Source organism: Lacerta agilis, chromosome 5 (assembly GCF_009819535.1).
Source record: "Lacerta agilis isolate rLacAgi1 chromosome 5, rLacAgi1.pri, whole genome shotgun sequence".
In the NCBI taxonomy this organism is placed as follows: domain Eukaryota; kingdom Metazoa; phylum Chordata; class Lepidosauria; order Squamata; family Lacertidae; genus Lacerta; species Lacerta agilis.
Genome location: NC_046316.1, coordinates 92,600,432 through 92,740,727, shown reverse-complemented (window position 1 = coordinate 92,740,727; position 140,296 = coordinate 92,600,432). Strand labels below are relative to the sequence as shown.

Sequence of the window (140,296 nt, the reverse complement as noted above, 5' to 3'; positions counted from 1 at the left end):
ACTATTTTGTTTTTTTCAGAGGACAGTATTGTAGTCTGGCGAAAGAGTGGGTGGTTCACCTTCTTGCCAGCTTCCTTTTTCCTCGCTCACATAAGCTGCCCAGCCCAAACCTTTGAGAAACGAAACTGAAATGAGACTTACCATGAAAGCTCATACCAATAACAAACTTAGTTGGTCTCTAAGGTGCTACCAGAAGGAAGTTTTTTTTATTTTTTATTTTGTTCCTTCCAGGGCTGTGAGTCTATATTGTGAGAAATGCATATGTTGTCTTTTCAGTTTGCTCCTGCAGAAGAGAAAAAATGCTTTTACTAATCATAAAAATCATAGGGCTATAAGAAAATTGCAGCTGAGGTGTGTAAGGCTATAGGAATATTGCAGCCAAGGGTGCGGGTACCTGTTGCTAGCATATTTCAAACTAGCTGTGGTCAGGTTTCTTTAGAAATCATTAGGCTGGGGGCTTTTTGAGAGAACAAAGTTTGTCGCAAAATTCTGAAGAATTAGAGTATCTTTAGCAACCGTGGCCTGGGACTTCTTGCAAAACAGGTAGTTAAAACAGGTGTTACGCACTTTGGTTAAATAAAGGAACATAGCTTTATTGCTAAAACAGTATGTAAGGGGGCAAGGTAAGGTTAAAGGTGAAGGGACCCCTGACCATTAGGTCCATTCGCGGACTTCTCTGGGGTTGTGGCGCTCATCTTGCTTTATTGGCCAAAGGAGCCAGCATTCAGCTTCCGGGTCATGTGGCCAGAATGACTAAGCCGCTTCTGGCAAACCAGAGCAGCGCACAGAAATGCCGTTTACCTTCCCGCCGGACTCAGTGGTACCTATTTATCTACTTGCACTTTGACGTGCTTTCGAACTGCTAGGTTGACAGGAGCAAGGACCAAGCAACGGGAGCTCACCCCGTGGCAGGGATTCGAACTGCCGAACTTCTGATCGGCAAGCCCTAGGCTCTGTGGTTTAGACCACAGCGCCACCCACATCCCATGTAAGGGGTCAAAGGCTTGACCAAATAAGGGACTTTGGGGAACATGAAAAACTAACCAAATAAGGGGCTTTGGGGGTGAAAGAGGGAGTCGGGGTTGGATTTTACATTGCAATATACAGACGTGATAGGTGTGAACTTCGAACGCCCCTCCCTAGTGGACAATGAAGGAGGAACTTGCGCTTGGGAAAAGGGTTTATATATTCATGTTTTTGATAAGGAAGGGTGTGCCTGCCCTTTCAGGACAGCCACTTGCAAGTGTTTATTTTCAATAAAATATTGCTGCTTCATCAACTTTGGCCAGACTTTATTATTTCAAAGGGGCCCAGGACCTATGTCCTGGGGACCAGCGTTTATATCTCACAATATCATTAACCCTCCAGAGTATCTTGCTCTTCCTTTGATATTCCCCTAGAGACCTGATGTTGTAGCTTTGAATTGCCAGAGAAAGCAAGTCAGGCCTGTGCATTTTCAGATGCCAACGATGGCTCCAGGTTGCCCTTTCACAAAGGCAGCAGCTGAGTTCAAAGCCATCGGCTAACCCAAGACATGCTTGGGCAAGATCTTACTAAACCAGTTTCCATGCTCTGGCTAATCCTCCCTCTATAAAGCACAAGGAAACTTAAGAAGAGCAACCCAAATGTGCTGCCCCCTCATTTTTTATTCCCGTTCGCAAAGGTGGCAGCTGAGTTCATGACCATCGGCTAACACAGGGCATGCCTGGGCTAGAAAATAGTTTGCAAGCTTTTGAGTTCTTCAGAACTCTTCATCAGGCTAGATGGAGAATTCTGAAGAACTCTAAAGCTTGCACTTTTTTTTTTTTTTTACAAAAAAACAACAACTTTGGGGTGGGGCATTAGCCTGATAAAGGTATTGCCCTAATGTGGACTTTGGATTTTTTCTTATGTGCTAATATGCCTTCCTTTATTTCCCCCCCCCCCTCTCTTTTCTTCCCAGTCACAGTTATGGGGTTGGAGGGACCCCAACAACCAATTTGATTTAACTGCAATCTCATTGTGCTATTATTATTATTATTATTATTATTATTATTATTATTATTATTATCATTATCATTCCTCAGGTCAACTCTATTTCTGACCAGCTAAGAATATATATATATATATATATATATATATATATATATATATATATATATATACATTCCGTAAGTAGTAAAACGTCCTGAGTTCCAAATCTGCATATAATAAGCTAATTTTGTTTAGATACCCAGATGTTTAGAAAGTTTATGCAAGTTTTAATCTGTTTTTAGACTATTGCTATTTTAATTTTTCAAAAGTCCTAAATGATTGTTGTTAATTTCTCTCATTGGTAATTACATTGCTTTATTCTTTTCGTAAACCCCTTTTTCAATCAAGCAGATTATGAATTTTATGAAATAAATAAATCCTGTTGCACAAACGTTTTTTGCCGGGGAGAGGAGAGTTACCTATTGGACTTGCACTGATATCACTACTGTCATTGTCATTAGGTATTTGGGAAGTATCCATAACAAATACACAAGATTCAAGTGTGGGTTTTTTTTTCTTTTGCAATTTATTTGATGCATTTGTAACATTTCCCCCTACCCAATCTTTCAATGTCTTAAAATTTCCAGGAGCAATTAATATCTCACCAAGAAATAACAACAGACCTCTCTTTTTAAGATCAAACAAAACAGGCAATGAACAGCATTAAAACAAAATACGTTCTTATTTTAAAATCCTAAAACCAAAGCAAGTTTGCCACTGATGCCCCCCACCCCCCACCCCAATGGCAAATGCAACACGTGAAAACTTTGCAAAGAGACTTAGGAGGTAAAAACTAGGGACTCCTTAACAATTCAGTGTGGTGTAGTGGTTAAGTGTGGTGTAGTGGTTATGGTGCTGGAGGAGACTCTTGAGAGTCCCATGGACTGCAAGAAGATCAATCCTATCCATTCTCAAGGAAATTGGCCCTGAGTGCTCACTAGAAGGACAGATCCTGACGTTGAGGCTCCAGTACTTTGGCCACCTCAGGAGAAGAGAAGACTCCCTGGAAAAGACCCTGATGTTGGGAAAGATGGAGGGCACAAGGAGAAGGGGACGACAGAGGATGAGATGGTTGGACAGTGTTCTTGAAGCTACTAACATGAGTTTGGCCAAACTGCGGGAGGCAGTGAAGGATAGGCGTGCCTGGCATGCTCTGGTCCATGGGGTCACGAAGAGTCGGACACGACTGAACGACTGAACAACAACAACAACAACAACAACAACAACAACAAGTGGTTAAGAGCGGTAGACTTGTAATCTGGTGAACCGGGTTCGCGTCCCCGCTCCTCCACGTGCAGCTGCTGGGTGACCTTGGGCTAGTCACACTTCTCTAAAGTCTCTTAGCCCCACTCACCTCACAGAGTGTTTGTTGTGGGGGAGGAAGGGAAAGGAGAATGTGAGCCGCTTTGAGACTCCTTCGGGTAGTGATAAAGCGGGATATCAAATCCAAACTCTTCACTGTATAGTTAACTTGTAGTACAATGGTTTGGGGCATCCTTAATTAGAGTTAGTAAACGTTAGGAATTACTAAATGCTCAAAGTCTTCACCTAGGGGAGAGACAGTGTTGCCGTGTAAAATAAAAAAATGCAGTTTAAGCTTGTCTACCAGACCAGGGCATCATGGGGGGGGAGGGGGGAGAGACAGAGAGAGAGAGAGAGAGTTGTTAAGAGGTGTTGATGTAAAATAAAATAAAAAAATTCCTTCCAGTAGCACCTTAGAGACCAACTAAGTTTGTTCTTGGTATGAGCTTTCGTGTGAAAGCACACTTCTTCAGATGCATGCACACGAAAGCTCATACCAAGAACAAACTTAGTTGGTCTCTAAGGTGCTACTGGAAGGAATTTTTTATTTTATTTTATTTTGACTATGGCAGACCAACACGGCTACCTACATGTAAAAGGTGTTGATGGTCACTGATCAACACATGAAGGAAGACCTTTGAATTTGCTGAAATCCAAAGGTTAAGCCTTTTCTAGTATGGAAATGCAATTATGGGGAAAAGTTCACCTGTTCACATTCTATCTGTCAGACACTGTATTAAGTGGGTGGCCATTAATTTTTTTTTTTGGGGGGGGTGGATTCCACTCCACCTGCAAAAAAATATTTCACTTCTATGCCACCTTGTTCATTCCCCAGGTGAGGGGCCATCTGCTTGTTTCCTGCTAGGCAGGGGGTTGGACTGGATGGCCCTTGTGGTCTCTTCCAACTCTATGATTCTATGCTAAATAAACCAAAGAAACTAATTCAAGTCCTGTATCCAGGAGGGACGCAGCATTTATTAAAATAGTTGCAATAGTGCAGCCTTGCCAACCAACTGCTCAGCTACTTCTCATGACCTGTAACCTTTCCTGGTGTATGTAGGAGGGTGTTTATGTTTTAAGAATGTTCAGATGTTTTATGAATCTTTGTTTGAATTGCTATAAAAGCTGTGTTCTGATTTGACTCTAACTAGCAGCTGATCACACAACGGTATACTTCATTGATTGATTGATTGATTGATTGAACGACATTCTATTCAACTAACAAAGAAATAAAAGGGAAGAAAAGGCGAATCTTCCACCGTCACAATTTGCCACTGGCGTAATAATTTCAGAATACAGAAAAGCATTTGCAGACGTTCGAAAGCTTTCTTACAGGAAGCTGCAGGGCTTCTAAAGTCACGGCAGGCCAAGCCAGCAAGGGGTGGGTGCTATAATTTCCATTGCTCTTTAAATTCACCACCTGCTCTGCTATCACCAGAACCAGTTAGGCAATGTTAATCATATAGACAATGAAAATTATAATTGAAATTATAAATACTGCTATAATTAGAATTATAAACCAAATAAAGTAATTGCAACTCTGTGTTGCGACTGAGGACCCTGTGAATGATGGGGCTGAGGACCCTGTGATTGATGGGGCTGAGGACCCTGTGATTGATGGGGCTGAGGACCCTGTGATTGATGGGGCAAGGGACCATGTGAATGATGGGATCGAGGGCCTGGGGAATGATGGGCTTGGTGTTTCTATCTGTATAATGGCCGGCGGATACCCTGTGCTTTGGGGTCTCCAATGGTGCTCTGCTTGCTTTGACCGCCCGTGTTGCCCTTTGTGGATTCCCAGCTGGCACCCTTCACAAAACTCACGCATATGCGGACCACCCTCATGACAGACCACCTTGGAGAGCTGGCTGCGGTCAACCTGCTCCCCATAGCAATTCTCCCTGATGTCAAGGATCAAGTCTTTCAAGATGTCATCAACGTCGCCCTCGGAGAACTGTGGCCTTTCGTACGTGTCCAGAGAGCATTCGTGGCACCGTTGACCAAAAGGCTTCATCTTGACGTGTCCTCGCCTCTCAGAACTCTCCCATTGCATGTGGAACAAGATAAGAACTTGGTGCGAGGACCAGCTGTGGGAGCATTCGGAACAGATAAATCTAGCAAGGAGAGAGATGGGAGAGGAAGCAAGCAGAATTAGGAACTTCTGTTGAGGTTCTCCTGAAGAGTGGACCTCAGGAGAACCCTACATGGAAACCTGGAGAACCGCAGCCAATCAGGGTAGACAGAAGTGTGCTGGATGGAGCTATGCTTTGATTCAGGAAAAGGCAGCTCTCTATGTTCCTACACATTACAAAAATATTAGCTATCTGGTAGAAGCTTTTTTGGTTTTTGTTTTACCTTCCATGAGCATGCTCCTGAAATGTTTCCATCCACCCAGGTTCCACGCTGCGGAATTCAATCCTGTGATCCATTGTCAGCCTCCATATATCATTTGGCTTCACCTCATTCATCTGCTTCTTAAAAACCCGTCTCCAAAAATCCATCGTGAGCCTATTCATGTTTCTTTTCCGATCGGTGTTGCTTAATGACAAAAGGTGATTGTGTCCTTTTTGCAGATGCCAGAATGGGATGCAGTGAGAAGGCGGGTGCCGTTTCTGATTCCCTGCTTTGCCTTTCCTCACTCTCACAAGCTGACCGGTCCGTACGTTTGCAGAAGCAAAACTCAGCCAAGAGTTAACAACACAAGAGGTTCAAAGTCAACTGTGAGGACTTTGGGACAACTCTTTCTGTAGTTTCCAGGTGATATGGAAAGCCAATGATTTCTTTTATTCCCTGTTTAGTTTACTTGCAATACAACAGTGTGGCCAGGGTAACATTTCTAAGCTTCTTTGTATACTCTTTTGTGTTTTAGTTAATAACTCCAATGAACATTACACTTACTGTTTGTTAACAGCCTTGATCCTTCCTCCAAAAATGATCAAGCGGTATGTCACTGGTGGTGAAATATACCCGGAGTCAAGTGTGAATTTCATGCTCTTTATTCAGCTCATAGTAGTGAGGAATGCAGTCCCCCAAAACGTTTGCTTTATATACACTATTTACACAATGGGCCCCACGTGATTGGCTAATTCCGGGATACTCCTGTATGCCAATCAGAGTGCAGATTCACTTCCACCTGGAGCTGGATTGGGTGGCTCCTGCGGACCAATCAGACTGCTGCAATCTCAATCCTATTGTTCTGGGACCAATCAGACTGCTGCAATCTCAATCCTATTGTTCTGGGACCAGTCAGACTGCTGCAATCTCAATCCTATTGTTCTAGGACCAATCAGACTGCTGCAGTTTGGATCGTATTCAACTCAGTACATAACAGGTGGTTTCAATTCTTTCTTGTTATTGTGTTTTAAAAGCTGTGACAGCTGAAGAAAGTAATGCTTTGGGATACCAGAACCTGGAAACTGCAGGAGGAAAGAATTCCCTGGGATGCTCAGGTCCTGCTTCCTGGTTTCCCATTGGGGCACCTGGTTGACGACTGTGAGAACAGGGTGCTGGACTAGAACGGCACCCATTTTCCCGATCCAGCAGGCTCTTTTTATGTTTTTATTCTCCTTTCCTTTAAATAGCGCTTTTGTTTCACTGGGGAGACAGAGAACCTTGATCCATTTTAATTGCGCAAAACCAAATGTCCTGGTTATGTGCTTGAATCCCTGCTCCCCAAACCCTTTCAGTCTGGAGAATGTGTCCAGAGAATTATATTCAGGGGGTTTTACTCTCCTTCCTTCGAGGTTTTTAAGCAGAGGTTGGGTGGCCACCTATTCCATTGTCCAATCTGTACAATGCTATACAGTTTTGGGACACCCATAGTTAGAGTTGGTAAATGCTAGGAATTACTAAATGCTCGAAGTCTTCACCTGGGGGAGAGACAGTGTTTCAGTGTTTTTTAAAAATGCAGTTACAGGTAGGTAGCCGTGTTGGTCAGCCATAGTAAATAAATAAATAAAAAATCTTTAAAGTAGCACCTTAGAGACCAACTAAGTTTGTTCTTGGTATTAAAAATTATTTAAAAATGCAGTTTAAGCTTGTCTACCAGACCAGGGCATCGTTGGGACTGGGGGCGGGGGGAAAGAGTTGTTAAGACGTTAAGTTGTTAAGACATACACGGCTACCTACCTGTAAAAGGTGTTGATGGTCACTGATCAACACATGAAGCAAAACCCATGAATTTTCTGAAATTCAAAGGTTAAGCCTTTTCTAGTGCGGAAATGCAATTATGGGGAAAGTTCACCTGTTCACATTCTATCTGTCGGACACTGTGTTACGTGGGTAGCCATTAAAAAAAACTGGAAGGTGACCATCCACTCCAACTGCAAAAGAATTCACTTCTATGTCAGCTTGTTCATTCCCCAGGTGATGGACCACTTGCTAAATAAACCATGGAAAGTAATTCATGTCCTCTATCCAGGTGGGATCCAGCATTTATTAAAACTATTGCAATAGTTTTGCCATCCAACTGCTCAGCTACTTCTCATGACCTGTAACCTTTCCTTATGTTTGTAGAAAGGTGTCTATGTTTTGAGAATGTTCAGGTGTTTTATGAGCCTTGTTTTGCTGTGTTTTAACTACTATAAAAGCTGTGTTCTGATTTGCCTCTAACGAGCAGCTGATCACACAACGGTAGATTGATTGATTGATTGATCGATCGACATTCTATTTGAAAAGCAAAGAAATAAAAGGGAAGAAAAGGTGGATCTTCCACCAGAGACGTTTTGATCCGTCACAATTTGCCACTGGCGTAATGGTTTCAGAATACAGAAAAGCATTTGCAGACGTTGGACAGCTTTCGTACAGGAGGCGGCAGGGCTTTTAAAGTCGCGGCAGCCAGGCCAAGCCAGCAAGGGGTGGTGCCTCAATTTCCATTGCAGTTTAAATACACCACCTGCTCTGCTATCCCCAGAACCAGACTATTAAAATTATAATTAGAATTAGAATTATAAAACAAAGGCAGCAATTACAACTCTGTATAGGGACAGAGGACCCTGTGAATGATGGGGCTGAGGACCCTGTGATTGCTGGGGCTGAGGACCATGTGAATGATGGGACTGAGGGCCTGGGGAATGATGGGCTTGGTGTTTCTATCTGTATAATGGCCGCCGGATACCCTGTGCTTTGGGGTTTCCCATGGTGCTTTGCTTGCTTCGACCGCCCTTGTGGCCCTTTGTGGATTCCCAGCTGGCACCCTTCACAAAACTCACGCATATGCGGACCACCCTCGTGACAGACCACCCTAGAGAGCTGACTGCGGTCAACCTGCTCCCCATAGCAATTCTCCCTGATGTCAAGGATCAAGTCTTTCAAGATGTCCTCAACATCACCCTCTGAGAACTGTGGCTCTTTGTACGTGTCCAGAGAGCATTCGTGGCACCGTTGACCGAATGGCTTCATCTTGACGTGTCCTCGCCTCTCAGAACTCTCCCATTGCATGTGGAACAAGATAAGAACTTGGTGCGAGGACCAGCTGTGGGAGCATCCGGAACAGGTAAATCTAGCAGGGAGATAGATGGGAGAGGAAGCAAGCAGAATTAGGAACTTCTGTTGAGGCTCTCCTGAAGAGTGGACCTCGCTTTTTGTACATCGCAACCTGCAGCTCATTGCCCATAGAGAACAATGGTTTTAAAGTACTCAGTGACTCCCCTTCCCAGTGGTTCCTCCCCAGCCATACCCACTTGCCCCACACCTGATATCAGGTGAGAAGGAAAGGAGGGCAAAGGTGGTGTGATAGAGAGAACATCCACCAAAACATGATATCACATAAGCTAATGAGCTTCCACACCAGATTATAACTGGTTATTTCTACTTAATGGATTTTCTTTGGGAAGAGGAAATGCCAGTGTATTTTGCTGTTGTTGTTCAGTCGTTCAGTCGTGTCCGACTATTCGTGACCCCATGGACCAGAGCACACCAGGCACGCCTATCCTCCACTGCCTCCCGCAGTTTGGTCAGACTCATGTTGGTAGCTTGGAGAACACTGTCCAACCATCTCGTCCTCTGTCGTCCTCTTCTCCTTGTGCCCTCCATCTTTCCCAACATCAGGGTCTTTTCTAGGGAGTCTTCTCTTCTCTTGAGGTGGCCAAAGTCTTGGAGCCTCAACTTAAGGATCTGCCTTTCCAGTGAGCACTCAGGGCTGATTTCTTTAAGGATGGATAAGTTTGATCTTCTTGCAGTCCATGGGACTCTCAAGGGTCTCCTCCAGCACCATAATTCAAAAGCATCAATATATATATAGGCATTTTGAAGGTGTTGGCATCGTACAGATGCTGCAAAAACCCTGTGTGCATGAGCAGTATCAATTCCACAATAAACGCCCAGATGGGTTCACTCTGCAGGTATGCTGGAGCACAAAATGGGATGAGAGGTAGATCAGGAGAAGAGAGTCCACACACAGAATGTCCCAGTTTCAATCCCCAATAGCATTGCAGGGGGTTGGACTAGATGACTCTTGGGGTCCCTTCCAACTCTACGATTCCATGATTCCATCTGGGTCCAAGAGAGAAGCCCACATGGAACCCTGGAGAACCGCAGCCAGTCAGGGGAGATAATAATAATAATAATAATAATAATAATAATAATAATAATAATAATTGATTTATACCCCGCCTATCTGGCTGGGTTTCCCCAACCACTCTGGGTGGCTTCCAACTGAATATTAAAATGCAATAGTCTATTAAACATTAAAAGCTTCCTTAAACAGGGCTGCCTTCAGATGTCTTCTAAAAGTCTGGTAGTTGTTTTTCTCTTTGGCATCTGGTGGGAGGGCATTCCACAGGGCGGGCGCCACCACCGAGAAGGGCCTCTGCCTGGTTGGTTCCCTGTAACTTGGCTTCTCGCAGGGAGGGAACCGCCAGAAGGCCCTCGGAGCTGGACCTCAGTGTCCAGGAAGTACGATGGGGGTGGAGACGCTCCTTCAGGTATACTGGGCCTTTGAGGCCGTTTAGGGCTTTAAAGGTCAGCACCTTTAAAGGGAGACAGCACTGTGCTGGGTGGACCAATGCTCTGATTCAGGAAAAGGCAGCTCTCCATGTTCCTGCGCATTACAAAAAATATTAGCTATCTGGTAGAAGCTTTTTTGGTTTTTGTCTTACCTTCCATGAGCATGCTCCTGAAATGTTTCCGTCCATCCAGGTTCCACACTGCGGAAGTCAAGCCTCGGATCCATTGTCAGCCTCCATATATCATTTGGCTTCACCTCATTCATCTGCTTCTTAAAAACCCGTCTCCAAAAATCCATCGTGAGCCTTTTCATGCTTCTTTTCCGATCGGTGTTGCTTAATGACAAAAGGTGATTGTGTCTTTTTTGCAGATGCCAGAATGGGATGCAGTGAGGAGGTTGGTGCCGTTTCTGATTCCCTGCTTTGCCTTTCCTCACTCTCACAAGCTGACCGGTCCACACACAACTCAGCCAAGAGTCAACAACACCAGAGGTTCAAAGTCAACTGTGAGGACGTTGGGACAAGTCCACTCACCTCTTTATCGGTGGGCGGCATTGCATTGGGTAAGCCTTTGGTTGGTTGGAGGAGAGGGTATTGCCTTTGCCTGCCCCTCCTCAGTAAGGGTATCCTGTTAAAGGGATCTGGGGTGTGAATACTGTGCAAAGCCTGTGCCATGTCACAGCCCCTATGGGGACCCCTCAGGGTGGTCCCACTATCTCATGTAAGTCACAGGGCACCCCCTATCGGTGGTTTACCCTTCCATGGACTCCCTGCAGATGGGCAGGAGTCAAGATATAGCCTGGCTTCATGCCAATGCCTCAGCCAAACCACTCACATCTGTAACCAACAAAATTGTGGCTTATTTCAACCCATAAACCAAAATACTTGAGCTGTTCGACAGTGGAATTTGCTGCCAAGGAGTGTGGTGGAGTCTCCTTCTTTGGAGGTCTTGAAGCGGAGGCTTGACAGCCATCTGTCAGGAATGCTTTGATGGTGTTTCCTGCTTGACAGGGGGTTGGACTGGATGGCCCTTGGGGTCTCTTCCAACTCTAGGATTCTATGATTCTACTTTGTGTCAGTGTGTTTTATTGTTCTCCTGGGAACTTTGTGGCTCGGGTGTGTTAAAGAAATTACGGGGGGGGGACCTCAGCAATGTCTCCTTCCAAGTAAACTGTTGGGGTACGGAGCGATGCCCTTAAGGGAACCCATCAGGGAAATGCATTGGCTCTGCAGCCTCTGCAGGACAACCTCAGTAAGCCATCAATGGGTGATTTCCAGAAATCGCTGGGCAAATGTTTTCCTCCGGACTTGCCATTGCTATGCAAACCAAGATACTGTTGTTCCCACTCCCATCGGGTGCTCAAGATGGATCTTCCAACACTTAACACCCATTCACATCTTGCCTGAACCATTACCTTATGTTAATCTCGTTTGCTACTATGTTAATCATGTATAACCTTCCCCTTTATTGACTAGTGCTGATGCTCTAGTGACATTTTGATGATGTTTTCCTGACTGTATCTTGGGATGTGGGGGGGGGGGATAAAAACTTCATGTCGCTCTGTTTCTGACGTTCTGTCTTGGCTTGAACCTGCTGCGCAATAAACTAGGATCTCTGTTCTTTGCTCCATTGATGGCTGCACTCCTTTTTTCCTCCGCAGAACCCCGCGGGCTTTGCCCGGTGGCTAGGTGGCTGAGCAGCTTCGCACCTGGATAATTTCCCCTAACAGGTGCCTTGGCACGCATCTTCTGTAGTTTCCAGGTGACACAGATAGCCAACATAGCTTTCATTCCCTGTGTAGTTGACTTGCAATACAATGGTACATAGGGTACTTCCATAGTGGCCAGGGTAACATTTGTAAGCTTCTTTCTAAGAACTTCCTGAGAGTAAGAGCTGTTCGACAGTGGGATTTGCTGCCAAGGAGTGTGGTGGAGTCTCCTTCTTTGGAGGTCTTGAAGCGGAGGCTTGACAGGAATGCTTGGATGGTGTTTCCTGCTTGGCAGGGGGTTGGACTGGATGGCCCTGGTGGTCTCTTCCAACTCTAGGATTCTAGGATTCTACTATTTTGTATTTTAGCTAATAACTCCAATGAACATTACACTTACTGTTTGTTAACTGCCTTGATCCTCCCTCCAAAAATGATCAAGCAGTATGTCACGGGTGATTTCAATTCTTTCTTGTTATTGTGTTTTAAAAGCTGTGGCGGCTGAAGAAAGTAATGCTTTGGGATACCAGAACCTGGAAACCGCAGGAGAGGAGAGTCCCCTGGGATGCTCAGGTCCTGCTTCCTGGTTTTCCATTGGGGCACCTGGTTGACCACTGTGAGAGCAGGATGCTGGACTAGAACGACACCCATTTTCCCGATCCAGCAGGCTCTTTTTTTATGTTTTTATACTCCTTTCTTTTAAAAAGTGCTTTAGTTGCACTAGGGAGACAGAGAACTTTACTCCACTTTAATTGTGCAATACCAAATGTCCTGGTTTTTCTTTTGTTTCGTTTTTGCATTTTTTAAAATGTATTTTTTATTAAAGATTTTCTTGATTTACCAAAGTATGTGCAATGTCTCTCTCTCGTACCCTTTTCTTCCTAAAAAATGAAACTGATTTGTTTAAAAAATGTTACGGGGGGGGGGAGGAATTACCAAATGTCCTGGTTATGTGCTTGAATCCCTGCTCCCCAAACCCTTACAAGTCTGGAGAATGTGTCCAAAGAATTATATTCAGGGGGTGGACTCTCCTTCCTTGGAGGTTTCTCAAGCAGAGGTTGGATGGCCATCTGTCCTGGTTGCTTTAATTGAGATTCCTGCATTGCAGTGGGCTGGACTAGATGACTCTTGTGACCCCTTCCAACTCTACGATTCTATGATTCCCCTTGAACTGGAGCCAGAAATGAAGTGTGATTCACTTTCCCGTGCCTTCTTGCTTTCTAAAAACAAAAGACGTCGTCTGGCACATAAGGAGTCTAACTTCCACCAGGGCCGTCTTAAGCCTATCTGGCGCCGTGGTGCAGGCATCCCTCCGGCACCCCCCCCCCACACCCACCTTTCCCTCTGAGGAAAGATGGGCGTTCCACATGGATCCCTTCCACAGGGACCCCTCAGGTTCCTTCCCGGCCACCACGCGCCCTCCTCCAGTCCTGCATAGTGGCAGGCTGGAGAAGCGCTCAGAGGAGGGGTGGCCGCCAGGGATCGCGCCCCACCGAGGACCCCTCGGGCTCCTTCCCAGCCACCCCACGCCCTCCTCTAGTCCTGCACAGCAGCAGGCTAGAGAAGCACTCCAGTGACCAATTGCGGCACCGAGAAGAGGGGCAGCCGCCGGGGATCGCATCCGCCTCCCAGCGCACACCAGCCGAAGAGGGACGGACAGAGGGAGGGAGGACTGATCGCACTGTGCACCCGGCTCGCTGCCACCGATCACCTCCTCCTGCCTTCTCCCTGGCGGCGGGCAGGCTGCCACCCCTACTGAGCCACCGACGTGGCCCCCGGACCTCTTCCCTGGCGCCCTCCAGAACGTTGCATCGTGCTTCCCCGCGCCACTAGCCTCTATGGCTAAGACACCCCTGACTTCCACACCCACTCAAAGCACACCCACACATGCCACATTTGCATGTTCAGGCTCTCCTTGCTCAATGACACGCCAGCAGCCACACTTCACCCCTTCTCAGGAAATGCACCCAATTTCCTGTGGTGTAACAGAACAACCCCACTTCCGACCACGGATACCTCGGGTGCTTATTGGCCTTTTCGCAGAGACACCTAGCCAGAGCCAGGTGGTTTGTCTACTCTTGCAGCTCTCGGCGATTGAGGTTTGCCCGAAAGGGGTGGTTCACAGTTCTGAGAAGCAGCCGGAGGGCTTTTTGTCAAGCCAGCGTTTTCCTGCTGCCTCAGCTGTGCCTGCCTCCAGAACCATTCGGCTGCACAGACTCAGGAGGCTGCGAAAGGAGACCTTTCAGGGGGTGGGAAAGATGGAAAGGCTGCAGGACAGGTGGGTAGGAAAGTACCTGAATCCGGCAACACGTAAAGCCAGGGGCATAGGAAGGGGGGTGCAGGCGGTGCGGCCCACCCCGGGTGTCATCCCTGGGGGGGTGACAAAATGGCACACCGCGGGAGCCCGCAGCGCGCCCGAGCCACTCGTCTTTCCTGGGAGTGATGCGGTGGCTCAGGGCCCCGCGCTGCCCGAAACATCAGTGCGGGGCTTGCGTCCGCCAGGCGGACTCCATGGGCAGATCGACACACTGCCCCCCAGGCGGATCACCGCGCTGCCCCGTGCGCAGATTGCTCGGCAGGGAGGATGTGCCTATTCTGTGCATTTTGCAAACAACATTGTTGTTGTTGTTCAGTCGTTCAGTCGTGTCCGACTCTTCGTGACCCCATGGACCAGAGCACGCCAGGCACGCCTATCCTTCACTGCCTCTCGCAGTTTGGCCAGACTCATGTTAGTAGCTTCGAGAACACTGTCCAACATACCTTGCGTCAAAGGAAAGCTCAGTTACTGGCCACGATGGCTCAGTTGGAGGAAGGGGTTTGTCTGGAGACCAGTTGCTAGAAACCACAGGAGGGGAGAGGGCTGTTGTGGTCTGGTCCTGCTCGGGGTCTTCCTGTTAAGGGCACTTGGTTGGCTACTCTGAGAACAGGATCCTGGACTAGATGGGCCATTGGCCTGATCCAGCAGCCAGTCTCTTCTTACGTAGCTGCTGCACATTAGGGTGAACAAGACACCGTCTTACCAGCCTTAGTCTGCAGCCAGCTTCCTCCTCCTTTCTCTCAGTTGGTCCCTTGCAGAGCTCAGGAGGAGGAGGAGGAAGATGGAAACAAGCCAAGAATTACCTGGCTCCACCTGGGATGGGCACTGGCGGCGCCCCCTCCTGTTGGACTCCTTGCCTTCCACCCTACCGGCCCCAGCTAGATCATGAAAAGGTCTCTGCCCTCTGTGAGGAGGAAGACTTCAGTTCCCCGGATCCTTTGAGGGACGTTGTATGCTTTAAATGGATCGTGTGCATGCAGACACAGGGAGAGTGGTTGTTGGGAAGCAGCTGTCATACATGGAACTGTAGAGTTGGAAGGGATCCCCAAGGGTCCTCTAGCAGGGGCGTAGCAAGGGGGCAGGGGGGCGCTTCGCCCTGTGTTCCATAATGGAGGGGGTGACAAATTATCAAGGAACCTTGGGGGGGGATTTGATAAATGCCTGCTCCGAAGGTCTTATCTTACTATACTAGGGATTATATAGCTATATATGAAATTTCATGCATATCAGTTAATATCTTGACCCTCCTCCACCAAAATAGCTGTTCACTTGGCTGTTTTCCTATGTCGTGAAGGCTGAAATTTCAGTTCAGTGGAGCACTTACTGTTCCCAACCCTAACCCTGTGGAAAGCCATCTAATTAGACTTTAATTTGATTTTGAGATGTTTTTAGGAGGTCATTTAATTATTGTTTGATTTTATTCCAATCTTATGTATCTGATGTTAGCCACCCTGAGCCCAACTTCGGCCGGGGAGGGCGGGATATAAATAAAAGTTTTTTTATTATTATTACTTGTTATTATTCCTTTGTAAGAAAATATGAAATAACGTAAAACCATTTTTGCAGGGAAGGGGGAATCAATGGGGGGGTTGACAAGAAATTTTCCGCACCGGGTACCACCTGACCTTCCCATGCCGGGGGGGGGGGGGGGTTGACCAAAAAAAATTGCCCCCGGGTACCAATTTACCTTGCTACGCCCCTGCCTCTAGTCCAACCCCCTGCAGGGCAGGCATCAAAGTGAAAGAATCCCTGAGAGTTGGCCACCCGAAGTTTGTTTAAAGACATCAAATGAGAGGCCACCACTTTCTGAGGAAGTCCTTACAGCTCTCAACCTCATAAAGTTCTTCTTAATGCTAGTCAGTTTCTCCTTTCTTGTCATTAAAATCCACCGGATTGGGGTCTGCCTTCTGGAGCATTAGAAAACAAGTTTGCTCCATCTGGAAACCCAGCCAGATGGGCAGAGTAAGAATAAATAATAATATATTACATATATCCTGCCAATCTGGCTGGGTTTTCCCAGCCATTCTGGGTGGCTCCCAACAGAATATTAAAAACACAATAAAACATCAAACATTTAAAAACTTCCCTAAACAGGACTGCCTTCAGATGTCTTCTAAAAGTCTGGTAGTTGTTTTTCTCTCTGACATCTGATGGGAGGGCGCTCCACAGGGCGGGTGCCACCACCGAGAAGGCCCTCTGCCTGGTTCCCTGTTACTTGGCTTCTCGCAGGGAGGGAACCGCCAGAAGGCCCTTGGAGGTGGACTTCAGTGTCCGGGCAGAACGATGGGGGTGGAGACGCTCCTTCAGGTATAATGGGTTGACGCCGTTTAGGGATTTAAAGGTCAGCACCAACACTTTGACTTGGACTGTAAGAAGATCAAACCTATCCATTCTCAAGGAAATCGGCCCTGAGTGCTCACTAGAAGGACAGATCCTGAAGTTGAGGCTCCAGTACTTTGGCCACCTCATGAGAAGAGAAGACTCCCTAGAAAAGACCCTGATGTTGGGAAAGATGGAGGGCACAAGGAGAAGGGGACGACAGAGGATGAGATGGTTGGACAGTGTTCTCGAAGCGACTGGCATGAGTTTGGCCAAACTGCGAGAGGCAGTGAAGGATAGGCGTGCCTGGCGTGCTCTGGTCCATGGGGTCACGAAGAGTCGGACACGACTGAACGACTGAACAACAACAACCAACACTTTGACTTGTGCTCAGAAACGTACTGGGAGCCAATGTAGGTCTTTCAGGACTGGTGTTATATGGCCTTGGCTATAATTTATTATTATTATTATTATTATTATTATTATTATTATTATTCCACGTGACGGCCCTCAAGATATTTCACGGAATCATAGAATTGTAGAGTTGAAAGGGACCATGAAAATCATCTAGTCCACCCCCCTGCGATGCATTAGGAATCTCAGCTAAAGCATCCGGGACAGGTGGCCATCCAGCCTCTGCTTTAAAAACCCCAGTGATTCTACCACCTTCCTGCTCTTAATACATTTAATACATTTATGATAACAGCCCTCCCACAGCATAGTTTCCTAGCCTGACATTTGTGTGCACATTATGTATTTTAACAGGTCGGCATTGCCACGTACAGAGTCGCCTTGCGCATGGTGGCGCAGCGCGGACCGCAGACCGCACGAGCAGCAGCTCTTTGGTTCTCAGAGCTTTGCAACGGCATCAGAGTGGGAAATCTGAACGGCACACTTTCTGCGTTAAGTGTGAATAGCAGCGCAACACCCTGCCGGGCGCAGTGTGACACAACCTCGCCCTGAGCATGCCCAGCTGTCGCAAGAGCAATCTCACAGACACCTCTCGCTCAACGAACCTAGCGAGAAATTACCAAAAATAAATACAAATTCCCCACGTGCAAAAGCTGGAACACTTCTAAAAGACAGAAAATGCAAGGTGAGAAGCACTTTGGCAAGTTATCAGGCGCTGAAACAGCTACAGTACAGGGATCTGACCGATTTATTGATAGAAATTCACATGCTGCCTCCAAGGCAGCTGATAGAAAATATACATATCTTTTATATGTGTGCAGATAGATTCCTATAACAATTCCATTTAAAAGGCCTATAGATGATGGTGGTGATTCAAGAATCATACGTTTGCATGCGTATCAAGGGGATTTACAAGCATAGAATTAAAAACAGCTGAAAATAGCATTAAAACAGGAGGAGGAGGTTTGAAAACAGTACAAAATGAACACCTAAGACCATGAAAACATCCCATGATGCAGTATTCAGCAGCAATCGGAATACCTCACAAAAAAAACCCAACCCTTGTTTTGACAAAATGGTTTTCTACACTTTTAGAAGTAATGGTCGGGCTCTTTCAGGGGGGGGGGGGAGAGGTTCCCAGTCTCAAAACAAGTGACGCAGCCGGAGAATGATGGATTGAATTTGTAACCTTTTTCCCCCCCTCCAAGGAGCTCGAATTGGCATACATGGCCCCCCCCGCTCCTAATTTAATCGCCACAACAACCCTGTGAGGTAGGTTAAGGCCAAGAGGCAGTGACTGTCCCAAGGTCACCCAGTGAGCCTCATGGCCAAGTGGAGGATTCGAACCCTGGTCTCTCCCAGGTCCTAGTCTAGTGGCTCCCTCTCTCTTGCTCTCTCCTCTACGCTCCAGCTTCTCCCCCCCCCCATCCCCTTACCTCTTTCATTTAACCTCCTCTCCACTCTGCTCCAGGCCGTACGTTGGGCAGAGGGACGGGGGTCTTCCCAGGACCCCCAGGTAAATGACAGCACCAGGAATTGCGCGCCCAAAGGCTATGCTTAGGAAGTAGCACCAGATTTAACGGCGATTCCTGCATTGCAGGGGGTTGGACTAGATGACCCTCGGGTCCCTTCCAGCTCTGCAGTTATCGGATTCTGCGCACACGAGTCCCAGCTCTGTCGGAAAGTTGCCCGTCGCTTTTTCCACCTGGCGGAATCTGAGGGCAGACTTCCGAAACGAATCAGCGACTAGACCAGAAATGGGTTAACTGCAGTCTTTGGAAATCTCCGTGTCATCAAAAGAGACACACATTTCCCCAGGAAGTGGATGACTTAGTAAGATCGAGTCAGCAGAGCACCCACTTCTCGGCGAGTCACCACGAGTCAGAGGCAAGACTGGCACCTGAGGGTATCGGCCAGCTTCATCTGCATCGCTCAAACCCCAGCAGCCTGGGTTCAGTCCTATGACAACAGTGCCTCTGAGCATGTGTGGTGCGGCCTGCGTGCTTCTGCAATGCAGTGGCAAGGGTTGTCGCGCAGAAGATGCGACTTCCAGGCAGCCTTGAGACCTGGAACGCTCTGACTTTGCAAATATTAATATTAAGTTATTATTTACACTCCACCCATCTGGCTGGGCTTCCCCAGCCACTCTGGGCGGCTTCCAACAAAACATTAAAATACAATAATCCATCAAACATTAAAAGCTTCCCTAAACAGGGCTGCCTTAAGATGTCTTCAAAGTCTGGTAGTTGTTGTTCTCTTTGACATCTGGTGGGAGGGCGTTCCACAGGGCGGGTGCCACCACCAAGAAGGCCCTCTGCCTGGTTCCCTGTAGCTTTGCTTCTCGCAGTGAGGGAACCGCCAGAAGGCCCTCGGCGCTGGACCTCAATGTCTGGGCAGAACGATGGGGGTGGAGATGCTCCTTCAGGTATACATGACCGAGGCCATTTAGGGCTTTCAGGGTCAGCAGCAACCCTTTGAATTTTGCTCAGAAATGTACTGGGAGCCAATGTAGGTCTTTCAAGACCGGTGCTATGTGGTCTCGGCGGCCGCTCCCAGTCACCAGTCCAGCTGCCGCATTCTGGATTAGTTGTAGTTTCCGGTTCACCTTCAAAGGTAGCCCCATGAAGAGCACATTGCAGTAGTCCAAGCGGGAGATAACCAGAGCATGCACCACTCTGGTGAGACAGTCCGTGACCAGGTGGGGTCTCATCCTGCGTACCAGATGGAGCTGGTAGACAGCCGCCCTGGACCTGCGCCTCCATGGACAGCTGCGAGTCCAAAATGACTCCCAGGCTGCGCACCTGGTCCTTCAGGGGCACAGTTGCCCCATTCAGGACCAGGGAGTCCTCCATACCTGCCCGCCTCCTGTCCCCCCAAAACAGTATTTCTGTCTTGTCAGGATTCAACCTCAATCTGTTAGCCGCCAAATCCTCAGTGTTTGCAATGTGGTCCCGGGACCTTTGAGGAATCTGGGGGAATAAAAAGTTTTAAAGGGGGGAGGTTTCGCTTCCGCCCCTTCAGTGTGGCTCCGCTCCGCTGGGGCAGCTCTTTGGTTTCTTAGTCTTTTTGCTTACTTTGGCAGAGACCGGCTTTTCCGGAGGGAAGATGATGGTGGCATATTCGGTCTGGTCGGAAGCGATGCGCTCAGGGGGTGCTCTCTGAGCGGTGCCTCCTCCCCGGAATTCCAGCACCCCATAATCCACGGTGAAAACGCTCACGGCAGGATGGCCTTCTTCCTTCAGGTACACCAAAGAGAGGGAGGGTTAAAAATACAGGCCAGTCCCAAACCCTACATATATTAAGGAAAAGAGAAATAATCGTCTCCCCATCTCAAACGCCTCTTCTCCCCTTCTCTCCCTAATGTCTCAACAAACCAAAACTGATCTGTAAAAATGTTACATGGAAAAATACGAAAGAGACATTGCACACACTTTTGTAAATCGAGAAAAACTTCAATTAAAAAAAAAAACAGGCCAGTTTTGAGATGGAAAGAAGATAAGAGACTGATGAAGATGATGGACTGCGCCAGAATGGCAAAATAGACCAGGAAATTCAGAAACCAGGAAGAGAAGAACTTGAATCAGGAATGGGATTATTATTTTTTTACAATGTACAGGTGAAACTCGAAAAATTTGAATATCGTGGAGAGGTTCGTTTCTTTCTGTAATTCAACTTAAAAGGTGAAACTAAAATATGAGATAGACTCGTGATATGCAAAGCGAGATATGTCAAGCCTTTATTTGTTATAATTGTGATGATTATGGCGTACAGCTGGTGAGAACCCCAAAGTCACAATCTCAACGTTGGGGTTTTCATCATCTGTGCGCCATAATCATCACAATTATAACAAGCAAAGGCTTGACATATCTCGCTTTGCATGTCACGAGTCCATCTCATATATTAAACTCCAGTAGCTAATGAAAACAATTGCTTACATAAATAGACTTTTCCTTTTTTAAAAAACTTCTTTATTGTTTTTTGCATCAAAAAATCAAAACAAAAGAAATAAGAACACAAATAAATACATCTTTTGTCACTTTTACATGATTTACATTATAACTTAAAACTCCGCCGAGTTTTCGACTTCCCTCCAACTCTGCATTAGCTTTCCAAGTTACATCTTTCTTCCGCTTTTCCTCAACTTTATCTGCTTGTGCAAATTCTGATATTCCCCTCTATAATTTCCTTTTTCTCTGTTGCTTTGCAAGAATTTGATCACACCTGTGAATGTTTACACATTTTTACTGTCTTTTAAATATTCCAAAAACTTACTCCAATCTGCTTCTGACTGCTGATCTCTCTGATTTCTTATTCTGCCTGTTAATCTAGCCAATTCTGAATATTCTAAAAGTTTCTTTCTCCAATCTGCTACCGTTGGTAAATTTGACATTTTCCAATTTTGAGCTAGCAAGATTCTCGCTGCCGTGGTGGCGTATAGGAAAAGTCTTTGATCTCTCCTTTTGATCTCATTTCCCACCAACCCGAGCAAGAAAGCTTCAGGTCTTTTTGGGAATGTGTATTGAAGTATTTTTTTTAATTCATTATATATGACCTCCGCGATATTCTAATTTTTCGAGTTTCTCCTGTATCGTAGAGAACACTGTAAACTGCAAACTGTATCTGAAGAAGTGTGCATGCACACGAAAGCTCATACCAAGAACAAACTTAGTTGGTCTCTAAGGTGCTGCTGGAAGGAATTTTTTTCATTTTGTTTCGACTACGGCAGACCAGCACGGCTACCTACCTGTAACTAGAACTAAAAACTTTGGCAGGGTTTGAATAAGGCTTGCGGTGTACTAGAAATTAGGGTAAAAATGGGCTGTTTAAGAAAAAACAGAGAAAATAATTGAAGCAGTTGAAAAAAGATGGAAAATGGTAACCATGGAAGGGCAGAGGGGAGTCAGGGAATCCTAAATGTTGAGGCTTAATGTTTGAATTTAAATTTGTAACGTAAAACTTAATTTAAAAAAAAGATTTTATCCAAAAAAAAGCCAGGTTGTTTTGTTGTTGTTTTTTAAGAAGCTATTCAGTACATAGTGGAACTATGGAACTCACTTCTGCAGTGACAGCCGCCAACTTGGGTGCCCTCAAAGGACTAACCATGTCCATTTATATGCAGTGCTGCAAGGAGTACTTTAACAGGAAAAAGTTCTAGATTTTACATATATACACATACAATCAGCCTATGAGTTGAATTGTTGTTTCTCTGTGTATATATATTTTAAAGTTCTTGTATGTGATTCTTTCTCCTGCGATTTTACTTTTAAAATGCCTAATAAAGGTTTGATAAGTAGTCCATTTATATGCAGCTAAGGAGGCCTGTTTATGTCTTTTTCAAAACCAACGAAGTCACAGCAAACTAAAGATAATATGCCTTTCTTGCTTTGACCCCTAGCTTTAAGACTGCTTTAAAAGAGGGTGAGACAGATTCACAGAGGAGAGGGCAGTCGTCGGATGGTGACAAGCCACGATGGCTGTTCTCTGCCTCCGTAGTTGGAGGCAGGGGATGTTTCCGAATGCCAGTTGGTTGAGGCTGCAGGAGGGGAGAGCTGCTTTTGAGTTCGAATCCTGCTTGTGAGTTTCCATCGGGCCATTGCTCAGCCACTGTGAGAACAGGAAGCTGGAGAAGACCTGCCTTTGGCCTGATCCAGCAGCCTCTTCCTGTGATCTTAATATGACAAATGCATGGATCATTAAATGGAGTCTCCATGTTCAAAGGCAATGTATTTCTGAAAAACGGTCCTTCCACGCACTGCTTGTCAGCTCTCGCAGGCCTCTGGCTGTGTGCTGCCAGAAAGAGGATGCTAGGTAGATGGGCAACTTGCATTTAAAAAGCTCCCCGCATGTAGAAAACCAGCGCCGCAAGAAACATGCCGGAATGTTTCTCCCTGATGTGCTAGTTGTCTACATGCATGGAGTTTTAAAATGTCGGTTGGTGAGTAGGCAAAAGAACACATTAGCCTCCTAATGTTTGAAGTGGGGCTGCCCATTTGGCCACCTCAGGATCCTTGCCACCTGGTTCTGCTGCATGTGGAAACCAGGCCAAAATCATGTGGAAGAGAGTGATAGGCAGAGTCCACAAATTGCCCCAGCTGCGTCTGCAGGTACTTTCCCTTATAAACAGGGAAAAACCCCGCAGGCAGAAAATTAGCATATCAGGGAGGAAAAATTCCTCTTTCTCCCCGATGTGAAAGTTTACTATATCTGCAAGGAGCTTTTTAGGTGCGGAAACCCTCTCCTGTGCACAGTCTGAAGTGGTACAGTCCAGAGACATTGCTATACTAAGGAGGGCCATACCATTCTCGCCTGCCACTGGTTCTGGGGTGTTCTATCACCCTAGGCAGACCTCAGTATTAGAAATGACTTGGACTTGGGTGATCGGGGACGGAGGGGGCCTGATGAAATGCTTGATTGAAATTCCTACCCACCCTCTGCGCTAGTTCCCCAAAAATATTGTTATAGGATTCGAGGGTTAGTCTGGATGTCATCTAGGGGTCCCCTTAGGCAGCCGCCCTTCCTATACTGCTTCAGATGTCTGCTGAAAACGTTTTTCTTTTGGCAAGACAACCCAGGCACACAAATTAATTGCTCATATTGGGGGGAGGGGGGAATTGGTTTTATCTGTGTTTCAACGATGATGAATCTATGTGGATTTGTTTGCTAGTTTTAACGACATTTTATCTTTCAAATTACAGGTAGGTAGCCATGTTGGTCTGCCATAGTCAAAACAAAATAAAAAATAAAAAATTCCTTCCAGTAGCACCTTAGAGACCAACTAAGTTTGTTCTTGGTATGAGCTTTCGTGTGCATGAATGTATCTGAAGAAGTGTGCATACACACGAAAGCTCATACCAAGAACAAACTTAGTTGGTCTCTAAGGTGCTACTGGAAGTAATTTTTTTATTTTTTATTTTTTATTTTGTTTTATCTTTCAAAGTTGTGTGGCTAAAAGCACCTTCAAAAATAGATCCCCTGAGCGCAGAAAAATGAGCATCTCAGGAAGATACACGTCTTTTTCCAGACGTGCTGGTTTTCTACAGGCAGGGGCCTTACATTTACCTGCATGTAGAAAACCAGCATTTTTATGCTTCATTTCCAATCCGTGCATATCCTGAAACTTCCTGCTTTTTAAACAATAAATGTCTAGGTTTATTTGTTGCTCCTCTTTTGCAAGTTACAGCACCTCTGCAAAGCAACAACGGGTCCATATATTTGAAATGTAGCACAATGTAAAATCCACCTGTATAATTTTTGTACTCATCCCTGTGTTGTTTGCAAACAGATTTATTTCTGGAAGCAGATAACAGGGGAAATCGCGCTGTATTCTGCTCTGTTTCCGTAACTGGCTTCTGTGTCGTATGAAAGCTCATAAAAATATGATGTGGAAATTACCAGTTAGGGAAGCATCAGGAAAATGGAATAAACTTAGGGCCGCCATACGTCCGGGGGGAATTGGGACTTGAAAATGGTGCCGGGGCAGATTTACACTGAATCGGCAAAATGTGCGGGAAAACCCAGACGTATGGCAAGTAGGGTGATTAAAACAAAAACAAAAACAAACTTTGAAAAGGCCAAAAAAATGGGGGGGAGATGTTCCCCAAAATTGCTCAACAACTTTGATTCCCCCCCCCCATAAAAAAACAACCTCCTGCTTTGTGCATGCAGCCAATATGGAAGCATTGGTTAAACCATCACAGAACAAACTACAACAGACAAAATCAGTTCTGTATCAAACAGAACCAGAGGCAGAATTTGGCCCTTTCAAATTTCAGCAGGGCCCTGTGCGAGGCCAAAATTCAGTGCCCGCCCCCCGGCCACCTCTCGCTTTCTGTTCTGCTCAATTCACTACATCATAGTTGTGGAAACCCCTAAGCTTGACGCCCAGTCAGTGGCGAAGCTGCATGCGCCAGCACCGGGGGTGGAGAGAAGGCGGGGGCGTGGCATGTGTCCTGAGGGCGTGGCACCCAGCACAGTGGGAGGGTGTGCGGCACGTGTCAGGGGGGTGGCCACATTGGTAGCCCCCTCCCCAATGGTGCCTGGGGTGGTGCGCTCCCCATTCCTCCGCCAGTGCGCTCAGTGCATCGCTCCCCCAAATTTGCCTCTGATGGAGCTGCAACTCCCAGAGGGGTTTAACAATTAATCCCACATCCCAGGGAGCTCTAGGAATCGTCACTCTGGGAGGGGAATAGGGATCTCCTAGAAACTCTCAGCACCCTTAACAAACTGCATTTCCCAGGATCCTTTTGGTACACAGCCAGGACTATGTAAAGTGGTATCATAGTGCTTTAAATTTCTGTGTCCAGATAAAACATAGAATCCTAGAATCCTAGAGTTGGAAGAGACCCCAAGGGCCATCCAGTCCAACCCCCTGCCAAGCAGGAAACACCATCCAAGCATTCCTGACAGATGGCTGTCAAGCCTCCGCTTAAAGACCTCCAAAGAAGGAGACTCCACCACACTCCTTGGCAGCAAATTCCACTGTCGGACAGCTCTTACTACATGTTGCAGAATACCTGCGCAACAGAACAGCTGCCTGGTTGGGCCCCTATCTGTACGAAAGAGCATTGGGGGCCACACAGGATGTGGTGTGAATTGCATCGCCCAAGTGCCAGAGTCACAAGGGGCCGGCAGCGAGCGAAGCTCTCTGAGCAAAAGGGAACTTACCAAGGGAGCATTTTCATCCTGCAGTTTTTCTTCCCCTGCAAAAGGATACAAGCGGTTAGAATTCATGCATTGAGCATGGGGCTATCTTTGAAGGTGACTCGGAAACTACAACTCATCCAGAATATGGCTGCCAGGCTGGTGACTGGGAACAGCTGCCGGGAGGGACCATATAACACCAGTCCTAAAAGAACTACATTGGCTCCCAGGACGTTTCCGAGCACAATTCAAAGTGTTGGTGCTGACCTTGAAAGCCCTAAACGGCCTCGGCCCAGGATACCTGAAGGAGCATCTCCAATCCTATTGTTCAGCCCAGACACTGAGGTCCAGCTCCGAGGGCCTTCTGGTAGTTCCCTTCCCTGCAAGATGTGAGGTTACAGGAAACCAGGCAGAGGGCCTTCTCGGTGGTGGCGCCCTCCCAGCAGTTGTCAAGGAAATAAACAACTCTCCGATCAGATGTCAAGGAGATAAACAACTATCTGACTTTTAGAAGAATCTGAAGGCAGCCCTGTTTAGGGAAGTTACTTAGTCGGCCTCTAAGGTGCTACTAGAAGGATTTTTTGATTTTTTGGTTTTATATTCTGTTTAGGGAAGTTTTTAATGCTTGATGTTTTATAGTGGTTTTTAATACGTATTCTGTTGGGAGCTGCCCAGAGTGGCTCAGGAAACTCAGCCAGATGGGCGGGGTATATTATTATTATTATTATTATTATTATTATTATTATATAAGATGCCCGGGAGACAGGAAAGGGGGCCAAGCAGCCGAGGTGCCCACCTTGCCTTTTCTGGATGAGGTTATAGAGGTAGTAACACAAAAATGGGAGCGCCAGAAACAGCCCAACTCCTCCGACGACAGCAAGGAGGATCTCCCCGTGACCCTCCCTCTCCTCCGGCGGTAGTCCAGGCTCCGTCTCCTCCGGCGGTAGTCCACGCTCAAGTTGTTTCTCTGAGGGTTTGAAGCAGAAAAGCAAAGTCACTGAGTGGCTCCAAAATTTTGGGTCCATCCCAAGGCTAACCCGGAATGGGAGAATCATGCTTAGCACTTTTCCCGAGAGTTATTGCAGAGAGTATGGGGCTGGCTCTCGCCCACATAAGAGGGACAGTCTGGGAGCAGCCTTGGTTCGAATAATGTTAATATGATTTACTTCTGAGTCTACATGTCTGCGATCAGGCATGAGTTCAAGGCCACTAAAATAATTGCTCCATCAACCTGCCCGTGCTTTACATGACCAAGGTTGCCCGTCATATATTTTGTTCACACGTTGATGATCCATCTTTTCATGTCCTATATTTGTATTATATAGGATTGCAGGACCTTTGTCCAACCCGGGTTTTTAGGAGCATTGAACCAGCACAAAGAGGCAACTCACCAAGCAGGATGCAACAGGATTTATTTGAATTGCATATGGAAGACACAAGGTACAGTGCAAATGACCTCGCCAACTGCACACCTCTAAGAGGTGAGCTCTTCCTTTTTTATACACAGCCACCTCCTAAGACACATGATTTTTTAGGAAACCGAAACTTATGGCAATCGAGCCCCAAAGCACGTGACTTCTGGGAAGCGAAAGTTACCATCCGCTATCACCTCAACCTCCATGAATTCCAAATTTATTACTGGAGTCCGGTACAGTCCAGTACACATAACTGCTCTTTGATTAATCTGCTGAACTATTCACCCTGGCTGCTACAAATTAACTGCATGGAACTCACTTACAGATCAAAGCACATAGTTATTTCTTCTTAATTAACAGACATAGAAACTCATAGTCAATTACAGATCAAAGAGAGCATAGCTATTCCCTATTGATTATCAGAGTATAGCTATCCATTCATGATTAACTATCGGACTAGGCACTACGGTAATCTTCTATTGGGGTATAAGTGAATATAAAAACATTTACACATAAAAAAGGATGAATATTATTCTCCATAATATTACATTCATGATTCTTTTGCCCCTTCATTATAAGCCTATAAACTGAGCCGGTTAATCAATCTACTTGGAAGCTAGCAAGAATCTGCAGGTACGTCTTCACTGAGCTATCCACAATGACCCCAAGGTCTCATTCCTGATCAGACACTGTCAGTTCAGACCCCCATGGGGAAGTAAGATGACTCAATATTTTAGTGTGACAGCTCCTATCCTTTTGGAAATCCCTGACTATTGATATCAGACAGGCACCTTCATTGTACAATTGTCGGTAAAAAACATTTTTGTTTAGGTAAACCTGCCCACCGGTTTTAAAAGTTGCTTTGAGGTTCAATCTGTAGTTTCGTTCAGCTCTCAGATTATTGTTGCTCATTTTTCTTACCGGTGATTTTATTGTTTCATCGTTCCCCCCCCCCCATCATAAACCGCTTCGAGGTTTTCGCTTCTTACAGTGAAGCGGTGTACGAGTTTTGTTTGAAAAACAGATAAATGTTGTCAATTCCCCAGCATGCATCGGTTCTGCTCCTGCTCACGATGAATCGCATTTGCCACTTTCTCACCCATGAAGCACCAGAACGACTTGTATCAAACCTGTTACTGTGAGGTTGGCCCTGTTGCTTTCCGTCAACTTCATCGAGGGCCAGATGAGGCCACAGAAGTAGGTCCCGCTGTCGTTCATCTCTAAGTCCGAGATTTTAATTTCAAAGGTCGTCGCATTCAGCCTGGTGAGGTTATACTTCCATTTTCCAAGGTCCAGTAATTTCGGCTGCTTGTCATCACCCAGTTTGTACCAGTTAAGGGAATACTTTTGAACGGTCTCCGACAAGCGACAGGTGAACCTGGCCGTCGCTCCCATCGGTTTGTCTAACTGCGATGGACGAAAGGTTGCTGGCGAAAAGAGACCAAAAGCAAAGCGTATAATCAGCACAACAAGCTTGGCTCGGTTTAATTGGTAAAGAAAAGGTAAAGGAACCCCTGACCATTAGGTCCAGTCGCGGACGACTCTGGGGTTGCGGCGCTCATCTCGCTTTACTGGTCGAGGGATCCGGCGTACAGCTTCCGGGTCATGTGGCCAGCATGACTGAGTCGCTTCTGGCAAACCAGAGCAGCGCACGGAAACACCGTTTACCTTCCCGCCGGAGTGGTACCTATTTATCTACTTGCACTTTGACATGCTTTTGAACTGCTAGGTTAGCAGGAACTGGGACCGAGCAATGGGAGCTCACCCCATCGCGGGGATTCAAACCACCGACCTTCTGATCAGCAAGCCCTAGGCTCTGTGATTTAACCCACAGCGCCACTGGCAGATGAGCCCAATAAAGCTTTCAAGGTGCCCTCCCCAATATGGGGCTCGCAGCATCTAGTTGGGCGCCATCTGCCATCAGCCTCTGGGCAGCAAATATTCCCTGACCCTCCAAGTGTCGCTATTTTCAAGGGACAATCCCAGATTTACAGAAGCCGTCCCGGTTGCTGATTTGGTCCCAGAATGTCCCGTTTTTTTCCTTGGGACGTCCCTATTTTCATAAGAGATATGTTGGAGGGTTATTTCCTTGACATCTGATGGGAGGGCGTTCCACAGGGCGGGTGCCACCACCGAGAAGGCCCTCTGCCTGGTTCCCTGTAACTTCACTTCTCGCAGGGAGGGAACCACCAGAAGGCCCTCGGCGCTGGACCTCAGTGTTCAGGCAGAACGATGGGGGTGGAGACGCTTCTTCAGGTCTACTGAAGGCTGTTTAGGGCTTTAAAGGTCAGCACCAACCCTTTGACTTGTGCTCGGAAACGTACTGGGAGCCAATGTAGATCTTTCAAGACCGGTATTATGTGGTCTCGGCGGTCACTCCCAGTCACCAGTCTAGCTGCCGCATTCTGGATTAGTTGTAGTTTCCGGGTCACCTTCAAAGGTAGCCCCACGTAGAGCGCATTGCAGTAGTCCAAGAGGGAGATAACCAGAGCATGGACCACTCTGGCGAGACAGTCCGCAGGCAGGGTCTCATCCTGCGTACCAGATGGAGCTGGTAGACAGCTGTCCTGGACACAGAATTGACCTGGGCCTCCATGGACAGCTGTGAGTTCAAAATGACTCCCAGACTGCACACCTGGTCCTTCAGGGGCACAGTTGCCCCATTCAGGACCAGGGAGTCCTCCACACCTGCCCTCCTCCTGTCCCCCAAAAACAGTACTTCTGCCTTGTCAGGATTCAAACTCAATCTGTTAGCCGCCATCCATCCTCCAACCGCCTCCAGACACTCACACAGGACCTTCACCGCCTTCACTGGTTCTGATTTAAAAAAGAGGTAGAGCTGGGTGTCATCTGCATACTGATGGACGCCCAGCCCAAACCCCCTGATGATCTCTCCCAGCGGCTTCATATAGCTGTTAAAAAGCATGGGGGAGAGGACAGAACCCTGAGGCACCCCAGAAGTGAGAGCCCAGGGGTCTGAACACTCACCTCCCAACACCACTTTCTGGACACGGCCCAGGAGGAAGGAGGGGAACCACTGTATAACAGTGCCCCCAGCTTCCAGCCCCTCAAGACAGTCCATAGACCTGCCTCAGTCTCCCCTGAGAATTCGCCTCCTGCCCATTCTTTGGGAGTAAAAGCAACAGAAGCCTCATTCGGATGAGCACACCGGTTACATACCAGACTGCTTGGTGAGAAGAGCAGACCGGCAGAAAAGTAGCAATAAGACCATTCCAGCCAATTCCACCTGATGAAGGCTCTCCATTGTCTCCTCCAAAAGGCTGGTCGGGGCTGCTTAGAAATCACACCCCAGTCCCAGGATTCAAGCTGCTCTGAGGCAAGTGTGTCATTGGGCCGCTTCCCAGCCCGCCATCCCTGCAGAGTTGGCCTTCGTTGTGCCACCGGTGCTCTGGAAGCCACCTGACGGCACCAGGAGCAGAACTGAACTGTCCCCATCGCTGCCTGCCTGCCGCAGAACCCTAAAACTCCCCCTCCCACCCTTTTCCCCCCTCTCTGCCTCCTATCATGGCAGGTTTCGCATGTTCGGTAAGGTTTAAAGGAGACGTCAGAGCGCCAAGCACAAAAGGATTTGATGCACGAGACCACAACAAAAAGGCGGCAGAGTGGGGTGAGAGAGAAGACATCCTCCAGTACTTTTCGAACCCCACGCAATTTTTTGTTTGTTTGCAAACTGCTGCGTTGCCAGAAAGTGACGCCACGAGAGAGGAAGCAGCCTTTCGCTGGGACTCAAGAGTCACATAGGAAAGTGGTAACAACATTTTCCTTTTAGCCGTTCCTTTGTGAACAAAAGCTACCAAGCCCAGAGCCGGATTTAGGTTTGATGAGGCCCTCAGCTACTGAAGGTAATGGGGCCCTTTATATGTCCAGCTGCCCTTTGTCAACAACAAATTGTTGCTTTTTTGTGTTGAATATATGCTATATGGTCATTGATGGACCTCATAGATATCTAAAGCCATTTGCACTTGTTGCCATCCCACACGTCCATGCGGAAAGTAGGCACCCTATACAGGTGAAACTCGAAAAATTAGAATATCGTGGAAAAGTCCATTTATAAGCAATTGTTCTCATTAGCTACTGGAGAATAATACTGGTATATGAGATAGACTCGTGACATGCAAAGCGAGATATGTGAAGCCTTTGCTTGTTATAATTGTGATGATTATGGCGCACAGCTGATGAAAACCCCAAAGTTCAGATTGTGACTTTAGGGTTCTCATCAGCTGTACACCATAACCATCACAATTATAACAAATAAAGGCTTGACATATCTCGCTTTGCATGTCACAAATCTATCTCATATATTAGTTTCACCTTTTAAGTTGAATTACTGAAAGAAACGAACCTTTCCACCATATTCTAATTTTTTGAGTTTCACCTGTATATAGAAAGGAGCAAACCAGTGATATTTGAGGGAACAGGCTACCAGGCGGGGCCCCTGACTTACATCATAGGAGCCTATACAACACAAAACACTGTTGCTGTATGTAGGTTTTATTTTATTAGTTTTTTATCTTATATTTTGGAAATGCACATCCAGTTTTTTTCCTTTATTTTTTTTTGGGGGGGGGGGCCCTTAAGAGAGTGGGGCCCTAAGCTAGAGCTTGTTTAGCTTATACATAAACCCGGCACTGCTCGTGACTCCTTCCCAATGCTGCCTTCCACTGCAGGAACTGCTTCTGCGGCCCCTGTACGCAGGCTGCACGAAATTGGGGTGCCCCGGTGTGGTAGTGGCCCAAAGAGCCAAAATGAATGTGATAATGTGTACCCCTATAAATCCTAGAATATGCTTCTAATAGAGAAGTTATGGTAACCTGTTGCTTTATGAAACTGATGATTTGGCAAGTCGCCGTCCCCCACTGTCACAGAAGGACAGCTAATACGCATAGCTGTCAACTTTCGGATTTCAAAATAAGGGATCAGCAGCCTCACCTATGATAGTCACGTGGCAGTGGTGGGCGGAGCCAGAAGCAAAAGTGGGCGGAGCCAATGGGAAAATATGCCGAGGCTCCACTCTGGGCGCAGCAGACCACGGCCACCAGGACCGGAGCGGAGAAGACGCTGATGATCCTGCCTCGTCCCCAGCCCCACATCCCTCCACTCCGGGCTCGCTTCCCGCCGCAGCAGCAGCAGCTGCCGCTGCAGCCGTGTGCGGTTCCGGCTGCCCGAGAGCCGCTAAGGAAGAGGCGGAGCCGGCGACAGTCCCCTCGCCTGCCTCTCTCTCTCTCTCCTCCGACGCTCCCCCCGCCCACCCCTCCCGCCCAGCGCAGGAGGCTGAGGCGAAGCTCCTGAGGAGACTGAGCGAGCGAGAGGCAGCTGAGGAGAAGTGCTCCCCCAGCACCCCCAGGAGGAGGAGGAAGAAGAAGAAAATACCGCCGGAGGCAGCGCCACTCCCGCCTAAGCCGAGTCCCATGGAGCGCGTGGAGCCTGCGTGCAAAGAAAGAAGCAGGATGGAGCGAGGCTGCGAGTCACTCCCCTTGGCGCTTACAAGTCCTCCTCCTCCTCCTCCCCTCTCCTCTGGCTGCTGCCTGTCTGCAGATAGTCTGGCTCTTAGTGACAGCAGGCAAAGAACGGGGGAGACGGGGAAGGAAGGGAATATACAGGTTTTTGATTAACCCGGGATTGCAGCGGGAAACGCGTTTAAAAACGGGGGAATCCCGGCAAATACGTGATACTTGACAGCTATGCTAATACGCCAATCACAAAGATACAGCTCATAAGCTAGAACATAAGTTGATACATGGTGCGAATGACTACACGTAACACAGGTTCCCAACATGCACACTAACACAAAGTAACAGATCACAGTGAGAATCAAAGTTTAGTTAGCAATGCTTATTGCGCATGTGTATTAAACATGAAATGAGGTAATGATGTACATGATTGGTGAAAATTGAAATACTTTGTTTGAAATGTTATAAATACCCCTGCCTGGGTCCTTGGGCGGGGTTGCAGTTTTGCGAAAAGATTCGACTGTAACCTCTTGCTTTGCAATAAACAGCAACGGACTCCTAACTCCTCTTGACTCTGAGTTTTATTGGCGTAACTCAGAAGATAAGCCATTTTTTGGTTTACGCTGCCGCGACGGAGGCAGAGAGAGCGTGGCTGTCCCGCTTAAAATGGGGCACCTGGAAGGTATGGGACCGGATGCTCTGGCTGCGCAGTAAAAGGCCCCCGATCCGGCACCCTGTTTCTATGTCTCTTTTCAAAACGAAATCTGTTCGTTCAGCAAGAAAAAAGCTAATGGCGCGTTTGACAGGAAATGATTCATAGCCTTCACCCTGTGCATTTAATGATTTCTCAGAAATTAGGAGAATTTGCATAATGCTCCGGTACTAATGGCATGAAGAGATGTTTACACTCTCGCATCAGAAATGTTGACACTTTTGTTTGGCTCAAAACCACCCCGTCAAAAAAGGGGGGGGGAGGGAAAGGGAAAGGGAAAAATGGTGGGGTGGGGAGAACATTTTCAGAAACCACCTACAAATTCATCCACATCTTCTAAATGAACGGGGGGGGGGCGGGAATGCATACACACGAAAGCTTATACCCAGAACAAACCTAGTCGGTCTCTAAGGTGCTACTGGACTATATATTTTTTTCCGACTGCAGCAGACCAACACAGCTACCTACCTGAATCCACATCTTCGGTTATCCTTGCAGCAATTAAGAACAGCAAACATACTGTTTATTAAAGGTGTATAGGCTTGCCTGGTGCCATCAATATATATCTTAAGGCGCCAGGCGGAAAACTTTCCTCTATAATCATGTCTTCGGCCTTTAACAAACTGTAGCCTTTTAGAAGTGGGTGAGATGTTTGTATTTTGTGTTTGTAATTGTTGTTTATTGTGGAAAATCAATAAAATCTTTATAAAAAATAGAGATTTTTTTGGTTTATTTCTTCTTCTTCCTCTTGGTTTTAATAAGAAGACTGGGAGGTGTCCGTTTGGCTGTGAGTCACTTTGGCTTGCCCTGGGCTAATCAAATTTAATAAATAAAAAAATAAGAAGAACCTGCTGTTCTAGTCCAAAGGCCCATTGAATCCAGATGCCCTAGTGCAGGCATGTCCAACAGGTAGATCGTGATCTACTGGTAGATCACTTGCTCCCCCCAAAGAAGCTCAACAGCTTTGGCTCCCCTAAAAAAAAGCTCAACATTTTCGCACTGCACCCCCCCCCCAAAATGTGGCTTTCCTCCTCCCTAAAAGAAGCTCAACAACTTTGATCTGAACCCCTAAAAAATGGGGCTTTCCTTCCTTAAAAAAAAGCTCAACAATCTTGACCTGAACCTGAAGGGGGTAGATCACTGCCAGTTTTTAACTCTAGTTACAGGTGGGTAGCCGTGTTGGTCTGCCATAGTCGAAACAAAATAGAAAATTCTTTCCAGTAGCACCTTAGAGACCAACTGAGTTTGTTCTTGGTATGAGCTTTCGTGTGCATGCACACGAAAGCTCATACCAAGAACAAACTCAGTTGGTCTCTAAGGTGCTACTGGAAAGAATTTTCTAGTTTTTAACTCTGTGAGTAGATCGCACCCCTGCCCTAGTGGGAATGTGCAAGCAGGATCCAAGCCCAAGAGCCACAATGGGAGGCAGTTCTTGTTGTTCAGTCGTTCAGTCGTGTCCGACTCTTCGTGACCCCATGGACCAGAGCATGCCAGGCACGCCTATCTTTTGACATCCTATCCATCAATAGACCTATCCGAAGACATCTGAATGCAGGGGTGCCAACTTGAATAAATTATTATTATTATTATTTGGATTTATATACTGCCCTATACCTGGAGGTCTCAGGGCAGTTCACAGAATAAAATCAATATATAAAACCACAAAATATATAATCAAAATAACAACCCAATAGCCCCCCCCCAAAGAAAACCTACCACATTTTAAAAGGGATAGTGTTGATATTGGGTCATAAAACCTTTGACCCAAGTAGTGCTGCTGGCCGGCACTGCAATCAATCACCTTTACGATCGTCTCCGACATCAATGGCGCCCAGGCACACTTCTGCTTCGCCCTTAGCGTTCTCCAGTTGCAGAGTTAAGCACAGCGTCACGATGGCTTTTTAGGTCTGCTTCTCCGTGGCGTCGTGAAATAACTTGACAGACGCCAGTGCTACTAAACTAAACTAGACTTTATTTAGTAGCACACACACACAAGTCCTCCAGACTTGAGCTGCATGCTTGCAGCAAACTAACATTTAGCAGTAACACAAAGCAATAAGGCAGAAGAATGCAGAGAAGGGGAAAGTGAAACCAAACCTCCCCTTTTCTAGACAAAGGAAAAGTGCCCGTATTACAGTGGGCAAGGCTAAACTCCCAGGATCAGAACGCCTCTTGCATCATTAACTCTAAGATGCCCAGAAAACCTGACACCCCCTCTCGTTCGCAATCCTGGGTAGACATATATACATTTCATTCAACATTTAACCCATCACAGAAACCTTCGTGTTTCTGGAAACTCAAGGGCTTTGTGAATCCATCGGCAAGATTCATTTCGCTAGGACAATATTTGACCACATTTGTCCTAACGCTCTCATGCACATTTTTGAACCGAATATCCAGGTGTTTGGTTCGTGCGTTGAATTGACCGGATTCAGCCAACTTCAAGCATGGCTGGTTATCCTCCCATATGGTGATGGGTAGGTAACACTTCTCACACACTTCCTGTACTAGGCACTTGTAGAATTCAAGCTCTCGACACATTTCTGAAAGAGCACTGAACTCTGCCTCAGTTGACGATAGAGCAATTAAACTCTGCTTTTTGGACCTCCAGCCAATTACAGAACCTCCAAATTTTACCACTATTCCAGAAATTGACTTTCTGTCTGAGCCGCAAGCCCAATCAGCATCCACCCAACATTGGAGCTGTTCATCACACTGGGCTTTGCTGCCTCTCGGCTCAGCAGATTTACCAGACCTGACCTGTCGCCCTCAAAACCCGGAGGAGGTAGCATATAGATTTCCTCCTGCAGCGGTGCGTTTAAGTAGGCGACATCAATGTCAAAATGAGCAGCTTCTGCGCCTCTCTGCGCTGCTACAGCAAGAAGCAATCTCATTGTTTCACTACGGGACGTGGGTGCATAGACTTGTGAGTAATGCACTCCTGGCCTCTGGCTGAAACCTCTTGCCACCAATCTAGCCTTATATTGTGGCTCTCCACTTGCAGTGGGTTTCAATCTATAGACCCAGCGACAGCTCACAGCTTGCTGTCCAGCTGGCAAAGTGGTCAGCGTGAAAACTCCAAGAGATTTCATGGCACTAAGTTCTTTCTCCATTGCTTGTTGCCACTTGCTGGATTCTGCTTGAGGTAATCTCTGCACCTCAGCGAAACTTTCCGGTTCGCAGTGAGCAAAACCGGCCCAAACATTAGTGGCTTGGAACTTGTCAGGAGGTTTCCCCTTTGTAGTGCGCTTGGAACGCCGTGGCACCACCGGTGACTCGCCCCCTGACCCAGACGTGCTAGACTCAGCCTGGGAGTCCCTGGCGTCTGGTGAACCACCAAGCGACCTACTGCGCTTGCTATGTCCCCCTGGACTGGGTTTCCCTGTTGGAGACCTTGGAGACCTACCTCGCTTGCCTCTCCTAGCTACTTCTGGAGATGTGGGTGCACTCCTTGGTTCTGTCTTCACCTGTCTCTTTGGGATTGCCCCCTCTGACACTGCACCCTGGTCGTGTTCGGGAATGCGGCCCGAAACACCAGCAGGTTGACCACCTTCTGCACGACTAGCTGATGTAACTGGCTGATCTTCATAGTCAAGATCGCTGAACGGATCTGTGAGCACCTCAGGATTTCCGTGAATCCTTTTCCAGCCTTGCTGCTCACAAAACTCAGCGCTCCTGCTGATTATGACTCGTGAACGATCGCCATCTGGGAAAGCAAATCTCCAGGCTTTCGAACCTGTCTCGTAGCCACAGAAAATCAACTTTTGCGATCTTGGACTGCCCTTTCTACGTAAATGTCTGGGGATAAGAACCCAAGCTTCTGCCCCGAAAGTCCGAAAATAGTGGACCTTGGGCTTCTTTCCATAAAGTAGAAAGTAGGGCGTGGTCCCTATCACGGAACTGTATGTCCTGTTAAGAGTGTGGCAGACAGTTCTCCAGGCTTCAGCCCAATAGCATCTTGGCAAGCCTGAGTCAAACAAGAGAGCATCTACTGCCTCCTGCATTGTTCTATTCCTCCTCTCAGAAACACCATTCTCTTGAGGAGAATAAGGAGCAGTTTTTCTATGCTTGATACCTTTGGCACGAAAGAAATCCTGCAGCTTAGATGCAGTAAATTCTGTGCCTCGGTCTGTCTGAAACGCTTTCACGCGGGTTCCAAATTCCACCTCTACTGCTTTCACCCATTCTATAATCTCCTTCGCTGTTTGCCCCTTGTCTTTGAGCGTGAAAATCCATCCTGCTCGACTAAAATCATCAGTGAGACAAAGAACATAGCGAGAATTACCCATGCTTGGCACCCCCATCGGACCACAGAGATCCGCATGCACAAGCTCGAAAGCTTGCTTGGTCACCCTATCAGATGATGGGTAGCTGCAAGAATGCACTTTGGCTCTTTTACAAGCTCTACAGTCTAGAAACTTGGAGCACTCCTTCATTTTACAACCATCAGTGCACTCTACCTGCTTGCGCACATATTTCCAATTCACGTGCGAGAATCTGCGATGCCATAAATGCAAACACTGATCATGCGTGGGTAAGTTGGCATACTGAGCTTGAGTCTCCTCAGAGATGCCATTACTTGTTTCAGCACCCTGCGCCCTCTCTGTGGCGCTGTTGTCAGTTTCCAGCATATACACCCCATCATGGCCTTTCACCTGGACCAATTGTTTCCCATCTTTGGAGATGGTGCATACCTGGTTCCCAAAACTGACCAGATAACCTGCATTGTCTAAAGCTGAAACAGAAAGTAAACCAAATTTCATACCATCTAAAACATACACATCAATATCATCATTAAGACAAGGCATGAACATAACACCAGTTTTGGTAACAGGTCTTGTGGTTGAATCAGCCAGAGTGACTGCAGTTGCATCTTGGATCGGCCTGCAGTTCCGCAACTGGCTGCTAGGTGGCGCTAGATGTCTCCCCGCACCACTGTCTATTAACCAACGCAGCTTGGGGGTAGCAACTGTCTTTCCAACCAAAGCATATGCAGCTGCTTTGCAGTGGGCTCCAGCCCCTCCTCTGCTTGCTCTGGAAGGTCCTCTTCTCCCACGACGTGGTCTTCCTTTCATCTCCCGGTTGCCATGGAAACCATCTTTGAAGTCAGCCTGATCGCAGTCTGCCTGAAGATGGTTATCAGAATTGCACAGATAACAGCGCTTAGCTGCAAAAGCTTTAACAGAGCTCTCAGCGTTTTCTCCACTCCTGGGCTTAGGCAAAAAGCAACCCCCCTTAACAGCTTTCCCTTTCTCTCTCTGCCTCCGGTCCTGTTCGTCCTGCAGCCTCCCAGTAACATAGTCCAGATTCAACTGGCTTGCAGGCATGGACTCCAGCGTTAGGGAAAGAGTCTCATAACTGGGGTCTAGTGAGCTCAAAAGGATATAGACCTTTTGTTCCTCTGAGAAAGGAACATTCAGCTGTCTCAACTTGTTGAAGAGTGCCAGCATTTTGGCCACATGTTGACGCACACAGCCTCCTTCTTGCAAACGTAACTCAAACAGCTGTCTAGTTGTATGAAGTTTGGCACCAGCTGACGTTCTTTGAAACACACGCTTAAGACACTCCCAAATTTGGTGGGCATTAGTGGCAGCGTCTATGTGCACCATCAGCTCTTCCTCTATGCCCATGACTATGTGAGCAGTAGCCCTCTGGTCTTTCTTAAGTGCTGCAGCAGCTTCAGCAGCAGGGGCTTGAACTGGTGGGCTCTGAGTACAAGTCCAAAGATCTTTAGCAATCAGAAATATCTCCATTTTCTTGGCCCAATCTTGCCAATTCCTCCCATCCAACCTTGGAAAGGGTGGCACGAAACTCTCATGGGACTGCGCCATCTCCCCCCTGGGGCTTGAGGTAACTCACGTGGCTGCAAACTCAGCACTCGCCTCTCAGCTCCCAGCTCCGGAAAACGGCTTCTCTTCACCAGCGAGGTTTCCCTGCTTTGTGCCTCAAAAGCATGGCACAAAACAGTCCTCCAGCTGGGCTATCGGCTGCCGGCCCCGCAGACATGCAGACCTCCCGTCCTGGCAATCAATCTCCTCAGGACGCCTCGCCATCAAAGCGTAGCTTCTTGGCAATAAAGCAATTAAGCCATTAAGCCATCCATAACCTGTTTTGGATAGTGTTGATATTGGGTCATAAAACCTTTGACCCAAGTAGTGCTGCTGGCCGGCACTGCAATCAATCACCTTTACGATCGTCTCCGACATCAATGGCGCCCAGGCACACTTCTGCTTCGCCCTTAGCGTTCTCCAGTTGCAGAGTTAAGCACAGCGTCACGATGGCTTTTTAGGTCTGCTTCTCCGTGGCGTCGTGAAATAACTTGACAGACGCCAGTGCTACTAAACTAAACTAGACTTTATTTAGTAGCACACACACACAAGTCCTCCAGACTTGAGCTGCATGCTTGCAGCAAACTAACATTTAGCAGTAACACAAAGCAATAAGGCAGAAGAATGCAGAGAAGGGGAAAGTGAAACCAAACCTCCCCTTTTCTAGACAAAGGAAAAGTGCCCGTATTACAGTGGGCAAGGCTAAACTCCCAGGATCAGAACGCCTCTTGCATCATTAACTCTAAGATGCCCAGAAAACCTGACAGAACGTTTTTGCCTGGCACCTAAAAGTGTATAATGAAGGCGCCAGGCGAACTTCCCTGGGGAGAGCATTCCACAGATGGGGAGCCACTGCAGAGAAGGCCCCGTTCTCGTGTTGCCACCCTCCGGACCTTTTGAGGAGGGGGCATACAAAGAAGTGCATCAGATGATGATCTCAGGGTCCGGATAGGTTCATATGGAAAGAGGCCGCCCTTGAGGTATTGCGGTTCTGAGCCTTTTAAAGCTTTATAAGTCAAAAACTGCACTTTGAATTGGGCCCGGAAACTAATTGGTAGCCAGTGCAGTCGGACCAGGACTGGTGTAATAGGCTCAAACTGTCTTGCTTCCGGTTGCAACCTGGCTCTGAATTCTGCACGAGCTGTACTTTCCGAACCACTTTCAGAGGCAGCCCCACATATAACGCATTGCAGTAATCTAACCTTGAGGTTACCAGAGCATAGAAGAAGAAGAGTTTGGACTTGATATCCCGCTTTATCACTACCCGAAGGAGTCTCAAAGCGGCTCACATTCTCCTTTCCCTTCCTCCCCCACAACAAACACTCTGTGAGGTGAGTGGGGCTGAGAGACTTCAGAGAAGTGGGACTAGCCCAAGGTCACCCAGCAGCTGCATGTGGAGGAGCGGGGAAGCGAACCCGGTTCACCAGATTACGAGTCTACCGCTCTTAACCACTACACCACACTGCCTCCCTGAGGCACTGTTAGTGGGTGGTTCCCTAGACTGGATGGGTGGGAGGTCGCCTGCTCTTGATGGGGTTACGTTTCCTCTGAAGGAGCGGGTTCGTAGCTTGGGGGGTACTCCTGGATCCTTTGCTGTCGCTCGAGGCTCAGGTGGCCTCAGTGGCCCAGAGTACCTTCCATCAACTTTGACTGGTGGCCCAGCTACGCCCCATCATAGCTGTCAACTCTCCCTGCTATTTCCCAATGCTATAATAAGGGAATTTCCTGCAAAAAAAGGGAAAAGGTTGACAGCTATGGCCCCTATCTGGGCAGGGACAGTGGTGGAAGAACCCTTTTGGGCACCTGGGGCAGCGCCCATAGGGGTGGGGTGAACCTCCCATAGGGAGGGACAAGATGCGCGGAGCCCATTCTCTTGCTTGGCTTCCTCAAATATTTTATGGGCAGGGGGGGAGAAAAGGGACCTCGGCCCCTAGCATTTGGTTCTTAGGTGTGAAGGCAGCCCTGTATCAGGAAGTTTTTGCTGTGCGGTGTTCTGTTGTGTTTTTGTATATTCTGTTGGGTGGGGCACAAAAATAAAACATCATCGTCATCTCCATGAATTTGTGCAATCCTCGTTTAGAAACATCCAAGTGGTAGCCACCACTGGCTCCTGCGGCAGGGAGTTCCAAAGTTTACCCAGGCGCTGCATGTAGAAGGACTTTCTTTATCTGTCCTGAATCTTCCAACATTCAACTTCATTGGCCAGACACTTTTAAAACAATCTTAATCTTCTACAATACTGGCGTAATTGTGTATTACTGAGTTTGGAGATATTCTCTATTTCCAGATTCCCAAGTAAATGAAGAAGTCGCTGTCTTAGATGCATTATTTGTTGTTGTTCTTCAGTCGTTCAGTCGTGTCCGACTCTTTGTGACCCCATGGACCAGAGCACGCCAGGCACGCCTATCCTTCACTGCCTCTCGCAGTTTGGCCAAACTCATGTTAGTAGCTTTGAGAACACTGTCCAACCATCTCATCCTCTGTCGTCCCCTTCTCCTTGTGCCCTCCATCTTTCCCAACATCAGGGTCTTTTCCGGGGAGTCTTCTCTTCTCATGAGGTGGCCAAAATACTGGAGCCTCAACTTCAGGATCTGTCCTTCTAGTGAGCACTCAGGGCTGATTTCTTTGAGAATGGATATGTTTGATCTTCTTGCAGTCCATGGGACTCTCAAGAGTCTCCTCCAGCACCATAATTCAAAAGCATCAATTCTTCGGTGATCAGATGCATTATTTGTTATTGTTAGTTAATTAGTTTGTTGTTTATTAAAGAAGGATAAAATTGAACCCCACATTGAAGGCTCCGTGGGGCTGAAGAACACTCCCCACGCAACACCCCCTGGAAACATCCATCCAAGCAGGACCGGAACCCAACAAATCTGTAATGTAGAGATGCCCATCTTCTGTTACTTCAAAACTGCTTGTTTGCTTTATTTATATATCAGGGAGACATTGATCTAACTTGCTGAGGCACAAATGCAACGGGCTGTTTCCATCTGAGGCTTTGCGAGAACTCAAAAAGATCATGAAAGATCTTCTTAGTTAGACCACAGCTGATAGCATCTATCTAGTCAGCATGGTCAAAGCTCATCTTCCCTCCCCCCCCCCCCGACATTTAAAGTAAAAGGAAAGCAAAAAATTATCTTTGATGGGCTGAGTGTCTACAGAACATCTGTAAACTCGGTTGAGATTTCTGCCCCTGATAAAGGATCCTGTCTACCTGACTCTTTCCATATAGCATTTAAGAGTGGGTGTCATCGCAAGAAGTCGTTTGCCACGCTGCCAGATCACTTATCTTCCTCGAATATTTTCCACTAAGGGGACACATTAGCTCACTAAAGACTCAGCGGCCCAAATTCGGGCCACAGCCATTTCAGGACTGAACTACAAGATCTCGCGCTGCCAATGTTTCTTATCAGGCTCTGCTCCTGCGCCTCGAACAGCAGCTCCAGCCGCAGACATTAACAGACATTGTCTCTGTGCCTTGAAAACATCCACTTGATTTCTGCATCTCAAGCTGCTGTTAAAAAGGCATATGGGCAAGCCATGATGGGATAATTTTTCTAGACATTTGGTTCTTCCATGGGTGAGCAGACTTCGGACTTACGGGATCTACTTGCAGGTAGGTAGCAGTGTTGGTCTGACGCAGTCGAAATAAAAAAATAAAAACAAAATAAAAAATAAAAAAATTCTTTCCAATAGCACCCTAGAGACCAACTAAGTTTGTTCTTGGTATGAGCTTTCATGTGCATGCACACTTCTTCAGATACCCTGAATTCTGAATTTGGGAATTACAAATTATCACTAAACTGAAAACTATGCAGAGACCTGGTCTTAATAGAGATATTGGATTCCTGTCTCATTACATATGCTAATCATCCGCATACTATCCCTTGCTTTTTCCTATAGGACTAATTGCAGATGTTAACAGTTGTCAACACGTTGACCATACCCATTGAGCCAATCACCCTTCTCCTACTACCCTCCTGAGAAAAACACCACCCAACCCTCCCACTTTATATAAGGGTCTGGTGACTTCTGTTTCAGTGTTTCTGAAGAAGTGTGCATCCACACGACGAAAGCTTATACCAATAACAAACTTAGTTGGTCTCTAAGGTGCTACTGGAAGGATTTTTTTAATTTTTAATTTTGTTTTGACTATGGCAGACCAACACGGCTACCTACCTGTAAAAAAATTAAAAATTTGTCCAGTAGCACCTTAGAGACCAAACTTAGTTGGCCTCTTGGGATCTACTTGGTTTTTAAATAGAAGGCTAAGATCCACTGGGTACAAAATACACACACTTAGAACTTACGAATCCTGATCCCAGGAATTTCTTTTGAGTGCCACACACGGAATCCACTGTCATTTAATTGAGCTTTCGTTGTTTCAGCAGTACAATTTAGGAGAATGGAATCATTTCATTTTGGCTCTTACTGGGAGTCAAGAAAACCTTGCCAATCTAGTGCAAATCACTCAAAGATCTAGATGCAATTTGAGCTTCTGCTCAAAATACCAATTTTGCCCAAAATGTTGATGCTGCAGAAACACCCCTAGGGTCCCTTTGGGCGACTATAATGTGCTGTGGGGGGGGGTCTCCTTTGAAAACTCTCCAGATGCTGCTACTGCCCAGGCTGAACTTTCTCACATTTATTTTTACAGTATTAGATAATTATTTATATCCCACTTTTCCCCCTGACAGGAACTCAAGGCATCTTCCAGATAAAAAATAAGAACATCTAAAAACATAGGTAAAGGTAAAGGTACCCCTGACCGACTCTGAGGTTGCGGCGCTCATCTCGCTCTATAGGCCGAGGGAGCTGGCGTTTGTCCGCAGACAGCTTACAGGTCATGTGGCCAGCATGACTAAGCCGCTTCTGGCAAACCAGAGCAGCGCACGGAAATGCCGTTTACCTTCCCGCCGGAGCGGTACCTATTTATCTACTTGCACTTTGATGTGCTTTCAAACTGCTAGCTTGGCAGGAGCTGGGACCAAACAATGGGAGCTCACCCTGTTGCAGGGATTCGAACCCCTGACCTTCTGATTGGCAAGCCCTAGGCTCTGTGGTTTAGACCAGAGCGCCACCCGTGTCCCTAATCTAAAAACATTGGGGAAAATAATTAAATACAAGTAAACAGCCATAGCATTAAAACTATCTCTCTCTCTCCACAATCTATTAAAACCATACAAATAATTACGATATAAAACAGCATGGCTGACTTCTCGGAAATGAAACTTTGGCATCCTCACGGAAATTATTTGGAAAGGGATTGAAACTAAAATAGCAGGCGGTGAATCATAACACAATTGCCTGCGTTGAAAATATGACTGTGTGAGGGACAATACTAAGTACGTGTATCTGAAGAAGTGTGCATGCACACGAAAGCTCATACCAGGAACAAACTCAGTTGGTCTCTAAGGTGCTACTGGAAATAATTTTCGATTTTGTTAATACTAAGTACAGTTACAGGTGGGTAGCCGTGTTGGTCTGCCATAGTCAAAACAAAATAAAAAATTCTTTCCAGTAGCACCTTAGAGACCAACTAAGTTTGTTCTTGGTATGAGCTTTCGTGTGCATGCACACTTCTTCAGATACACTGAAACAGCAATAGAGTCACAGAATTGTGGAGCTGAAAGGGAGCCATCTGGTCCAAGTCCCTGCAGTGCAGGAATCTCAGCTCAAGCATCCCTGACAGATGGCCATCCAACCTCTGCTTAAAAACCTCAGAGGAATGAGAGTCCACCACCTTCTGAGAGAGTCCATTCCACTGGCAAACAGCTCTTACAGTCAGAAAGTTCTCCTTAATGTGTAGTTGGAATCACCTTTCCTGTAGTTTGAAACAACTGGTGAAGTTGCCTCGTCTCAAAAAGGATATTGGAGAGCTGGGAAAGGCGAACAAAAGGTTAGCAAGGAGTACATCTGCACCATCCGTTCAGAGTGTGCATCAAAAAGCACAGTTCTTCTCCCAAAGCATCCTGGGAACAGTTGCTTCCCCCCTCACAGTGCTATAATTCCCAGTGCCATTAACAAACTATAGTTCCCGTGGTTCTTTGGGTTGTGTGGGTGTTTGGCTAAGAGAATTCCAGGTGTTGTCAGGTAGGGACCAAGAACAGGGTGACAATTGTAGTCACATAAGGAAAATATTAGACTACAAAGTCCCCCCTCCCTGTCTGCAGGCTGAGTTTCCCAGTTACCTCTGAAGCTATGACTCTCTCTTGTTCCAGTAAAAACAACAGAGGTTCTTGTGGGACCCTAAAGACTAATAAATGTATCATGACATAAGCTTTTATGGACTTCATCAGAGGCCTGAAATGAAATTTTAGACAGCAGGTGCGTAGAGAAGAATTTTACAAGATGAGAGATGAACCGCCGTGAGATGGAAAAATTAAATCATTGATAAGCAAAGCTTAAAATGTAGCAGATTGGAATTTACCCAGCATTGGTCAGATGACTGCTGAGATAGCAAAGACATCCCCTTGTGCTAGTGCTGATCCTTCTGTGAGCTAGCACAAAACTGCAGCTGAACATTAAGTTTTTGTGTCCTTGAGCTCTGATCATGCCTAACTGAAAGGAAACAGGTTGGACACCCCCAAAGCTTTTGCAGGTGCAAACTATGTTGAAAGCGAGACCACATTACCGTGAGCCTACCGTATTTTACGCTCCATAAGACGCACTTTTTCCCTCCTAAAATGGAAGGGAAAATCGCTGTGCGTCTTATGGAGCGAAGGCTTCGCTCCCACTGCCTCCCCCCATCCCCCGTCGCGTTCGGCGGAAGGTGGGGGGAGGCAGCAGCGATGTTGCTGGATCATGCCAGCACCTCCGTTCACCGAAAGAAGCTTCTTTCGGCGAGCAGAGCTGCTAGCACGATCCAGCAACATCTCCGCCGCTTCCCCCGACCTCCCGCCGAACGCGACGGGGGATGGGGGGAGGCGGTGGGAAGCGAAGGGGATGTTGGTGGATCGTGCCAGCAGCTCCGTTCACGGAGCTGCTAGCACGATCCACCAACACCTCCGCCGCCTCCCCCCACGTCCCGCCGAACGCGACGGGGGATGGGGGGAGGCGGCGGGGAGCAAAGGGGATGTTGGTGGATCGTGCCAGCAGCTCCGTTCACGGAGCTGCTAGCACGATCCACCAACACCTCCGCCGCCTCCCCCCACGTCCCGCCGAACGCGACGGGGGATGGGGGGAGGCGGCGGGGAGCAAAGGGGATGTTGGTGGATCGTGCCAGCAGCTCCGTGAACGGAGCTGCTAGCACGATCCACCAACACCTCCGCCGCCTCCCCCCACGTCCCGCCGAACGCGACGGGGGATGGGGGGAGGCGGCAAGAAGCGAAAGGGATGTTGGTGGATCGTGCCAGCAGCTCCGTGAACGGAGCTGCTAGCACGAACCACCAACATCTCTGCTGCCTCCCCCATCCCCCGCCGTATTCGGCGGGAGGTGGGGGGAGGCAGCTGCGATGTCTGCTTTTGGGATCGGTGGGCGGCAGAGAGGTTGGTAGAGGATTTCCTCCACCACCCCACGCGCTGCCCACCAATCCCAAAAGCAGGCTTTTGGGATCGGTGCAAGGCATGGGATGGTGGAGGAAACAGCGGGGATGCTGCTGCTTTCTCCACCACCCTGTGCCCCGACGCCAAAAGCAGGCTTATCCCCTGTTGCTTTAAAGGGACATGGGGAGGAGGGGAGAAATTTTCTCCCCTCGTCCCCATGTCCCTTTAAGGAAGCGGGGATGAGCCGCTGTGAAGGGAGAAGGGGCTTCCCCTCCAGCACTCCCCTCCGTGTTTTTTAGAGGAGGATAACCAGGAAAATATTTTTTCCCTGGTTTTTCCCCTTTAAAAAACAAGTGCGTCTTGTGGTCCGGAGCGCCTTATGGACCGAAAAATACGGTAAATCATCAAGAAAGCAATATTAAAAAGGGTGTCTGGAGGAGCCCCGAGTTTAAATGTAAAGAAGTACAGTGATCATTCTTTACAGAGGATTGTGTGATGGCACAAGCTTTCAAGCTTTTAATATTTTGACTAACACCTATTGTGGGAAGATGAGTCCATTGTCTCGATTCAGCTCGAAGCATACGGTAATAGAGACATCCTGAGAAGTTCCCATTCAAAAGCTTCACACTTATTTCCATTGCTGAATGGCAGCTTTCAGATCAGCAGTAGGAGATTTCCCAGGAGACGGAAACAGTCAAATGTTGCACTTTCGAATGTCAGATTTATGACATTGCACAGGCTGACCCATGTGTCCTCTTGAGGCAGCTGGCCAGCATCAATGGCAGGTGGGGTGGTGTAGTATAGTGGCTAGAGCCTTGGAACTGGACCACACATGCAGGTTCAAATCCCTTCTTAAACATGAAGCTCACTGGCCAGTTAAGTCTCTGTCAGGCTAATATTGTCAGAATAAAATGAGGGGACCGCATGCACTGCCTTCAGCTCCTTGGAGTTTGTTGTTCAGTCGTGTCCACCTCTGTCCAACCATCTCGTCCTCTGTCGCCCCCTTCTCCTTGTGCCCTCCATCTTTCCCAACATCAGGGTCTTTTCCAGGGAGTCTTCTCTTCTCATGAGGTGGCCAAAGTACTGGAGCCTCAACTTCAGGATCTGTCCTTCCAGGGAGCACTATATGCTCCATAGAGATAAGTAATTCGGAGTAAATCTCGAGGTCAAAAACTGGACGCCTCCTCCCTCGGCCGCGGTGGCCTATAGGCCCCACAAAAACCCATAGCCGCATTTTCCTATTTCAACTATAGCTCGAAAGGGTGCCTTTCCATGGGCGCGGGGAAGGGGGGGCCGGGGCCGAGGCGGGAATATTTCCATTTAAAAATCGCACGGCTCTAATGTTTCTTATTTCTATGACGCAAAGGTCAGAGGAGTCTTCCGCCAGAGAGATGCTTAAGTGTCTTGGCGCGGCACTTCTCTGCTCCCATAGAAAACCAGAGCCCTGGTTTCTGCATAAAAGTGGCTAAAAGTCTTTTCCTCGCCCACCCTTTCGCCATGGGTTTTTTAAAGAAAAGTCCCACTCCAAGGGCCGCTCTACAGCTGCTTTTAGCTCTGTGGTGCCGGAAGCGGAAGTGGCGTGGCGTCATGGTTTCCCGTGGAGCTGACCATATGTCTGCGGCGCCAGGAGCGGAAATGGGCCGTCGTCGTCGAGACCTCTCTAGGAATTTATTTTTTATCTCTGCTGCTCCGAAAACGGAAATGCGCCAAGTCCCCTCTAGGAATTTCTTTGGCGCTCCGCGGCGCCGGAAGCAGAAATCGGTCGTCGCCAAGGCGACGCGTGCCGCTTCACCCCAGCGGGCGGCGAAAGTTGCCATGGAGTCGTCTCCGTCGCAGACCCCGGCGTCTCCGCGGGAGGCGTCTCCGCGGCGCAGTCCCAGGCCCTATAGCGGCTCGGGCCCGGCCCGCACGTACAGCCTGCGGCCCGCCTTCCAGCACAAGTCAGTCAGTGGCCGGGGGAGGGGGAGGGGGAGGGGCCGGCCCTGCAAAAACGAAACAGACAAGCACCCTCCCCCTCCCCTCCCATAGGGGGAGACGGGCTCCTTCGTTCCCCTATTCGCCCCTCCTGCCCTGCAGGGAGCTCGAGGCGGCAAGGCAGGGCTTGTTGTGTCCAGCAACATCTGGATCCCACCAGGTTCTGCCTCCCTCTTTGGAGGCCGACACACACCGCTCTCCCAGGGGCTACAAAATCCACCTCGATCCCTTTACAAGTGGCACCTTGGTTCTCAAACGCCTTGGTACCCAAACAACTAGGAACCCCCAAGCACTGCATGCACAAGAAAGCTCATACCAAGAACAAACTTAGTTGGTCTCTAAGGTGCTACTGGAAGGGATTTTTTATTTTGCAAACCCGGAAGTCAGTGTTCCGGTTTCCGAACTTTTTTCGGGAGCCGAACGTGCTCCGTTTTGAGTGTCACGCTTACGATTTGAGTGTCACGCTGAGGTCTGTCTGTTTTTGCTGTTTATTTTGCGGCTCTTTTTGTTTTGTTTTTGTGGCTGTGTGGAACCCAGTTCAGCTACTGATGGATGGATGGATGGATTGTGTGACTGCAGTACATTGTTTGTTGCTTTCATATATTTTTTTTTTATCTCTGGTCTCGTTAGATAGTAAAATTCATGTTAAATTGCTGTTTTAGGGGTTGTTTGTAAAAGTCCGGATTAATCCATTTTGCATTACTTTCTATGGGAAAGCGCACCTTGCTTTTGGAATGGACTTCCAGAATGGATTAAGTTTGAGAACCAAGGTACCACTGTACTTTAAAGAACTTTCAGATCCTTTCTGATGTTGACTTGAAGCTGGCATACATTTAGTTCCCAGTCATTGAACTACTGAGCATCAGCACATATCCTGCATCCTAAGCCTTCCAGCCATGACCTGATACTTAATTGTTTTCCCATGTGCTGGGTGTCTGTTCATCTGTTGTAAAGGAATGCCATCAGTCAAGGCCCTTCTTCCCACTTGCATTCTCAAGTGGTACAGCCCCTGAAGGCTTAAACCATATGAAGATGTAAACTGAGTGTGAATCCGCTCAAAGATGTAAGCCTGAAGTTTGGGAGTTGTCACAAATCAGACATCCCAGAGACTCCAGTTATTTGTTATACTGGTGGAGAGGAGATATAACTGTAAGCAGTGTTATGCCATTCTTTCCTATTAGATTCCGCCCTTCTACGGTGAAAGATTGTATCCATGAGGTGTTAAAAGAGGAGCTGGCCAGTGTACAGTACAACCCTGATGAGATCCCACAACTCACCAAATCCTTATCAGAGACAATCCTGGAAAAGCTAAAAGGTAATTATAGCATGTGCCAAGAGTACCGTATTTTTCGCTCCATAGGGCGCACCTCGTTTTTAGAGGAGAAACCAGAAAAAAAATATTTTTCTGGTTTTCCTCCTCTAAAAGCCCTGTTTTTTTTGAGGATCAGCTAAAAGTTTTGCAGCTTTTTTTGCAAAGGGAAAAGCCCTGGGGTTTTTTGAGGATCAGCTAAAAGTTTTGCAGCTTTTTTGCAAAGGGAAAAGCCCTGCTTTTTTGAAGATCAACTAAAGGTTTTGCAGCTTTTTTGCAAAGGAAAAAGCCCTGTTTTTTTGAGGATCAGCTAAAAGTTTTGCAGCTTTTTTGCAAAGGGAAAAGCCCTGGTTTTTTGAGGATCAGCTAAAAGTTTTGCAGCTTTTTTGCAAAGGGGGAAAAGCAAAGAGGGAAAGCCCCATTTTTATGGGTTCAACTCTGCAGCTTCTAAAGTTTCCAGTTTCCAGACAGATAATCTAATCAGCCAGTCACATGTCGCTGGGGAAACAAACAACCTCCCTCTGCAGCACATTCAACAAAGGAGGCCTGGGCAAGGAGGCAGGGCTGAAAGGGAGCCAGGACTCTAATCTCTCTCCCGATCTCTTGCTGATCAGCTGCTGAGCGGGGTCCTTTCAACACCCCCTTTTCTCTTTGTAAAATAAAAAGCATGATCCTCTTTTGGCCCCTGGGCAATTCAGCTCCAGGGACCACCATTCGCTCCATAAGATGCACAGATATTTCCCCTTACTTTTTAGGAGGAAAAAAGTGCGTCTTCCTGCCCAACTCACCCACCCTTTCTCTCTCTTGGGCACACACACCCTTGCTGATGTTCTTTCATCTGGCCAAACATATGATGTGACAATATATAGGTGTGAAATCTTTCAATTTCCCCCAATCATTTTTCTACCCCATCTTTCTTTCTAGAGAGAGGTTTTCACCGATATAAAATGGTGGTGCAAGTGGTGATCGGAGAACAGAGAGGCGAAGGAGTTAAGTAAGTTCGGCTTCCCTCCCTTCCCACCAAATCATTCGCATTTCTTAATACTTTGCACTGTGGGTTGTTGTTGTTGTTGTTGTTGTTGTGTGTGTGTGTATGTGTTTGTACATTGTGAAATCTGAGAGTTGAGCGCTGCTTCATATTTATCCCGAGGATTCTACAAATGACAAATTCAGACAGTTCCTTTGGGAACTTAATGGCATGATGTATTCTGACTTGCACAGCACACCCCCAACATTCAGAGCAAATTAGACACCTTTGTTGCAATAGCATGTTTGGTGTGGGTAACTCTCCCTTCCTTCACTTCACCTGGAGGGTTTCCATGCCTGTCCTCACTCTTTTTGTCTCCAGATGGTTCTTCTGGGTTTCACCACTACAGAGCTGGAGGCATTTGGTTGCCTGCAGAACAGCTTCCAGTCCCACAACTGAACTTTCCCTCTCCTCCCCCTGCATGCCCCCCAAATCTATTCTGAGGGATCCCTGCAACCCTCCAGAGTAAATTTTGTAGGCATGCAAGGGGGAGGAGAAGGAAGAGACGTTCCATTGCAGAAGTAAATTTGTTCCGCAAGCCCAATGACTTTCAACCAAATTGTGCTCTTCTTATTTGGGATCAACCTTTCTATCCCTGTTGGTCCCGTCCCCCGGGGGATGGGGGGATTTTGGGGAAGCATTCTCAACGTATCAAGTGGAATGAACAGTCTCCAAATGTGGGTGACTGTCGCCAACTGATGCTTTTCTTTATCAATGGACGGTTCCTCATTTGTTTCTTCAGCATGGCTGCACGATGCTTCTGGGATGCAGACACAGACAACTACGCTCAGGATATTTTCATGAATGTAAGTGATTTGCTGCTTTTGCCATGCGTCACCCATTGAAGGGTGCTTAAAAACCGTGTGTCCTGATGTTCTCATGTGTAAAACCTACAAAAATTGCAGAAGAAAATCTCCATCATGCTTGTTACTGCAACAGATTCCCAAAGTCATGATTTTTTTAATCTCTAAGGTCGTTTTTGCTCACAGGGGTGTTCTCCTTCTCATTCCTGCAGGACACCCTCTTCTGTGTGGTGGTTGCCTTTGGCTGTTTCTTCTACTAACGCTGGTGAAAAGTTCAAAGAAGATCACTGTTTCAAAGATATTTTTGAGGATGGACACTCCCGTTTACAAAATACATTTTCTACTTGATGCTTTTATGACAGTTGTCTGCTGTTGCTGCTTTGTATATGGCTAGAGTTTTCTGCACAAGCCCCACTGAAAAAAACGAGATACTTCTCTTACACAGCTCCTGCTCCTTTCAATAAGGTTTGTTTAGGAAAACTTCCTGCCAACTTCGACCCTATATTTACTTGCAACATTTTCTCTGCGATGAGTGCCTGATGAGACCCATCGGGTTACAACCATTACAAACAATTGAAATTTCTGGTTGCAGATCCGTTGAGTCTGCTGCGAATGCTAAACTCGTGCTGAATCCCAGTCTATTTGAATGAATATGTTAAAATCTCAGTGAGAATGGTATAAATGCACTCTATAATTTTAACGTGGAATTCTGCTCCTAAATTTGTCCTGAAAAGACTTCTCTTTTTACAATTTATATTTGCATTCTCATTCCACACCTTCGCTTCTTCCACAAGGAACAAATTTTAAGAAACGCCGTGTTCTCTAGGTCAGGCTTCCTCAGATTTTGTTGGTAGTTTTCCTAACGATTCTAAGTTTATTGGTACAAAGTCAATTTGAAATCAGAGTCTTGGGCCTAAGCACACGTCCTGGTGCCTACAAATAAAGGTGAATCCAAGGAGCAACCCCCCGGCAATCGTAGTCTGTGGTCAGCAAAAACGGCAAACAATCCTCGCCAGCGCGGTGTCAATGGCTCGTCCATTCACCGTTTCAGCCAAATGTGTACTGGTGTGCTGGTGCAGAGGCCATCAAAGGGGTATGCCCAAGGACCCACCTGTGGAGAAAAAGAAACAAAACACGGGAGAGAGACTGCACTTGTTGACATAATGCATGTCCCCCAACAACCACCAGCCCACTGTTGACCCTCAGGAGAAACTGGGGTGGGGTCTGCAAACAGGGCATTAGGGAGCAGCTCTGACAGAGTTGGGTTGCCAGACAGAGCTTGGCCATTGAATTCGGTTCAGAGCCATCGGTAGGTCACTCTCATCGTCCCACACTCCCGTGGCAGCCAGCTTGGCAGGGCTGCCAACTCCGCACTACGGTGTTTCATTTGGACAATGGAGTTAATCCCTCAATGTGCTCATTCAAAGAGTGTCAATTTCAGGGTTCTTTTTGGGTAACAACGAATTCTGGACAGGGCAATATTTTAACACAGTCTCCAAAGTGTTTGCTTCATCCATTCCCTCCAATACTCCTGAAACCAGAGCCATCTTCAGGCTCCTCTCATCGTCCCATGCTCCTGTGGCAGCCAGCTTGGCAGGCCGCCAACTCCTTGGCGGGCCACCAAATCCGCTCCACGATATTCCGTTTTGACAACGGAGTCACCTCAATGTGCTCTGCAACATGGGCACGGAGGATGGTGAAAGCACACTTCAAATCTGTGTAGATGATAAATATTGCCTTCAATGTGTTCACCTTCTCTTTACCATCAATTTTTCTTCCAATCATTCCAAATTTCTGCCCCCGGCTTGCACACCAGTTGCATCCCACTCTCCCCCCTTTTCTCCTGAGGTTCAAAGTTCCCGCATGTCCTCACAGTGTCAGGGCTCCTACTACAATTGCTGCTGCCAAGAGTCCCGCCTTCTCCTTTTTCCAACATCCCATTCTGTACTTGCCACCCTCCTTCCACATCACATACACCTTCATCTACATTCCCACACCCAGCAACTGTACTCTGTTCACATGTTCACTGATCGGAGGGGTTGTGAGGCCCCCCTTCGTCCCTCTTGCTTTGATTGTTGTGCAAGAGGGGCTACATTACAAAATAAAAACTAGAAATGAGACAAACAGCACTACAGGTGGAGGAGCAGGTGCAACTCACTTAAAAAGTCAAAGCTGCAAGCTTCACCACTTCCCCCCTTGTTTTATGCTTCTAAAACCATAAAATGAAAAAATGAAATAAAAACAATGTGTTACAGGAGTATAGGTAAGCCAGGCCAAAGGTGGAGACCTGTTCAAAAACAAAACAAAAAACATGTAATGCAATAGGTATGCAGGTAGGCCAGAAGTGAAAACTGCTATTGATAGGCCAGGCGAAAAGTGGCGGAGACCTATTCAAAAATAAAACAAAACAAAAAAACGTGTAATTCAATAGGTATGCAGGTAGGCCAGACGTGAAAACTGCTATTGATAGGCCAGGCCAAAAGTTGGAGGAGACCTGTTCAAAAATAAAACAAAAAAAAACGTATAATGCAACAGGCCAGGTCAAAGGTGGAGGGGACCTGTGAAAAATGAAACAAAAACGTGTGAAATGGCTGTGGAAGCAGGGGTGTATGGAAAACAATAGTGCGGGTCTGCTAATTAAAGGCAAAAAGGCCTATCCAGTAAGACCAGGTAGTAAGGCGCACATGGCCTACACACCAATAAGGTAGACCAGGAGGACCAGTTAAGGGAATGCAGCGAAAGCTGTAAGAAGGCCTAAGCTTGTAATGAAAAAAAAAACAAAAAAAAAAAAACATGCAGCCTGTAAAGTAAAGGTTTTTGAAAACACACACACACACCATCTATTCCCCCTCCCTACCCTGGCCAAGGGCCTGGGAAGCAAGGCCAGTGAATTTCAGAAAGACGCATGTGAGTAACAAAATATGAAACAACTCGGGAACACAGAGTACCCTTCTCACACAAACATCCCAGCAGGTTGGGCTGCCCACTGCTCCCCCTTTCCATGATTGGACTGCAAAACCCAAACGGAAAAGAAAATTCCATTTTCTTTGGGGTGCAGAAACAACCTGAAAGGGGTACAATGAGAGAAAACAGGGAAAGGTGCACCTGCAAATGCCCCCCTTCGCCCAGAAGACAAAAGGGCCAAAAGGGGGCAATGCCAACAATGCAGAAAGGCAGCAATGCTTTTAGGAGTCAGCAAGGAAGGGCGGGTGCCCCACTCACTCATAGAGAGAGCTGGAAGAAGTTGAAGGAAAGGCGGGTGCCACCTGCACCCCCACTCACTCACAAAGAGAGCTGGAAGAAGTAGAAGGAAAGGCGGGTGCCACCTGCACCCCCACTCACTCACAGAGAGAGCTTTGGTTACAAACCTCTATTGTGCTAAATTTCAACAGAGACAATTTTTACTATCAGAGAAGAGGCAGTACCTGCCAGCTAGAAAACTGTAAATGAAAAGCCAAATAGGAAGGGGAAGAAAATAACTCCCTTTGTCCTTCAAGGATAACACTTGAACAGAATTGCAGGGAAACAATAATCTCACCCCTGTCCCCATTTTTTTTTCTCTTCTCCACTGCAACCCGGACCCAACACACACAGACCACACAAATCGGGCTGCAGGGTTGGCAGAGAACCAGTCCCAGAGGACCAGTCCCCTGGAAACCCGCACAGGCCCACACACAAAAATAAGAATAAAAAATTCATAAGGCTTATTTGGTTTGCAACTCATAAAGTTACAGACTCACCCAGACGCACACGGAGCCCTTGCAGGCTCACCCAAAAATCACACTGAGCCCTTGTTGGCTCACCAAAAATTACACAAACACACACAGAGGCCAGTTGCGTCCGCACAGCGAATCTGTTCTATTTTGACCGAGACCTGGGGACCCTCTCAGAATCACACTGAGCCCATGCAGGCTCACCCAAAAATCACACGGAGCCCATGTTGGCTCACCCAAAATTACACAAACACACAGAGAGGCCGGTTGCGTCCGCACAGCGAATCCGTTCTATTTTGACCGAGACCTGGGGACCCTCTCAGAATCACACGGAGCCCATGCAGGCTCACCCAAAAATCACACTGAGCCCATGTTGGCTCACCCAAAATTACACAAACACACAGAGAGGCCGGTTGCGTCCACACAGCGAATCCGTTCTATTTTGACCGAGACCTGGGGACCCTCTCAGAATCACACGGAGCCTATCTTGGCTCACCCAGAATCACACGGAGCCCATGCTGGCCCACCCAGAATCACACGGAGAACATGCTGGCTCTCCCAGAATCAAGCAAACACACAGATAGGCCGGTAGCATCCACAGTATTCCTGGAGACCCACTCAGAACCACTCAGACGCACAGAGAGGACGGCAGCATCCACAGTATTCCTGGAGACCCACTCAGAACCACTCAGATACACAGAGAGGACGGCAGCATCCACAGTATTCCTGGAGACCCACTCAGAACCACTCAGACACACAGAGAGGACGGCAGCATCCACAGTATTCCTGGAGACCCACTCAGAACCACTCAGACGCACAGAGAGGACGGCAGCATCCACAGTATTCCTGGAGACCCACTCAGAACCACTCAGATACACAGAGAGGACGGCAGCATCCACAGTATTCCTGGAGACCCACTCAGAACCACTCAGACACACAGAGAGGACGGCAGCATCCACAGTATTCCTGGAGACCCACTCAGAACCACTCAGACGCACAGAGAGGACGGCAGCATCCACAGTATTCCTGGAGACCCACTCAGAACCACTCAGATACACAGAGAGGACGGCAGCATCCACAGTATTCCTGGAGACCCACTCAGAACCACTCAGATACACAGAGAGGACGGCAGCATCCACAGTATTCCTGGAGACCCACTCAGAACCACTCAGACGCACAGAGAGGACGGCAGCATCCACAGTATTCCTGGAGACCCACTCAGAACCACTCAGACACACAGAGAGGACGGCAGCATCCACAGTATTCCTGGAGACCCACTCAGAACCACTCAGACGCACAGAGAGGACGGCAGCATCCACAGTATTCCTGGAGACCCACTCAGAACCACTCAGATACACAGAGAGGACGGCAGCATCCACAGTATTCCTGGAGACCCACTCAGAACCACTCAGATACACAGAGAGGACGGCAGCATCCACAGTATTCTTGGAGACCCACTCAGAACCACTCAGATACACAGAGAGGACGGCAGCATCCACAGTATTCCTGGAGACCCACTCAGAACCGCTCAGATACACAGAGAGGACGGCAGCATCCACAGTATTCCTGGAGACCCACTCAGAACCGCTCAGACACACAGAGAGGACGGCAGCATCCACAGTATTCCTGGAGACCCACTCAGAACCGCTCAGACACACAGAGAGGACGGCAGCATCCACAGTATTCCTGGAGACCCACTCAGAACCACTCAGACACACAGAGAGGACGGCAGCATCCACAGTATTCCTGGAGACCCACTCAGAACCACTCAGACACACAGAGAGGACGGCAGCATCCACAGTATTCCTGGAGACCCACTCAGAACCACTCAGATACACAGAGAGGACGGCAGCATCCACAGTATTCCTGGAGACCCACTCAGAACCGCTCAGATACACAGAGAGGACGGCAGCATCCACAGTATTCCTGGAGACCCACTCAGAACCGCTCAGATACACAGAGAGGACGGCAGCATCCACAGTATTCCTGGAGACCCACTCAGAACCGCTCAGACACACAGAGAGGACGGCAGCATCCACAGTATTCCTGGAGACCCACTCAGAACCGCTCAGACACACAGAGAGGACGGCAGCATCCACAGTATTCCTGGAGACCCACTCAGAACCACTCAGACACACAGAGAGGACGGCAGCATCCACAGTATTCCTGGAGACCCACTCAGAACCACTCAGACACACAGAGAGGACGGCAGCATCCACAGTATTCCTGGAGACCCACTCAGAACCACTCAGATACACAGAGAGGACGGCAGCATCCACAGTATTCCTGGAGACCCACTCAGAACCGCTCAGATACACAGAGAGGACGGCAGCATCCACAGTATTCCTGGAGACCCACTCAGAACCACTCAGACACACAGAGAGGACGGCAGCATCCACAGTATTCCTGGAGACCCACTCAGAACCACTCAGACACACAGAGAGGACGGCAGCATCCACAGTATTCCTGGAGACCCACTCAGAACCACTCAGATACACAGAGAGGACGGCAGCATCCACAGTATTCCTGGAGACCCACTCAGAACCGCTCAGATACACAGAGAGGACGGCAGCATCCACAGTATTCCTGGAGACCCACTCAGAACCACTCAGACACACAGAGAGGACGGCAGCATCCACAGTATTCCTGGAGACCCACTCAGAACCGCTCAGATACACAGAGAGGACGGTAAGATTGTTACAAATCATAAAGTTTACACAGCAACAAAGGTTCCAATTTTCCTGCCTCAGCTAGCTCAGGTTAGCTGCTTTTCTCCTCTCAATACCCCACTTGGTTTCCCAATTCGGCCCACTAGAGTACCCCACTGGCACAGTGACCTATTTCAAGGTGGATCAGACCTTGCTTCCCCTTTTTAAAAAGGAGGTTCCCAATACCAAGGACTTCATACCTTTCTCATCCAGGCTTGTTTGTTGCCGGGGCTCCTGCTCCTCTCCTTATAGGTGGTTGGAACGCAGGTTGGGCCTTCTTTGTTCTCCACTGCCTCACCGACTTTCCAGGAATTCTCCCTTGGCACGTGCTTTGAAGAAAAATCCTAAGAACTTCGACGGAAGTGTAGAAGACAAAAAGCGTCCCAAATCGTCCTGCTTCAACCTTGGTTTATCCGAGTCACGGCACCAAATGTTGCATTGGGCAAAAGACCCTTCTTCTGAGCTACGCCAATAAAACTCAGAGACTAGAGGAGCTAGGAGTCCATTTTGTTTTCTTTATTGCAAAGCAATAAGGGTTACAGTCGAATCATTTCCGCAAGCCCGCAACCCCGCCCAAAGGTCTGGGCAGGGGTATTTATAACATTTCAGACAAAGCATTTCAATTTAACCAATCATATTTCATTACATCATTTCAGTTTAGTACGCATGTACATTACCTAATCTAATACGCACGCGCAATAAGCATTTCTAACTGAACCTTGGTTCTCACCGATTTGTTACATCTTCGTTAGTTTGCACGCATGGGAATCTGTGTTAAGCCTTTGTGCATGGAAATCTGTGTTAGGCCTTTGTTCTATGTGTCAACTTATGTACTAGCTTTATGAATGCGATTGACGTATTTGCTGTCCTTCTTTCCCAGTAGGGAAGGTATCTTGCAAAGAATCATTAGTTTCCTTAAAGCAACAGGTTACCATAGCATTTCTATTATAGCATATTCAATGATTTATTGGGGTTCACATTATATTCATTGTGGCCCCTTTGGGCCACTGCTACAGGCTCAGCACACTTATAGGAGAAGGCTGTTTATGACATTTGTCATGCTATCTCTCTGCAAAGTACACATAAATAGTATTTAGAATTGGGGCTGTCACTTGAATTATGAAATCTTAAATCTATTAATTTACTGTATTGAATTTGCAGATAGGTGTAATATGTATTAGTATACACACACACACATAGTTGTGAAGCAAGCTGTGCTGCAGGCACCATTTTAGTAGAGCCGTTTCCACCTCTTCTGGTGAAAGAAAAGGAAGGCGCCTCATTAGATTTTGTTTTAGATTGAAAACAATGCTACTTGTCCTTAATCTGCTGCCTGGTTGAGGCGTGTTTTGTCGTTAATCAGAAGGTTATATAATTAAGACTGAAATCCTATGAGAACCACAGAAGTTTCCTCGGAGTAAGCCGTGTTGAACTCTGTGAGACTTACATCTGAGTAGACACTCGTAGGAGTGCGCTGTAAATTCTGCAGCCCAACTTAGAAACTAGATGATACTTTTTATGCACCCAAAGAGCTTTGTATGCGTGCTTAGCAGCCCTTACAACACCACTGGAAGGTAGGCTTGTCTGTTTTTTGACACCTTTCTAACAGCAGCGCAGTCTCCAGACATCTGTTTGTAAGTGCTGATCTCTATGCAGGACAAAAAAGGCATAGCAGCAGAGCAGACCACTTATCCCTGGTCAGGTGGCAACTCTTCTGTAACGTAGTCCAGGATCAAGGGGACTGAGAGGTAACGCAGGTCACCTAGCATGCCTTGGTGTGTGGTTAATGTTAGCTTTGAACCAGGGAACGCCCAGCGTCCATGCTTAGCCATCTTACCACACCAGCCTCTGTACCGGCCAAGTACGGCAGCCTTCCCCGGTCAGGCTTCCTCCAGGAGTTTTGGACTACAATTCCCAGCATGCACAGCCATGTTAACTGAGGCTGATGGGAGCTGTAGTAGGAAACCACCTGCGGGGCACCAGGTTGGGGAAGGATGCAAGAGGGTCTGCTGCTGTATCATTCACGCGTCTCTCTTTACAGGCGTTGATCAGTCAGGAGCTCATGGTGACATCCATGGTCCCTCCTGCTGCCCCACCTTATCCTCACAAAAACCTTATGAGGTCAAAACAAAATAGAAAATTCTTTCCAGTAGCACCTTAGAGACCAACTGAGTTTGTTCTTGGTATGGTCTCTAAGGTGCTACTGGAAAGAATTTTCTATTTTGTTTCGACTATGGCAGACCAACACGGCTACCCACCTGTAACTTATGAGGTCAGTTAGATCAAAAGTCGGTGATTGCTCCAAGGGCACCAGTTCAGTGCTTCATAGCAGAAGGTGTTTAAACCCGGGTCTCTCTGTTGCCAAGTCCCACACGCGACTCCGCATCTGTCTCCTTTTTGCATATTTTTACCCTGCCTTTGGAAAACGGCTCCTCCCCAGCTTGCAGTAAACACATACTGTACAACTAAGAATAAAATAGGACAATGAAAGCAGCAGGGGGCAGCATAAAGCTAGCCGGAAAAGCATGACCAGGAACAGATCTCTTCTATTCATTGGAAAGAAAGGTTTCTTGCGATGAGAATGTCTCAATGTGACAGCTAGCAGGAATCCTGCACCCTTAAGAGCAGGCCAGAATAAGAGGCCATCCATTTCAGCTCCCTGCAGCATGATACATGGCACAAATGGAAGTGAGACACACTTAAAAATTAAAAAAGATCTGCCCAGGGTGGTGCTGAAATGATTCAATTTGCAAGGTTCATTTGGTCCTCAGTAACTGACAAGGCAACAGGTGTGTTAAGTCATCTTTGGATAAAGGCATTCTAGAGAAGCGACGATCTCACAGTATCAACAGTTCAGAATTTATCTTGGCTGCTGCTGTGTATGAAGTGGCGGTTCATACATGTGCATTTAATACGCATGAGATCACAAGATGGCAGCTGCCCCTTCTGAGATTTAACTCCTAGAGACTGTGCAGAGGGAGATGGAGCCTGAAGAACGACCATTTCCTGCCAACAGAATTCGCCTTTTGAAAGCACAAAAAAAAAAATCCTTTTTGAAAATCACGTGTTCAAACAGAAAGAACAATTTAACAGGCAAGGTACTAAACACGGGCAGTCCCCGTTAAATAGGAGCAGTTGGTGTGTATCCTAGGGCCATACTTTCGTGTCGAGCTTCCACCTGGTTCTTTAATGCCCGGATTGTACTTGAAAACATTAAAAGAGCTGCTTATACGGCGTCAGACCTCCGGACCAGGGCTACAACTCTGCAGAATCGTTCGCAGTCTTGCAAGCTTCCGTTATTTTAACCGAAAGATGCCAAGGACCGAGCCTAGGATGCGTGCAAGGGGATCGGCTGCAACAACCCACCCCGCTTTTTGTTAAAAAAGCAACAACACCAAAATAGGGCTTATTTCTGGGGGTTTTGCTTCTTATACGCAGAGCTGCTCCCTAGGACCTGTGTAACGGGCCTCCAGCCCAGTAGGGGGGAGGTAGCAAAGGGCCCCGAAGCAGCTACTTCTGCAGCCCACTTCTATGTAGCAGGAAACGCCTTCCTCCGCAAGTGAGCAATGTCACCCCCTTGTGGCCTGCAAAGGGGGTGCAGCGCCAGGAAGTGGGAGGCCGCAGCATGCTTGGCCCCTCCTCCCGCCTCCTCTGCCCTGTTCCTCTTCCGCAGCGTGGCCTCCCCTCGACCCTCCGGCCATGGCGGACAAGCCCCTCAAGCACAGCAAGAAGTCCAAGCGGTGCCTGCTCTGCGAAGCGCCCTTCTCCGGGGCGGCCGAGGGGGACCTGTGCCCCAGGTGCTCCCTGACCCCCCTCGCCCCCGTGCACACGGCAGAGCCCGGCATGGAGAGCCGGTGGAGAGACACCAGGGCCCCGTCCCCTGCGGGGAGCTGCGGCTCCGGGGACGACACCCAGGGCCAGGAGCAAGAGGAGGACAAGGAGGAGGCAGGGCAGCAGCTCCTGGCCGAGTGGGTGAGTCCAAGTCTCTCTTGTTTTACTTTTGCCTTCCTTTTAATTAATTTCTACTCTTGAGACCTCCAATCTCAGACGCGTTGGAGTGGCCTGTTAAGGAGGGGAGGTTGCCTCTGAACATGTACAGAGCGCCGTTGCCTCTTCCCAGAAATGTGGCTGGAAATTGGGAGACTCGTGGATTTCATTAAGAGCCCACCCCACCCTGATTGAATCAGACCCTCCAAGTGCCCCCATTTCCCAGGGGCAGTTCCAGATTTAACAGCAGCCACCCGGTTTTCTGGTCTGATCCCGGAACGTCCCGCTTTTCCTTAGGGCTGCCCTATTTTCTTCGGAGAAATGTTGGAGGGTATGGAGTTCATGCAACCCCCCCAAGCCAAGGAGATAAGTAACTACAACTTTAGAAGGCATCGGAAGGCAGCCCCGGATAGGGAACTTTTAAATGTTTTATTTTGTTTTCTATCTATGTTGGAAGCTGCCCAGAGTGACTGGGGCAACCCGGTCAGATGGGCAGGGGAATAATAATAATAATAATAATAATAATAATAATAATAATAATAATAATGGAATTGGACGCCCCTATTTTCATCAGAGAAATGTTGCAGGGTATGTTAAATCATTGGCGATTCACCCATTGCAAGCATGTCCTAAGTGTTGGGCCTGCGTTCTATAGAAAAAGCATTCAGGCTCTGCAGGATCCGAACCTCCCTTTTTTCCAGGACGGTTGTGAACTGCCCTGAGATCTACGGATAAAGGGCAGCGTGCAGTAATAGTTTTCATACATTAGCAGGCAGGGGCGTAGCTAGGTAAATTGGTACCTGGGGGCAAAACATTTTTGTCACCCCCCCCCCAAGGCATGGGAAGGTTAGGTGGTAGGCGGTGCGGAAAATTTCTTGTCAACCCCCCCATTGACCTCCCCCCCAAATGGTTTTACGTTATTTCATATTTTCTTACAAAGGAATAATAACAAGTAATAATAATAATAAAACTTTTATTTATATCCCGCCCTCCCCGGCCGAAGTCGGGCTCAGGGTGGCTAACACCAGATACATATCATTGGTATAAAATCAAACAATAATTAAATTACCTCCTAAAAACCTCTCAAAGTGTAATTAGATAGCTTTCCACAGGGTTAGGGTTGGGAACAGTAAGTGCTCCATGGAACTGAAATTTCAGCCTTCACGACATAGGAAAACAGCCAAGTGAACAGCTATTTTGGTGGAGGAGGGTCAAGATATTAACCAATATGCATGAAATTTCATATATAGCTATATAATCCCTAGTATAGGAAGATAAGACCTTCGGAGCAGGCATTTAAAAAAAAAAACTTCAAAAAAAATATTTCTTGCTAATTTGTCACCCCCTCCATTGTGGAACCCGGGGCGAACCGCCCCCCTCGCCCCCCCTTGCTACGCCCCTGTTAGCAGGAGCTGCTTGGTGGAGCTGCTTTGCTGAATCAGTTTAGTCCCGTTTGCCAAAGGGGCATGTGAAAGGTCCCAGGCTCAGGTCCTTGTCCCCACCCATTAAAAATGATCCCTGTAAGCAGTTAGTGGACTTCTCTCTCTACCTGAAGCCCTGAAGATCTGCTGCCAGTCAGAGCAGACACCAGCACAGGGGAAGGCGTACAAAACAGACTGACCTGCTATGAAGCATAGACATTTAAGTAGATCTGTATCTCTTTCACACATTAACCAAGGGTATACGATAGAGCTCTTTAGCCAGATTTTTATTATTCCCATAATTTGGGTAGTATGTTCTGTTCCTCTGGAGTGCAGCTGCCAATCCACTTTAATGCTAACTCTTTTTTATATTAATAAGTGCGTAAGAATTGCCTTATCGTGCAGAAGCTGTGGTTTTTTAGCAAGCTCGAGCTCTTGGAAGGGTTGCCGCAGTTGCTAAGGCTGTTATTTAAGCTCTATGCATCTAAACCAGAGCATTAAGTTCCATTGAACTTGGTGGGATTTGCTTCTGAGCAGAGTTGCCTAGATAGGGGCTGTGGTGTAAACAGACCCAGGGGCACATTTACTATGAAACTAAGGAAGCTTCAGCTTTAGAGACCCTAATCCCAGAGGGGCCCCAGAATCGACTCCAGTCCACATCGCTTAGGTTTTTGGGGTCTAGTAGTTGAACGACTCAAACCGATTTATTTTTTGTTGTATATATTTCAACAACCCCAAAATTTGCGGGTTAGCAGCACAGCTGTTGTAAAGGTGTGGTGATCTGCCGTAGAACAACCACGTGGAAGAAGATAACAGCGGTTACACAAAAATAATTTCTGGTCGCAAAGGGGCCCCCATGACAGCTTCAGGGCCCCAAAAATATAGGTCCACCACAGAACGGACCACAACCAAAGTAAAGTTGAGGAAAGTGCATTTCAAAGTAAGAGGTACTGTATAGGGAACATCCTGTAAATCTGCAGGAGGGTTGGTGAGCCTAGGTAGCAACGCCTGGGGAAAGTGTTTAAAGTGTTTAACAAACTGCTGTTAATGGAATCCTACATTTTAGCACCTCTATGCTTCTCTTAGGGACGTGGGTGGCGCTGTGGGTTAAACCACAGAGCCTAGGGCTTGCCGATCAGAAGGTCGGCAGTTCGAATCCCCGCGATGGGGTGAGCTCCCGTCGCTCGGTCCTTGCTCCTGCCAACCTAGCAGTTTGAAAGCATGTCAAAGTGCAAGTAGATAAATAGGTACCACTCCGGCAGGAAGTAAACGGCATTTCCGTGCGCTGCTCTGGTTCGCCAGAAGCGGCTTAGTCATGCTGCCCACATGACCCGGAAGCTGTATGCTGGCTCCCTCAGCCAATAAAGCGAGATGAGAGCTGCAACCCCAGAGTCGTCCGCGACTGGACCTAATGGTCAGGGGTCTCTTTACCTTTATGCTTCTCTTTGCCTTTTGTCTCATACCTTTTGGGGGGATAGGAAGTCTTTCAACATTGTACGGTGCCACATACATTCTAGGCACAGAAATATGAAATGATTATCCGGTTTCGAGACTGACAGCGCAGTCCTATCCCCTTCTATTCAGAAATAAATCTCATTGAATTTAATGGGGCCTATTTGTTTACTGTATTTTCAGACCATTACTGTCTCCCAAAGGCTGCATACACACAATACCTTGAAAGCACATTATTTCCCTCAAAGAATTCTGGGCACTGTAGTTTCTGGGCATGGTAACTTCGGAAGGGGTAAACTACAGTGCCCAGAATTCTCTGAGGGGGAAAGTGTGCTTTGAATGTGCTTTAAGCATAGAGCTGGCACCCCCAAACTGCGGCCCTACAGATGTTTTGACCTACAACTCCCATGATCCCTAGCTAACAGGATCATTGGTCAGGGATGTTGAGAATTGTAGTCCAAAACATCTGGAGGGCCGAAGTTTGGGGGTGCCTGGCGTAGAGTGTGTACACAGCCAAAGAGACCTTGTCTTGAGGCTTGCAAACTTAAATCACAAGAGTGATATAAGGGAAGCAGAGGACAAGAAAAAGGTAGAGAAGGGAAATCAATGCTAAAACCCATTCTGAGAACATGTGTATAGCATTGCACTGTACTGTAAGTTAGAAATTTTTTTTTTTTTTTTTATAAGAATTTATTGGCATTTTTCTATAACAAACATATACCCACACCCACACCTACAGTAAACAAATGCAGAACAAATAAAACAAATACAAACAATGTCAAGCTTTCTTATTGCATCTTTCTAGAAAAAAAAAATTTCTAATTCCATATCTTGACTTTTGACTTCCCCTGCCTTTTCACCTTCGAGTTTGTATCCTTAGTCTATTTAATAACCATTTCTCCTACAAAAAAAAAACATTAACTACAATTGTATAATTACATTCAATTATATCTTCAACAGTTTCTAAAAATGCATCATCATAATAATACCTCACCATTTAATCTTCTAAATCCATAAACTTAATCCACTTAAATTCGCTTTGCTTATAGTCCACCTCATAAATCTTCTCAAATCATTCACATCTAATCTATCTCTTCTATCCTTAAGGTTGCTGCTAGTAACATAAAAACTTGAAATATCTCCTTTCATGTTCAAATAAGAAATATAACAAAAAGTTGTTGACAGTATTCACCCTCCAATTTCAATTTACCATATCAGGCTGCATAAAGTTTTACTTAATGCTTCACCCCACACCCCCTCTGTCCATTATTCTTCTCCTAATGGCATCAGCACTGAACTTCCATATCTCTTCCCTCTCCAAGCGTCCACAGATCCAGGCACAGTCCAAACCTCTCCTTGCCGCGAGTTCAGAGGTGTCCATCTCATCATCTCTCAGCTTCTTCGGTTCTTTGTAACATTCCTTTTCTTCTTGTAAATACCTTAATTCTCTGTCCCTGGCCCCCGAGCTCACACCTCGGGGACTGGATATACGAAATCTTAACGTCGCCTTGGGGCTGCCACCCCCAAAAAGCGAATTTCTTCTCCGAAGTAGCTCATTCATTTCACTCCATCTTTGCATCCATCCTCTCAACTCTTTGGCAAGGCTTTCTTCCAAAGTATCAAAAGTTTTGTAAGCCTCCTCTGTGGGCAATTGGTTCCATTTCAGACCCCCACACAAGACTTTGACTTTTCTGTAAAGCAGTTCCACCTTCAAGGCAGTGAGTCTCTGTTCGTCCGTTAGTCCAGAGTTCAGTGCCAGTTCAAGGACGAAACCCAGCATACTGGCAGAGGAGGAGGAAGTGGGTATCATATTTCTACTCCCCTCTTTGTTCGTCGCCATTTTCCTGAACTGGAGCGCAAATACCGCAACTTTAAAAGGAGATATTTTCCTCTAGTTAGCTTCCCAAAAGAAAAGTTTGCCAGTCTCCTGTGTCAATTTTAAATACATTATAACCAGTTCTGTAGCAGCAATCGGTCAAACTGGTTAGATTCTTGAGCTCGAAGGGAGGGAGGGCAGGCTGCCATTCTCCTTCCCCCCGGATCGTTCCAAAAGCACAATTTCTAATCAAATTCTTTACTCACGACCACCGGGTTCTTTTAGCTCCATTCTTCACAGGTAGAACTTGGACGCTCACCGCGGGCTCTGTCGCCGCATTTGCATCCCGGTTGGGGCATGTCCCCGAAGCCCGGCTCCGTTTGCCCTTCACCCCCACTCCCCCTTTACAGGGGGGGCAAGGGAAGGGTTCAGAGCCTCCGCGGGCGCAGCCGGGGAGCCCAGGGTGCGGGACGCTCTTCCCGCACCCCAACCGGAGCCGCGCGCTGCGGTAGCGCGGCTCCTAACCCCCGGGATGGACAAGGCGCTTCGGACCCGAAGCAGCCTTCGACCACCCGGCGATGGCGTCGCCGCCGGAAGTCGTAAGTTAGAAATTAAGAAGACACTTCCTCAGTTTTTCCTTCCGTCAGAAATTAAGCAGATGTCCCTAGGCAAATTTATTTAAAATGTATAGCCCGCCACGCCTCTGGTATTCAGAGGAGGTAGTATTAGATTTTAAAACTACATCCACATGACTGCAAAGGCTAACAGAAAGTAAGGTTATTCTGTATGGAAACTGAACAATGTTATGCATTGTTAGCATTACACAATAAAAGATCACTACAGTACCCTGTATTGTAACAACAATGCACTGATATCTTAATATTATGCAGTTAGGCTCAAGCACACGGCTTTTAACCACAGTGGCACAATGCAATATTTGTTCTAGGGGAATGTTTAATTATGCACTGCTGTGCTGCTATGGTTTCGAAAGGCTAGGCAAACGGCAGCATATTACCGTAGGACTGCGTAATGCAAAGTATTGCCAACAGCCCCGAGATCCTCCGATGAAGGGCTGTGTAGAAATTTAATAAATAAATAAATAAATGAAAAGGGTGCCCAGAAGGGTCTCAGCACATTAACTACAGAGGTAAAACTACAGGCCCAGAATTCTTTGAAGGAAAGAATGTGTTTCCAGGGTGCTGTCTGGGTGAGCCATAAGGCTGCGCGCACATGTGACCTTGTGAGGGATAAAACTACAGGACCCAGAATTCTTTGAGCGGGGGGGGGGGAGAGAAATGTGCTTTAAAGGGATGTGTGTACCCAGCCCTAAAATATGAGAGAATGAGATGGGGGCTGAATGCTAAGACTAAGCTTTGGGCCTGGTGACAAGGTTTATTTGCGGCACCTACAACATCCTTTTATTATTAATAATATCATTATTATTAGTTGCCTTTTATCTTGCCTAAGGCAGCCCAAAGTGGCTTACAAGCACATGTGTATACCTACAGATCATAGAGTTGGAAGGGACCCCGAGGGTCATCCAGCCCAACCCGCTAGGGGCATGGGAGGAATCTTTTTGCCCGATGCTGGGCTCGAACCCACAACCCTTGGATTAAGAGTCTTGTGTTCTGCCGACTAAGCTATCAAGGCAAAACATGCCGGCGAGGTAGGGAGAACAGGCCAAAGCCCCCACCAAGCACAAGGCCGCGAAAGGTCTGTCGTTTTCCTAGTGAGGCTGGGCGTGGATTGCTGTCCATAGAATGTAGGAGGCTCTTCATCTCAAGAGTCGTGGGTTCGAGACCCGTGTTGGGCAAAAAATGGCGGGGGTGGGGTGGGGTTGGACTAGATCAGGCACCCCCAAACTTGGCCCTCCATCTGTTTTGGGACTACAACTCCCATCATCCCTAGCTAACAGCACCAGTGGTTAGGGATGGTGGAAATTCTAGTCCCAAAACATCTGGAGGGCCGAGTTTGGGGGTGCCTGAAGTAGATGACCCCCCGGGGGACCCTCCCGACTCTATCATGCTACGCTATGGTTCTATTTATCCCATCCTCGGAACCTTCCGCGTCTGGGTCGCGATTTCCGGGAGGAGCAGAAGAGAGAAGCGGACCGTTTCGGCCGGTCCGTCGCCGGGAGGGTCCGGTCGGAAACACTTCCGGCTTGGCCCCGTTGGCGCTGGGCGAAGGGGAGGCGGAGAGCGGAGACCGAGGGAAGCAGGCGGGTAGGTCGGAGCCGCGCCGGTCGGGGCCAGGGGGTCATGGTATTGGGGAGGGGGCTTGTGTGAGTGCTTGGCCCAAGCGAGGTCCCCCTGACTCCCTCCTGGAGGGGAAAAGGGGGGTCCTAAATCCCTCCCCCCCCCGAGAGAGGGTGGCTTACCCTGCCTGGTGATGCCTCTCAACTGAAAGGGAAGGCGGTGTGGCTGCTTGTAGGGGCGATGCTGGGTTTTCTTGGGGGGTGCGATCCCACCCCAGCCCCCAAAAAATTGGTGCTGGAGTGACTTCAGAGCAACCCATCGCAATCTCTCGCAGCCCTAAATAGGGTTGCCAAATTAAGAAGAGCGAAAGAGAGTGAGATCACGCTATGACGGCCATTCAAAGCAAATAAAGGCAGTTCGCCTCAAATTTTACCCCAGAAAAAGAGGACGTGTCTTGAATAAAGAGGACACACGGCAACCCCTAGCAGGAGGGCCCCTCTGGGGCTTGTCGCACACGCATGTGCGCATACGTGGATTTGCAAATCTGCCTGCGCTTAGCTGCCCAGAGCTTCAGTGCATGGTATTTTACCATTTATTGTGTTTTTAATTGTATTGTGTTTTTAATATTCGGTTGGGAGCCACCCAGAGCGGCTGGGGAAACCCAGCCAGATGGGCACGGTATAAATAATAAATTATTACAGTATTATTATTGTTATTATTATTATTATTATTATTATTATTATTACTTGACACACCCTTTTAAGCACAAGCATTTGGAGAGGATCCCTAACATTGCACAGAGAGAGAGAGAGGACCCGAAAGACATGACAAAGCTGTATCAATGCACGACGTGGCATTTTGCGTTAAAACACGGGACAGTCCTGTGTGTACAGGACAGGCGGCAACCCTGGTTGTAAGCGTCGGTGTTGACAGGACTTGGGACAGGGTTGTGACACACCTGTGGAGGATCGAAGAGGTGCTGCTCTGCACCATGGTGGGGACTGTTATGGGAAAGGTGACCCCAGGGGCCTGAGTGTGAAGGGGAGGGTGGCTAGGCAATTAGCCCTGCTTTAAGAGAATCTTGTTGTATACAAATATTGGGGGGTGGGGGCTAGCCAGGGGGTTAACTAGACGACCCTCTAAGTCCCTTCCAGCTCTACAATTATATGATTCTATGATAGCATGCAACATACGTAAAATCAAAAGCCCAATGAACATTAATAAGCAGTGCTAGTCATTAGAAATGGGTATTGTGTTTGCTCAGCTTGAAGGAATGCCTGGGGTGGGAGGGGGGAATTATTGGAAATGCAAAAAGCTGATGGTGTTGTTTGGTGGTTAGGGAGATTCCTCATCTCCCCAAGGAACAGTGTATTCAGCTCTGGCATGTAAATACTTACAGATTTGGTATGTATCAGTGTCACAGTATGACAGTGAAGGTTTGACAGGCATTTAGGATGAGTTATGTGAAGTGCTTTTTGAAGGAAGATAGCCACTTTGCGGGACACGGGTGGCGCTGTGGTCTAAAGCACAGAGCCTAGGGCAGGGGTCCCCAAACTAAGGCCGGATGTCGCCCAATCGCCTTCTAAATGCAGCCCACGGACAGTCCGGGAATCAGCGTGTTTTTACATGAGTAAAATGTGTCCTTTTATTTAAAATGCATCTCTGGGTTATTTGTGGGGCCTGCCTGGTGTTTTTACATGAGTAGAATGTGTGCCTTTATTTAAAATGCATCTCTGAGTTATTTGTGGGGCATAGGAATTCGTTCATATATTTTTTCAAAATATAGTACAGCCCACCACATGGTCTGAGGGACAGTGGACCAGCCCCCTGCTGGAAAAGTTTGCTGACCCCTGGCCTAGGGCTTGCCGATCAGAAGGTCAGCAATTCGAATCCCCGCGGCGGGGTGAGCTCCCGTTGTTCGGTCCCTGCTCCTGCCAACCTAGCTGTTCAAAAGCACGTCAAAGTGCAAGTAGATAAATAGGTACCGCTCTGGCGGGTAGATAAATGCTGCTCTGGTTCACCAGAAGCGGCTTAGTTATGCTGGCCATATGACCCGGAAGCTGTCTGCGGACAAACGCCGGCTCCCTTGGCCAGTAAAGCGAGATGAGCGCCGCAACCCCAGAGTCGTCCGTGGCTGGACTTAACAGTCAGGGTTCCCTTTACCTTTACCTAGCAACTGTTCAGACTATGAACTGCATGAGATGTTTCTTAGGTGCAGTGACTGTAGGGAGAAGGCAGTAGGATTGCAGCTGTCCCAGATACATAAGTTCATATCTACATCTCCTATCATGCCTCCACAATAGTAGCCCTTGTCCATGATCTGTTTTGCTGTTCTAAGTGTGGGTTTTTTTCTGCCTTGGGCTTTCTTTGCGATGGTCTCAAATTAGTTTTGTGGGGAGACTGCGGTATAATTTAGATCTTGCAGCACTTGTATAGACATCTTTGTGCTTCTACAATCGTTGCCTTTATGAGAGCTGAGCCTCTGAGGTAGCAAGAAATGATGGCAAAAGGTTCTGTGGCAATAAATTTTCACGATATATTATGGCATTTGCTTTTGGAGATCAGAGTCGCCTTTATCAGATGTATGAAGTGATAACTTCAATGGGCAGGTGAATATACTCTCGGCTTGAGAGAGCGTGCATTACAGGCCGAGGCCAAAAGGCAAAGAAAATGCAGGATGGAATGGTCTGTGTGTCACATGGAAAGCCTGTGGGGGAGGGGGTTAGATATCATGTGCCAGGCATGTCCAACAGGTCGATTGCGATCTGCTGGTTGATCGCGGGGTGTTCTAGGCCCTCCCTCTTCCTACTGCCCACACTGTCTCCTTCCAGTGTTTATTTTTTGCGAAACAGCTGCAGAACAGTTCATTGGGTGCTCGTCTGCTAAGTTGCTTTGCATGTTTTCCTTTGGATAATTCTCACCGCCTCCCACTATAATGCTTAAAGCATTAGCCTACACTTTCCCATTTCACCACCGCACAATCATAGAGGTAAATCTCTATGGACACAATTTTCTCTTTGGTCCCTTGAACTGTTTCTGAAACAGCTTGTGGGAGGAAGGCATGCAGAGACGGAAGCATTTCAGCAAGTGAAGGAAGGAGGCTGCTGCTGTCTCTCTTTCCCCCACCCATCTGAGTTGTTCTGGAAACTACAGAGAGAAATGTCACCAGAGAAGCAGTGGCTCGATGACAACCACTTTGTGACTAAGAGGCTTGCACCCTTCTATCCTTAGTTGCAAAATCCATTCCTGAGCCCAGGCTCTCAGAAGTAAAGTGTCTGTCCCTCTCATGACTCACTGTTGCATGGTCAGAACAGTGACCATGCAAGGCAAAGCCAGTCAGTGCCTCAGAAAAAGAAAGCAACACATTCCTGTGAAGGAATGCGTATTCACATTGGTCTGCAACGGCAAAAAGTGGACATCTTGAGAAGTGAGAGTATCCCAGATCCAAGTCTCTTGTTTTTCTTTTTCTTTGTTGGACTATGCTGGCCTTAGGAACTGCCATTGGAGCATCCCAGCCCTATAATTATATTAGCCTTGCAAATAATTTTATAGGGGGTGATCACACACACACACACCACTTCCACCCCAAACCTTTCTGTTTTTCTTCCATCTTTAAAGGGCTGCACCACATGTGGTGGTGCTGAAATTTGCAGCTTGGGCAATTGCATGATGGCAGTTGCAACCTGTTCCAGATGAGTAGCGCATTTAGTATCTTAAGTCACATCAGCTTCTCCTCTGGATGAAAAAAAAAAACCCCAGACATGAGTTTCAAATGCAAATATATCCCCAAACGTCAAAAGATGTGATCAGAGCATGAGGTTTACATTATCAAGTACAAATTACAGCTGCAGAGAGATTATTTTTGGAGACGAGTGACCTCAAAACCTGATCTTCCTATAATTGCGTGTCTGCAGTTGCTGAACGCTCCAATTGTTTTAATTGTGACGTGGATATTGTGCTGCTTGCCACAGAATATAGCCACGCTTGGACAACTGCCAAGGAAGTATAAGGGCGTGGAGCTCCTGGTGGTCAGAATGACTTGAATTAAAAGCCTGGTTGCTTCTTTGTCTTGGCTGTCCTGAAATACTTCCTGGTTTTGCAGAGGGAAGGTTTACTTTGCTTTTGCTGTGGTTTTTGTGTTAAATAGAACACAAAGGATGGCAAAGACCTGCAGGATGGCAAAGACCTGCAGAAACCAGTTTGGAGAATCTTGCCCATTAACCATAAGATGAACGTAAATGAATAGTTCCAGTTACAGGTAGGTAGCCGTGTTGGTCTGCCATAGTCGAAACAAAATAAAATAAAAAATTCCTTCCAGTAGCACCTTGGAGACCAACTAAGTTTGTTCTTGGTATGAGCTTTCGTGTGCATGCACACTTCTTCAGATACACTGAAACAGAAGTCACCAGACCCTTAAATATAGTGAGGGATAAATGAATAGGTTCCTTGCCTACATCAGCAAAGGAGAACCTGTAGCCCTGCAGATGCTGTTGAACTCTTGTTCTCACCCATCCCTGCCAGAATGACTACTTCAGTGTATCTGAAGAAATGTGCATGCACATGAAAGCTCATACCAAGATCTAACTTAGTTGGTCTCTAAGGTGCTACTGGAAGGATTTTTTGTTTGTTTGTTTTGTCTATGGCAGACCAACACGGCTACCTACCTGTAACTAGAATGACTACTAGTCAGGGAAAATGAGAGACAGGGGTGAGATCAAAGCCATTGATAGCCTTATTCCCCATGAATTTGTCTAATCCTCTTTTAAAGCCAAGGCGGAGGTCATCGCCGCATCTTCATATCTACAAGACCGTTCTAGATGGGGGGGTCTCGTGTTTATTTATTTCATTTTTGAATCGTTCCACATAAAATATCCCAGAGGGATTTTTAATAACAAAAACAAGTTCCAGTTACAGGTGGGTAGCCGTGTTGGTCTGCCATAGTCGAAACAAAATAGAAAATTCTTTCCAGTAGCACCTTAGAGACCAACTGAGTTTGTTCTTGGTATGAGCTTTCGTGTGCATGCACACTTCTTCAGACTTCTGTTTCAGTGTATCTGAAGAAGTGTGCATGCACATGAAAGCTCATACCAAGAACAAACTCAGTTGGTCTCTAAGGTGCTACTGGAAAAAACAAGTTCAATAGGCTGGGATGAAAATATCCACTTAAAAAGGAAAAGGAAAAGGAAGGTCTTCAGTATGTGCCCAAAATATAATAGAGACAGGGCTTCTCTGATATGCGAGACATGGGAAGGGCTGGGATCTATAAGGCATCCTAAACATTTGTTTATTGGCGGGTGCTGACATTGAGTTAGGACTTTCTTCTGTGTGAGGATGTATAAAAATGTTGCTATATTATTTGTCTTTACTTGCCTTAACCATATCCAGTTCTAGGCATTTATTGGAAAAAGAAATAATCTTTCTTGCCTCGGGAATTTCTCCAGCAAACAGCTGGCGGAATGCAAGATTTGGGTGTGGATTTGCTCAGCAGGCGTGTGAGTCAGCGAAAGAGGCATTACAGTATTGGCAGCAAATCATAGTGCCTGGCACTGCTCCTCGGGTGAGCTGATAACTTAGAAATGCAGAACTATCCTGTCTCAAGTCTCAGCACTGGAACTGGAAGCTCTGCAGGGTATGCAGATTTTGGGGTTTGACTCTCCTATGTCTGCAGTTAGGTCTTTGCATAAAGCTCAGTTCTGCCCCCATGAAACTTCCCTCCAGGCAGCTGCTTGTAGGCATTTTCCAGAGGGCCGACTTCAACCTTCACCTCCTACTCATAAGTAGCAAGATTTTTCCACCAGGCTCCCTCTGCTTCCCTTATCTGAACCAGATCCTTTCCAACCTACTTTGCATGGAAAGGCGAGTTATTTCCTCATTCCATTGCTTTGTTGATACTTTGCCCAGAATGCTGGATTATCAGGCATTGTTAACAACTTGCAATTTTTTTCTGGGTGTCAAAACCCACTCTCAGTGCAAAGATTAGCAAACTTTCACTCACTTTGAAAGTTTTGAAACCCACGGCAAGCATTTTTTAGCAATACAAGAAAACATTCCTTTGATTCCAGACCTCTGAAAGGTCTGCATGGGTTCTGCTTTTCAGCCTGGAACCAGTTTCTGCCGCTGTCTTTCAAACCACCTGTTTCCCTCTGTTCCAAGGTGTGCAAAGCTCCACTCTTTTCCAGATATGTTGGGCTTCACTCCAGAAGCATGGACAAGGCCCATGGGTTCCATCTTGTCTATGTACTCTTGCTGTGAAATGTTGGGGCCCTGTGGTGTACATTGGCTGCCAGCAGCACTCCAGGGTTTCGGGTAGGAGTCTCTCCCCCCCCCCTCGGCAGTGTTAGAAACACACACATATATATAAGCTATATAGGTGCCAAATGGCTTCTCAAACCAAGGTTGAAAAGGTAAAGGGGCCCCTGACCGTTAGGTCCAGTCGCTGACAACTCTGGGGTTGCAGCGCTCATCTCGCTCTATAGGCTGAGGGAGCCGGCGTTTGTCCGCAGACAGCTTCTGGGTCACGTGGCCAACATGACTAAGCTGCTTCTGGCGAACCAGAGCAGCGCATGGAAACGCCGTTTGCCTTCCCGCCGGAGTGGTACCTATTTATCTACTTGCACTTTGATGTGCTTTCGAACTGCTAGGTGGGACCGAACAACAGGAGCTCACCCCATTGCGGGGATTCAAACCACCGACCTTCAGATCGGCAAGCCCTAGGCTCTGTGGTTCAGACCAAAGCGCCACCGCGTCCCTCAAACCAATGTTACAGTCACCAAAATGGAATTTCCAGTTGACATTTTTGGGCAAGACGGCTCTAAAGTTTTATTTTTCAAATGTTGAACCTACTGTGAATCATTCTCAGTTAAAAATCTGGCTAGTTCAGATGACAACCTTGAGCTAAGTTATGAGCTCTGAGAACTTAAAGAAGAAATCTCACTTTATCCAAGGAGAAGTCCGTATATATTGGCCTATTCCGACCTCTTTTTTTAATGGTGACTGCTGCTGTTCAGGCTGCACAGAAAAAGCATTTTGGTTCCAGATATTCATTCTGATTGTGCAGATAAAATATAACTGATAGAATTCTACATTCTATGGGGCATTAGTGTGTGAAAACAGTCACGATCCAGTGATCCCCAGGCATGCACCTTCAAAAGGTGGAGATGTTGGGTGCCATCCTGGTGCCCAGGCATCTTCACTTGGTTGCAAGTAGCAGATGCTGTACCACCGAGTTATGGTCCAGTGAGGAGTGTGGCCAGTTCTGGTGACCAGACAGAGAGGGGCCTGAGGTTCCCTGATCCCTGATCCCTGTCTCATAAAGCGAGACCAGAAGCGGTTGGTGTAAGAAGGTCTTGATTTTAGTCATTCACATAGTTCAAGAAAGGGGTCCACATTTCTTGGAAGATGCCTCTATTCCTTATGCCTTTAATTGCCTTCCTGTGTCTGGTGAGACGCTCAGATATTGCTGTACCCCAGATACTATTTCCCCATAACTTGAGGGGCATTTCAGTCTGGTTCTTCCATTGCTCATCATGCTGCAGTCAGTAAGAAGGCTGCTAATTCACTGTGGTTCCAATGTTCCTATGTAGAATAGAGAACCTGTGGAAGCCCCCAGGGAATCCTGTAACTGCAGAGGAAGCTGAAAAGGTTGTGCCATGTTGCTGGGACCTTTGGAAGAGACGGGTCCTCGGCTCATTTTGGTTAAGGTCTCTGCTTTGTCCTCTCCCCCCCCCCACCCGCAGCTCAATCTTTTGCTCACTGCTTTTAACTAAGTGCTAAAATAAGCCCTGCCACTGAGTGCTGTCTCTCCACACCCCCTTCTTTCTCTGTTCTTGCATTCCTGCTGGGTCATGGGAGAAAGACCTTCCTGGCTGCCAGCTGGTTTTTACTGCCCTCTTGTCACTATGACAGATAAGAGGTGGCTCAGAGGAGGACTCAAAACATTCCCACCTTGACCCTCTTCCGCTAGAAAGCCTGCTAGCTGTTGGCAGCCCAGACGATCTGCTCCTCTGATCTGGCTGCCGGTTCCCTCCACCCTTCTTCTTCTTTTTTTAATTTTAAAAAAACAACCACACCTCATTCGTTCTCCCGCAGGTCTTTCCAGCCGAGCTGCCGGACGCAATTCGCGGGATGGAACCCCAGGGCTCTGCCAGGCTGAATTCCAGGAAAAGGAGAAAAGAAGGGGTGGGCCCCAACGGGGCGGCCGAAGCGGATGGCATCCCCTCCAAAATGCCACGGAACTGCTTGGTAAGTAAAAGGAAAAGGGGGAATCGTGGCAGGAAGTTTCTGCTTAATGTTTAACTTCCAGAAAAGCTGGGTGGCGCATGCTGAGCTCCAGCCCTTTCGGAGCCAAAAGCAACGCTCCTCGGCTAACTTTAACACTTACCAAGGATAGATTTTAAAGAAGGGTTTTCTAAAAAAAAAAACAATAAAGCAATGTCGGAGTTGTGGACATGGCTGTTTTGCTTCCTGCTTTGGATTGCACATTGTGCCAAAGTGATTCTAGACCTTGCCTGATGTGCATAATGTCGCCTTTTCCAATCCAGTGCCCTCAAAGTGCTTTGAACCACAACTCCCATCAGCCCCAGCTTTCACGGCCACACGCACGCCAGCCTAGGCATGATATGTCCCTGCTGGCAAGGGCTGATGGGAGTTGTAGTCCAAAACATCAGGTTGGCGAAGGCTGCTGGAATGTGATGGCTCCCTGCTGTCCCTCTCAAGAGAAGAATTCCTTATTCTAGCAATCATTCTCTCTAGCTGTCATCTCGGATCAGGGCTTCTCATCTGATGCACCCGGTAACCTTCCTTCCTCATATCGGATTGCAGTGCTTTGCCCTTCTCGGCTGTCTCTCCCTTGCTTACTGGCTGTGCCTCTGGCCCAAACTGGAAAGCAGGGCTGCAAAGCGGTTGTGGAGCTTAAATCTCTCCAAGTGGACTGTCCCAGTCCCACAGGCAGCGTCGTTCTTAACAACTAGGTACCGCAACAAAAGGTTGCAGCGCATCCCCAGCCCCCAACAGGGTGTGTTGCTGTTCCTGAATGCCAGCCTGCTAGCCGTGGCTTTAGAGAAGGGGTGGAGGTGACCAAAATAGGGTTGCGGCAGAAGCGGCAGCAACTGCCAGAGAGTGAAACCCAGCTGGTAGCTCTGCAGGGCTGTTGTGTTGCAGTTGGGCAAGGAAAGGGGTGTGAGAGGCTCTCTTGAGCATCTTCCCCCCACGCTTTCTCCACAGACATCTCCTCCCTTGGGGTGCAATAAGCTGTGAGGGGTTTGAGTGAGTCACTTCACTCTCGGCCTCTCAGGGTCCCCATTTTCTTTTCCAGCTTAACAATCAAGATTCCATGGCTCTTGGGACCAGTGAGCGTGCTCAGACCCATTTTAGAGTTTTTAGACTTCTGTACACTTGGAGGTCCCCACCCCCAACACACACACACACAAAGAAAAATACGTGATTCCTCCCATCTTCTCTCTCATTGGCTCCGTTGTTTTTTTTTTGTTTTTTTTTACAGCATGGGGACACAGCACCAGAGAGAGGTCCTTGCGGTGGGTTTTGAGGAGGAATTTGTAGAGAAAATGCATATTGAGCTCATACGCCTACAGCTCCTTAGTTTTTTTTATCATGATTCCAACTTTGAATGCCGGGACAAGAAAGGGGTGGGACCGGAGAATGGAGAGAGAGAGAGAAAAAAGAGACGAAAGAGGTTCCTTTGTTCGTTCAAAAAAAAGAAGTAATAATACAACAGTGGTATATGAAACATTTGGAATCTCTGGATTTTGTGTGGAATTAGTTCCCACGTTCCACAGCAAGAGAAGCTGCATTGCAAATACAGTGGTGCCTCGGTTTTTGAGCATCTCGGAAGTCGAAGGTTTCGGTTTTCGAACGCCAAAAACCCGGAAGTAATTGCTTCCATTTGCGAACGTGCCTCAGAAGTCGAAAAGCTTCCATTGCTTGTTTTTCAGTTTTTCCAATTGAACTTGCAGCCAGCCCTTTGCGCCTCGGTTTTCAAATGTTTCGGAAGTCGAACGGTCTTCCAGAACGGATTACGTTCAAGAGCCGAGGTACCAATGTATATATATAACCCTGCACTTCAGCAAGTTGGGTCACTGGGCCATCTCATCCTGTGCTCAGTCTGGCAGTGGCTCTTCAAAACATCGGGCAAATGACTTTCCTGCTACCCAGGAACAGAAGAGCCCTGTAGCTGAATCAGGCCAGTAGCCCATCTAGTCCAGTGTCCTGTTCTCACAGGGGCCAGTGTGTTGCTTCTGGAAATGCCCCAAGCAGGGCCTGAGTGCAGCAGCGGCAGCTCCTCCACCCTTGTGACTTCTGGCAATTGGCATTCAGAGGCACGCTGCCTCCTGATAGTGGAGAAAGAAGGCGTCCGTCTCTGATAGCCATATCTCCCACGAATTTGTCTCATCTTTTAACGCCATCCTGGTCGGTGGCCATCGTTGCATCCTGGAGGGAGGGAGTTCGGTAGGTTAACTCCGCGCTGCGTGAAGAAGGGCTTTCTGTAGTCTGTCCTGAATCTCTCAACAGTCACCTTCATTGGATGAAGTGGACGTGGCGTTCTCTGAAAGTGTGGGCTCTGTGGCCCCTTCAGACACCCCCTTGCTGAAATCCTTCCATAGCCTTGGGCCTGGTGCCCATTTGGTTTTGACAAGGGATTTGACAAGCTGGAACGTGTCCAGACGAGGGCAACCAAAATGGTCCAAGGCCTGGAAATGATGCCTTATGAGGAACGGCTTAGGGAGCTGGGTATGTTTAGCCTGGAGAAGAGAAGGTTAAGGGGTGATATGATAGCCATGTTCAAATATATCAAAGGATGTCATCTAGAGGAGGGAGAGAGGTTGTTTTCTGCTGCTCCAGAGAAGCAGACGCGGAGCAATGGATTCAAACTACAAGAAAGAAGATTCCACCTAAACATTAGGAAGAACTTCCTGACAGTGAGAGCTGTTGGACAGTGGAATTTGCTGCCAAGGAGTGTGGTGGAGTCTCCTTCTTTGGAGGTCTTTAAGCGGAGGCTTGACAGCCATCTGTCAGTAATGCTTTGATGGTGTTTCCTGCTTGGCAGGGGGTTGGACTGGATGGCCCTTGGGGTCTCTTCCAACTCTAGGATTCTATGGTCTGTTTTCATGTCTGATTCAGTGCTGAATCAAGATGCCCTTTCGCCCTTCCGTGTTAAAGCTCACCTACTTTCTTGATATCCTTTTATAATTTAGGGTCTCAGGGAGCCGGCTCCATTTTCCGATGAGCTTGAAGTGGACTACAGCAAGCCATACACCCGAGTAACGTTTGATGAAGCATTAAGGGGGACGCCGTGTAAGTAATTCTCAAAGCGCCCAGTCTTGAGCAAGTGGGAAGAGGGATATATTTCTGTCCAGCCCCTCTCAGCGGTGGCGTGAAGGGATCTGTGGTTTATGGGTGACATCAAAACCTGGAAATGATGGTGATGATGATTTACAGCTTTTATGCCCCACCTTCTCCAAGGAGCTCAAGGCGGGGTTACATACTTCTCCCCCTCCTCAGTTAATCCTCACAACAACCCTGTGAGGTAGGTTAGCCTGAGAGGCCGTGACTGGCACCCAAGGTCACCCAGTGAGGTTCATGGCTGAGTGGAGTTTTGAACCCTAGTCTCCAAGGTCCTACTCCAGGAGTCAGCAAACTTTTTCAGCCATGGGCCGGTCCGCTGTTCCTCAGACCTTGTGGGGGGCCGGACTATATTTTGGGGAAAAAATATGAACAAATTCCTATGCCCCACAAATAACCCAGAGATGCGCTTTTTTAAAATGCACACATTCTACTCATGTAAAAACACCAGGCAGGCCCCACAAATAACCCAGAGATGCATTTTAAATAAAAGGGCACATTCTACTCATGTAAAAACACGCTGATTCCCAGACCGCCTGTGGGCCGGATTGAGAAGGCGATTGGGTCGCATCCGGCCCCCAGGCCTTTGTTTGGGAACCCCTGTCCTACTCCAACCCAAACCACTGCATTTATTATAATCCCCTCATCTTTCTCCCCTATCCCCTTCTCCACCCCATCTGGGTGGGTGCCAACTGAGAGGTCCATATATATAGCAAAACACAATAGCTGCTCCCACACTCGCTCATTTTCCCTATCAAGGATGCTGTGATCTCAAATGGCTATATTTAATTTTGATCAAAACTCCCTTCTGGCTTTATCAAAACTGGAGCAGCCTTTAGCAAGATGCGCTCCCCCCCCCTTTTTTCTCTGCCCTCCCAGCTTCCTTCTCAGCAGAGATTTGCCCTCCTAATCCCCAGTCAAGAGTTCAGGAAGGCAAAGGGAGGGTTTTGCCTCTGGGCTTCCTTCGGCTGACTTGAGTGCAAAGTGCAGAGCCCCACCTCGGCTTCACCCAGCCCCACTTTCACAATGCAGCTACGAAATCCCCTTAATCTCTCTGCTAATACCTGGGAAGTCATTCTATCAGATCAAAGAGCGGCTTTGTGGCCTCAGCAGGTGGGCGGTGCCTGCCTCCTGTGTATCAGAGAGTGAGGAAAAGGCCGAGGATAGGGGAGAGGAGGCATGAAGCCAGAAGAGGATCACCAGTCGCTCAGAGCAGCAAGCAAACCTTCCGAAAGGCCATGGCTTGACCTGGCCTAGCCGGTTGGTGAAAGGAATGCTAGCTCCGTACAGTTGGATGGGTCCCCCAAGGGTCATCTAGTCCAACCCCCTGCAATGCAGGAGGCTTCCTTGGCCAGTTTCCCTCCTGTTCCTTTCTTTGGCCACAGCTGGGCAGCAGCGGACATTGTGAATCCCTGCCCGTCACCCCCAAGGTCCCCCGCTCAAGACCATTCGCAGAGCACAGAGTTAATCTTTGGAACTCACTTCCCCAGGAGGCAGGGATGGCCACCACCTCGGGTGGCTTTAAAAGGGGACTCGACCAATTCAGTGGGGAGGAAAAGGCTCTCGGTGGCCACTAGCCACAATGGCTCCGGTCCGCCTACGCTGTTGGAGGCGTTATGGCTCAAAATGGCAGTCGCCCCTGCTCTTGGATCCTGCTTGTGGGCTTGGCACAGGAATCTGACTGGCCACTGTCAGAACGAGCTGCTGGACAAGAGGGGCCACTGGCCTGATCCAGCAGGCTCCCCTTAACATCCTTATCTGCAGGCTCCCGGCTTGATAAACAGCCCTGATTTAGCCTTGGACTGGGGGTCACGGGCACTTTGCCTCTTTGGGTGATGTTCGTTTGTACAAACATAAGGAGAGCCTGCTAGGTCAGGCCAGAGGCTCACCAGTCCGGCACTCTTCGGACAGTGCCCAGTCAGATTCCTGCGGGAAGCCCACAAACGGGGGGGCCTGGGAGCACGAGCAACTCTTGTGCCCCGGGGTTCCCAGAAACTGGCATCCAACCAATGGCCGAGGAACAACATAGGCATTGTGGCTACTAGCTCTTGGTAGACTTAACTTCGAGAACACTGTCCAACCATCTCATCCACGACAGAGGACGAGATGGTTGGACAGTGTTCTCGAAGCGACTGGCATGAGTGCCTGGCGTGTTCTGGTCCATGGGGTCACAAAGAGTCGGACACGACTGAACGACTGAACAACAACAGACTTAACTTGCATGCATTTATTTAGTCCTCATTTAAAGCCAGGTGGCCGTCACTGACTCTATAGGAATTTGGTCGGTCTCCCCCATTTCCTCAAGGCATGGGTCCCTCTTGCACATGGATATCCTTCCTGCGCATGTTGGAGCCGTGAGACACAGCCGCATGTGGAAAGGGGTGCGTGGTTGAGTTTACAGCAGGGCGGAGCTGCTCGCAATTATGCTGGTTCCCAAAATCCCTGCGCCACGTTGAACCTGTTTTTCCAGGTGTATTTCATACGCTGAGATTTCCCTGGAAATTTGAGTAGATCTCTCACGACCAGTGAAAATCTAATCAGTGCTAGAAAGTCATTACAGCCAGAGGGATCCTTATTTCTAATGCACCAAGGAGCTGAAGCTGGAGAAGAGGGAAGTCTCCTTGCTCACCTGGATTGATTGATTGATTGATGCTACTTTTGCAAAGGCTCTGGGTCTGATTGTGTCATAGAGTTGGAAGGGACCCCCGAGGGTCATCTAGTCCAACCCCCTGCAGTTGCAGGAATCTCAGCTAAAGCATCCAAGACAGACGGCCACCCAACCTCTTCTTAAAAACCTCCAGGGAAGGAGAGTCCCAAGGGAGACTATTCCACTGTCGAACAGCTCTTACCCTCCTTGGGAATCTCCTTTCTTGTAACTTGAAGCCATTGTCTCTGTGGATTTGCCTGCAACCAGGAACTCTGAGGACTTGAGCAAAGGAAGCTGCGCTTCAAGTCACTGCAAAGAGAACCACTCTAGTGTAGCAGACAGAATCTTGGACTTGGGGTTGGAACAGGCCCTTGTGGAAGTCTTAAGGCATCTCACTAACCAGCTTTCCCTTTTTCCTCTTCTTAGTGGACAGACCAGTCAGGGTTTACGCCGACGGAATATTTGACCTTTTCCACTCTGGGCATGCACGGGCCTTGATGCAGGCGAAAAACCTCTTCCCGAACACGTACCTGATTGTAGGGGGTAAGGCAGAGCTCCTTTGACTCCATAAACATTTTGGAGGAAAGCTACCTGGCTGGGGGAACCGTGCGTGATATGTAAGAAGCAGGTAGAGAGAATTTTAGATTCACCCAGGGATCTTGATTTGGCAGAAGATTAGAGCAGACAAGAGAAAGTACTTTTTTCCCCTGGAGGAAAAACATGGCCCAGAAGACAGCCAAGGAGGCTTGTCTAAAAATAGGACCCCAGAGAGTGTTAAGTGGAAACTGATCGAACCCACAGTTGATCTGAAAAGATGAACAAGTCTGTATGTGTTCCATTGCCATTTCAGAGCAATTCAGGTTTCATTCCATTAAAGTGTGTCCAATGCGGATGTGGGCCCCTCTCTAAGTTGGCCATCATGGCAGCCGTGTGTTGGCTATATTGGCCTGTCTTTATACCCTGCTGCCTTTGGTCTGTCCCATCTGGCCAGATGTCACAAGGGAGGCTGTTCCCTCCCTGGGCTCAAGATGCCAGGCAGAGCTTCCTTTTCCTGGGATACTGTCTTGACCAGGGGTCAGCAAACTTTTTCAGCAGGGGGCCGGTCCACTGTTCCTCAGACCTTGTGGGGAGCCGGACTATATTTTGGAAAAAAAAAATATGAACTAATTCCTATGCCCCACAAATAACCCAGAGATGCATTTTTTTTAAAGCACACATTCTACTCATGTAAAAGCACCAGGCAGGCCCCACAAATAACCCAGAGATGCATTTTAAATAAAAGGACACATTCTTCTCATGTAAAAACACGCTGATTTCCGGATCGCCCGTGGGCCGGATTTAGAAGGCGATTGGGCTGCATCCGGCCCCCGGGCCTTAGTCTGGGGACCCCTGGTCTTGACTTTGTAGCATTTTAGCAAAGTTTTATTGTGCAGTTAGCTCTCTGTACAGTTTACATCTGAATGTTTATGCAGTTCTTGGAGTGATGCATCCTGTTATTCCAAAAAGTGCCATTCCTTGTATACAGTAGCTTGCGGAGATTTCTGAAAAAGCAAAACTCAGTCCTTGGTCCCAAGAATATTATACGTAGAAGTGTTGGGGGGGGGAGGGAAGGTGTTGATGTGAGCGTGTGCACTTTGTTTCAGCCGGAGATGTAGTTTAAGGGGTTAAGCCAAAATCATAGAGTTAGAAGGGACCCTGAGAGTCATTTAGTCCAAGCCCCTGCTCAGCTAAAGCATCCGAGACAGATGGCCATCCAACCTCTGCTGGAAAACCTCCAAGGAAGGACAGTCCACTGCCAAACAGCCCTTACTGTCAGAATGTTCTTCTTCTTCTTACAAGAATCTACTTTCTTGTAACTTGAATCCATTGGTTCGGGTCCTATCCTCCAGAAAAGAAAACAAGCTTGCTCCCTCTTTCGTTGTGACAGCCCTTTAGATATTTGAAGGTGGCTATCATATCTCCTCTCCATCTCCTCTTATCCAAGCTAAACATCCCCAGCTCCCTGGGAAGGTGCCATATCCTGAATCAGACCTGTGCTCCATCTAGTTCAATACTGTCTACACCAGGAGTCGGCAAACTTACCGGGCCTCGGGCCGGTTCCTCCAGCGCCAATCAAACGGAGGGCAGGGGAGTGTGAGCCCATACGTGTGCGCACATGCTGTTTCCAGCGCACTTCCAGGTCGGCGGAGCGTTGGAAATAGCTTGGGCGCATGCTCACGGGCCTCCTCAGACCTGGATGTGCACCAGAAATACACTTGCACATACGCACAAGCTATTTCCGGTGCTCCTCCAACCCGGAAGTGGGCAGCCTCGCCGCGCTGGTAAGAGCGGGCGGTGGCAGTGGGGATTGCCGCAGGCCGGATGATTGAGTCCCGCGGGCCTTAGTTTGGAGACGTCTGGTCTACACTGACCGGGAGCGGCTCTATGGGGTTTTCTGGCAGTGGGTCTCTCCCAGCCCTACCCGGAGATGTCACGGCTTGACCCCGGAGCCTTGTGCTCCCAGCCCTTTCCTAGATGGTGTTGTGACACCACAGGGTGTTCCAGGCGGGAGCTCCGGGGATGAGGCGCCCCAACGAGGACGGGCAGGGTTGCTTAAGAGGCCCAGAGCTCGTGTTCTCACCCCGTTTCCGTTTCCACGATTGCAGTCTGCAGCGACGAGCTGACGCACAACTTCAAGGGCTTCACGGTGATGAACGAGGCCGAGCGCTACGACGCCGTGCAGCACTGCCGCTACGTGGACGAGGTGGTGAGGAACGCCCCGTGGACCCTGACGCCCGAGTTCTTGGCTGAGCACAGGGTAAAAGAGCCTCTGTGAAAGGGGGCTTGGAGGGAAGGGGGCCGGGTCCCCTTGTAGCTCTTCCGGTCCTTAGCCTTGCAGCCAAGCGGGATTATCAGAGCTGTGGCAGAAAGGGAGCCAGACTCCATTCCTCCTGCCCTCTGATGGGGGGCGCCCTAGAGACCTGGCCAGTGGCAGCACAATGGGCTGAAAGGCCTTCCCTGTTCCGTGTCTCTGTGCCAGTCCCTGCTTGGTGCCCTCATCCACCAGGCCACGGGTTGTGCCGCCACCTCGTCTCCGCTGTTTTGCTAATGGCTCTTGCTGTCCGATCCCACAGATCGACTTTGTTGCCCACGACGACATCCCTTATTCCTCTGCCGGCAGCGACGATGTCTACAAGCACATTAAAGAAGCAGGTGAGCTTGTGTCTCTGCAGTAGATCCACCCGGCCCTCCCGCGATCCCCTCTGGGGAGGCTTGGGGCTGGCTCCCCTCCAGGCCAGCGTTCTGCAGAGCCTTTTCGCTTCCCTACATGCTTCTAGAGCAGGCTTTCCCAATCGTGAGTCTCCAGCTGCTGTTGGACTACAACTCCCATCATCCCTAGCAAGCAGGGATGATGGGAACCATAGTCCAAAAACAGCTGGAGACCCAAGTTTTGGGAACTGCTTTAGAGGATAGGACTGTGAGGGGCTGCTAGCCATGAGGTCAGAGGCAGCGATGCTTCTGAATCCCAGTTGCTGGAAACCACAGGAGGGGAGAGTTGCTCTTGTGTTCGAATCCTGCTTGCAGGTTTGCCATAATGGGCATCTGTTTGGCCAGTGCTGGACTAGATGGGCTTTTGCAGTTGCGTGGGGTTCGTAGCAGAAAACCCCCGCATCCAGAAGCCATAAATCTTGGCCGGCATGGCGCCCAGCACGCTTCTGGTATGCAGCATAAAGTACTTTCGATTTCAGCAGGGTTGAAAAAAACACGCAGCTCTTTTGGAAGCACAAACCTGCTGCAAAGCGTCTGGAATAAAGCAGTCTGTCACGAACTCAGCACGACTCTTGCATCTTCAGCAAAGCAGTCTTTATTAAAGCAAATAAATCACAAAAACGCCAGGAGACAGAGCACACATCTCTGACCGGCTGTGAAGCAGCAATGAAAACGAAACCAGACACACACTGGAAAATTCCACCAGCAGTATATACATACACAGAAAAGGAACGTCACATCCCCTTGTGGGCTGGACGCAACTTGGAGCTGTGTGTAACCCTTTCAGCTCACTCCTCACATGGGCCATTGGAGAGCAGTGAATTCAGGTGGGAGGGGAACGCAGTGGCTGGGGGCTGGGAAGCCCGAACCTGCTCCCTCCTCCTTCGTCCCTTCCTCCCCACCCAACGTCCCCGGTCTTTCTCATCATGCTAATTGCAAGCCTCCAAGAAGGGTACAGGGCCTTTGCGGACTGGATCATGTCGCCACGCGCACGGAGCCTTCTTGGGCCGACTGGCTGCCCGCCCAACCCTCTCCATCTGCTTGCAGGAATGTTCGCGCCGACTCAGAGAACCGAAGGGATCTCCACGTCGGATATCATCACTCGCATCGTCCGCGACTACGACGTCTACGCCCGGCGGAACCTGCAGAGAGGCTACACGGCTAAGGAGCTCAACGTCAGCTTCATCAACGTGAGTCTGGGGAACCTTGTTTTCTGTGCACAGACATCTTCGGGTCGCCTGGCTGCAGAAGAAGGGAGGGCCCTGTTTCCATGCAGGAGGTTCAAACCCCCCATTTACCCCATGAAAAATTATATGTACGTTATCCTATAAATAAGACATAATACATATATGTTTAATCATGCATTAAGATATACAGGTGAAACTCGAGAAGTTAGAATATCTTGGAAAAGTCCATTTATGTAAGCAATTGTTTTCATTAGCTACTGGAGTTTAATATATGAGATAGACTCGTGACATGCAAAGCGAGATATGTCAAGCCTTTGCTTGTTATAATTGTGATGATTATGACACACAGCTGATGAAAACCCCAAGACTGAAATTGTTAATTTGGGGTTCTCATCAGCTGTACGCCATAATCATCACAATTATAACAAATAAAGGCTTGACATATCTTGCTTTGCATGTCATGAGTCTATCTCATATATTAGTTTCACCTTTTAAGTTGAAACAAAATCGAAAATTCTTTCTAGTAGCACCTTAGAGACCAACTGAGTTTGTTCTTGGTATGAGCTTTCGTGTGCATGCACACTTCTTCAGATACACTGAAACAGAAGTCACCAGATATAATACCCCTCCCCACTCCCTCACTATATTTAAGGATCTGGTGACTTCTGTTTCAGTGTATCTGAAGAAGTGTGCATGCACACGAAAGCTCATACCAGGAACAAACTCAGTTGGTCTCTAAGGTGCTACTAGAAAGAATTTTCGATTTTGTTTTGACTATGGCAGACCAACACGGCTACCCACCTGTAACTGGAACTATTTTGTTTCGACTATGGCAGACCAACACGGCTACCCACCTGTAACTTTTAAGTTGAATTACTGAAAGAAATGAACCTTTCCACGATATTCTAATTTTTCGAGTTTCACCTGTATACCCCATGAATATCCTTATATATTAGTATCTATATATTTTACATAATACATAACTGCTTTCTGTACATAACATTATATACCATACGAGTATTATTTAGGTATTATATCCTGTTTATCTGATTTAAGAACATTACATATACATTGCGCATTACTGTACAAGCTCATGGATATCCATTAATCACTACCCTTCATAATCTTACATTCAGACATTACCTGAAATATTTCTCTTCAACACGGAAGTGTATTTTATACCCGGTTATTTATTGATCTGGCTTCTCACGTGAGAATCGTCAACCCCTGCATGTAAGGCCCCCCTCCCTCATTAAACGGATCAGGTGGCAAGAGGTCATATGAACATTGCCTTTCCGGAAGACACCCAATTCCCACGACATCCAGATCTTGCCACCCAAAGAAACACATTTCTGCACCTGCTTTGAGTGTGGCAGCGCAAGGTGTTTCCTGTATGCAGAATTTGGCCCTTCTGCCCGGTGCCATCCCCAAGGCTGCCGTTTTTCAGCGAATGCCACCGACTTAGCCCTCCCCTCCTCTTTTTTTGCAGGAGAAGAAGTACCACTTGCAAGAGCGCGTGGACAAAGTGAAGAAGAGGGTGAAGGACGTCGAGGAGAAGTCCAAGGAGTTTGTGCAGAAAGTGGAGGAGAAAAGCATCGACCTCATCCAGAAATGGGAGGAGAAGTCCCGCGAGTTCATTGGCAACTTCCTGGAGATGTTTGGCCCCGAAGGAGCTCTGGTAAGGAGGCAACAGGGTCAGACGCCTTCTGCTCCTCTGCCTAGTCCCAGGGCTTGCAGGCCCATGGGGTTGCATCTGGTTATAAGCCCAGCTGCACTCTGCACGTGTGCCTGCGCCCTCTGGGCCAAGCGCAGTCGCGCTGAACAAAGACTGCACATAGTCCCCATGGCCACAGGCGGAGCCCCTCCTCTGCATCCACAGCAGCCCAAGTTTGGTCTTTGGCACCTGAGGATTGAGCAGCATGGAGGAGCCGTGACCAGCCCCTGGTGGGCGGGGCCAGGGGCAAAAGTGGGCAGGGCAACAGGTGTCACTCAAAGCCGGGACGCATTCCACCCAGGCACCAAAGGAGAACCATTGAGGGGGTGTGGCCTGAGGGCTGGGGGTGTGGCTTGGCTGTCTTCAGCCTCTGGGACTGAGGCTCCCCGTCCGCCAGAGTTAGAAGGATCTCAGAGGGGAGGGCGGGAAGAGGCCCTGGTCAGCTGCTGCTGCTGCTAAGTCAGAGCAGATAATACTGAACTGGGTGGGCCCCCAGGTGATCCAACTCGATAAAGGGAGCCTTGTTGCACATGCTAACAGCAAACCCAGCCGGTGAGTTCAGGCAGGACATTCCTGTTAGTACGCCCTGTTCAGCCCACGTCTTGAGCACCTTCACCGACCTTCCGATCCCAGGAACATAGATACAGGTCCTGGTGCAGCGGACTCGCACCTGCTCATTGTGAGCACCTCAAACTCAGCAGAGTAACAAGATATTTGCATTTATAAAAACAAGTAAAAACAATGTAAAAAATATATGTTTAAATGGGTACTCATTACATGATGAGGGCATATTCAACATATCCAGCCCGACTTAAACCATGTCCTTAAAATCATTGATTAAACATAGATATAACTAATAAAATTTAGACTCGGGTTATCGGTTCTATGAGATAGGCTACTAAAATATAGATCCAACAATATTTTAGGCCACTATTTAAAGTTGATTTACATCACAGACCATCTTTCGACGTATATCTATCAAGGCTGCACAGAATCTGGCGACAGCGTAAGTGATTTCTGCGTAAGTGATCGCTTCTCGGCCTTTTGGCTAAGATCAAGTGTAGCAGAGTAACGGAAGCAAAACTGTGGAGATTTTGAAGCATACCTAATTTATTTCCAACAGTCACTACAGATCACTACAGACATGCATGAGAAGAGCAGCTCTCATACGGCCGTCTTATCTCTACACAGATAAGAGCGGGAAACTTTCAGTACCAGGGAGTAGCTTCCGCCCCCTCCTTTCTCATAACATGAAAGCAAAACAAAAGATCAGGCGATTCTTGCAATGGGAGGGGTGAAAATGCCAACAATTCCTGGATTGCAGGGGGGTTGGGCTAGATGACCCTTGGGGTCCCTGCCTTGCACACTGAAATAAAAGTCCCAGGTTCAGTCCCCAACAGCATCTCCAGCCAAAGAACTCCTGCCTGAACCTCTGGAGAGCTGCGGCCAGTACAGAGCCAGGTGAACTAATGGCTTGATGACTGGATAAGTGGCATGGGGCAGGCCTGAAACTTGGTGCCGGTGCGAGTCCTCTGCATGGGAAGGACCCAAACCCAGCAGCAGAACACCTGCCTTGCATGCAGAAGGCCCCAGGTGCAGCCCCCGCTAGCACCGCCAGGTAGACTTGGCAGAGAACCCTGGAGAGCCACCGTGGCGGCTAGTCAGCGTGCCAGCGTTTCTCAGACCAGGTCCTCGGCTGTTGTTGGACTGCAACTCCCATCATCCCTGACTGCTGTTATAATAATAAACTTTATTACGGTCATAGACCAGCAAAAGAGAAAATAAAACGATAGTACATAAAATAAATATTTCTTAAATATCGTCTTTTAACAATACTATTTCAGATCCCATGTTAGATTAAAATTAAGCTAAAATTTAATGGGCGATAATTCCATTTAAGTATTATCTGCTATGGCTTGGTGGACGGCTTTATCGCTGTTGTCGGTTGATATCATGACGCGTCTCAGTCTTGCTGCATGATAGCAAAATTTAGCTACAGTCATAGTTCGCTCTGGGTTGATGTCCTCAATTAAGTATCTAGTTAGCATTTCAATTGAACGGCCTGGTAGATTTTTTAATAGGGGTTCGATTAACTCCTTCCTCAAATCTCGATACAGAGTGCAGTGTAGGAGAACGTGGCTAATAGATTCGATTTCCTTGAGATCACAAGGACATAGCCTCTGTTCTATTGGGATCCGAAGATATCTACCAGTTAGTAACGCCGAGGGTAATGCATTAAAACGAGCCCTAGTAAAGGCCCATCAGTGTCTCGGGTTTTCTAACGTCTTTAGGTAGATAGCTGGGTGGTTTGGGCGGTGCTCATACAGTTGTCTGTACGTTGAGGGAAGACGAGTTAAGGTGTTTTGGCGGTCGATATCAGCGATTCTTTGCCTAATAATCTTTTTCGCCCTTTCGTTTCCCATAGATAGAGTAGCCTGACCGCTGTTCCCACTAGCTAGGGATGCTGGGAGTTGTAGTCCATCAACAGCAGGACCCACTGCTGAGCTAGGCGGACCACTGGGTCTGATTCATAAGGCAGCTTCCTATTCTTAATTTGCCGAGTCAAATGCAATGCGAGTTTTGCGGCAGGTTTCTGAACAGCGCTCTGCCTTTTCTCCCCAGAAGCACATGCTGAAGGAGGGCAAGGGGCGTATGCTGCAGGCCATCAGCCCCAAGCAGAGCCCCAGCAGCAGCCCCACCCATGACCGCTCGCCCTCCCCTTCCTTCCGCTGGCCCTTCACCGCCCGGACGCCCCCCTCGTCTCCGGCCAACGTCCCCAGGAACAAGTCGGCGGTGGCCTACGACATCAGCGAGGACGAGGAGGACTAGAGACCCTGGGCCCCGTGGGGATTTCTGCAAATGCTGCTTCCTCGAGGAGTCCCGCCTCCAGGCATGAAGAGAACCGCTGATGATGATGAGCTCCAGAGAGCGAGCGCCTCCCCCCAACCCGCCGCCCGAGGGCTGGGTCTGCCGTAGCAGCCCACCCAGGGGGCATCCTCTTCCTCCTCTCTCGCTGAGGACTAGTGCCTTGGGGAGTGGGGCGCATTGTTGCGTTTGAACGCCTTCCCCACTTCCCCTTTCATTGGTTATTTGCTGTCTTGTTTCTTGGGGGAAACGGGGGGCGGGGAGGGGGCTCTTATTTTAAAAGCAGGTGTATTCCTTTTAAACTTTTAACCGTCCCGAGCCACTCGTGGAAATGAGCGCTGTGGTTGGCGGGGGAATTGTGGGGCTGGCAGAGCCGGGAGGCCGCCCTCTGGGCGAGCATTGTTGCCTGCCTTTCCCCAAGTCCCAGGGTGCCCCCTGCCTCCTCACAGGCTGTCTCCAGTTCAAGGCCCTTAAGCTGGTGTGAAGTCGAGGCAGTGCAGGAAGCGTTTACAGTAGAAAATCTGTAAAGAGAGAGAGAGAGAGAGGTGGCGGCTGGCTGTGGAGTTACAAGATGTTTTTTGGGATGCCGGAGCAGCAGTTGGTCACCTTGCAAGCCCTTCTGTTCCCCCAGTTTTGCTGGTCCTCAAGAAGATAAGGGGGGGGGGAGAGGCTGTGCAAAAGGGTGGGGAAGAGCATGTCTGCAGATTCCCACTGTAACCGCAGTGAGGTTGTTGGGTCGTCTGCTCAGCCGCCTTTTCCTGGTTCTGGCGCACACAATAATAAAAAGGAAAACTTCACTTCGCTTCCCGAACGGGCAAAGGTTGCTTAAAGTTCCTGTGGATGTGCAGCGGGACTAGCGACACCCCCCCCCCCAGGCCTCAAAGGCAAGTTGCTTGCTGCCGAATTGGAGGAGAGCACCAGGCTAGCCTTGCGCGACCCTCAGGTGGGATGTGCGTTGCGTTGGCAAAGCCAGAGCGGGGCTGAATGGGTGGCACTCGTTCCGTAGCGTCCGGAAAAGCGGCCCCGATTCTCCCCATTCTGAGACTTCTTGTTGGGCAGCGAAAGCAAGAAAACTTGGGAACCTGTTAAAAGCTTAAATTTTTATCCCTTTTACGTGTTGTGCTTTAAGCAAAGGTTTGTGACCCCTTTCCTGGCGCCGGGTGTTTGGCCTTTGTTGACGTACCCATCTTGCCTTTGTTGACTTACCCATCTCTTCTCAGAATGTCCCTTCCTGACCCTAACCCCCTCCTGCCTCACAGCTTCCAAAGTGCACCATGCAGCTGTGTCTGATCCTGCAACTCTGCTCTCTTGCCTGCCTGTGTCCGTGTCATAAATGCCGAGTGGTCAGGGCTTTGCTCCCACCCCCCACCCCTTCATGGGGAAGAGGGGAACAGCCCCGTTGTGCAACTATGGCTGAGTGTGTGTTCTGTGCTCCCAGGAAAGACCAGCAGCAGCGCAGATCTAGCTCAGGAGGGTGCGACACCCTCGTGGCGTCACCTCCAAATCTTCTGGGTGATTGAGTGCAAGCCCTGCCAACTCTCAGCTCTGCCTTGAGTAAGGTGCAAATTAATATCACGCAAAACAGCTGCTCTTCCAGTGAACTGCCCGATGTCTGGGGGTGCACTTCCTGTTGGCTTTTGTTGTTAACTGTGTAATAAATGTTCAGAGTTAACTGTCAGCTCCGCATGGATTTTCCCTGGATTCGGTCCCTGCTTCTGATGTTTCCCTGTCAAGAACGATGCCAGCTGTCCCTTGACCACGGTCAACTGCACATCCGAGTTATTTCACGAGTTAATGTTTTTCTTAAACGATTGTCTCTTTGTTGGAAAATCAGCTTGTGAAATGTCTGGGGGGGAGGGCGGAATTATTCGTGCTTTGAGAATACAGAGCCTCTGCCCACACTCTGCGAGCTCAGCGGGACAGCTTCTAGGCATCCTGGCACCCACACATTTTCTGACATGAAGATTGTCCCTGGACAGGAACAGAGGTGTTGGCCAGATTGCCACTATGGTGGTCAGTCTGGGCCGTACACCGCCAGGGTTTTAGGTGGGAGCTCACAAAGCAGACAGCGCCATGGTCCCTCTTCCCTGTGAGTTTCCCCTGGTGTCTTAAGATCCGAGGGAGAACGCATTTCTGTTCCTCAGCCTGCCTTCCCATTCCACAGGGAGAGGGGAGAGTCCTGGAAATGTGTTCAGCTGGATTGTTTTGAGACACACCTCTGAACATTTGCACACTGTATAAAGTTGATTCACAGACGCAGGAAGTGAGTTGCCACAAGGCAGATTTCCCTTCCGTATTACTCATGCGGTAAAATGTGCTTCTGAAAGACTTCCCCAGTGCCGTAAAATTGCCATGGTACGCATGACGTCAGGATGATTTGTGTATTTTCTTTTGAGGGAGCTCTTCCAAGAGATCATTTTTTGCCATGAAAACAGCAAGTTGGAGGGAGAACGGCACCTCAGGGTGGTCCTTTTGCCCCAGAAATTGTCTCCCAAACCGGCTCATCTTGAGACTGCTTTGGGAACAGGAGTGTCAGCTGCCCTAAAGGAATGACACTTAAGGAGCCGGCCATTCCGAAATGATACTTGCAAAGGTCACTACAGAAGCAGATAAATTTGTTGCGTGGCTTTAAAAAACAACAACGGGATTTGGGTACTGAAATAGTGACTGCTACATATTGCATTATACCAGTGCCCCCTCTCTCCAAGATGTAGATTTATAGAGTAACGGAAGCATTGAAAGATCGCCTTTTGTGTGCTTGACTCTGTTTTGTGCCCTTTTCAAAAGAAGCCCAAAGGCCAGTACTGTTCTCTTAACAGTACTTCAGCCCTGCAAAAATTACTGTACAAAAGTTGGTTTTGGTTAGGGACGTGCACAAATCTCGCACACCTGTACAGTAGTTGTAAGTGATGGCCCCTACACAGGCGTTGCTACACCACGTAGGCTCTTCATGTAACAACCTGCTTGCTTGCAGCATTTGTGCAGATTTATTTAGTCATGCATGGAGCGCAACCCTGTTGCCTCTGAATTAACTTGCCTGCGCACTGTGCTATGCACCCCTTTTAGCAGTATTTGGAGATTTCCATACTTCCCAGAGTCAGAGGGAGAAAATAGGCAAGGGTTATTAACTTCTTTGCATCCAGAAGCAAGTAGTTTTCCAGGGCCACCACATGCATTTAGCCAGAAATTGCATTTCTTTCCTTCGCAGCTGAACAGGTGGTGGAAATGTGAATGAAGTCTTCTACCCATGCAGCTACACTCATTATTCATATAACTATTTAATCCTCAACACAGGGTTTAAAAAAAATGGGTCGTAACTGGGGAGGAACCCCTACACAGGGCAAGCTCTGACTGTCCCAGATTTCGAGCCAGAGCAGAGTCCCTGTGCTCTGGCCGATGGCAGTATTGTTATGAGTCCCTATAATGGATTTACAAAGCCACATGGTGGTACTTCACATATGCTAGCAGACCATCGTTTTTGGGCAGGTTTCGTGCCACTCCAGTAACATCCAAACTAACCTTTTGTTGGCCGTGCGAGAGTTGCAGAATTGAGGCACCTTTTGACAGCCGTCAGTCCTGAAATGCCAGCATTGATGCATCTTGTACCTTTGACCACTTGAAAAATGGGCCTTGTGAAACTCCCTTCTTGCATTGTGGGGCCTCAGTGGCACATAATTTCTGTCCCCTATTACAGCTGCTGCGTTTTCTTAAAAGCCATATGAGATTTGGTCCTATCGCTGCATTGCCGCAGGGTTTCCAGCGAAGTCTTCAGGCTGCCCAATTCAGGCCTTTGAGACCAGCTCAGTTCCTCGGTGACCACCTTGCATCGTAAAGTTTCATCCAGGCTACCTCTCCTGCTTCAGAGAGGAGCAAACACGTCTGTAGTAGAAACAGTTACCAGTTTTTTAGCACTAATAAACAGGAAGAATTAAGGGTGTTTGGTTTTTTTTCCATTTCCCCAACCTTCCTTGCTCGTTGGCTTAGCGAAGACCTGGAAGATCTCTTTTTAAGGAGCCTTGTTTTGACACTAGACGGTTTGAGCTGCATGATGCGGTGGTCAAGATTTCCTATGCTGGACAAAGGCCATTCATGGTGTCCTTTGCAGGGAAGCCAAGGTCAAAAGGCCCAAACAGAAATCTTTAACTGGCTGCTTCAACAGAGCTCTCTGTAGCCACAGAGACTGGTGGTGATGGACTTTCCTCTCCTAGCCATGCCTCTTTCAATCAGTGTTAAGTGCCCCAGTTTGCTGTCTCTGTGAATTGCAAGCTCCTGGTTCTGCCACAAGCTGGAAGGGAGTTGTTTTGCGGGTTCTTCCTTTTTTTCTTCCACTTCTGCGTTTAGCCAAATAAATGTCATTTTACCCAAAATGCTTTCAGGTTGTCCTTAATGTTTCAAAGATCAGCTGTAATCTCACTGCTTCCTTGCTGACTACGGTGCCAAGCTCTCATCTCACAAGCCATGCCGGATTTGCACAGCTCCCGCCACAGGTCCCCATAGCGTTGGGTCACAAGGGCTGGGAGGACCAGAAAGCTCTCAAATGGGAGATTCCTGCATTGCAGGGGGTTGGACTAGATGACCCTCAGGGTCCCACCCAACTCTATGATTCTGTGGCTCCAAAAGACACACCGTCCAAAAAAAACAGCAGTGCAGAAAATCCAAAAAGGGTTTCTAATCACACAGGTGTCTCCGAAAATTTTTACTCATCAGTCGGGAAGACAGGCAAACTAATGCCAGTGTACAGGAAGAAGCAAAGATTGCCAGTGTCGAAGTGACGATTCTTCAACATCAACTTCGTTGGACTGGTCATGTTGTGCGGATGCCTTCCAAACCAACACCCGTATTTTTCACTCCATAAGACGCACCTAGTTTTTTGAGGGGGAAAGTCCCCTTTTTTGAGGATCAGTTCAAAGTTGTGCATCTTTTGGAAGAAGAAAAGCCCCATTTGCAAAAGGAGCAGCTCTAAAGTTGTTGTGCTGCTGCTTTTGCAAAGCAAAAAAGACCCATTTTGCAAAAGGAGCGGCTCAAAGCCCTTTCTACAGTTTCCAGACAGATAATCTAACCAGCCAGTCACATGTCGCTGGGGAAACCAACAGCCTCCTCTGCAGAAAGGGAACCAGCGACCTTATCTCTCTCCCCGATCTCTTGCTGATCAGCTGTAAAGCGGCAGCCTTTCAACACCCCCCTTCTCTCTTTGTAAAAGAAAAAGCTCGATCTTCTTTTGGTCCCTGGGCAATTCAGCTCCAGGGACCATGCATTCGCTCCATAAGACGCACAGACATTTCCCCTTACTTTTCAGGAGGAAAAAAGTGCCGTCTTAGGGAGCAAAAAACACGTACTCTTATTTCCAACACAAGAATGGAAAGTGAAAAACTGGTGGACAACAGAAGAGGTTTACAGGTGCTCTCAAGGCAAATCTTTAAAAATGTAACATAAGCACTGATAACTGGGAAACAATGGCCTGCGAGAGCTCAAACTGGACTTCAAGGGTGTCATGGGCTTTGAAGACACTCGAACTCAGAACTCAAGGGAGAAGTGTGCTAAGAGGAAGGCACGCTTGGCAAATCCACACCGTGATCAACTCCCGCCCGGGAACCCATGTCCCCACTGTGGAAGGACATGTGGGTCCAGAATTGGCCTCCACAGTCAATTACAGACTCACTTTTAATGCCATGTTCATGGAAAACAATCTTACCCGGCTACGAGGGATCTCCAAAGAAGAAGACAGTGGAATTTCGGCAGTGGAATTTGCTGCCAAGGAGTGTGGTGGAGTCTCCTCCTTTGGAGGTCTTGAAGCGGAGGCTTGACAGGCATCTGTCAGGAATGCTTGGATGGTGTTTCCTGCTTGGCAGGGGGTTGGACTGGATGGCCCTTGGGGTCTCTTCCAACTCTAGGATTCTAGGATTCTAAGACAACGCTCTGGGATTGCTTTTCATGTTAGGAGCAGGCTAGGGATTAATAACCGATACACAGCATAAAATAGATTTATTCCATGTGCCCTGGGCACTTTTGACAATAGCTGCACATGTTACAGTTGTCCTGAAGTCATTCTTGTACAAAGGGTCATATGTCCATGTCATGTGCCCATCCCAAGGCGGAATCGGCCCTTTGCCTTGTCCCTTCCCCCTGCAAGGAAGGCCACATGTTGTTCTTGAAATCCCAGAGCAAATGCTGGCAAGATGGTTGGGGGGCTCTGATAGCCCTGCTGGGCACTCCTGTTCCTAGGCAGCTGAGAGACCGATTTCTGCTTTGCTCTCTGGCAAACCTCTGGCTGGGCAACAGCCTGGCTTGTCGTCCGGCTTCCTGTAATACATCCTGGTCACCACAGCCAGAACGAAGGTTTCCAGGACCAGAAGCTGTGCGTGCATCACTGCAAGCAAAGAAAGAGAGAGAATGAGTCCGGCCCTTTTCCCAGGGGAAGGTCACTGGCTTCTCCGCTTCCCACAAATGCAACCTTTGCCAACCTAGTGCCATCCAGATCTTTTCAACTACAGCCCCAATCATCCCAGCTGCAGGATGCCAGGGCAGATGCCTGACATTAAAAGAGAAGGCAACTGCTGATTCTCTAGTCTGGTGGCAGAGAGTTCCGCAGGGCTGTACCGCTAATACTGAAGGCTTGGTTTCTTTGTCCAGCAGCAGCAGCAGCAAGGCCCTTAGAATTGTAGAGTTGGAAGGGACCGCAAGGGTCATCCAGTCCAACCCCCTGCAATGCAGGAATCTCAACTGACCTCTTGCCATCTGACCTCTGCTTTAAAAAACCTCCAATTAAAGAGAGCCCATTGCCTCCCGAGGGAGTCCTTTCCGCTGCGGAATGGCTCCAACCATCCCAAAGTTCTTCCTGATGCTTAGTCGGAATCTCCTTTCTCGTAACTTGAGGCCGTGGGTTCGAGTCCTACCCTCCGGAGCTGGTGAAACCAAGCTCGCTCCTTCTTCCGTGGAGCAGCCCTCGAGATACTTGTAGACAGCTATCCTTAACCGCTTCCCAGTTTTCTTCCTCAAGGGCCACTGCTACCACCCCACAACACACCCTTAGGACGCCTCCTTTCTTTTTGACACCCCCACCACCACCAAAAACACCCCATCAGGTTTCCACTCACTCTGGGATCGCACTTTGGAGGAGAAGGGTGGGGAGCAGGCGATCTGGCCGCCATTCCCCAGGATGCTGAAGATGGAGGGCTGCAGGGCCGTCAGGATGAGGAGGACCTGAAAACAGAAGCACAGAAGGAAGAGTCTGAGGCAGCGCTGGCAATGAGGACCAGGAGCATGAAGGGGCTGGAGAAGCCTCTGGGGCATCATTTGGACAGTTGGCTTGGTTTACTTATATATATATCATTATTCATTTTTTAAAAACAACAACAGTGGTTTCATTCTGTGAGCCGCACTGAGATCTTCAGACGAAAAGCGATACACAAATTTCAATAACTGCAGCAGCAACAACAACAACAACCGGTATTGGTTTTATATTTATTAATACCCTGCTTGCTCTCTTTTTTTTTAATTCCCGGTGACTTACACAAATTAAAACGACGCAGACACAATGCAGAAGGCTAGAAGCACGTTAAAAAATAATAGTTAATTGCACTATAATAGAATTTAAAAGTATTTTTAAAGTATAAACGGTACACAAAGCCAGACAACAAAAGTTAAAAACAAATCAGGTAACCGTTGTGGAGATACGTCTTCTTAATTGCCTACATAAGCCTGGCCAAAAAAAAATTTTAAAAAGTTTGCAGCAGGCATTTAAAAGTTGAAACAGGAGGCACCTGCTGAATTTCTAGTGGCAGTGAGTTCCACAGACTGGCCTGATGACACTAAAGGCTCAGTTTCTCCTTGTTATCAAAGGAGCCTCACCAACTCTGCCAGACACTGCAGATTATCTGAGTGAATGAACTGGGATATAAGAGTTCAGGCGGTCCCTGAAATATATACCGGACCTAAGTTGTTCATGACTTTGTAAATTCATGCAAGGACCTTGAACCTGACAGGAGAGAGAGAGGGAGAGAGAGACGAGGTTACCTGGAAGCAGGCGAACTTCCAGCCCATGTTCTGCTCTGACAAGTGGGTTCTGGCTTGCCGAAAGAGAACCGCGTTTGCCCACAGAGCAAATAAGGTCGACACTCCCAGGGCGGTGTTGATCCACAGAGCCACGCTTGTGGCTGATATCTAGAAGGCAAGAAGGCGAGAACATCAGAGGAGCCGGCTGCGTCAGGCCAGGGGCCCATCTACTCCAGCACCCCCGGTTCTCAAAGTGGACAGCCAGGTTCTTGTTGGAAATCTTCAAGCAGGATTCGAACACACTCCCCTCCCGTGGTTTCCAGCAAGTGGCATTCAGAAGCATCGCTGCCTCCGGCTGTGGAGACAGAGCAGAGCCATCCTGGTTGGTAGCCACTGATCGCTTTATCCTCCATGAATTGATCTTTTCCTCATTTGAAGTTGGTGGCCATCACTGCCTCCTGTGGCAGGGAGTTCCATTGTTTAACTACATGCTGCCTGAAGAAGTCCTTCCTTTAATCTGTCCTGCATCTCCCAACCTTCCTTGGATGTCCACGACTTCCAGTACCGTATTATGAGAGAGGGGGGAAGGGGGACTCTTCTCTACTCACTTTCTCCAGGCCAAGAATCATTTCATAAACTTCTTACCATGTCACCTATTCCTCGCATTTCTCAAAACTGAAAAGTTGCAAAGGGAGTGTGAAATGCAGGTGTTGTGGAATCTGCTGCTACATGAAGAGGCTTAAAAGGTAAAGGGACCCCTGACCATTAGGTCCAGTCACGGACGACTCTGAGGTTGCGGCGCTCATCTTGCGTTAATGGCCGAGGGAACCGGCGTACAGCTTCCGGGTCATGTGGCCAGCATGACTAAGCCGCTTCTGGCGAACCAGAGCAGTGCACGGAAATGCCGTTTACCTTCCCGCCGGAGTGGTACCTATTTATCTACTTGCACAGGCATGCTTTCGAACTGGTAGGTGGGCAGGAGCAGGGACTGAGCAACGGGAGCTCACCCCGTCGCGGGGACTCGAACCGCCGACCTTCTGATCGGCAAGCCCTAGGCTCTGTGGTTTAACCCACAGCGCCACCCACATCCCACTTTAAAAGGAGGATAATATGTTTATGTATGCGACAACAGCCGCATGGATGCTTCTGGCTCAGAGATGGAAGGAAGAAATTACCCCGACTAGAGAAGAATGGCAAACCAAGTTGATAGACTATGCTGTAATGGCAAAATCAACTGGGAAGCTCAGAAATCAAGAGGACAAGAACTTTAAAAAAAGAATGGGAAACGTTTACAATTTATTTACAAGACCGTTGTAAGCAGGATATTAACCACACTTGTAAATTAGCAGAAAGTATGGATAATTTGGAAGGACAAAATTTGGATAGCATTGATATGCAGTTGTAAATATTATCACTAGGACCCGTGGAAGGGATGGGGGGATTCAGGAGATTCAGAATAATATCAAAATTTGGATCCTGGTTTTTGTTTTTTTGTTTTTTGCATGTTTACATTTTTTAATCAAATGAAATAATAATAATAATAATAATAATAATAATAATAATAATAATAATGGGAGGATAATAGATCCAAAGAAATGGCTATGGTATCATAGAGTTGGAAGGGATCGATAGTCAACCCTCCCTGCAATGCAGGAGTCTTGCGCATCGACGACAGATGGTCATTTAACCGTCATATGGCTGAGTAGAGCCTCCATGTGCAGGGAGAGTATATCCCCATGTGACATCTGCTGAGGAGCAACAGTGGGAGAGGGCTGTTTTGCCTTTGTGCCTTACTCTTGGGCTTCCCAGAGTCATCTAGGCGACCAGCTGGGAAGCAGGATGGTGCAGTCAGCCGAAATCCGTGGCCTGATCCAGGTGGGACCACAGCCAGGTGAACACAGGGAGATCCGCTGCTGGGTGTGAGCGTTTTGCCTGGCTGTGTCTAAGCGCACGAGGGAGAAGGGGCGGGTGTATCAAGCGACAATTCCTGCACCATACCCGGGTTGGGCTGGAGGACCTCACGGGTCCCCTTTCCGACTCCGGCTAAATTTTGGAGGGCAAGGCGGCTGCAGATGCCGGGACTTACGTCAGAGGTGTCGTACAAGCCCTCCGTGGTCAGAACAAGCCCCAGGAAGATGCAGGCTCCCTTGAGGAAGGCGTACTGGAAACTCCCCAACATGATCAGCTTCAGTTTTCGCCTGCAATTAAGAGAGAGGAGGAAGGAGGAGGAGGAGGTGGGTGTTTGTGCCCAGGAAAAGCCCACGTCCCGGTCAAAGCTCAAGCAACCTTTCGCTGTGATGGAAGAGGCAAGGGGGATTTCCCCCTCTCCCAAAACCATTCACCCCGAAACAACACTGGGGAGAGGGCTGTGTAGCTCAGTGGGTAGAGCATATTTTGTGCTTTTTATATTGTAATTGTATGTTGTGGCGGGAGGACCAACAGCAGGTGGCGCCAGAGCCCAAGGACACCCAGACTAATTGCAAAGAAGCAGGCAGACAGGTGTGGGGATCATGGCTGCTGGATCAGGCCAAAAGCGGGACCTGGGAGCCTTCCACTCACTTGGTCATGGTGATGCGAGGGCAACAGGGGCAGCAGCAGCAGCAGGGCCCCGTGCTGATCACCATCGGGGTGTCCTTCAAGGCCTTGAGCACAGCCTCCGTGCCCCCAAACCCTTCCACCATGATCAGCATCAGTAGGTAGAAGCAGACTGCGAAATACCTGGAAGAGGAACATGGAAAGCCATGCTAATAAATTGCATTTATTGCTCTGTTTATATTATTGGTTAAAAACAGAAAGCAATTTTAAAAGAAAGGCAAAGGGGGGGGGTGGAATGGGAAAACGCTGTTAGGAGTTTGCGGGGTCAGTCTGGATGATACCCAGGGGTCCCCTTCCAATCCTGGGATCCTGTATTGGTGAGGTTAGAATATACAAGGGAAGCTTGCCATTGTCAAGGTAACGGCTTTGGCAGCTAGTTAAATACCACAAGCTGGCACAGCCAAAGAAGATGTTCTGTGCCATAGAAGCAAATGGGTGGGCCTTGAAGGACACCTGCCTCACCAAGCTGCTAGGTGGGGAGTAGAACAGCAGCCGGCTGGAAGCAGGAGACACAGAGACCTGCAGGCTGTGTGCTGGACTTTGGGCCTTCTCCGGAAACCGAACGAAGAAGCAAGATCCGTTGGGGTGTTGATACTGCGTTATACTCGCAGATTGTGTATACAGGTGAAATTCGAAAAATTAGAATATCATGGAAAAGTCCATTTATGTAAGCAATTGTTTTCATTAGCTACTGGAGTTTAATATATGAGATAGACTCGTGACATGCAAAGTGAGATACTTCAAGCCTTTGCTTGTTATAATTGTGATGATTATGGCGCACAGCTGAGATTGTGAATTTGGGGTTCTCATCAGCTGTACGCCATAATCATCACAATTGTAACAAATAAAGGCTTGACATATCTCGCTTTGCATGTCATGAGTCTATCTCATATATTAGTTTCACCTTTTAAGTTGAATTACTGAAAGAAATGAACCTTTTTCGAGTTTCACCTGTACGTGCCAATAAAGCCATATTTATATCCTAAGGGCAGCACAGTCTTCCTTTCTTGCAAGGAAACAGAAACCCAGGAAAGTGCTTGGAACCCCTGGAGTCTCCCTCCGCTTGGAGATCGGGGCGTTACAAAACATTGCGATAAAACTCAATCCCAAAACCCACAGAACAGGCGCAGTAAAACAACAAAAAACACTTTTGGTGCAAACCGTATCATCCATCCAGTCATCGTAATCTGTCAAGTGCCTGGGAGAAGATCGCATAGCTGTCCAGTATCCCGTATTGGCCAGGATTCCCCCGTTTTTAAATGTGTTTCCCGCTCCTGTCCCGGATGGCTCAAAATTCCCGGGTTGTGTGAGGAAGTGGATGGGGTGCTTTGGGGCAGCACCCCGAGAAACGTGCCCCCCGCTCAACAGCTTGTTTCGCTCCCCTCAGAGTCCGGCCGTGCGCCTTGCAGGCCTGCCGAGCAATGCGCTGCACGCCCCTCCCTGTGCGGCGCGGCGCTCTGGCCGGGCCCGTGGGTGTCTGGGTGGAGGCGGTGAAATAGAGGCGGGAGGGCGGGCCCACGGACTGGGCTGGCCCAGCGGAGCGACCTCAGCCAGGTAGAGCGAGCTTGGGAGCCTCATGCGCGCTGCTGTCGGACGGGAGTGAAAGAGGCGAGGCTCCATTCCTGCCGCTTTTGCGCCGAGGTGCGCCTTCTGCATGGCTACGCGGCTGCTGAGCTCGCCTGGAACCCGTCTTCGCGCAGCTCAAGCCCATGCTGGGCGGCCGGGAAGCCGCGCAGTTCCCGGGGCAGGGTCCCGAGGAGATCAAGCAGCAGCAACCGGGCGCAGGTAAGCCCAGGAGTGGAGCCTCGGCATCTTTTCCCATCGGCGTTAAAATATATAATATTTTGCCGCGTTCTAGCTGCTCCGCCCACTTTTGCTTCTGGCTCCGCCCACCACTGTCATGTGACTGTCATAGGTGAGGCTGCTGATCCCTTATTTTCAAATCTGAAAGTTGACAGCTATGAGAAGATGTAAAGTTTCAGCAAAGGATGTTAAGGACAGGGCTATTGTTTTGGCCTGTCACTATCCAGCGGGATGCAAATTTTGTCAAATAAAAATTTGGGTGGGGTGGGAGGGTCTCCCCGCGGAGGCCTACTCACGCGCCAATGGCCATCTCCACCACAGTCATGGAGCGGGGGACCCAGAGCCCAAAACAGCAGAACACCGAGACCACCTGTGGCAGAGAAAGGGAGGCAAGGCTAAGAATGGAAAAAGGGCAGAAGCAATTGGATGAGATGGGGTGGGGGGCAGAATCCTACTCTCGCAGCCACCGACCAGATGCCACCAAAGGGAAGCCCGGAAGCAGGACCTGAACACAACAGCAGCTGCTCCCCACTCCTCGAATCGTAGAGTTGGAAGGGACCCCCAGGGGTCATCTAGTCCAACCCCCTGCAATGCAGGAATTACAGCTGAAGAACCCCCAACCCAGGAGCCATCTTCCAAGGTGCCACTAATTTTGGTCCAGGATCTCCCCAGTACAGGATCATCCCGGCCTCAGTTACTGACTTACTGCTCTGCGTACTAAATGCATTTCCCTGGCTGCCACCAAGGGCAGCCCCATGGATCGTCATTGCAGTAGTCTAGAAGGGGGGGTACCAGAGACAGGTACCCGCGGCAAGGCATCTTTCTGTTGCCGTCCAGAAACCAAGGGATGGGCACTTACGGTGGGCGCGGAGCTGCTCCAGATGAGGGTTTTCATCTTGACGAAGCAGCGGACTTTCCTAGAGAGGTACAGGGCGTCTTCCACGAAGATGATGACGGATAGCAGCGTGAGGAAGGTCGCCATGCCGGTGATGGCGAGGTCCACGAGGTTCTGCTCTGCAAGGAACAGTGAGCCAATGTTTCTGGCAGCTCTTAAGAAACATCTCTGTGTAGTCGGTAGGGCATGAGACTCAAGAGTCACGGGTTCGAGCATCATGTTGAGCAGAGGAGTCCTGCATTGCATGGGGTTGGACCAGATGACACATGTGGTCCCATCCAGTTCCATAGTTTTAACTGGGGGCCGCTCGCCAACCCCTCCTCCCATTTTGCCCTTCCCCCACACCGGACCACCCCCTTTCCATTCTACCCACCCTCTCACCGATCTCCACAAGCCCCTCCCTTCTGACCCCCAAGCCCCACACACTTTTAAAGGCACTTCACACATCAGCTTGTTAAACCGCTCTGTGAAGCCCCTCTCTGCTCTGTTAAAATTCTGGGCGAGGGGAGGCACTATGCAAAGGGCCCCCCTCCTTCTGATGAAGACGCGTTTTACAGAGGGACGTTCCTCACATAGCACAAACTGCACAGCGTGACGACATCGTACATTTCTATTTATATAGGAGGAAATCAGCCCCCGGCTGCACTAGTCCTTGTGGATAGGCGTACACCTGCAATGCGGTCCTTCCAGGATATTTAGCTGAGATTCCTACATTGCAGGGGGTTGGACTAGATGACCCCTGGGGTCCCTTCCAACTCTACGATTGTATGATTGTCACCTCCACCGTAGTAAAATTCCCCCCTCCCCCCCCCATTGTAGTCACTTGCCATTTACAGGTTTCTTTCTGCAAATATCTCCTGCCCCTGGCCCATTAGGTAGACCCTTCCTGACACCATAATTCTTTCCAGGGAGGATCAGGACCCAACCATGGAGAAGTCTGGGGAGCCCACCTGGCCCTGGCCCTGTGACCTGATCCTCTGACGGGAGAGAGGGGCATTGGTGGGGCAACTACGTGTGGCCTGGGGGTGGCACAGACTGCGGGTTAAGTTCCAATCATGTCCAGTTAAAACAAGTCGGTAACCTCGGGCCATGGGCCAAATGAAACCCTGCAAGCTTCTCTGCCTATCTGTCAAGATTCAGGGGTCAGCAACCTTTTCCAGCTGTGGGCCGGTCCACCATCCCTCAGACCTTGAGGGGGACCGGTCTATATTCTTTTGGGAGGGGGTGAACGAATTCCTATGCCCCACAAACAACCCAGAGATGCATTTTAAATAAAAGGACACATTCTACTCATGTAAAAACACGCTGATTCCCAAACCGTCCTTGGGCCGGATTGAGAAGCCGATTGGGCCGCATTTGGCCCACGGGCCTTAGGTTGCCTACCCCTGGTCAAGATGCCTCCCAGTCTCCACCCCTTCCCAGGCCACACCCCTTGGTCACCCTGCTTAAGGTCTTTGCCCTGGCTGGTGTGTGTTCTCGAACTCTGACCACCATCTAGATGGTGTGAGCATCTCTAGAAGCCTCTGACAGTATGGAGGTGTGAGTCACACCTGTCACCTCTCCTCTGGCTCCGCCCACTCCTGGCAATGCACTCCCCAGAAAAATTGCACTCCTGGCAATGCACTCCCTCCCAACTGTACCATTCTGTGATTCTATGACCAAGGCTGACAAGAGTGGATCCCGCTTGTAGTATGGACTGGACCGGGTGGATCCGTGGTCCATGCCCTCATCAGCTTCTAGGGATGCTCTCTGCCTTTGCAGGTAAAGACTCAGCCAGGTAGAAGGATGACGCTTTGACATACCTGAAGGCTCCTGCAAACCACACTAGGGCCATCCATCACAGGAAGATAGGAAGCTGCCTTTTATGGAGGCAGACCATTGCATAATAATAATAATAATAATAATAATAATAATAATAATAATAATATATTATTTGTACCCTGCCCATCTGGCTGGGTCTCCCCAGCCACTCTGGGCAGCTTCCAACAAATATTAAAATATTAGCATCTAGCTCAATATTGTCCACACTGGCTGGCAGTTTCTTTCCTGGGTGTCAGAAGAGTTTGGATTTGATATCCCTCTTTTCACTACCCAAAGGAGTCTCAAAGCGGCTAACATTCTCCTTTTCCCTTCCTCCCTCACAACAAACACTCTGTGAGGTGAGTGGGGCTGAGAGACTTCAGAGAAGTGTGACTAGCCCAAGGTCACCCAGCAGCTGCATGTGGAGGAGCGGAGACACGAACCTGGTTCACCAGATTACGAGTCCACCGCTCTTAACCACTACACCACACTGGCTCCGTCAGCCAACGGAGTCTTTCCCAGCCTATCTGGAGATGGCAGAAATTGAACCTGGGACCTTCTGCACCCAAGGCAGAGGCTTCTCCGCCTAAGCTACAACCCTATCCTTAAAAACAGAGCAAGATTCCAGTCCTCATTGTTCTGAGCTCCCTTATACCAAGTCAGACCGTTGGGTCCAGCTAACTCAGTACTGTCCACACTGACTGGCAGCAACTCTCCAAGATTTCAGCCCTGCCTGCAGACCTGGGACCTTCTGCTTGCAACTCAAGTGGTCTGCCACTCGCCTCCTCTGCACCCCTGCAATTTCCGAATCCGATCCCCTGGCGCCACAAGGAGGCAGGGGACTCTCCTCCGCAGGATTCTGCAAGACCCTTTGCCGCAAAGCAAAGGGAGACAATGTTTCTTTCATAGGTTCAAACCCCTCCAGCTTTGCCAACTTACGCTGAAGCAGCTGCAGGGCGGTCGGTGGGTGGGAGAAGCAGGCGACCGGGATGCTGAAATTGTGGATCAGCAGGTGGATCAGTTCAGGGGCGAACCTGTGATGGAGATGAAAGAACCCCCCTCTCCCCATGAGATAAGGGGCTTCGAAAGCTCTGCTCCTCCCCAACAAGCCCCAGAGCAACACAGAGATGCCTTTGCCAGGTAATATTCATTACTTCCCAACCACTAGATTGTGTCCAAAAAAAACACAAAACAAAACAAGGTGATATTATCATTTTATGCACTCTGTGCATGCACAGCATTGGTCTTGCTTCATTATTCAAGTAGCGCATGAATGAGCGAAGAAGGAAAATTCCATGCTGGGTGTCATTAGGAAAGCAAATGAAAGCAAAACTGCAGTTAACGTAACACTGTTATACAAATCTGTGGTGGAATACTGTGTACAGTTCTGGTCGCCTCGCCCCAAAAAGGATATTATAGGGTTGGAAAAGGTTCAGAAAAGGGCCACCAAAATAATCAAGGGAATGGAGGAACTCCACGTGCAGCATTTGGGACTTTTCAGCTTTGAGAAATGTGAGGAACAGGTGACATGATAGGAGTTTATGAAATGATGCCTGGCATACCAAAAGTGGGTAGAGAATTTTATTTTATTTTTTTCCCTCCCTCTCTCATAATACCAGAACTTGTGGACGCCCAAGGAAGCTGAATGTTGGAAGATTCAGGACAGATCAAATGAAGTCCCTCTTCATGCAGTGTTAAACTATGGAACTCACTGCCACAGGAGGCAGTGAGGGCCACCAATTTAGATGGCTTTAAGGGAGGATTAGATGAATTTATGGAGGAGAGGGTTATTGGGGGCTACTAGCCAGGACAGCCCTGCTCTGCCTCTGCAGTTGGAGGCAGCAATGCTTCTGAATGCCGGTTGCTGGAAACCACAGGAGGGGAGAGGGCTCCTGGGGTCGGATCCTGCTTGCGGGTTTCCCACAGGCATCTGGTTGGACACTTTGAGGACAGGATGCTGGGCTAGAGATGCCCTTGGCTACATCTAGCAGGCTCTTTCCATGTTCTTTTGAGTTTAGCAAGCACACTTGTCAAAAAGTGCTTCAATTAACTGAGTGGATTCAAACTACAAGAAAGAATTCAAAAGAATGGATTCAAACTACAAGAAAGAAGATTCCACCTAAACATTAGGAAGAACTTCCTGACCGTAAGAGCTGTTTGACAGTGGAATTTGGTGCCAAGGAGTGTGGTGGAGTCTCCTTCTTTGGAGGTCTTTAAGCGGAGGCTTGACAGCCATCTGTCAGGAATGCTTTGATGGTGTTTCCTGCTTGGCAGGGGGTTGGACTGGATGGCCCTGGTGGTCTCTTCCAACTCTAGGATTCTATGATTCTATGTGTGGGACCGCTTTTAAACAGAGGGAGAAAAATTACGGGCGCGCTAGTTTGCTTTCCAGTCTGAGAGCAGTAACCTTCCCCGATTCAATTTGTCACGATTTATCTCATGCTTCATTCAGCATCTCGGAAAGATCACAAGGTTTTAGACACGGAGGAAACTATCCTCGAAAAGATTTAACTGATGAGCCGACCAACAATTTGTCAGAGACAGATGATTCATGGGCTACAAATTAGTTTGCTGGTTGACGGACCAAGCAGTTACTTCAGATATTGTCTGAAGGTTCTGGGGCCCAGCCTGTTTTACAGACCCCTCTCAAATGAGACCCTCCTCGCCCCCATTCTTGACCAATGCACCTCAAAGCTCCAGGCATCATCATCATGGATGGAATACCCATACCCGCCAATATTTTTCCGATGGAAATAGGGACGTCCTATTTAATAATAATAATAATAATAATAATAATAATAATAATAATAATAATACTCCACCCATCTGACTGGATTGCCTCAGCCACTCTGGGCGACTTCCAACAAAGTATTAAAACACTATAAAACATCAAACATTAAAAAAACTTCTCGATACAGGGCTGCCTTCAAGTGTCTTCTAAAGGTTGTATAGTTCCTTATCTCCTTAGCTTGGGGGGGGGGGTCGCATAACTCCATACCCTCCAACATTTCTCCAGTGAAAACAGGAAAAGCGGGACATTCCAGGTTTAAATCAGAAACCAGGAGGCTTCTGTAAATGCAGGACTGCCGCTGGAATATAGAGACACTTGGAGGGTCTGGAACCCAACCCCTCTCAGCCAAAAGTGGCTCCACATAGAACAAGGCCCCCTGGTTGCTTACCGAGGGTCTTCCACGAGGTCCAAAGACTCCATAGTTCCTTGCTTATAGGCAGCTTCCTCCGGGGGTCCTATCAATCCTGGATCAGGCAGCAAGCAGCCGACTCCTTCTGGTCCCGAGCCCCAGCATAGCCTCCTCTCCGGCGGCTGTGTTTGCAAAGCGAGGTCAGAGTCCTGCTGCTCAAGGCTGCTGGGAGGGCTGGGGAGTCGGGGCCCTTTTTGACTGACTCACATCCCTTTCTTCTCCGGTTCTTCCCTGGCATTTGTACGCCAGCAAGTTCATTGACAGAGAGGCCGCGGCACCAGCCAACACGCTGCTCCGGGGTTAATGACCCAGGAAGGGGCAACGGAGAGCGAAAGGCATGTCCAGCGTCACACGGGCAGCATGCCAAGGAAAACCACATTTCCACAGGAGGGGCATCTCTCTCTCTCTCTCTCTCTCTCTCTCTCTCTCTCTCTTTCTCTGCCAGCCTTTGATTCCACGTGTCCTTATTAAAAACCAGGTGCCTTGGCCAGGACAGGGAATAAAGGGCTTCTTCATGCAGCGCATTGTTAAGCTACAATACGCAGTTTCCTTGGATGTCTTTAAAAGAGAATTAGCCAAATTCATGGAGGAAGAGAGGGCTATCAGTGGTGACTAGCCAGGATGGCTGTGCTCTGCCTGAATGCCAGTTGCTGGAAGCCACAGGAGCTGAGATTGCTCAGATCCAGCTTCCCAGTTTCCCACTGTTCAGCCCCTGTGAGAACGGGATGCTGGACTAGATGGGCCATTGGCCTGATCCAGCAGTCTCTTTGTATGTTCTTATACTGTGTCCAGTTCTGGGCACCGCGGTTCAAGAAGGATACTGACAAGCTGGAAGGTGTCCAGAGGAGGGCAACCAAAATGGTCAAAGGCCTGGAAACGATGCCTTATGAGGAACGGCTTAGGGAGCTGGGTATGTTTAGCCTGGAGAAGAGAAGGTTAAGGGGTGATATGATAGCCATGTTCAAATATATAAAAGGATGTCATGTAGAGGAGGGAGAAAGGTTGTTTTCTGCTGCTCCAGAGAAGCGGACACGGGGCAATGGATTCAAACTACAAGAAAGAAGATTCCACCTAAACATTAGGAAGAACTTCCTGACAGTAAGAGCTGTTGGACAGTGGAATTTGCTGCCAAGGAGTGTGGTGGAGTCTCCTTCTTTGGAGGTCTTTAAGCGGAGGCTTGACAGCCACCTGCCAGGAATGCTTTGATGGTGTTTCCTGCTTGGCAGGGGGTTGGACTGGATGGCCCTTGGGGTCTCTTCCAACTCTAGGATTCTATTTCAATCTTGCCAAAATATTCTGTTCCGTTCTCCTTGCCATATCTCAGCTCAGCTAGCCAATAACGTCTTGCCAAGGTGCTGAATTTGAGGGCTTCCTCTGGCACTCTGCCACTGAGCTATGGAGGCTCCTTGGTCAATTGTCACAACTCATTCTGGCTTCGAAGACCTGATCCTCGTCTGCTGCCTTCCTTTCCCTTCTCCTCCCCTTCTCCTTGTGTGTCTTAGTAATTTGTAAACTTGGTGGCAGGACCGCCGCCCCCGCCCCGGTTTTTATTGATGTGAGCTGCTTCGAGAGCCGATAATTGTATTTTATGGTTTGCACTGAAATTGTTTGATTGCTATAAGGAAACGACTCCAAGGTCAGTTGTAGCAGAAAGCTATTTGGAAATTCGGGACTCTGAGAAGCAGTGGTGCCTTTCCTGAAGGTCCCGGCATTTTTGTGGCAATTGGAGGCTCCGCCTTTATGGGGAACAACTCTCCCCTCCTGTGGTCTCCAGCCACCGGCTTTCAGGAGCGTTGCTGCCTCTGACTGTGAAGGCAGAGTCGAGTCACCCTGGCTAGTAGCCACCAACAGCCCTCTCCTCCCTCATGAATTCGTCCAACCCTCTTTGAAAGCCAACCAGGTTATTAGTCATCACTGCCTCCTGGGGAAGTGAGTTCCACAGTTGATGAGCTAGCCATTGGGGGCCGGGTGGACCTGGCAGGTTCAATGGCAAGCTGACAAATCACCCACACCCCCAAAGTCAACCCCAAATGGAAATGCTTTTGGAGAAGCAACAGCAGGTATGTGTCAGGCTTCCGAGAATCCGATCCCTCCCACGGTGGCCGGCCAAGAATTAGATAAACAAAGAGAGTTCTTACCAAGTCTTTTATTCAATATTCACAGAGAGAGGCTTTGAAAAAGTGCCTCTCTTGCAGGGATGGCATTGATCCGAGTAAAGCCCCACCCCTTCTGTCTCTCCTATTATACGCCATCCCTACGTTGGCTGATCTGTGCCTTCTGCCTCTGGTTTTTGTTCTCCTACACTCCATGCCCGCCGGGTTCCTGGAGAAGAGGGGTCTGGGATGCTTTCTAAAGACACTGAGTCTGTCTGCTCTCTCTGCCCTGGGGCTTCCTCCTCCTGGTCCTCTCCCAATATTTCCTGGCTTCTCCCCTCTGCAGCCTCTGAACTATGACCTTCGGCAAACCACTCTTGTAAATCTATACTGTCTCCCTCTTCTCTGGAAACTGCTTTATTTGTCATGAATAAATGTAACCCCACCCCCACCCCCCATGGTGGTCTTAGGGTGAGTCTTGTACGGAGCGCTCCCCAATGAGGGCAGCCTCCGATAAGCCACCTGAGAGGCAGGTGTCAACTCCCAGCATCCTTTGCACCTTGGGCCCATTAATGGACTTCTTCCGGCACCGTGGCGACGTTCCACGACAGGGGAGGACACCCCCCCCCCGCTTCTGTCCTCAATCTCCTTTGCCGCATCACAACATCGCCCTGGCAACAGACCAAGCTGGGGTTCCATCCAGCTTGGGCCCAGCGACTGCTCCAACAGCTTTCCCTGGCTCTTCCCCTAGAGACATGGGGTCTGCCCAAGATGGATGCCAATCTCTCACTTCCAGCCTCTTTGCCTCTTTCCACTTCAGCACCCTGATGGGTCTCAGCTGCCTCTTCTTTACTTTCCCGTAAGTACGAAGGCGGATCCGGGTTGCCCGAGTCAAGGAGCAGCAGTTGGCAATGCCAATTGGCTGGCCATTTTGAATTGAACGATCCCATCTTGGGGTAGGGCAGCAGAGGTAAGGGACGTGAGAAGAGGCCTGCTGGATCAGACCCAAAGGGTCAGCTGGTCTCACTAGATCCCAACAAATGGTCTACATAGAGGTGCTACGTAATACCCGTTCTGCACTTGTAAGAAATCAGTATCTGAGTTACTACAATCTGCAGCAACAGATGACAAGCTTCCTCCATCTTCCATGGGGCAGCCCTTTAGATCAGGGGACGGCAATTTTTTTTACCGCGGGCCAGTCCACTGCAGTGCTGTCAAGTATCCCGTTTTCCCCGGGATTCTCCCTTATTTCGAGCAGTTTCCCACTGCTCTCCGTTATTTTTTTTATTTCCCTTAAATTTCCCGTTTTTAATGGAAGCAGCTCCTCCCCTGCTGGCCAGGGACTGGGTGGGAAGACCTCACCTACTTGGAGAGAAAAGCCTCAGCCCTCAAAGCAAGTGGGAGCTATTTCCCGTGCTTACAGGGGGGTGTATTCCTCCCCCTGCATCAGCCCCTATCCGTTGCCACCGAGCCCCTCAGCCGGCCAATAGGGTTAGCTGGCGGGCGAAGCCTGGCTGCCTTTGAGCAGCTGCTGCTTCCTGTCCTGTTTTGATGGGATCAGACAAGAAGACGATGCGGCTCCATCGCGCGGAGCACATGGCTGCCCTCCACTTTGCTCCGCTCCGAGCCTGAGCCCACTTGGAGTTTACATTGCTGCTCCGCCCACTTTTGCTTCTGGCTCCGCCCACCACTGACATGTGACTGTCCCCGGGATAGGTGAGACTGCTGATCCCTTATTTTCAAATCCGAAACTTGACAGCTATGGTCCACTGTCCCTCAGACCTTGTGGCAGGCCAGAGAAGCGACACCGGGGGGGGGGAGTTGGAAGAAGAGGCGAGGGGGGCAAGTAGTCCTCCTCCCCACCCCCCAGCCCCAGCGCTTACCTTCCCTGGGGCTGCCACTGCCACCACCACAACCACTGCTGCTGCTTCTCGTGAGTAGACAGAGCGAGCTCATCCGCTTCGCTCTTTGGCCCACAGGAGTACGAAGGCGGCGGCGGCAGCAGAGGAAAGATGAGCAGAGCGAAAGGTCTGGCTCCGGACTCCGGAGAGGGGCTGCTTAAAATGGCGAACAGCTAGCTCAGCCCAGCTCCCTTCCTCCTCCTTCCTCCTCCTTCCTCCTCTAGGCAGGGCGGGGAGAAGCCAAGAGGAGGGAGGGAGGAGGCACTGCCGTAGTGTGTGTGTGTGTGTGAGGGAGAGGCAGAGGAATGGAATGGCGCAGGGAGAGAAATGGCACAGCCCAAACGAACAGAATCCCCACGCTGATCCACGGACAGTTGACCAGCAGGATCCTGAAGGTGATTGGGCCTGATTTGGCCCACGGCCCTTAGTTTGCTGACCCCTGCTTTCAATATTTGAAGATGGCTATCCTATCATCTCTCAGTCTCCTCCAGGCTAAACATGCCAAACTCTCATTCCTCAATACGGCTTGGCTTCCAAACCCTTGGTCACCTTGGTCGCCGTCCTCTGCACGCATTCCAGCTTGTCAATATCTAAAAGGCTGTCCCGTAGAAGACGGAGCAAGCTTCTTTTCTCCTGCTCTGGAGGGTAGGACACAAAGCAATGGATTCAAGTTACAAGAAAGGAGATTCTGACTTAACATCAGGAGCAACTTTCGGGCAGTGAGAGCTGTTTGACAGAGGAACGGTCTCCCTCGGGCGGTGGTGGACTCTCTCCTTCCTTGGAGGTCTTTAGCAGAGGTTGGGTGGCCGTCTGTCATGGATGCTTGAGCTGAGATTCCTGCATTACAGGGGGTTGGACTGGATGACCCTCAGGGTCCCTTCCAGCTCTGCAATTCTATGATTCTTTGAAACCTTGCAGCACTTAAGGGTGGTGTCTAAAGTTGCATATTACTCCCCACTTCACATGTGAACAGAGCAAATCTATGCAGACCTGGGTCTGCTGCCCTCGTGTGTAACTTGAGGCTTATTTTCTGCTTATGGAGGTTTTGTTCCAGGCGTTTCATTTGGAGGTGGTGTGCTCTGTCCACCCCCCCCCTCCAACATGTTTCATGAGAAACCAAGCGTTGTTTCAGTTCCTTGCATCCTCTTTGCGTGTACTTTTGAGAGGTCTTCAAGAACAAGAAGTGAAAATGGTACTCCCAGCACACTCCAGCAGGGAAACATGCCTGGACCTTCCTTTTTAAAAATAAATGTAGATGGCTGGTTCCTCTCCAGCCCAACTTGTCAGCTGATTTTTAAAAATCATTTGAATTGCCTATATTTAGTGCATTTTTGTGTAAAAATTAAAAAAACTGAGAAGTGCATTGTCTGCTCTTTGGAACCGATAAAACGAAAATCGACTGAGGGGGTGGCTGGAAAGCAGAACACTCACTGGTAGGTTGGTGGGTGGGGTGTAGAGTAACACACAAACTTGATTCAGGTAGGTAGCCGTGTTGGTCTGATGCAGTCAAAATAAATTAAAAATTAAAAAATTGTCCAGTAGCACCTTAGAGACCAACTAAGTTTGTTCTGGGCATAAGCTTTCGTGTGCATGCACACTTCTTATGGAGGTTTTGTTCCAGGCAGGGGCGTAGGTAGCCGCTTTGCCGCCTGGGGCGTCAAATGCGGGGGCACCCCCCGGGGGCGGGGTGCCACTCCCTAGCATGCATGCACCCTGACATCGCGACGCATGCACCGTGATGTCACGGTGCACGCAGCATCCCAGGTGGACTGCGCATGTGCGGACATCCGCAGTCCACCCAAGATGGCGGGCGCGAGCGGCCAGCACCCCTCCCGGCCGTGTGGCGGCGCAGCCGAGTGTCACCCCCCGGGTGGTACCCAGGGCAGACCGCCCCCACCCCCTTGCTCCGCCCCTGGTTCCAGACGTTTCATTTGGAGGTGGTGTGCTCTGTCCACCCCCCTCCAACATGTTTCATGAGAAACCAAGCGTAGTTTCAGTTGGCCGAGCCGAGCCGCAGCGTCCCTTCCCGTTCTATGATTCTTAAACTGTGGTGGGCACAGGAGCTTTTTCTTTCAAGGTTAGCTTCTTCTGTGGGCCAAAGCCAAGGTCTCGCCCCAACCTCCACCTGCTTCCTTCCACAGGTGCAGCTGGCTGGCCCTCCATGTGTCCTGGGCCTTCCCTGCCATCTGCGGCCTCCTCTTCATCCCAACCATTGTCTACTTCCTCCTCACCAGTTTCACAGACACTGGAATCCTCCACAAAGGTAAGTGTGCAAGGGCTGCACCCTACGACCAAGCTGTAAGATCTGGACTCCCTCCGTGCAGACTGAAGGTGTAAATAGGACAATAAACCATATTTCTTGAGGTTGTGACAGTCTCCACTGTGCCTCAACCCTCCAAAGGAACACAGACGCAGCATGAGAGCCTGGAACCCCTTGGAATCTTGCAGAGTGTGAGGGTGGCACTCAACCTTTGTAACAATATTTTTTTTTTAAATGGAGGACCTTGGATCCAATATTGTCAAGTGAATACATTGGTACCTTGGTTCTCAAACTTAATCCGTTCCAGGAGTCTGTTCCAAAACCAAAGCGTTCCTAAACCAAGGCGCGCTGCTTTCCCACAGAAAGTAATGCAAAATGGATTAATTCGTTCCAGACTTTTAAAAACAACCCCTAAAATAGCAATTTTGAACATGAGTTTTACTATCTAACGAGACCAGTGATCCATAAAGTGAAAGCAACAAACAATGGACTGCGGTCACACAATCAGTCAATCCATCAGTAGCTGAACTGGGTTCCACACGGTCACAAAAACAAAACAAAAAGTGTTATGTATTGAAGTTCTCACCCTAGGCCACTAAGGGTGTTTCACTCTGCCCACCGTGACTGCAGTTCTCATTCAGGTCCACAACATGCAAATGAAGGATTGAGAGTGCCGTTCACAGATTGGGTAGCTAGAGAGAGTTGTTACTGTTGCATGTTACTGAGTGCTATATAAGCAGGCTGGCTCAGCCCTTCAGTTCAGTTCAGTTCTGTTCCAGCCTGAGAATAAAGAGAGCTGCTTGGAGGATCCCTGTGTCGTCTGCTATGTCCACCCACTACTTAATAAAAACCGCAAAAAACAAAAACGTAAAATAAATAGCAAAAACAGACAGACCTCGGCGTAACACTCAAAACGGATGTGTGACACTCAAACTGGAGCACGTTCGACTTCTGAAAAAAGTTCGCAAACCGGAACACTTCCTTCCGGGTTTGCAGTGTTTGGGTTCCAAGTTGTTTGAGTACCAAGGTGTTTGAGAACAAAGGTACTACCACTGTAGCTCCGTTAGGAAAATGGGGGAGTCTCCTAACAGCTCCCAGAATCCTTTGGGGGAAGCCATGACTGTTTAAAGTGGAATCACGGTGTGTTGTAGTGGTTAAGAGTGGTAGATTCGTAATCTGGTGAACCGGGTTCGCTTCCCCGCTCCTCCACATGCAGCTGCTGGGTGACCTTGGGCTAGTCACACTTCTCTAAAGTCTCTCAGCCCCACTCACCTCACAGAGGGTTTGTTGGGGGGGAGGAAGGGAAAGGAGAATGTTAGCCGCTTGGAGAATCCTTCGGGTAGTGAAAAGCGGGATATCAAATCCAAACTCCTCCTCCTCCTCTTCTTCTTCTTCTTCTTCTTCTTCTTCTTCTTCTTCTTCTTCTTCTTCTTCTTCTTCTTCTTCTTCTTCTTCTTTTCTTCTTCTTCTTCTTCTTTAAATGTGTGGTGTGCACATGGCCTGACTCTGAAGCTGCTTTCTGACTTCCCTGCTTCCTTCCACGGCCAGGCATTGAAGAAGAACTGGTGAACCAGGCCTTCACCATGAAAGACCTCAACCAGCACTGGTGCAACAAATGTCAGCTCTACTGCCTGCAGCACACCTTCCACTGTTCCTGGTGCAACACCTGTGTGGAGGTAAAGAACAACAGCAGCCCCTAGGGGTCGAGGAGGAGGAGGAGCTCAACTTGGTTCACATTTAAAGTAAAACCTGCTACCTAGTTTGCACTTTCTGGAGCACAGTGCTTCAAAATTTGGCACGTCTCAGGATTTCGCAGTGTAGCTCTCCGGTCAAGCTCTGTGTACAACAATGCATATGCTGCTGCAAGGTGTGCAGATAACATGCAAAAAGGCAATATATTGGGGGATATTACTTGCGAAAATATGTATATTAGTGAAAAATGCATACAGGAAAAGTGTTTATTGGGAGAAATTGGGGCTAAAATGCTGGTGAAGGTGGGTGAAGATTATTTTAACAATAATCTGCAAACTGCTGCAGAATCATGAAATTGTAGAGTTGGGATGGACCCCAAAGTCATCTATGCCAACCCTTTGCAGCGCAGGAGACGTGGTCTCTTTGGCAATCCCTCGTAGCCAAGTAAGATTGTCTTCCATGAACACGGTCTTAACAATGAGTCCGTAAGTAACTGTGGAGGCCAATTCTGGATCCACACGTCCTTCCACGGTGGGGACATTGGTTTCTGGGTGGGAGTTGATCACGGTGTGGATTGGCCCAGCGTGCCTTCCTCTTAGCGCATTTCTCCCTTGGGTCCTGAGTTCGAGTGTCTTCAAAGCCCACGACACCTTTGGGAAAGGCTGTTCTCCAACTGGAGCAGGCCAGTGTTTCCCAGTTGTCCGTGTTTATACTACATTTTTTAAGATTTGCCTTGAGACTTGCAATACAGCCGGGATATATCTATTTCCTACGGGAGAGAAAAAAAATAAGATTTGATATGATAACTGGTGAAGAGTCACGGGTGTCTCTCCCTCCAGCTGCAACATTCTCCCCTCCTTCCTGATCTCCCAGAACCAGAAGAGGCATGAAAAGGTAGAGAGGTTGGCTTCGTGCAGGCGCAGTCTAGGATTGCTTGGGAAAAAAACCCTGGAGAGGAGAGGGACTGTGGGGAAGTTGGAATTTTTAGTCTCAGCAACTGTTTCATGGAAGCAAGACCTGACTTGCTGTGCCCCTTAGGCCTGACACTCATGCACAGATCCTGATTTGCCAATTAAGATAAGATTTCTTTATTGTCATTGCACAGTACAATGAAATTGGATGCCATCCCATAAAAACAACACAGAACACACTTCGGCTACACATACATACATACCCATCACAACTCTCTAGTTACAGCATTTAAGATGGTTACAGCTCTTGGATGGAAACTATTTTTTAATCTATTTGTTCTTGATTTAATTGTTCTATATCTCTTGCCCGAAGGCAGTGGCGCAAAAAGACTATATCCAGGATGAGATGGATCTTTTAAAATATTTTTTACTATTTTAAGGCAACGGGAACTGTATAGTTCTTCAGCTTGCTTGGTATGATTTACTGCTGGCCCACTCCTGCCAGTGCCCATGAGATTAGGTCATGCCCCTTGCTGGATGGAGGACAAGGAAGGGGGTGTGAGTGAGGCTAGGAACTAGCCTAGTGCAGAAAGGTAAGATTTGCATCTGCCACTCCACCCACTTTGGTCTTTGGCCCACCAGCTGCCCTTGAAAGCTTACTCAGAAAGGAATAGGGCCAGTTACAGGTGGGTAGCCGTGTTGGTCTGCCATAGTCGAAACAAAATAGAAAATTCTTTTCAGTAGCACCTTAGAGACCAACTGTGTTTGTTCTTGGTATGAGCTTTCCTGTGCATGCACACTTCTTCAGATACACTGAAACAGAAGTCACCAGATCCTTAAATATAGTGAGGGAGTGGGGAGGGGTATTACTCAGAAAGGTGGTGGGAATGGGTGATCAGCTGATAGGTGTGGAAAACCTGTTGACGACTCTTAACGGCTGCAATTAGTCTTGCAGGGAAAGGCAAGGGGTGAGATGGCTAAAGATAGCTTTGTTAGGTATAATGAGATAAGAATCCAATGTCTTTGTTCAGACCAGGTTTCTCCATGGTTCTAAGTTTGGTGATTAGTTGCAATACAGCCACTTCCCTGCAAGACCAATTGCAGCCCGTTAAGAGTCGTCAACAGGTTTTCCACACCTATCAACTAATCACCCATTCCCACCACCCTTCTGAGTAATACCCCTCCCCACTCTCTCACTATATATAAGCATCTGGTGACTTCTGTTTCAGTGTATCTGAAGAAGTGTGCATGCACACGAAAGCTCATACCAAGAACAAACACAGTTGGTCTCTAAGGTGCTACTGAAAAGAATTTTCTATTTTGTCAGGAATAGGGCCCTTTAGGCAGAGGTGGTTTCCCTAGCCCTGCCCTAGCTAATCCAAACCATCCTTCGCATCACCCAAATTGCAAGACATTCCCGCCGCTCCTGTTCCGCTTTCCTTGCACACATGCGCGCACGCACACATTGGCCCATTGCACCTCTTGCGCACCACTCACGTGTGAACTCACCTGGGGTGCAAAATCCGGCTGAGCTGGACAGAAGGTTTCTTGGCAGTTCAAAGGTGCTCACCTCCACCTGGGGTGTTCCCCGAAGCGCCTCCTAATTCTCCGGCCCCACCTGCAGGAATTCGACCACCACTGCATGTGGGTCAACAACTGCATTGGCTGCCACAACCTCCGCTTCTTCATCTTCTTTGTGGTCTTCCTGAGCGGCTACGACCTTGCGGTGTTGGCTTCCTGCCTGGTCTACCTGGCGTTCAACTCCCAGCAGGCTTTCAGCGTGGAGAAGATCTGCACGTATCCTTCAGAGAGAAGTTCCCCCTCCCTCTCCTCTAATGCTGGGGTTCACGTTCAACGCTCACGGCTTCTCCCAAAGAATTCTGGGAGCTGTAGTTTGCTAAGGGTGCTGAGAGCTGTTAGGAGACCCAGATTCCCCTCCCAGAACCAGTGGCGTAGGAAGGTGGGGGGCGTTGAGAGCAGCACGCCCCCGGTTCCAGCCGGTTCCAGCCTGGAGGGGGGTGGCACTCGGCGCCTCCCCCCCGCGACTCCCAAGCTGCCGCCCGGCACCACTTCCATACGGCAGCTGCTCGCACGGCAACTCTCTGCTCGCGGCCGGCAGCCGTGCAAGTTGCAGTGCGAGCAGCCGCTGCACAGACGGGCTGCTGCAGCAGCTGCTTGCACCCGGCAACCCGGACGGACTGTGCTCTGTAGCGCGCATGCGTCATGATGTCACGATGCACGCATGCTACGGAGCGGCACCCCGCCCCTGGGGGGTGCCCCCCATGTTTGCCGCTCCGGGCATCAAAGCGGCTCCGTATGCCACTGCCCAGAACTGCAATTCTTTGCTTCTTCTTTCTTTCTCCTTTGGCGATCCCTCGTAGCCGAGTAAGATGGTCTTCCATAAACACGGTTTTAAAAGTGAATCCGTAAGTGACTGTGGAGGCCAATTCTGGATCCACACGTCCTTCCACAGTGGGGACATTGGTTTCTGGGCAGGAGTTGACCACGGTGTGGATTTGCCAAGCGTGCCTTCCTCTTAGCACGTTTCTCCCTTGCGTCCTGCAAAGAGGGATTGATTACAAGAAAGAAGATTCCACCTAAACATTAGGAAGAACTTCCTGACAGTAAGAGCTGTTGGACAGTGGAATTTACTACCAAGGAGTGTGGTGGAGTCTCCTTCTTTGGAGGTCTTTAAGCAGAGGCTTGACAGCCATCTGTCAGGAATGCTTTGATGGTGTTTCCTGCTTGGCAGGGGGTTGGACTGGATGGCCCTTGGGGTCTCTTCCAACTCTAGGATTCTAGGATTCTAGGATTCTAGGATTCTGATTCTACTAAACCACTCCAAGAATTGTAGCTCTTAGAATTTTCAACCCCCTTAACAAACGGCAGCTCCCAGGATTTCCTAGGGGAAGCCATGGCAGTTTTAGTGCTTAAATGCATGGTGAAAATGTGGCTTTATATTATTATTATTATTATTATTATTATTATTATTATTATTATTATACTGTACCACCCTATACCCGGGGGTCTCAGGGCGGTTGACAAAATAAAATCAAGATATAAAGCCACAAAATACATAATAAAAATAAAAACAATAATCCAACAGCCCCCCCCCTGAAAGAACACATTTTAAAAGGGTATAGTGTGTTGATCAGGTCAACCAAAGGCCTAGGTAAAAAGGAACATTTTTGCTTGGTGCCTAAAGGTGTTTAATGAAGGTGCCTGGAGAACTTCCTTGGGGAGAGCATTCCACAAATGGGGAGCCACTGCAGAGAAGGCCCCGTTCTCGTGTTGCCACCCTCCGGACCTCTCGAGGAGGAAGCACACGGATAATAATAATAATAATAGTTTTATTATATGCCACCCATTTGACTGGGTTGTCCCAGCCACTCTGAGCGACTTCCAACAAAGTATTAAAACACTATAAAACATCAAACATTAAAAACCTCCCTATACAGGGCTGCCTTCAGGTGTCTTCTAAAAGTTGTGTAGCTCTTTATCTCCTTGACATCTGAAGGGAGGGCGCCACTACCAAGAAGGCCCTCTGCCTGGTTCCCTGTAACCTTGCTTTTCACAGGGAGGGAACCGCCAGAAGGCCCTCGGAGCTGGATCTCAGTGTCCGGGCTGAATGATGGGGGTGGAGACGCTCCTTCAGGGATACTGGACCGAGGCCGTTCAGAGCTTTCAAGGTCAGCCCAACACTTGGTATTGCGCTTGGAAACGTAAGTGTGTCCTCCAAGCTGTAACGACTATCTCAGTCAAATACTGCTGAAAGATTTCCCATCTATCAGGAAGCCACCCCACCAGGACCTCCCACCAGCCAACCATCCCAGGCGGTCAGCCGCACAGAGGAGCTCTCAGCCAGCAGCTGCAATTCCTGGAGGCTCCATGGGGACAGCCGCCGACTGGAATGCAAGGCTTTCCCAAAAACCTGCCTTTGCATAGCACGCACCTATGAACACTCCTGGCTGTCAGCCGCTGGGCCTCTCGCCCCTTCCCCATGGGGTCTTTTGCTTCTGCATGCACAGCCACTGTAGCCTGGTCTTCATCTGCCCGTCTTCCTTGACTCTGGTGCTTCCAGAGTGCTGGTGACCATCCCCACCGCATTCTACTTGGTGCCTCTTCTCCTCCTAGTTTGCACCCAGATCAGCTACATCTTAGCTGCTCACCACAGCTGCAAATTCCAGGTACAGCGTGCAGATGCAGGGGCGAACACGGCTGAGGCGGGAGGAGAGAAACTGCTGGTCTGAATTCTCTGGAGGTTCGCCTGGGGATGCAGAGCACCAAAGGGTTGATGGCCAGAGCTGTGTGTGCACCATCGCATGCAGCCAAGACAGGGTCCCCAACCTTGGAGAGCTCACCAAGCCCTTGACCCCAAGCCCAGCAGAGGCTGCCCGTTGCTGCTGCTACTTCCCTTTCCATCTCTGACCTCCCTCATCTCTCTCCACAGGCTCTGTCCTTCAAGCAACCTTTGGCCTTGAACTGGCAGGACTCGGGGTGGTGCAAGAGGCACAGAACCAAGTGCGTGACTCGGGGCTCAGGGCTTAGCCATCCTTCCTCGGGGATGACCTCCGGGTGTGGAGGCTGCCACCCCAAAAAGGGGAAATATTTAGCTAGCAGATGACGGAATCGTATTCCTTGCTTGCTTTTATTACAGTGGTACCCAGGGCCGTCTTAAGCATTTCCGGCGCCGTGGTACAAAGCTTCCAACGCCCGCCCCCGTTTCCCGGAGTTTTTTAGGGAGGACAGTGCTGCCGGCGGGGCTGGAGGAGGTGGGCAGCAGCTGGAGGGCGGCTCCTCTGGTGGGGAAGAGGCGGAGGCTGGACGCAGCGCCTTCCGGCTCAGATGGCCGCTTCATGCCACGGTGGCCACAGCAGATGGAGGCTTCGGAGGTGGGCAAGGGTGGCGAGCTGATACCAGGAGGCACCACATCCAGCCTCCACCTCTGCCCTGGTGCCCTCCAGAACTTGGCACCCTGGCGCCCCACGCCACTAGCCTCTATGGGTAAGATGCCCCTGGTGGTACCTCTGGTTATGAACTTCATTCGTTCCGGAGGTCCGTTCTTAACCTGAAACCGTTCCTAGCCTGAGGTACCACTTTAGCTAATGGGGCCTCCCGCTGCTGCTGTGCCGCTGCCACACAATTTCTGTTCTCATCCTGGGGCAAAGTTCTTAACCCAAGGTACTACTTCCGGGTTAGCGGAGTTTGTAACCCGAGGTGTTTGTAACCCAAGGTACCACTCTTTTCACATCTCCTCACATATAGGCTACCTATCAGGGCATGTACTATAATTCCCAATGCACCTCCAAGGAGCTAAAGGTCCCCCCATTGTCTCATCCACACAACAAACCCACGTTGTAGGTTATGCTGAGAGAGAGTGACTGGCTCATGGTCAGCCAGTGAGCTTTATGGCTGAGTGGGGATTTGAACCCCAGTTTCCCAGGTCCTAGTCTGACACCCTAAACACTATACCACACGGGCTTTCAATTACAAGGGTGCTTCCAGGCTGTCACTATTTTAGAGTGGTATCCAATCACGGACGCGGGTGGCGCTGTGGGTTAAACCGCAGAGCCTAGGGCTCGCCGATCAGAAGGTCGGCGGTTCGAATCCCCGCGATGTAGTGAGCTCCCATTGCTTGGTCCCTGCTCCTGCCCACCTAGCAGCTCGAAAGCACGTCAAAGTGCAAGTACATAAATAGGTACCACTCCAGCAGGAAGGTAAACGGCATTTCCGTGTGCTGCTCTGTTTCGCCAGAAGCGGCTTTGTCATGCTGGCCACATGACCCGGAAGCTGTATGCCGGCTCCCTCGGCCATTAACATGAGATGAGCACCACAACCCCAGTGTCGTCCACGACTGGACCTAATGGTCAGGGGTCCCTTTAATAATAATAGCCCGGGATGTTTAGCCACTTCAGGCAAATGCTGTGCTTGCGGTTGCCTCCTGTTCTCCTTTTCCACCTTTAAGTCCACAGACCCCCCTCTGAAGGCAGCAGGAGTGTAAAGAAAAAGGCTCGTGAAGAGTGGGCAGGCATGGAGGAGGCAACGGCAGTGTGGTGCACTCTGCAAAGGCTGAATTTCAGAAGAAGCACTCAGTAAATACCGGGTGCAATCTGACCTCCTTCACACAAGCTTTGCGCAAGCAAGTAGGGAGAATGCTCAATGAGCAGGTCAGAAAATAGTCCCTCTCACCACAATGACACACACCTGCACCTCCCTCCTTTCCATGCTCTTCTTGCAGGTACAGAGTGAGGTCCTCCGGGGCAATGGCCCTGGGGACCGCCGAGGCCGCTGAGCTCTGCCACGTCCCGTGGGTCTCCAGGACTGGTTCGGCCGTCCCCGGCTCCTGCCCTCACAGCTGCTCCCAAGAGCTGTCCCGCCAGCAGAAGGTGCTCAAGGCTTGGCGCCACTTCCTGTCCGCCGTGGGGAGCCTTCTGCACCGAGAGGGTCCCAGGCTGGGAGGAGCATCGGCGGAAAAGGCAGAGAAGCAGGTGAGCAGGGGGTGGAAAGATATGCCTGTGGGATTGCCTTTTGCCTGGTGCATGGGCCCGTCCGCACCACAGTTTGATGTGGAATAGGTACCCGTTGCGTGTCCTTTAATTCCCAGGTTCAAGGTGCCCTTAACAACTTGGGACCCGTTCACCTAAGAGATCGCCTTACCCCATATATTTCAAAACAAAATTAAAATAAAAAAAATCCTTCCAGTAGCACCTTAGAGACTGTGCGGCTTTTGGTTTTAACTGGAAAAGCCTTAAAACCAGTTTAGCACTTGGAGTGGTGTCCAGCAACGCTTCCTCTGCGTTCTCCTGCTTCTCCACTGCTTTTGCAGAGCTTTTTCAAACTTCTTACTTCTCTTTCTTGCGCAGCGATATGTGTGCCTTGTGCCAGCAATAAATTCCACAACGACTGGGTTGTTTCAAAACAAGTACGCTTTATTACAAGCATATAAATCATAGCCACTTTCCCGGAGAATGGGAGGCCATCATCACTCCGGTCTCTCCGGTTCAGAACCGAAAGTAAGACTGACTCGGAAATAAACGGTGCGTCACATAAATCACAAAGACATCGCATACAGCAGATAACCCGGATGTTGTGACACATTCTCCCTGTGGGAGGAGCGAACTGTTGAGCTTCTTTAACCCTCAAAGCTCCAAACATCACAGAGACCAACTAAGTTTGTTCTTGGTATGAGCTTTCGTGTGCATGCACACGAAAGCTCATACCAAGAACAAACTTAGTGGGTCTCTAAGGTGCTACTGGAACCCATATATTTCAGTGGAGCTTTCAGGTGCCACATAGCTCCTGTTTCACATTCGTAAGAAATCAAACTTGTAGTGTGGCAGCGCCTAGCCTTTGGAACTCCCTGCCTATTGATATCAGGCAGGCACCTTCACTGTGCTCTTTTTGGTGCCCGCTAAAAACATTCTTATTTAGACAAGCCTACCCAGATGTTTGGGAAGCTGGTGCAAGTTTCAATTTGTTTTTAGTCTATTGTTATTTTGGAAAGCTTAAGGTTGTTGTTGTTGTTGTTAATTCTCCTTTGGTGACTGAGCCAGGGTAGAAGGTTGAGGGGAATCTCCGAGGTACCCTGGTCCTAAGTTGTTCAGAGCTTTGCAAATTAATACAAGGATCCTTGAATCTGGCTTGGTAGCAGAGGAGCAAGCAGTGCAGCTGTTTTAAGAAGGGTGCCAAATGTTTTCGGCCAGATGTCCTCGTCTGCAATGTAGCCGCTGTCCTGAGATCTACACGTGAAGAGCAGAATAATAATAATAATAATAATAATACAAAACATGCCAGCTGGAGTTTCCAAACCATGCCCAAGGACAGCCTCACAAATACAGTGGTACCTTGGGTTAAGAAGAAGAAGAGTTTGGATTTGATATCCCGCTTTATCACTACCCTAGGGAGTCTCAAAGTGGCTAACATTCCCCTTTCCCTTCCTCCCCCACAACAAACACTCTGTGAGGTGAGCGGGTCTGAGAGACTTCAGAGAAGTGTGACTAGCCCAAGCTCACCCAGCAGCTGCATGTGGAGGAGAGGAGACACGAACCCGGTTCCCCAGATTACGAGTCTGCCGCTCTTAACCACTACACCACACTGGCTCCCTCTACTGCTTAATTAAGAACTTAATTCGTTCTGGAGGTCCGCTCTTAACCTGAAACCGTTCTTAACCCGAAGCACCACTTTAGCTAATGGGGCCTTCCGCTGCCACTGCGCCACCAAAGCACGATTTCTGTTCTTATCCTGAAGCAAAGTTCTTAACCTGAAGCGTCATTTCTGGGTTAGCGGAGTCTGTAACCTGAAACGTATGTACCCCGAGGTACCACTGTATAACACATTACAGTAATCTAGCCTCAAGGTTACTGATGCATAGACCACAGGATGATCAGGATGAATGCTGAACACACTGCCTGGAGGAGCCCAGGCTCTGGCCTTTGAGAGCTGCAATGTGGCGAGTGGACCTGCCTAACCCCAACCTGGTGCCCTCTGGCTATTTTGAATGGTATCTCCCTCCCATCAGCCTCCACTCACTCGCGCAGCCATTTGGAAAGGCTGCAGTAGACAGGATGGGAGGTGGCCTGAGGTCTTGACAACATGAGGAGATAAAGTTAGATAAGGATAGAGTAAAAACTTAAATTAGAGGATTATAAATAAGAATCAGTTACAGGTGGGTAGCCGTGTTGGTCTGCCATAGTCGAAACAAAATAGAAAATTCTTTCCAGTAGCACCTTAGAGACCAACTGAGTTTGTTCTTGGTATGAGCTTTCGTGTGCATGCACACTTCTTCAGATACAGACACACGAAAGCTCATACCAAGAACAAACTCAGTTGGTCTCTAAGGTGCTACTGGAAAGAATTTTCTATTATGTTTCGATAAATAAGAATGTTTAAAATGTGTTGGAAGACTGCTAAAGATGTATTAAAATGAAATCAGCAAAGAGGGATTGAGGAAGTCATGAAACAGCCCAAAAGTGGAAATTACAGGAGTTGCCTACAATTGATGAGTGGCAGGCGAAGATGGTGGAATATGCTGAATTGGCAAAACTGACCGGCAGGGTCAGAAACCAGGATGACTCGAGGTTTCAAAGAGACTGGAGTAAATTTGTGGAGTATCTAAGATTGAACAGAGGAAGTTTAAAAACACTTGTAGGACTGGAATAAACCTTTGACAAAGACTAATAAGGTTGTAATACGAACTGCGCGACAAAACTGGACTAGAAAACCTGTTGACGTGGAGGAGGGGAGTCAGAGCTCGGCGGAGCTATAGTATTGCATTGCTTATTAGATATGATTATTCGTTGTAATTTGTTATTTTTTGGAAAAACAATAAAAATTATTATAAAAAAAAGAGGAAGTCATGAAACAAAGTGAGAAAGAATAAGAAAGTTTATATATATATATATATATATATATAGAGAGAGAGAGAGAGAGAGAGAGACCCAGACAGAGAGACGTATTTTTTCTTGTTATAGAATATAAGTTTTAATTGTTTCAATATGTGAAAATCAATTTAAAAAATTATTGAAAAAAAACCATGAGGAGAAGCTCCTGCAGTCCTGCTAAATCAGGGGTCAGCAAACTTTTTCAGCAGGGGGCCAGACCACTGTCACTTGGGGGGGGGCGGACTGTTTTTTTTTTTGGGGGGTGAACGAATTCCTATGCCCCACAAATAACGCAGAGATGCATTTTAAATAAAAATAACACATTCTACTCATGTAAAAACACGCTGATTCCCGGACCATCCGTGGGCCGGATTGAGAAGGCAATTGGGCCAGATCCGGCCCCCGTGCCTTAATTTGCCTACCCATGGACTGGAAGGTCCTTTGGGTCACTTCCAACTTTGCACACTCGACTCCGAGTATATTTCAAGTTCTATGATTCTATGACCCAAGCGCAGGGCAAGCAAGGTTGCAGCCCCTTTGTTGGGGCCTGGGACAAATCAAGGAGGCCCAGCAGAAAACAAAGATTGCTGTGCATTGCGGTGCCTTCCCATTCAGTGATGCTCCTCCTTCCAGGTTGGCAAGAAGAAATCCAGCTGGCCAATGAACAGCCAAGATAGAATGGTGGAGATCCAAAGTGAGTAGATCTCCTGCTGCGGCTGACATATCCCAGCCAGCCTCTGCAGTGGTCCCCTGAGGGGCAGAGAAGGCTGCTGGGGTGGGTGGATGCTGAACAGGTAAGGTGTCAATGTGTGCTTACCTGAGACGGGTGCTGCGTCATGTGACCACTTTTACAGGTGAGTCTTAGATAAATCTCTCCCTGTATTCCCTCAGCAGGGGTCTGCAACAGCTTGTTTCTGGCAGAATTTATATTCCAACAGCTGCCAGGTATCATAATTGCTTGAAAGGAAACATGGGACCAGGACACGGGTGGCGCTGTGGGTTAAACCACAGAGCCTAGGGCTTGCCGATCAGAAGGTCGGTGGTTCAAATCCCCACGACGGGGTGAGCTCCCGTTGCTCTGTCCCAGCTCCTGCCAACCTGGCAGTTCAAAAGCACACCAGTGTAAGTAGATAAATAGGTACCACTCCGGCGGGAAGGTAAATGGCATTTCCGTGCGCTCTGGTTTCTGTCACGTTCCGTTGCACCAGAAGCAGTGTAGTCACGCTGGCCACATGACCCAGAAAGCTGTCTGTGGACAAATGGCAGCTTCCTTGGCCTGAAAGCGAGATGAGCGCGGCAAGCCCATAGTCGCCTTTGACTGGACTTAACCATCCAGGAGTCCTTTTAAAAAGGTAAAGGGACCCCTGACCATTAGGTCCAGTCGCAGACGACTCTGGAGTTGCGGTGCTCATCTCGCGTTACTGGCCGAGGGAGCCGGCCTACAGCTTCCAGGTCATGTGGCCAGCATGACTAAGCCGCTTCTGGCGAACCAGAGCAGCGCACGGAAACGCCATTTACCTTCCCGCTGGAGTGGTACCTATTTATCTACTTGCACTTTGACGTGCTTTCGAACTGCTAGGTGGGCAGGAAGAGTCCTTTACCTTAACCTTTTTACCTTCTACGGTCACAGCAGGTGATAACCATCCAGCAGTTTGACTTCACCCCCAAAAGCACACTTCTCCATTCCCTCCCGAGACAGGCAGATGCCCCCGAGACAGACAGATGCCAACAGCAGTGCCCTCACTTGGCATGAAATAAATTCAGGGCTGTGGCAGGAGCGGGAACATAAACAACTCTTGCCCCCTCAGTGGCTCTGCTTTTCTTTCCCTGCCAGTTCCTGACATGCTGGATTCTGTGGAGCTTCTGGATTCGGACCCAGATCTGCACTGGAAATGCCAGATCCACGGGAGCCGGCGACCTGCTTCCTCTCCCACGGCTACCCTCCTCTCCGTGTCCGATATCTGAAGCGGGGTCTCGTGGCCTTCTCCTTTTCATTCCAGTGAACCTAGTTTTGTGAAGAGAAAACTGGATAAAAGCGTTTGTAAAGTCGCCATTCTGCGTGCCGGTTCATTTCTTGGGGTTGCGGGGGGGGGGGAGCTAAGATGAGCCCTTGCAGGAGAATGGGGTGATGCCAAACTTATGTGCCACAAACCCACCTGAAAGAGACGTCATTTTGTTTTGGCTGAGCCCCGCTGTCAAATATGGTTTGTTTATCTGGGAATCAAAACTGAGCAGGGCAAATAAATGTGGCCCGGAAGCTCAGTTCTTTTCTAAACTGAATTCTTTTTTTTCCCCTCTGGGCAGCTCCCAACAAAATATTAAAAACACAATTAAGCATCAACCATTAAAAACTTCCCTAAACAGGGCTGCCTTCAGATGTCTTCTAAAAGTCTGGTAGTTGTTGTTCTCTTTGACATCTGATGGGAGGGCGTTCCACAGGGCGGGCGCCACCACCGAGAAGGCCCTCTGCCTGGTTCCCTGTAACCTCGCTTCTGGTCTGACTCTGTATGGCTTCCCCTGCACAGCGAACAACCTCATACTTGTTTGCAGCTCCAGGTAGATGAAACGGGGGCCGAGGGCATCATCAGGCCAGGGGAGCAAGTCATTTTCTCCTGCTTACAGGTAAGACTTACCTGGCCTTGTTCCCAGAGCACTTTTATTGTCATTTCTAGGTGTGCCTCTAGGTGGCAGCAATACTCCTCTGTTCCTGTTCTGCTACCGGCTCCCTTTTCTGCGTCCTCACTCTGCGTCTAACTAGGCACAGTTGCTAAATCATTACTACGAATCCCTTCACACCCAGGTTTGTTTGTTTGTTTTTGTACATTCAGTGTTGTGGGCTCAGCGCTATGGAACTCTGCAGCCAGGCACTGACCCTGCTGCATTTCAGGCACTGGGTTTTCCCAGTGGTAATGTATGGAAGTGAGAGCTGGAACATAAAGAAGACTGATCACCGAAGAATTGATGCTTTTTAATTATGGTGCTGGTGGAGACTTGAGAGTCCCATGGACTGCAAGAAGATCAAACCTCTCCATTCTGAAGGAAATCAGCCCTGAGTGCTCACTGGAAGGACAGATCCTGAAGCTGAGGCTCCAAGACTATGGCCGCCTCATGAGAAGGGAAGACTCCCTGGAAAAGACCCTGATGTTGGGAAAGATGGAGGGCACAAGGAGAAGGGGACGACCGAGAACGAGATGGTTGGACAGTGTTCTCGAAGCGACTAGCATGAGTTTGGCCAAACTGCGGGAGGCAGTGGAGGATAGGGGTGCCTGGCATGCTCTGGTCCATGAGGTCACGAAGAGTCGGACACGACTGAACGACTGAACAACAACAAAATTTCAGGAGGTCTTTGCACAATGAATTGCGGCTCTAATGTTTCTATTTCTGATGCCTCCATCTCTTTTTCAGATTTTATATATATTGGATGTTTAAAGGTAAAGGGACCCCTGACATTTAAGTCCAGTCAGGAACAACTCTGGGGTTGCGGCGCTCATCTCACTTTACTGGCCGAGGGAGCCGGCGTTTGTCCGCAGACAGCTTCCAGGTCATGTGGCCAGCATGACTAAGCCGCTTTTGGCGAAACCAGAGCAGTGCACGGAAACGCCGTTTACCTTCCCGCTGGAGTGGTACCTATTTATCTACTTGCACTTTGACGTGCTTTTGAACTGCTAGCTGGGCAGGAGCTGGCAGAGGGAAAATAGCCAGAGGGATTCGAACCGCCGACCTTCAGATCGGCAAGCCCTAGGCTCGGTGGTTTAGACCACAGCGCCACCCACGGATGTTTGGGAGGTTACAAATCCTAAGCCTCTTTAGGTCAGTCACGAGGCTTCTTAACCTGATGCGAGTTAAGACAGCAAAAAGGATGGTTTAAGTCAAATGCTGTTTTCAAGGTTTGTGTAGCCATGCCCTTGAGTTTGGATCTGGTACATGCCTGCTTAAAAGTGTAACTTGCTCTGGCTTTCCATGCTTTTAGGACTGCTCCCCCTTACCAGCGACATAGCTCAGCCCATAGAGCACAAGACTCTTAACCTCAGGGTTGTGGGTTCAAGCCCCACGTTGGGCAAAAGGATTCCTGCATTACCCTCGTAGTCCCTTCCAATTCTATGATTCTATCCATGCATGCTGGGTGTTACAGGATGGGAGAGTGCTGTTGCGCTCGTGTCCTTACACGCCCCTGGTGAGAGCAGGATGCTGGACTAGATGGGCCATGGGCCTGATCCAGCTGGCACTTCTTGTGTTCTTTTGCAATCCCTGACATCAAAACCAAGCTGGGTCTGTGCGCTGGAGACGGATTCTGTTTGTTTCTAAGGCGCCAGGCTAGGATAGGTCTGTGGGCAGGGAGCAACACACCCACAAAGTCCCAAACAAATCTAGTTATCTGTCCCATGTCTGGCGCCATCCTCCGAAAGATATGAACTAAACTAAACCCTGGCCAGAGGCTACTTTGTTAATGGAGCAGGGCCAGGTAGTACAACATGCAGCTCAGGGGCGCATCTTTGAAATTGCAACGCCTACAGGCACACTAGAATAATAATAGCATTGTAGAGTTGGAAGGGACCCCAGGGGTCATCTAGTCCAACCCCCTGCAATGCAGGAATCTCAGCTCAAGCATCCATGACAGATGGCCACCCAGCCTCTGCTTCAAAGAGTCTACCACCTCCCGAGAGATTTCGTTAAACTGTCAAACAGCTCTTATTTCCCAGATGTCCATCTTGATAGAACCTCCTTCCTTGTCACTTGAATCCATTGGTTTGGGTCCTACCCTCTGGGAGCAGGAGAAAACAAGCTTGCTCCCTCTTCCTGTGACAGCTGTCTTAATACAAAGGAATTTCAGAAATAGACTGGAAAGAGAAGTGGCTGAATTGCAACTAATCACCAAACTTAAAACCATGGAGAAACCTGGTCTGAACAAAGACATTGGATTCTTATCTCATTATACATGACAAAGCTATCTTTAGCCATCTCACCCCTTGCCTTTCCCTGTAACCCTGTAAAAATTGCAGTCATTAACAGTCATCAACAGGTTTTCCACGCCTATCAGCTGGTCACCCATTCCCAACACCCTTCTGAGTAATACCCCTCCCCACTTCACTATATTTAAGGGTCTGGTGACTTCCATTTCAGTGTATCTGAAGAAGTGTGCATGCACATGAAAGCTCATACCAAGAACAAACTTAGTTGGTCTCTAAGGTGCTACTGGAAGGAATTTTTTATTTTATTTTGTTTTGACTATGGCAGACCAACATGGCTACCTACCTGTAGCTGTTTAGATATTTGAAGATGACTAGTCCAGCCTTTCTCAACATGTCAAAAGGATCAGGGGCCCTTAGCGGACCACAAGCTTTAACAGGAGTCAACAGTGATGCACTGAGACAAAAGTATCATGTCTCGATCAAGGTAAGTAATACAGTCCCACAGACGCAGGTGGCGCTGTGGGTTAAACCACAGAGCCTAGGGCTTGCCGATCAAAAGGTTGGCGGTTCGAATCCCCACGACGGGGTGAGCTCCCGTTGCTCTGTCCCTGCTCCTGCCAACCTAGCAGTTCGAAAGCACGTCAAAGTGCAAGTAGATAAATAGGTGCCGCTCTGGCGGGAAGGTAAACGGTGTTTCCGTGCGCTGCTCTGGTTCGCTAGAAGCGGCATAGTCATGCTGGCCACATGACCCGGAAGCTGTACGCCGGCTCCCTCCACCAGTAACGTGAGATGAGCGCCGCAACCCCAGAGTCATCTGCGACTGGACCTAACGGTCAGGGGTACCTTTACCTTTACCTTTATTCTGCCTTGCTCAGACCACACCTGGAATACTGTGTCCAGTTCTTGGCGCCACAGTTTAAGAAGGCTATTGACAAGGTGGAAGGTGAGAGATTTAGGTATGTTTCGCCTGGGAAAGGAAAGACTGAGAGAAGATCTTAAAATATCCAAAGTGCTGTCACATGGAAGATGGAGCAAGCTTGTTTTTTGCTGTTCCAGCTGGTGGGACCTGAACTAATGGATTCAAGTGGCAAGGGAGGAGATTCAAACTAAAAATCGGGAAGAACTTTCTGGCAGTAAGAGCTGTTTGACAATGGAAGGGACGGAAGAAATTCAAAGATTATTTGAAACAACGTGAAAAGTTGGACATTTGAAGTGAAATCAGTGAATATAATAGGCGATAGCTATATAATGTTAGGTTAAAACAGTATATAAGAAGTTAAGATTTTGTTTTAAATTAGATGTAATGGTTATGAAGAAGATGATAGAGTTAAGATAAGATGTTAGTTGAAGATTAAGAATAATGGTGAATGAGTGTTAAAATAGTTACAAAGTTACTAAAGTAAATTAGAACTGAACGCAGAAGAGAGAACGTGAGGAAGTCCCCAAAGTAAGATTTAAAATAAGGTTATAATAATTAGATTGGTGTATTATTGGGTTTTGTGTGGGGTGATAGGTATGTATTAGTTGTATTTGTTTTTTTGTGATGTGTTTGTGTTTATATGTAGAATGTATGCTTTTTGTTTGTTGTTTTGTGTGGAAAACCAATAAATTATTTATAATTTAAAAAAGACAATGGAAGGGACTCCCTCAGAAGGTGGTTTTTAATCAGGCATTGGGTGGTCACCCATCATGTATGATCTAGTCAAGATTCCTGCATTGCAGGGAGTTGACCCTCGGGGACTTTCCCAACTCTATGATTCTATGACCATTTGGAGAGCGTCATGTTGGCTACCCCTGCATTAAGCCCTCACCTTGCTGAAAGATGTAGTCGTAATGGGCAGGAAGGAGGAGGCCCATCCAGCTCCTGCCTTCCGCCTCCTGTTGCACCTTTCCCTTTGATTCCGTGTGCTGAGCTCAGTACATGCTCAGAGGGCTGGTCTTCTCTGTGAGTCCAGCCAGTGCTGCTGCAGCAACAAGCCCTAACACGGAAGCCAAGCTGGGTCTGAGCTGGAAAGTGAGTCTGTTTGTTCCAAGGTGCTTGGCAGTGATAACTCAGTGAGCAGTGAATGACCACTGGCTTGCAAACAGATTTGCTAACTGTCCCGTGTCTGGTGCCATCCTTGAAAACTGTTTACTCCAGAAGATATGAGCTGAGCCCTTGCCAGAGTGGTTTTACAATCAATCCCTCTTTCCGTGGAATCGTGAGAATCCTATTTCCTTTTCTCTCTCCAATATATGTAATTTAATAACGAACCATCATGTCCCTCACTTAGCCCCCCTAAAAACATGCAGACACTTTGCCCTTTCATTGTAGGGAAAATTCATTTGTTTATTTGTTGTTTCTTTTAGCTTACTCTTCAGCTGAAAATATAAATGCTTCCTAAGCCTTGTGCTACAAAGGGTAACAAGACGCTCCCAACTGTCAGGCTTACGATGTAAAAGACACGACACAAAAGGAAAAGGGCTTGGGAGGGAGGAGGAAAAAAGCAAACTGGTTCTTCCTCGCAAAAAGGCTCCATCCTCTAATCATTCTGGTTGCCCTTTTCTGCACCATTGCAAGGCTTATAGTTTAGTGTCATGGACTGACTGGAAGCAGAGGAGGGGTGGGAGGCACCAACTGGGGAACCCCCAGGGGTAGATGGCAGAACCAGAGACGGGAGAGGAAGCAGAACCAGAGACTGGAGAGGAAGGGAGTCCAAAAGGTAGAGATGAGTCACGTTGGTGAAGAAGCCAGGGGGTCTCTCCCTCCTGCAACCAGCTCTCACCCAGGACCAGGAGAGGTATGAAGAGGGCAGGGCAGAGGCAGACAAGTCAATGGAGTCTCAGATTGCTTGGGAAGGACCCAGGGGAAGAGGAGACTTAGACAAATGTGGGGAGGCAGGGACCTTCAGTCCCCACAGCTGCCGCATTGCGGCAAGAGCTACTGGGAATAGTTCTTGTGCTCTCTAGGCCTCCTGAGCTGTCTTGTCTCTTTGGAGAAAGAGTTCACTGAGGCCGTGTGAGTTATTGCTGACCTGGTTCTGACACTTAGTAGTAGAACACATGCACTGCATGCAAAGGCCCCGGGTTCAAGCCTCGGCATCGTCAAACGGGGCCTGTTTGAAACTCTGTAGCACCAACTGCCAATCACAATTGACAATGCTGGGGAGTACCAAAGGTCTAACTCTGCATAAGGCAGCTCTACGTTCCAAGGCACAATAAGGAATCAGTCCTCTTCTGGTCTTTCTAAACGTTGAGGGATCAGAGGGGAGGTCCAGTTACAGGGAACCAGGCAGAGGGCCTTCTCGGTAGTGGCACCCGCCCTGTGGAACGCCCTCCCATCAAGGGTCAGAGAGAAAAACAACTACCTGTCATTTAGAAAATACCTGAAGGCAGCCCTGTTTAGGGAAGTTTTTAATCTGTGACTTCGTATTGTATTTTAATATTTGTTGGAAGCCGCCCAGAGTGGCCGGGGAGACCCAGCCAGATGAGCGGGGTATAAATAAATTATTATTATTATTATTATTAGTGCGGGTGGCGTGTGGACCAGTGGTCTGCGAGCTGCACTCAGGTTGTCTATGGCGTGTCTGTAAAAATAGAGTTCAAAACATGACAGTGTCTAGCACAGCACAGTTACTACAGGAGGCAGAAAAAACATTAGGTGGTCTACCAAGACCACAAGCTTAAACATGAGTCAACAGTGTGATGCAGCAGCAGCAACAAAAAAGCTAATGCAATTCTAGGCTGCATCAGCAGAACTATAGTGTCCAGATCAAGGGAAATAATTGTCTCACTCTGTTCTGCCTTGCTCTGACCACACCTGGAGTCCTGTGTCCAGTTCTGGGCACCACAATTCAGGAAGGATGTTGACAGGCTGGAAGGTGTACAGAGGAGGGCAACCAAGATGATCAAGGGTCTGGAAACCAATCCTGATGAGGAACGGTTGAGGGAATTGGGTATGTTTAGCGCAGCAGCCATCTTCAAACATCTGAAGGGCTGTCATATGAAATAGGGAGCAAGCTTGTTTTCTGAGTCTATGCCTGCCTGCAATTGTCAAGCGTTCCGTGGGGGAAATTGACCAGGAACCCCTGGACTTGGGCTTGCTAGGCCCTTTAAATATAAGGGAGGGAGCAGAAAGTCCCGGGTTCAACCCTTGGCCTCTACAGTTTAAAGCAGGGGTGGCCAACTCCCAAGAGACCGTGATCTACTCACAGAGTTAAAAACTGGCAGTGATCTACCCCCTTTTTGGGGGTTCAGGTCAAAGTTCTTGAGCTTTTTTAGGGAGAGCCCTGTTTTAGATGGGTTCAGGTAAAAGTTGAAAGTTGTTAAGCTTCTTTGGGGGAGCCAGTGATCTACCCGTGATCTACCACAGACGTCCAGTGAACTTCCTGTAGATCACAATCTACCTGTTGGACATGCCTGGTTTAAAGGATCAAAGGAGCAGAGCCCAATCATCGACCGAGCGCTAAAGAAAAATGTCAGGGATATTACAAGCTGAGATGTGACCACTGAATCAGGGAGAATCAGAGAGGAAATATCTGGCAGGTTCTAAACCACTTCCTTTTTCCTTTTTCTTTTTGCATGAGGTGGCGGAGACTAAACCACTTCGTGGAAACTTTTCAGACAGCTGTATTTTAGGAACACAGCAAGCTCATCTGGGTGGCTTGAGCGTTGGAGACAGAGACTGTGCTGTTGAGCAGTGCTGGCACCACCACCCCACCTACAGTCCAGATGTGCAGGATTCTTTCTTAAGTCTGCACCTGAACCTAAGAAACCAGCACCCAGTCCAAGGTATTCTTGCCATCGTCCTTGGCTGCACCCCATTCACTTGTCAAGAAGACCCTGTTTCATAGAATCTTAGAATTGTAGATTTAGAAGAGTCATCTAGTCCAACCCCCCTGCAATGCAGGAATCTCAACTAGATCATACATGACAGATGGCCATCCAACCTCTGCTCAAAAGCCTCCAATGAAGGAGATTCCACCAACTTCCAAGAGAGTCCGTTCCACAGTTGAATGGTTCTTGCTGTCAGAATGTTCTTCCTATTGTTTAGTCAGAATCTCCTTTCTTCTCATTAGAACTCATTGGTTTGTGTCCTACCCTCTGGAGCAGCAATGAATATCTTCCATGAGACAGTCCTTCTGATATCTGAAGATGGTTCTCATCAGTGTTTTTTTAAAAAAACATAAAATTGAAAAAGGGTGCCGGTACTCACTATGGAATTGTTACATTAAGTGCCACACTTTCAACACTTGAAGAGGAAGAAAGGGTGCCAGTACTGTGTACCCTTGTAAAGGGTAAAGGTAAAGGGACCCCTGACCATGAGGGGGCCCTCCATCTTTCCCAACATCAGGGTCTTTTCCAGGGAGTCTTCTCTTCTCCTGAGGTGGCCAAAGTCTTGGAGCCTCAGCTTCAGGATCTGTCCTTCCAGGGAGCACTCAGGGCTGATTTCCTTCAGAATGGATAGGTGTGGTCTTCTTGCAGTCCATGGGACTCTCAAGAGTCTCCTCCAGCACCAGAATTCAAAAGCATCAATTCTTCAGTGATCAGCCTTCTTTATGATCCAGCTCTCACTTCCATACATCACTACAGTGGTAACTCGACTTACGAATTACTCGACATACGATTTTTTCGACTTACGAATGAAAAAAGTGCCCGCACGCCTATGAATTTTTCGACATCCGAAGGACACCCGTTGGTGGTTTTAGATGGGGTTTACTCGACTTACAATTTTTTCTGAATTTTTCGTTTCCAATGCATTCCTATGGGGAAATCGCTTTTTTCGACTTACGAATTTTTCAACCTACGAATGTGCATTCGGAACGGATTAAATTCGTAAGTTGAGGTACCACTGTACTGGGAAAACCATAGCTTTAACTATAACGGACCTTTGTCGGCAAGGTGATGTCTCTGCTTTTCAAGATGCTGTCTAGGTTTGTCACTGCTTTTCTCCCAAGAAGCAGGCGTCTTCTAATTTCGTGACTGCTGTCACCATCTGCAGTGATCATGGAACCCAAGAAAGTGAAATCTCTCACTGCCTCCATTTCTTCCCCTTCTATTTGCCAGGAGTTGATGGGACCAGTGGCCGTGATCTTAGTTTTTTTGATGTTGAGTTTCAGGCCATATTTTGTGCTCTCCTCTTTCACCCTCATTAAAAGGTTCTTTAATTCCTCACTTTCTGCCATCAAGGTTTTGTCAGCAGCAGTGGGACCAGTGGCCACGATCTTAGTTTTCTGCCACCAGCACCTACCATCGTACAAATATGTGGTTTAAAAAAAATAAAATTAAGAAACGGGTCCCCCAAATGCCTGCTTGCATTTAAAGGTGGGTTCCGGGTCTGAAAAGGCTGAAGACTACTGCTTTAATGGAAATATTTCACTAACGGGCGGTCTTTGTTTTCATAAACTTTAAACACCTGGAGTTCTGCTGAGCGAATGCTAAGGCTCTAACCAAAGGGGCCTTATATTTTAAAACACAAGGGAGTCTTTCTCCTGTTGCCACTTCAAATATTATGTCCCGAGGAAGGCTGTTATTGCTGGCTTTCTGACTGGTGGAATTAAAAAAGAAAACCAGCAAATGGTCTTCTGCTTTGGTTACTCCCCACCCCCCAAAAAAGTGCATATGCTTCGCCACATTGGGAGACCAAATACGAAAAATGTGGGAAGGCTACACTTTAGGCACAAACGTGGGCGATGAAGTTCTAGGAGGTCTGTTTTAAAAGGAGAAACAGCATTTCTGGGGCACTGGGATTTCGAACGGAGGAGCAGGGTGGGTGTGGAGAAAGGGGGTACTTAATTAAGAAGTTATGAGGGGCCCACTGGATCAGGCCCATAGCCCACCTGGTCCAGCTTCCTGTCCGCACAGTGGCCAAGCAGATGCCTATTATGGGAAACC

At 48.5% G+C, this 140,296-nt stretch overlaps 7 protein-coding genes across 7 annotated transcripts; 3 read left to right on the top strand and 4 right to left on the bottom strand.

Moving 5' to 3' along the window:
• Window positions 1–4,747: 4,747 nt before the first annotated feature.
• Window positions 4,748–6,070, bottom strand: LOC117046356 (receptor-transporting protein 2-like). The gene is made up of 2 exons (XM_033148152.1): window positions 5,671–6,070; window positions 4,748–5,429 (listed from the first exon to the last, which is right to left on the bottom strand). The coding sequence occupies exons 1-2, from the start codon at window positions 5,829–5,831 to the stop codon at window positions 4,760–4,762; spliced, it is 831 nt and encodes a 276-aa protein (XP_033004043.1). The 5' UTR covers window positions 5,832–6,070; the 3' UTR covers window positions 4,748–4,759.
• A 1,983-nt stretch (window positions 6,071–8,053) lies between these two features.
• Window positions 8,054–10,679, bottom strand: LOC117046355 (receptor-transporting protein 2-like). The gene is made up of 2 exons (XM_033148150.1): window positions 10,413–10,679; window positions 8,054–8,815 (listed from the first exon to the last, which is right to left on the bottom strand). Exons 1-2 carry the CDS (start codon window positions 10,571–10,573, stop codon window positions 8,218–8,220), a joined length of 759 nt encoding a protein of 252 aa, XP_033004041.1. The 5' UTR covers window positions 10,574–10,679; the 3' UTR covers window positions 8,054–8,217.
• A 9,350-nt stretch (window positions 10,680–20,029) lies between these two features.
• On the bottom strand, window positions 20,030–28,515 carry PDCD1 (programmed cell death 1). Its single transcript, XM_033148204.1, has 4 exons — window positions 28,198–28,515; window positions 26,449–26,619; window positions 25,677–25,711; window positions 20,030–20,248 (listed from the first exon to the last, which is right to left on the bottom strand). The coding sequence occupies exons 1-4, from the start codon at window positions 28,460–28,462 to the stop codon at window positions 20,030–20,032; spliced, it is 690 nt and encodes a 229-aa protein (XP_033004095.1). The 5' UTR covers window positions 28,463–28,515.
• A 19,851-nt stretch (window positions 28,516–48,366) lies between these two features.
• On the top strand, window positions 48,367–52,035 carry TCTEX1D2 (Tctex1 domain containing 2). The gene is made up of 5 exons (XM_033150909.1): window positions 48,367–48,506; window positions 49,722–49,855; window positions 50,774–50,843; window positions 51,619–51,682; window positions 51,892–52,035. The coding sequence occupies exons 1-5, from the start codon at window positions 48,382–48,384 to the stop codon at window positions 51,937–51,939; spliced, it is 441 nt and encodes a 146-aa protein (XP_033006800.1). The 5' UTR covers window positions 48,367–48,381; the 3' UTR covers window positions 51,940–52,035.
• A 16,853-nt stretch (window positions 52,036–68,888) lies between these two features.
• On the top strand, window positions 68,889–92,280 carry PCYT1A (phosphate cytidylyltransferase 1, choline, alpha). The gene is made up of 9 exons (XM_033150908.1): window positions 68,889–68,998; window positions 77,060–77,212; window positions 80,182–80,281; window positions 83,403–83,519; window positions 85,622–85,773; window positions 86,090–86,168; window positions 87,273–87,415; window positions 88,902–89,090; window positions 91,749–92,280. Exons 2-9 carry the CDS (start codon window positions 77,096–77,098, stop codon window positions 91,953–91,955), a joined length of 1,104 nt encoding a protein of 367 aa, XP_033006799.1. The 5' UTR covers window positions 68,889–68,998; window positions 77,060–77,095; the 3' UTR covers window positions 91,956–92,280.
• Window positions 92,281–97,954: 5,674 nt separating this feature from the next.
• Window positions 97,955–110,482, bottom strand: SLC51A (solute carrier family 51 subunit alpha). The gene is made up of 9 exons (XM_033150906.1): window positions 110,256–110,482; window positions 108,016–108,110; window positions 105,241–105,395; window positions 104,678–104,751; window positions 102,543–102,701; window positions 102,070–102,181; window positions 100,005–100,151; window positions 99,086–99,191; window positions 97,955–98,358 (listed from the first exon to the last, which is right to left on the bottom strand). The coding sequence occupies exons 1-9, from the start codon at window positions 110,285–110,287 to the stop codon at window positions 98,210–98,212; spliced, it is 1,029 nt and encodes a 342-aa protein (XP_033006797.1). The 5' UTR covers window positions 110,288–110,482; the 3' UTR covers window positions 97,955–98,209.
• Window positions 110,483–113,055: 2,573 nt separating this feature from the next.
• ZDHHC19 (zinc finger DHHC-type palmitoyltransferase 19) lies at window positions 113,056–125,726 on the top strand. Its single transcript, XM_033148149.1, has 7 exons — window positions 113,056–113,228; window positions 116,412–116,533; window positions 118,079–118,206; window positions 120,758–120,930; window positions 123,215–123,320; window positions 123,584–123,654; window positions 125,372–125,726. The coding sequence occupies exons 1-7, from the start codon at window positions 113,125–113,127 to the stop codon at window positions 125,706–125,708; spliced, it is 1,041 nt and encodes a 346-aa protein (XP_033004040.1). The 5' UTR covers window positions 113,056–113,124; the 3' UTR covers window positions 125,709–125,726.
• Window positions 125,727–140,296: the final 14,570 nt, after the last annotated feature.

Excerpts from the sequence above, each read along its gene's own strand:
- LOC117046356 (XM_033148152.1), bottom strand. The coding sequence starts at position 5,831 with ATGAATAGGCTCACGATGGATTTTTGGAGACGGGTTTTTAAGAAGCAG. Across the intron at positions 5,430-5,670 it reads CAGGAGCATGCTCATGGAAG|ATTTATCTGTTCCGAATGCT; the intron begins GTAAAACAAAAA and ends TCTCCTTGCTAG.
- LOC117046355 (XM_033148150.1), bottom strand. The coding sequence starts at position 10,573 with ATGAAAAGGCTCACGATGGATTTTTGGAGACGGGTTTTTAAGAAGCAG. Across the intron at positions 8,816-10,412 it reads CAGGAGCATGCTCATGGAAG|ATTTACCTGTTCCGGATGCT; the intron begins GTAAGACAAAAA and ends TCTCCCTGCTAG.
- PDCD1 (XM_033148204.1), bottom strand. The coding sequence starts at position 28,462 with ATGGGAGCGACGGCCAGGTTCACCTGTCGCTTGTCGGAGACCGTTCAA. Across the intron at positions 26,620-28,197 it reads GGCCAACCTCACAGTAACAG|AGAAACAACTTGAGCGTGGA; the intron begins GTTTGATACAAG and ends TCAAACCCTCAG. Across the intron at positions 25,712-26,448 it reads CCTCATCCAGAAAAGGCAAG|GGGAAGAAAAACTGCAGGAT; the intron begins GTGGGCACCTCG and ends ATCCTTTTGCAG.
- TCTEX1D2 (XM_033150909.1), top strand. The coding sequence starts at position 48,382 with ATGGAGTCGTCTCCGTCGCAGACCCCGGCGTCTCCGCGGGAGGCGTCT. Across the intron at positions 49,856-50,773 it reads AATCCTGGAAAAGCTAAAAG|AGAGAGGTTTTCACCGATAT; the intron begins GTAATTATAGCA and ends CTTTCTTTCTAG. Across the intron at positions 51,683-51,891 it reads CTCAGGATATTTTCATGAAT|GACACCCTCTTCTGTGTGGT; the intron begins GTAAGTGATTTG and ends TCATTCCTGCAG.
- PCYT1A (XM_033150908.1), top strand. The coding sequence starts at position 77,096 with ATGGAACCCCAGGGCTCTGCCAGGCTGAATTCCAGGAAAAGGAGAAAA. Across the intron at positions 86,169-87,272 it reads CAAGCACATTAAAGAAGCAG|GAATGTTCGCGCCGACTCAG; the intron begins GTGAGCTTGTGT and ends ATCTGCTTGCAG. Across the intron at positions 89,091-91,748 it reads TTGGCCCCGAAGGAGCTCTG|AAGCACATGCTGAAGGAGGG; the intron begins GTAAGGAGGCAA and ends TTTTCTCCCCAG.
- SLC51A (XM_033150906.1), bottom strand. The coding sequence starts at position 110,287 with ATGGAGTCTTTGGACCTCGTGGAAGACCCTCG. Across the intron at positions 104,752-105,240 it reads GGAGCAGCTCCGCGCCCACC|GTGGTCTCGGTGTTCTGCTG; the intron begins GTAAGTGCCCAT and ends TCTCTGCCACAG. Across the intron at positions 98,359-99,085 it reads CTCCAAAGTGCGATCCCAGA|TGATGCACGCACAGCTTCTG; the intron begins GTGAGTGGAAAC and ends CTTTGCTTGCAG.
- ZDHHC19 (XM_033148149.1), top strand. The coding sequence starts at position 113,125 with ATGGGGTCTGCCCAAGATGGATGCCAATCTCTCACTTCCAGCCTCTTT. Across the intron at positions 120,931-123,214 it reads AGCGTGGAGAAGATCTGCAC|AGTGCTGGTGACCATCCCCA; the intron begins GTATCCTTCAGA and ends TGGTGCTTCCAG. Across the intron at positions 123,321-123,583 it reads ACCACAGCTGCAAATTCCAG|GCTCTGTCCTTCAAGCAACC; the intron begins GTACAGCGTGCA and ends CTCTCTCCACAG.